Source organism: Leiobunum rupestre, chromosome 2, assembly GCF_980474605.1.
Source record: "Leiobunum rupestre chromosome 2, qqLeiRupe1.1.hap1, whole genome shotgun sequence".
Taxonomy (NCBI): Eukaryota; Metazoa; Arthropoda; class Arachnida; order Opiliones; family Sclerosomatidae; genus Leiobunum; species Leiobunum rupestre.
In genome coordinates, this window is record NC_143385.1 from 6,873,384 (window position 1) to 6,998,475 (window position 125,092).

General features: G+C 37.4%; 1 long non-coding RNA gene across 1 annotated transcript; it reads left to right on the forward strand.

The window, feature by feature from the left end:
- Nucleotides 1-30,140: 30,140 nt before the first annotated feature.
- Nucleotides 30,141-102,339, forward strand: LOC149955618 (uncharacterized). Its single transcript, XR_016478615.1, has 3 exons — nt 30,141-30,341; nt 94,650-94,756; nt 102,222-102,339. It is a non-coding gene; the product is annotated as an uncharacterized LOC149955618 (long non-coding RNA).
- The last annotated feature ends 22,753 nt before the right edge of the window (nt 102,340-125,092 follow it).

Below are 125,092 nucleotides of genomic sequence, written 5' to 3' on the forward strand. Positions count from 1 at the left end.
TCCATTTCATCCCCTAGCTCAAGCATAGCTCAAGTGATGTGTTATATTAATTAATTTTATTGTCTGGTATAGAAAGTGATTAAACACTTTTTGTACCCCGAAACGGGATTCTAGATGTTACAATTGTAATGCGCGTAGGAGTGTGGTGGCAAGCCCTTCATGCCACGCGCACGTGGACTAACAACTCCCTATACATGCGACCAATCGAAGTCGGCTGTGGCTCTGCCCAGGTAGAGATTATCTAAAGTGAAAGTAAAAGCAGTACCTACGCATTTGTACTATAGGCAGTGGTAAAAGTATCGCGCCATTAGGCAATAAGCATTAGCACGGTCGGTTTTAAACAATTAATAGATAGTGCTGTAATTTGAATGAATATGGTAATTATAAGTATTATATATATTATAAAGTTAATGATAAGCTTATAAAACATTAATAGATATTTACTAAATGTCATTTGACAAGATCGCTTGGTATTTAATAATGGATTATCGTGACCCAGGCAATAGCAGTTAAGCCTTTGTATCACTTTCCAAAGTCTCATTTGCATTAACAAACTTTGTTTAAAAACTATGATTTTATGAATTTATTCAAGCTATAAATCGGTTCACATTAAATTAACGTAGGTTCAATTTGTTCCAATAAGTTAAAAATTTAGAAATGATACTTTTCATTTGAATGTTGAGTATTAAAATTGAGAAAAACTACATTTTTCTAAATCTTAAAAATGAATTATTATTACCAGGGCTATATTTACTGCTAATCTTGAAAAATATAGGCCATCGCAAATTCATATTATTAATTAAAAAGTTTAGCAATAGACAGTTGTGACAAACAAAATTCAAATATTTAGCTCTGATTACATGATTCTTGGTATGCGATACAGCGGGTGAGCAAAATACCAGTGTATTTAATGTGAAAATTTTAAATTCTGGGAGAAAATATAATTCCATTCCCAAATTGATGTCTCTACATGAGTTCACAATGTTTGCATTAAGTGATTTTAGGAAAAAAAAATTGGAAATAATGCTTTTTAATTCAATGTTGAGAGTTGAAATTTTGAAAAATTCTACATTTTTCTTAACCTTAAAATATGGGATTATTTTAATTAGGGCTATATTTACTGCTTATCTTTAATACTATAGGCCATCAGAAATTCATATTATTAATTTAAAAGTTTAGCAATAGAGAGTTGTGATAAAAAATTCAAATATTTAGTTCTGATTACATATGATTCTTAGTATGCGTACAGCGGGTGAGCAAAATACCGCAGTCTGTATTTAAAGTAAAAATTTCAAAGTCTGGGGGATAATATAATTCCATTCTCAAATTTATGTCTCTACATTAGCTCACCATGTTTGCATTCAGTTATTTTAGGTAAAAAAATTAGAAATAATGCTTTTTAATTCAATGTTGAGAGTTGAAATTTGGAAACATTCTACATTTTTCTTAACCCTAAAATATGGGATTATTTTCATTAGGGCTATATTTACTGCTAATCTTAAATACTATAGGCCATCACAAATTCATAATAAAAAAGGTTTGTAATAGTCAGCTGTGATAAATAAAAATCAATCTTCTTCATCTGCAGTTTCTGTTTATATGGATAGAGAAATTTATATTGCTTAGTTAGTACTAAATAATTTTGAGGAATGTCATTATTGTTATATTTAGAATATTTTTTCTGTTGTCATTGAGTTAAGGTGATTTGTGTACCTTCAATAATGAAATAGATTTTGTAATACCATATGTTTATGCTTTTCAAAATTGGGATTTAAGATTATCTACAAGTATTTTTTATTAATTTGAATAAGATTTAAATATTTAGGAAGTAACGACAAGTAAGACTAAACTTTTTTAAGATGTTTGGCCAAACTGATGGAGATTTAAGATTAAAAATTGCAATAAATAGCGTGTATATTTTCCGCAAAAAGCGATTTGTGATATTTTAGAAACAAGTGAGATATTATATTCGCTGTATGCATCGAAATTAATATTTAAAATTCGTTAATTAAATGTTTAGTTTCAAATATTCTCGATTATTGGAAATACGATTTAAGTATTTTTAAATAACGTATATTCAAGTTTTAAGTAGGTCCAATTTTTTATTTTCAAAAAAAGTGATTTGTGTTGATCTAATTAACTGATATTTTTTAGTAGTTCATATTGCATTGTAACCCAAAAGTTTTATAAAAAGTACAGTTCTTTCTTTTCTTAACTTAAATTTTTTCCAGTGTCTGTTTATATTTTTATGTGAGAGATACATTAAATAAAAATTGAGCCATTTCGGAGATCACGCCTGCTTTAATTAGTATGTAAAAGGCATACATTCTAGTATAAGAACGGCGTTATTTTAACTCCTAAAATACGTTGATTTACAGTTGGTTTCAATTAGAGCACTAACGTTAGAAAAACGTTTTATGGTAGTTTATTGAACGTTTAATAAACGGTTTTTTGTATAACGTTTTATTTACGTTGCACAAGTAACGTTACTATTAGAAAAATACTAACGTTAACTACACGTATTTCTAACGGTTTTTTTATAGTATAAATCACCGGACATGATCTACGTTATTAAAACGTTTGATTTCCTACTATTTATCAACGGTTTTAAAACGGTTTTCTAACCACATTTTGCTACCTGGGAAGCTTATATGGAAGGGAAACCCATTAAACCAGTGTGGAGAGAACTTGCGAACTCAACGCAGAAGGAGTTGTTGCGAGTTTTCACTCAGTGCCAAAAGCGGGGAGCCACTCTCAGGATACGCGGGTGGGCAAACCAATACAAAAGCTGTTGAGGCCATGTGATTTCCTATCGTTTCATATATAATTTACCATCCTATGTTAAAGAACTCCTGGCCACCGCCCACCCTCGGGATACGCGGGTGGGCAAACCAATACAAAAGCTGTTGAGGCCATGTGATTTCCTATCGTTTCATATATAATTTACCATCCTATGTTAAAGAGTGGCCACCGCCCACCCTCAGGATACGCGGGTGGGCAAACCAATACAAAAGCTGTTGAGGCCATGTGATTTCCTATCGTTTCATATATAATTTACCATCCTATGTTAAAGAACTCCTGGCCACCGCCCACCCTCGGGATACGCGGGTGGGCAAACCAATACAAAAGCTGTTGAGGCCATGTGATTTCCTATCGTTTCATATATAATTTACCATCCTATGTTAAAGAGTGGCCACCGCCCACCCTCAGGATACGCGGGTGGGCAAACCAATACAAAAGCTGTTGAGGCCATGTGATTTCCTATCGTTTCATATATAATTTACCATCCTATGTTAAAGAACTCCTGGCCACCGCCCACCCTCGGGATACGCGGGTGGGCAAACCAATACAAAAGCTGTTGAGGCCATGTGATTTCCTATCGTTTCATATATAATTTACCATCCTATGTTAAAGAGTGGCCACCGCCCACCCTCAGGATACGCGGGTGGGCAAACCACTACAAAAGCTGTTGAGGCCATGTGATTTCCTATCTTTTGATACATAATTTACCATCCTATGTTTAAGTGTGGTCACCGCCCACCCTCAGGATACCCGGGTGGGCAAACCAATACAAAAGCTGTTGAGGCCGTGTGATTTCCTATCGTTTCATATATAATTTACCATCCTAGGTTAAAGAGTGGCCACCGCCCACCCTCAGGATACGCGGGTGGGCAAACCAATACAAAAGCTGTTGAGGCCATGTGATTTCCTATCTTTTGATAGACGGAAAATATCAAAGGTGAGGTAAGCAAAACACGATGAACATAATTCTTTTAAATTATTGAAATTATTAATGGAAATATGATTTAAATAAATTCTTAAACTGGGATTCAAATGTGTTTATTTTAGGAAATTTATGTCAAACATTTGGGTAGTTTAGGCACCAAAATTTATGTAAATTCGCCAATTCATAAAAAATACCCATTAATTTAATTTTGCAGAACAGAAATTAATAGAATATGTCATTCTTGAATTTTATATTATATCGGTGGTTAAATTGGTATTTTCTAAGAGCAGATATTTAATATGAATTATTAACAACTGCATAAATCATATTATCGCAAGAATGTATTTATGTACTAAGAATATGTCAAGACGGAGATTCTGTCCCCCATGGTCGCATACTTTGCAGCTTAAGGGCCTGTTGCAAAGCCCAGCCCTAGCCACCAAAGTGCTAGCCCATTGAATTTAACATGTGTGATTCTAGCAAAGCAGACTCTTGCCACAGGCCCTAAGTTCGACTGCTTTGGATTTTTTAATCTCACTCTTTCACGTAGACGATTATAATCTTTTACTTTTTATAACAAAATAGCAGACGAATTTTCGCTACGACGAATGCGAGCATGGGGACCAGGACTAACGTTATGCACTCATATTGGTTGGTCGTAGGGGGCGGAAAAAAAAGAGAAACCAACTGCGTCAAAGAGTTGAGACCAACTTGGTTTTATTTGGTCACTCTCCCTTTAAAGGGGTTGGTCGGAGGGGAGCTAGCCACCAGTAAATTATAATATAATAATAATAAAATAATATTATTATCTCGACATATTCATTATCCCTGAGTATAAATAAATACATTCTTGATATTTTATTAAATTATATTAAATTAAATTAAATTAAATTAAATTAAATTAAATTAAAAATAATTAAATTAAATTAAATTAAATTAAATTAAATTATATTATATTATATTATATTATATTATATTATATTATATTATATTATATTATATTAATTATATTATATTATATTATATTATATTATATTATATTATATTATATTATATTATATTATAAATATATAATTACATTATATTACATTCAATTATAAATATATAATTACATTATATTATATAATAATTATATAATTATGTATATTTACAAACCATTAACGGACTGGTTTACTGACAAAAAGAAAAGATCATTAAGGGTTTAAGTGAAGTCCATTCATTTCTAATGTGTACAATTGATATATAATAATAATCAGCTAGGCTAATACCCAAGGCCCCACCTTCAGCCTAAGTCATCAAGCGACTTTTAAAACCATTAATTCAGGGGGCTCGGGTTTCATGTATGCCACGTTTACTAATTATTATAAATCGAAAATATCTAAATATAGATAAAAAAATTAAATGATCTCTAGCTAGCGTGACCAAACTAGTACGACAAGTAATAAGTTTCCTCAATACGGTGTAGCTTTAGTTGCGAGAAAGAAAACACAAGTTGGCAAGCCAAAATATACCTCTACTCGGAAGAATTGTCCCTAGTGGTATTAATTTCTCGAGACGACCCTTAAAGATATTTCCGCAGTTCAGAGTTATTTACTAAAAACGTAATCACGGTTCAATCCCACCCGATATATTTTTTTTATTATAATTAAAATAATTGAGACTAAACAACTGAGTTTAATTTATTCAGAATAATATAAATTAAGTAGTTACAACAGTGAGTTATACGTACTAAAATAATGCACAATTGAATTTAACCCTATTTACAGTACAAGTTTATCAGTTAAATATAATACTAAGCAAATTTTAATAAAATAAATATCTACAGAGGGCATTTGTATTTTTCTCGCTTACGAAATACTTGCCGCATCTTTAAAGCTCATTTTATTTCAACACTCACCCTTGATGAAAATACCGTAGAATAGCTATATTCGATATCTGGTAGTGGACGACTCGTAGACTTCCTGTTGACGTTGGGACACATACCGCATAAAAACGACCAATGCCGTCCAATTTCCAATATCATATAATGACTCGCACACCCAGGAAATCAATGACTGCATTAGGAATCGTTTATGTCCAAATATCCACACCAATAAAAAATGTATTAACAAGAAGCGAAAAACTTACCATTCACAAAGCACAGAAAGCCACTTGACTAAACGACAGCTGATATATTAACAAATGACCGTAGACGGAATAGTTAGGGCTCTTTATAAATAAAAACCAACAAACTCAATTGATGAACTGCTTAATCCGTCGAGAAAACGTTTAAAATAAAGTACGAAGTAATGACGACACAGTTAAAAACCAGACCAACATAAGTGTAAGAGCACGATGTATACAACTCGATATGTTCTTCATAAATGAACCTTTGAAAACTAAATACGCTCAACACACAATAGATAAAAATAGACGACTGGAAAACGAAATAAATTACAAAAAAATAATAATAACCCAATAAGACTTCAGAGCAAAAATTATTCACAGAAAAATTTATAATAATAACCCAATCAATTAGACTTCAGAGCAAAAATAACGAATAGAAAAATATAAAATATCTCAATCGATCAGGCTTCAGAGCAAAAATAACCTATAAAAATATTTAATATTAACCCAATCGATCAGCCTTCAAAACAAAAATACTTAATAGAAAATAAATAATATTAACTCCATCGATCAGGCTTCAAAGAAAAAATAACCGGAAGAAAAATGTAACGGAATCCAGCAACAAATTCCTTCAAAAATTTAGAAACCCATCAATAGACAAGTTGGCAAGCCAAAATATATCTCTCCTCGGAAGAATTGTCCCTAGCGGTATTAATTTTTCGAGATGACCCTTAAAGATATCTCCGCAAATCCGAGTTATTTACTGAAACCGTAATCCCGGTTCAATCCCGCCCGGTATAAAATTTTAAATTTAATTAAAATAATGGAGACGATACAACCGAGCTTCATTTATTCCGAATAATATAAATTAAGTAGCTACAACAGTGAGTTAGACGTACTAAAACAATGCACAATTGAATTTAACTCTATTTACATAACAAGTTTATCAGTTAAATATAATACGAAGCAAATTTTAATGAAAGAAATATCTAAAGAGGGTATTTGTATTTTTCTCGCTTACGGCATACTTGCCGCATCTTGACCTTTAAAATTTCATGCGTAAAAATGAAGACTTCAAAACCAATAATATACTCTTCTGCTAAGCTCAGTTTATAATTTTCAAAGAAATGTAAAATATATCGGTGGTTCTGTGGTAGAACAATCGCCTGTCATGTAGAAGGGCTCGGGTTCGAAACTTGGGCGGCGCATAGTTTTTAATCAACAGAGACGACGTTACATTCGATGCAATAATTTAAATGGAACATGAAATTTCGTTCTATTTTAATCAAAACCGAAATTTCATACTCTGTTAATTTGTAATAAACAACCGAGTATAATTTATTCGGAATATTAAAAATTAAGTAGTTACAACAGCGAGTTAGACTTACTAAAACAATGCACAATTGAATTTAACCCTATTTACGGTACAAGTTTATCAGTTAAATATAATACGAAGCCAATTTTAATGAAAGAAATATCGACAAAGGGTATTTGTATTTTTCTCGCTTACGAAATACTTGCCGCATCTTTAACGCTCATTTTATTTCAAATTAAACAGCTTAATCGGTCGACAAAACGTTTAAAATAAATTACGAAGTAATGACGACCCAGTTAAAAACCAGATCAACATAAGTGTAAGCGTACGATGTATACAACTCGATAAAAATATACGACTGAAAAAACGAAATAAAATACAAATAAAACGAAAGATATTTAAAATTAAAAAAACTGATCCTAATAAAACGTGAAAATACCCTCCACGTCACGCACATTCGAAATACGCAGAAGTAACGTTATACTATATCAAGTTTAATATATTAGAGTATCAAAAAATAAAAATAACGAATATAAAATACACAATAACAACCCAATCAATCAGACTTCAGAAACAAAACTCATAGAAAATATTATAACGCAGTCAAGCAATCAGACTTCAGAATCAAAATAATTCAGAGAAAAATATTATAACGCAGTCAAGCAATAAATTAGTTCAAATACTTAGAAATCAAGCAATAGAAAATATTATATCAAGAAGCGCAACACCTTACCATTCACAAATACGATTTTTCACGTTATTATCATGAAACCGGATAAGCTTTTGGGCATGACTTAAGCCCCATTTTCATGCTCGCTGATAGCGGATAAAAATCGTCAAAATTCGCTTCCGCAACTCGCAAGCGTGAAAATAAAGCTAAAATATCTGTTTGAAACAGATCGACGCGGAAACTGAAAAGTGTGTAGCGGAAGCGGATTTTGTCGATTTTTACCCGCTACCAGCGAGCATGAATATGGGGCTTTACGCTCTTAAAGGTTCCTCTAAGACTGGACGATTTTGCGGGAAAAAGGAAATAAACTTAAAAAATAGTAGATACAAATATAAGACAGAAAAAACCAACAATACCAAAGATTAGACAAAAAGAACGTAATCTCGATCAGTTAAGAAACACAACAAACAAGATTTGACCTTCAAAATGTCATACGTAAAAAATGTAGACTTTAAAAACCATTAATATACTCTTCTGCTAAGCTGAGTTTATAATTTTCTAAGTAACCTTATATGCACCGGTGGTTCTGTGGTAGAACATTCGCCTGTCATATAGAAGGGCTCGGGTTCGAATCCTGGGCGGCGCATTCTTTTTAATCAACAGAGAAGACGTTACATTCGATGCTATAATTTAAATGGAACACGAAATTTCGTTCTATTTTAAAAAATGAAATTTATTGCTCTGTTAATTTGTAATAAACGATTCCGCTTAAGCTGAGCTTATAATTTTCTTTGAAGCGTAACATGTATCGGTGGTTCCGTGGTAGAACACTCGCTTGTCACGCAGGAGGGCTCAGGTTCAAATCCTGCCCGATGCGATCGCAAAATTGATACTAAGACGAATACCGTAAGCAATTGGTGGGAACCCTGCCCTTTGGACGTTGAGACGTTTATCGTACCCCTCAGCACTCAATCCGTCCCAAAAGTCAGTATGAAGAAGTTGGAGAGCAAACACCCACACATACAAAACGCCTACACAACAAAATCATCACCCACAACCGCCATAACTCAACATTCCCACACTACACATAAACATTACAATAATAAAACTAAGTTGAAACCGTAACGGCGGTGAGCGTTAACGAAAAAGAAACCGCACCAATGGTTAACCGTCAGACGGTGGTTTTGCCAACCTTTAAAGTTCTGCAAAAACGGTTTTTCGACTTTGCTCCGGTAACGCGTTTTGGAATTTGCCCCGGTAATGCGTTCGCAGAATATGGACACACACACACACACATAGACACACAGACAGACAGACACACACACACAGACACGATGCTTGTAAAACCCCTCCTAAGGGACATAGTCCCCTCGGAGAGGTAAAAATGTAATTATAGCAAGAAGTGCGACACCTTACCATTAACAAACAGGAATTTTCGACGTTATTATAATGAAACCGGATAAGCTAAATAACACGACGTACACACTATAAAGTTTCCTCCAAAACTTGACGTTTTCGTGGAAAAAAAATAATCTCAAAAAACCAAAGATTAAAATATAAGTTCAAAGAATAGACAAAAAACAACATTATATCGATCGGTAAAAATAACATACGACCCTTCCTTGGCCTAAAACCCAGATACATATTATACAGGGTGTTAACCAAAAAACGATACAGAGCCAATTACTCAAAATGTATCTCGAGAACCATTAGGATTAGAAGAATGGTTCCAATTAGAAATGTTTTCTACGTTTAATTTTAAGTCTAAATAACTTTGACCCGATCTAATTTGACCATTGGGAAGCCGAGAAATGTTAGACCAAAAACCATAAGGTTGTGTGTGGTATTCAAATAAAGACACGACATTTAAGGGCTTATAAATCGAAAACTACCAGATCTAATGGATCAAAATTGTCGTGACACTCTAAACGAGTTCGTAATTTGTAACTTATGATGACCTTGAAACATTAGTTCAAGGTCATTCAATTTATTTCAATTACTTCTTTATTTTCTTTTGTGTTTAAAACATTTAAACTAAAAAAGTTAATAAAAATACTTGGTACGTTTTAAATCAATTAATTAACGTTTATTTTGGAGTTTTATTGGTTTATTTACCTCGGGTAAAACGTTTATTTGACTTAAAAACCTTGCGGGGCATTTTTCTAATTGGAACCATTCTCGTAATCCTAATGGTTCTCGAGATAAATTTTGAATGACCTTGAACTAATGTTTCAAGGTCATCATAAGTTACAAATTTCAAACTCCCCCACTCAGTTTAGAGTGTCACGACAATTTTGATCCATTAGATCTGGTAGTTTTCGATTTATAAGCCCTTAAATGTCGTGTCTTGATTCGAATCCCACACACGACCTTATGGTTTTTGGTCTAACATTTATCGGCTTCCCATTGATCAAATTAGATCGGGTCAAAGTTATGTAGACTTAAAATTAAACGTAGAACACATTTGTAATTGGAATTATTCTTCTAATCCTAACGGTTCTCGAGATAAAATTTCATTGACATTTGTCCCCCTGCACCCTCTATGTAACCTGCAAATTTAAAATTCTTACATAAAATACATTTTGAGTAATTGGCTCTGTATCGTTTTTTAGTTAATACCCTGTATAATATGTATCTGGGTTTTAGGCCAAGGAAGGGTCGTATGTTATTTTTACCGATCGATATAATGTTGTTTTTTGTCTATTCTTTGATCTTATATTTTAATCTTTTGTTTTTTGAGATTATTTTTTTTTCCACGAAAACGTCAAGTTTTGGAGGAAACTTTATAGTGTGTACGTCGTGTTATTTAGCTTATCCGGTTTCATTATAATAACGTCGAAAATTCCTGTTTGTTAATGGTAAAATTTGAATGACCTTGAAGACCTGGTTCTAGATCATTGAAATTTTCATTGTCATTTGTCCCCCTGCACCCTCGATGTAACCTGCAAATTTCAAATTCTTACATAAAACACATTTTGAGTAATTGGCTCTGTATCGTTTTTTAGCTAACACCCTGTATTAAAACAAGTTCGCCAAGAAGGCGATAATATTATTTCATTGCCCGGCTCTCAATCGAACCGTTATATATCAAGCAGAGATCAGCATTCTAATATACAAAAGAGAGCCCCAGCCTAACCTAGAGCATTGGCGATCTTTGAAGCCCAGATCCCCCCGACCTATGATATCAAGGTTAACAGTGTTAAATCGGTTTCTTTAAAATTTAATTTAACAACACTCTCTAGTACAAACGTTTTTACTAAAGAGTGTTTTTAAATTAAAGCTCGCGACCTTCTGAATGCCAGAAGCCCACGCTGCGTAATCCCCACGCCCAAGCCACGAAGAAAAATTTCTTATGCTTTTGGAAAGTTCTACACGATGATTTTATTTAATTAAAAGTTGGTTTTAATCAATAAAGTAATGTAGATATAATTTTTGTACTTAATTTCCATCTACATTTCGAAAGAGAGTAGGTTATTTAACCATTTGATTATGCCTTTAAAGGAGAGAAGGGGGGAGGGGAAGGGCGAAGTCTAAGGCCGGCTCGTGTATCGAGTATAAATCCTCCTAGATCGCGTTGAAAGAGGTTCCTGACTGACAAATCGAAGTGTTAAATTAGTTAAGCCTAAAGAAGAGAACCAACGAAACGATATAGTGTGAATGATACTTAACAAGATAAAATTAAGAATTGGAACTATCAAACAGATCATAGACTCACAATTATACTCAACACACAAAGAATACTTCAGAGCTCAAATTTGAACTAACGAATTTCCAATCGGCAAAAGGGATGATGTGCGTTCTCAAAATCTAAGACAAGCTTAAAGTGACTTTTTCTTCCCCAAAAAAAAATAAGTAGGATGGCGATAACGAGCCAAACGCTAAGGAACAAACCGCAGAGGAAACCGAACACGAACCAAATGTTTAATATATTACCTATGTATAAATTTTCTATTTAATTTAACCTATGTATATGTAAATATTTTTCTATTTAATTTAACCTATGTATAAATAAAGATTTTTTATATTTAATTTAACCTTTATGTATATGTAAAGATGTTTTGTATTCAATTTAACCTATGTATATATTTTTTCTATTTAATATATTTTTTGTATTTTATTTAACCTACGCATATATTTTTCTATTTAACACTATTTAATTTAACCTATGTATAAATTTTTCCTATTTAATATATTTTTTATTTAATTTAACCTACGTATATATTTTTCTTTTTAACACTATTTAATTTAACCTATGTATATGTAAATATTTTTCTATTTAATTTAACCTATGTATATATAGAGATTTTTTATATTTAATTTAACCTTTATGTATATGTAAAGATGTTTTGTATTCAATTTAACCTATGTATATATTTTTTCTATTTAATATATTTTTTGTATTTTATTTAACCTACGCATATATTTTTCTATTTAACACTATTTAATTTAACCTATGTATAAATTTTTCCTATTTAATATATTTTTTTATTTAATTTAACCTACGTATATATTTTTCTTTTTAACACTATTTGATTTAACCTATGTATATATTTGTTACTTCAGGTCATACGTTGTAAGCATCGCCTATTACTCAAATAAGTGTCACACTTATTTGTTACTTTCGGTCATATTGGAAGGGCCTCCGATAAGTGTCACACTAATTTGTTACTTCAGGTCATAAGTTGTAAGCATTGCGTGCTACTCCGATAAGTGTGACACTTATTTGTTACTTTTGGTCACACGTTGTAAGCATCGCCTATTACTCCAATAAGTGTCACCTTATTTGTTACTTTCGGTCATATTAGAACGGCCTCCGATAAGTGTCACACTAATTTGTTACTTCAGGTCATACGTTGTAAGCATTGCGTGTTACTCCGATAAGTGTCACACTTATTTGTTACTTTTGGTCACACGTTGTAAGCATCGCCTATTACTCCAATAAGTGTCACCTTATTTGTTACTTTCGGTCATATTAGAACGGCCGCCGATAAGTGTCACACTAATTTGTTACTTCAGGTCATAAGTTGTAAGCATTGCGTGCTACTCCGATAAGTGTGACACTTATTTGTTACTTTTGGTCACACGTTGTAAGCATCGCCTATTACTCCGATAAGTTTCACACTTTTTTGGTCATATTAGAACGGCCTCCGATAAGTGTCACACCATGGAAGAAAGATAAGGAAGGCTGACTCTGCCTTTGAGAGGTGTAAGGTGGTTTCCGATTCAATCTTATAGCGCCATCTGGCGGGTGCACGTGACTTTATTTATTCTTTTGAAAACCGCGGGAATTTTGAACTTCAACAAATATTTTTTTATAGAAACAAACGGCAAATCTTTATTTTTAAACTTTGGGATTTTACATAAAATTAAATATGTTTAAGTTTACATAGTTTTTTATCTCTTGAGTCTTTTTTAATACTAGAGATGATTTGATGGACCTCTGAAGTTCTTTTCTTTTCAACATTTCTTTTTTCTGTTTTTAAGTCCAATTTCGTGATGTATTCTTAGTCTTAAATATAATTTGATAACCCTTTTTTTGGTTAAGGTACAAATTTCAGGTAATAAATCCAAGTTCTTTAGTTTCGTAGCCAGAAACTCTGCTACTCCTTGTTGATTTAGTATTGTAGAAAAATTATCTTTGAAGACAATTTCCATCTTTTCTAAAGCTTCATAAAGTTGGGGTGTTATTAAAGTTAGTTTTCCTACATCGCTCCCTTCTTCTGGATGATAACTTTTAAGAACAGTGAGAGTTTCTCTTGTATTGGTTATTTTTTTGCTAGCTTTCACCATAGCAGTTTTACAAGGCAAACAGTCATGACGTTTCAATATTTTTTTGGCTAGGAAACCACCAATATACGTAATAACATATGCATTTTTTGAATTGTCATCATTTTCGGGTATTAAAGCATCGTTTATAGAGTCTACGTCTTTTTCAAAAAAGGGAAGAGGATCTTGAGCTAATGGTGTATTCCTCTCTTTTGGGGCACTACTTAAAAGATCCACCAAAAATTCATCATTATTTGGATTTGTTGCACAATTAGCTGATTTGGGGACTTGAAATAATGACGAAGCCATTATTTTCCTCAGCTGTAATCGAAATAACTGTGGTATCGGGTTGTCTGCACATCCACCAAGTCTACGTATCTTCCCAAATGTATTTTCAAGTACATCTTGACTAAACCTAGATGTAAGAACAAAATCCAAACCCTCGGTTTCCAATAGCTCTTCGCTCAGCTGTATTACACATGAAATTGTCGTTTTCCAGCCTGGAATAACAGGTGGCTGTCTGTCACAATCAAATTTAATGTTATCGAGCCATATTAATTTTTCCTTTAGAAATTTCAAATGATTGGATTTTTTTGTTATTGCGCATCTATACTCCTTCGCGTCATATTTTCTTGATGAATTTAAACAGTCAAAAATCTTATCAAATTCAGAAAGGAAGTTTGCGGTTCCTTGGGCTTCAGCAGGCAACTGATTTTTCATCATATAAAAAATAATTCCCATAGCTACACTATGGCTGATCACTTGCGTTGCTAATTTTACTTTCATTTTTGTGAATGGAGTTAGGTTCAAGTGTTTCAATGTAAGCTTTGGAACAATTTTCAAGTTTTCTTTTGAGTCGAGGTAAATATGAGCCCATGAAGCTCTGCACTGCCCAATTATAGCATCATGGTTTCTCAAATTAGTACGTTGGTTCTTTATTAAATGAGATGTGTCATGCATGAAGTATATTTTTTTGTTGTCTAAATAAATGTAGGGAGTTTTTTCATTTATATTCAGTCTTTTGTACACGCTTTGATTGTTGGTCCCTTGGTCACAAACTACCAGTTTTACTTTAATTTGATGGATATTAATTAGTCGTTGCAAAACATCTAATAGAATATTGTGAAGGTCTTTTTTTTTCATGGGTCCTCTGGTCAAATAATAGCAAAGTGGTTGTTTCCATTTTGACGCTATACCAGCAAGCGTAAAAAGTGTTACGTGATTAGCAATCTCTTGGTCTTCTGCTTCTGTCCCCAAATTAGAATACCCTTCAATTATATCGTCTCCTTCGTTGAAAATAAGCCCTTCTTTCAATGACATTTCATCGAAAGATAGAATAGCTAGCTTTTCTTTTACAGTCATGCAATTTCCTTTTTTCTAAAAAATGTCCCAAAATTCTTTAACAATACCCGGTTTACAGGGGATATTTTTGAGCCAAGATTTTAATGAGCTAGAGCTTGGGAGCAGGAACATTTTTTTAAAGATAAAATAAGAATTTGGACCATGGTAATGAAGGGAAAGACATAACTGTTTTTCCTTAGGAAACCACCTTCTTCCCCTAGATTTTTTATTTCCAGCTCTTATTTGCATATTAAAGAAATTTGCCCCTTCTCTTGGTGGGAATCTTCTAATTTCTGCCATTAACCTTTCTTGATTAATTCTTGATCTCGAAAGATTCTTCGTTAATCTCCAATACTTGGTGTACTGTTTTTACAACAATTGTTTGAGTCGTCCTTTAGAAGGGGACACTGTCTATTCGGTTTGTGTTTCCTTGGAATTAATTGATGGCTTAGTTTGGGTAGAGACGTTCTTCTTGTTAATTGCAAATAATGATCTTGATTGCAATCTTGGTCTTTTTGGAGTGTGTGAAAGTTCAATTTCTAAATCTTGAAGTATTTCTGTAGCTCGTCGCTTCCTAGTATGTAAAGCAAAATGTCCACTCTTATTTGCGTTAACAGCCAATGGTGTTAAACTAATATCCGGGTCAAGTTTAAATAATTACAATAATGACTGAGCTATTTAAAAACAAATAATAGATAAATCCTTTCTCCGAATGCTTTTCTTAGTTTTTCTAGACATCACTGGTGTGAGGTTCAACTGTTCATAGTTTTCATCCATCTTTTTCTGCAACAACTCAGTGGAATCTGTTCAATACCGTTTAAAGACATTATTTTTTCAAATTGATTGTCAATAACATCTCTAATTTACAAACCACTAGAACTTCCAGAGGTTTGAACTAGTGATATTACATTTTCATCAACGTTTACTTTTTCTACCAAATCAACATTCTCCAACACATTCACCAAAAGTAACAAATAAGTGTCAAACTTATCGGAGTAGCACGCAATGCTTACAACTTATGACCTGAAGTAACAAATTAGTGTGACACTTATCGGCGGCCGTTTTAATATGACCGAAAGTAACAAATAAGGTGACACTTATTGGAGTAATAGGCGATGCTTGCAACGTGTGACCAAAAGTAACAAATAAGTGTCACACTTATCGGAGTAGCACGCAATGCTTACAACTTATGACCTGAAGTAACAAATTAGTGTGACACTTATCGGCGGCCGTTCTAATATGACCGAAAGTAACAAATAAGGTGACACTTATTGGAGTAATAGGCGATGCTTACAACGTGTGACCAAAAGTAACAAATAAGTGTCACACTTATCGGAGTAGCACGCAATGCTTACAACTTATGACCTGAAGTAACAAATTAGTGTGACACTTATCGGCGGCCGTTCTAATATGACCGAAAGTAACAAATAAGGTGACACTTATTGGAGTAATAGGCGATGCTTACAACGTGTGACCAAAAGTAACAAATAAGTGTCACACTTATCGGAGTAGCACGCAATGCTTACAACTTATGACCTGAAGTAACAAATTAGTGTGACACTTATCGGCGGCCGTTCTAATATGACCGAAAGTAACAAATAAGGTGACACTTATTGGAGTAATAGGCGATGCTTACAACGTGTGACCAAAAGTAACAAATAAGTGTCACACTTATCGGAGTAGCACGCAATGCTTACAACTTATGACCTGAAGTAACAAATTAGTGTGACACTTATCGGCGGCCGTTCTAATATGACCGAAAGCAACAAATAAGGTGACACTTATTGGAGTAATAGGCGATGCTTACAACGTGTGACCAAAAGTAACAAATAAGGGTCACACTTATCGGAGTAGCACGCAATGCTTACAACTTATGACCTGAAGTAACAAATTAGTGTGACACTTATCGGCGGCCGTTCTAATATGACCGAAAGTAACAAATAAGGTGACACTTATTGGAGTAATAGGCGATGCTTACAACGTGTGACCAAAAGTTACAAATAAGTGTCACACTTATCGGAGTAGCACGCAATGCTTACAACTTATGACCTGAAGTAACAAATTAGTGTGACACTTATCGGCGGCCGTTCTAATATGACCGAAAGTAACAAATAAGTGTGACACTTATTGGAGTAATAGGCGATGCTTACAACGTATGACCAAAAGTAACAAATAAGTGTGACACTTATCGGCGGCCGTTCTAATATGAAAGGTTCTTGTTGAGGGAATCACTATGATTCCAAATTTTCTTAGAGCTTCGTAAGAAGATTTCGATTTGTTTTTTATATACGAACACCATTTTAGGAAGAAGCTGTCCCACCTCATTCCATGTTTTGATCTTTCTAATGCTTTTAATTACTGTTTGATGAAAATGGACATGAAAGAACCATGTTTTTCTTTTTTAATTTTTTGTTTAAATAGGAGCTTTAACTTGGACATTTCTTTCTTCCCTTTGAGAGATAAAACACATTTGGTCTTGATTTTTTCCTTAGCTTTTCGCGACTTAGTTTTACCTTCTGCTTTCAGATTAGCCACAGCTTTGCTTTGTAAACGCAAGCTAGAACGATATCTCTTGCCCGCAACACATCGCACTTTTTCATCAGACATTCACATCAGTCACTGCATACAGATTTTAAATTATCACAATAATTGCTATTGGTTTTTTGATTGTTTGGGCGCCTTGTTTTGTAAAGACTAACAAGATCTTAGTCATCATTGCCAGGGCAGATTTTAAAATGGTTTAATCTTACCAAGAAGTTGAATATGTCACTATTGTTGTCAATTTTTAGATTTTGCACAATTTTGGTGTAGGGAATGTTTTTACTCAATGCATTGATGGATTCGGAAATTGGCTCACTAATGGATTCATTTAAAAAGAATTCGCACGATAACACTATGTGTCTATTTCTGTGTTTAGTAAATGAGACACCACTTTCTAAAAATTGCATAGACCATCCACTTGGCGGAGTCAATTCTTCAAAATTAAATTTGTTTTGAAATCCATTATCATCAGGTATCTAAAAAATTTGGTTTATGATTAAATTGGGTTGATATTAATCATTTTATATTGTGTTTACATTCATTTGGTGGTTTTTCTCTCGAATTTCTCTTGCATGTGTTGACTGGTTTTGCTAAAGTTTAAAAATACGTCAATTTTAAGTTCACAAATAGAGCCAACCAATTTTCTTACCTCATTTTCTAGAGCTTCAAAACTAAAATTTGGGTCGAAAAGTGTAGCTAGTGGAATTGGATCCGGATGGGTTACAGTTGGTCCGCTTAAATCAAAGAAATGCCTCGAACATATGTAGGTTCCACGAGAGACGTTAGAGATAGTGAAGTAACTTCCGTTCTTTGACGAGGGAAACTTGATAAAATGTACTCCTGGAGCCCCATTCACTTGTCTACTTATCGAATTTTGTTTCGAAGTGCAAGACCCATATTTGCAAGCTATTCTCTGTGGCATTGCTATTTAAGAGTAGCTAGGGCTACCCACCAAACAACACCTTCACTAAGCCTAGGACCTAATAGGAATAGAAATCAAACCATAAACAAGTTATTAATATTACTAAATCTTCAGAATTATTATTTAGTACATTGTAGTGCGCTATATTTTTAATATTTACCTTTGGTTTTTGAATGTTGCATCCATTTATTGAAGGAAAACGATTTCTTACATTAAACTTCAAAATGTAAACAACAGAGGAATTTGATTGAAGAGAACAACCAATCAGAATCAAGCAGGAAATTTGTTTTTAAAGAGTTATCATGTGACCGGAAGCTGGAATGGCCAGAATTCGAGTGCGACCCCTCCGCGACCCCTTTATTGGAGAGACATTCTTCATTGTACAGCTAAAGGCAGGAGTAGCCACTACCTATCTAAATTCTCTCTGTCACTACTTACTCCGCTACCGTGTACTTTATTTAAATCGTTTAAAGTCATGGTGTTCGTTTCCAAGAATCTTAAGTAAGTTACTTTAATAATAAGCTTTTAAAATATTACATGAAATTGGCATACGTTAAATTATTAGACATAAGAATCTATGTTGAAAATAATAACGTAGGAAAACCCGAGGGAAAACCAAACCAGAGCTTAGGCTTAGCAACTTATTTCGGGATTTTTTAATTATAGGTCCCTGAGCCAAATTTTTTTATGTGGGTTTACTGTGAAGGAAATTCGGATTGATTTTAATGCAATTTTCTATCCAGAGATGGAGCCATCGGTCATGAAATTGAATTCCTCCCCTTCTGGTGAAAATTATTCAGTTCGTTGGCGATTTTTTAAATCTCCGCATTGTTTTGTTTACTACGGTTTAATATAATACTTTCTTTAGAGATATTTCGCTTTTTATTTTAATTTTTTTGTAGAATAAGTTAGGTAGAAACGTGTGCTTAAAAAGTTTTCAACAAATTTCGGTTATAAGTAACTAATTAGACAACAGATCCTAAATTTTAGCTCAACCCTTGGCTTTCTTTGGGTAGATTTTGCTGTGTACTGGATTGTAAATAGAGAGGTCGTGGAGATAAAGTAAGATTTGAAACTAACCTTATTTTTTCCAATTTTAATTTTGATAGAGACTGACTTTGTAGCTCCGACACCTAATGGTAAACGATACCTGAAGAAGACTGCAATCCCTTCTAAGTTTTCTTGGAATTTTAGAAACCCAATTGTCTTAACAGACATTACTTCCAACCAAGTTCCAACCGCAAAAGAAGTGGTTCCATTTACTGAACCGTCCACAGAAAATAATGTCGTTAACGTTGCAGTAATGGAAGCTGCAAACAATGATGAAGATGTGAGGCGTGAAAATGCTGCACTAAAAGATGAGGTTTCAAACTTGAAACTGCAGGTGAATGATTTAAGGTTAGCATTACAGATAAAAAACTTTAAATTATTGCAAGTAGAAAATCGATTAGAAGAGAAATCGAAGAATGTAAAGACCCTTGAACAACTAAAGAAGTTAACTCCCAGTTTAGAAAGTATCAAAACTGATGATGAAGCTGTTGCCTTTTACACCGGATTGCCGAACTACAAAAAAGTTATGCAGCTAAATGTTTTTCTTGATCCTGGACCAGACGGAGAAAACATCATTTATTGGAAAGGATCTCAAAGTGCTAACAACACCAATGTGTCTCCGGGACTACGTAGTAAAAAATTAGTGTGGTTGATCAGTTTTATATGGTACTGATGAGGTTACGCTTAGGCCTTTTTGTCAAAGACCTAGCTGACAGATTTGGAATTTCTAATGCGTCAGTAAGTAATATTTGCAATACATGGACCAACTTCATGTATTTACAACTTAGTCAAATTAGTATCTGGCCCACACGAGAGCAAGTAAATGCAAATATGCCAGAAGAGTTCAAATCTACGTACCCTACCACTCGCGTGATTTTAGATGCATCTGAAATTTAGTGTGAAGTGCCGAGTTCATTAGTTTTGCAATCGGGTACTTTCTCTAACTACAAATCATGCAACACATATAAAGCGTTAATTGGAATCAGCCCAAATGGATTTGTGACATTCATATCCAGGGCCGTGCTTAGAGGTCTCGCGGTCTCGGGCGAAATGCATGGGCGAAACTGACAATTGTGATTTTAGCGGCCCTCCGGTATATACATCCCTATAGGAAAATTTTAGCGGCCCTGGGCGACCGCCCGGCTCGTCACCCCCTAAGCACGGCCCTGTTCATATCAGGTTTGTACACTGGCAGTATATCCGACAACGAACTAACGCAACAAAGTGGTTTTTGTGAGTTAGACTTTGATGAGATTGACAGTGTAATTGCCGATAAAGGGTTCTTAATTGAGGAAATGTTAAAGGAAAAAAGGTTACCCTCAACATCCCTCCATTTCTTGGAGCACGAGATCAATTTGAAAAGAAAGAATTAGAAGAAACCCAGAAGATTGCAGCTCTACGTATTCATGCGGAGTACCGAATACAGAGAATTAAAGGGTGGCACATATTTGACAGGCCAATACCAATAAGCCTTTCCCCTGTCATAAACCAATTATTTACGGTAGCAGCGCTTCTAACTAATTTTCAGAAAACTATCATCAAGAAGAAAAAATCAGCTAAAAATACCACGATTAATGAAATTGAGCAACCCTTTGAGTTTGACGATTCTTTAGAATGGCCTATGAATAATTAAATAATAAAATAAATATGTAGCTTGTCGCAGAACAACTTATATTTAATTCCAGACCAAACAGTTTGGATAACCATTTCATAGTTGATAGTAAAATGTTAATCCATTTCATATTTGATTTCTACGATATATTTTGTACGAAATTATTAAAATAGTAACTCATTATTGCCATTACTCAGTAACTAAAATAAACAACTAATTATCACAGTTTTTAAAAAACAATTAATTTAGTAGTTTGTACTTGGCCAATTTAAATAGAAACTATGTTAAATATCACAAATGACTTTCTGCATAATACGCTTAACTAGCAGTTTTCGACTAGTCGGGACGACATATGACTGATTTTTCTACCAAATGTCCAAACAGTTACAGAGCAGAAAAATTAAAATGAAAGTTATGAATCATCGTCTGATTAAAACTATTTCCATTTGTTAAATTTTGTTCCTAAATCCCTCAAAATGACGATTTGAAAATTCAATTTTTTTACCAATCAATGTTTCTTTCAGAAAATTTTCTTCCGGGGGGTTTCCTAGACATCCGGGGGTGCCGGTATCCAGTGGCGAGCGTAGCACTCCATGCACGCCTGGCAGTGGCGTCGGAAAAGGGGGAAGCTGCGGGGGGCGATAGACAACTTCGCCCCCCCGGAGAGATGCCTGAAAGAAACACTGTTACCAATATTGTTTTATAATATTAACATTAAGCTTAATTTATATTAGAAATTAAGTTGATGAAAAGTAGACGACATTCTGTAGGGAAAGTGTGCATAACACGGCTGGGAAGTATTTGGTAAGGTAGTTAGAAAACTGCTGGGTAAATGCTGGTAATGTAACTAATCTTTAGCTGGGGATGAAGCGGTAAAACGCTTATATACTGATTTTCTTAGGCTGAATAAGTACATTTGAGGTGCTGGTAAAATGGTGTTCTGATGCTGGGTAAGTTGAAAGAATCGTTATGGGAATTGGCTAAATTACTGCTGGAAAAGTGGCTTGTAAGGTGATGGGATGATAGCAAAAATACTGTTATCTGGCATAAAAATGTTTTTTTGCCCACGCTAACCCGTCAGTAAAAACAGGTGTTGGTCAGGTAGGACATTTAGACTAAAAAACGAATGCCGCCCCAACACACACGGCCAACAGCAATCCGACAGCTGTCAGCCCAACGATTTGGTGCTACTAGGGACGGACGTCTTTTTCCCAGCCTCGTGCGTTGAAAAATGGAAAACGTCAACCGGTCAGTCTCAATAACGGCTTTTTAGAGGTCAACGAGATACCGGGACGCTTTGATTTATTATAACAGGGGAGCGTACCGAGGGCAGCCAAATTTTATATATGCATTCTTTCTTGATAATACTAAATGAAATAATTATAATAATTATAATAAAATTCGCCTTTGAGACTCGCGCTAATCACAGACTGACGAAATCCCACGTTCTAGAATATCTACATACCACCTTTCACCTCTGGACTTTCACAGCCGCAAGCAAAGAATACTCGTCGCCGTGGGGAGGGAGGGGATTCGGGGGAAGTCCGTGCAGTCACGGCCTGGCATACGATACTTGTACGAGAAGCTGTAGGTGTAGTATTTAACGGTGCAAAGCGCTTGTGACAAGAGACACCCCACTAACAATAAAATATTTACATTGGATTTCACTCGAACTAAATTCTATTCAAGGGGGCCAATCACTTAGTACATTATGTATATAAAATGGGGGTAAATCCATTCCCGTCCATTTCCGAGGCAAAATTGTCCATTCCCATTCCATTCCCATTTAAATAAATAATTTTCCATCCATTCCATTTCCGAAAAATAAATATTGATACCATTCCCGTCAATTCCCGCGGGAAACCCGCGGTAACCATGGTAAATGGTAAAAAACCGATTCCATGCAGCTCTCTACCCGACAGATTTCCAAAACTGCACCCGACGCGTTACGCTCACTTCACGGGTGGATGGGCCTGTGTCCAGGAACGCTGCATGACTTCTTCTCCACTAGGAACGTCTTCGGTCTATTCTACAAAGAACTTCAACTGATTGACATGCCATCTACCTACTTTCTTACCAGTTTTAAGTTGCAGCAACATTTAGGTCACGGGACTAGTTTCTTTCTTACCTTAAACAGTCCTTCCCATTATGAAAATAACGTTTCCATAACTCCCGCTGCAGTATTAGATAATGTATGATTTACCTTCCAGACTAATAGGTGCTTAAATAAATCAATTTTAAGGAAATCGCCAAGGATAAATATATCCGAGAGTCAAGACCTGCAATCTACTGCTTGTTTAAATAATGGAAACTTTTCACGTCTAAACAGAACTTCGTGTTATTCCTAAACCTTAATATTTCCACAAAAGCTACCTGGTTAACAGGAAACACTTGTTGCATACCGTGTAGGTGAAAAGTGTAGGAGTTAACGGCGCAAAGCGCTTGTGAGAAGAGACACCCCCATAACAATAAAATATTTACATTGGATTCGACCGTTTTACTCGAACTAAATTCTATCACTTGTTAGTACATTATGTATATAAAATGGGGGGGAAATCCATTCCCGTCCATTCCCGAGGCAAAATTTATTTAAAGCTGAACTCTTTTAATTTTGTATTTAAGTGTAGAACAGCCTCTTGTTTAGTGACTAAAATAATTTTAACAATTTTAAATTTAAAAAAAATTAGGTTAATACGTTTTAATTCGGACCCCCGAGCTAAACAAGTTGGCCAAGCGCCCGAACTACCCTTTAGTTAGGACCTTATATCTCGTTAACTATTAATATTATAATTATCAAAATTATTTTAACCACTAGAGCAAGGTTCAGCCTAATAATAAAAATATAATACAATAATGTAATTGTTAAAACAGAAACGTTCAGCTTGAATGAAAAAGAAGCTTTTACTGTTTTTCCCCCTTGAGGGTTTTAATTATACAATTACATGTTTTTAAAATTGTGAGTCGAAAAATTAAATCTATTGACGGTTTTTAGGTATTCTATAGATGCTTTCAAAAGGGAATAAAAATCATCTTTGCACCAAAATGGCACACACTTATAAAGCAGAATTGTGGTGGGATGGCGGATTGGCTAGCACTTTCTCCTCGCAGCAAGAGGAACCGGGTTTAGATCTCAGCCTCAGACGCTGGGTAGTAGCAAGCAAAGTAAATGTCTATTAAGTAATTTCCATTTTCGCTCGTTTCTACCAAAAGATTAAGCTGCCATCTACAGTAGTTTTGAATGATATTATCGATTTCCGAATGCAGGGGTGCGTTCAGTAAGACTCAACGAAGAAGAAACCGTTTCCGGACAAAAAATATTTTCGTAAGCTCGTTTGAGGTTATGTTAAAAGCCCTTTTGGGTATTTGAATAGACCGTTAAGATAATCATTTAATTTAATATAAAAATGAAATTTTATATGTAACGATATCTAACTGCAACTCTAGTTGTAAAGTAAAGATTCGTTGAGTAGTATAAAATGACTTTATTAATCGGAAGCACAGACAACTCTGGTCATTGTGTGAAATGACACTTTCTAAGAAACCTCGTGTTCTAGATTACCTGTGTGTTTTAAGGATGTCAAGCCGGCGCTATTTACATATAGTTTTTTATGGACATTTTATTGATAAAACTAACGCACTATGTTAGTTTTTTACGATCAATACATCTTTCCTTTACGGATAGCTTCCCCCTCTGAAGTCTTAGATACCAATACTTTTAATTCTATGAAACAAGGTTCCCTAAATTATTTTCTTCTACATTAACAAGAGTCGCTTAGTGATTTGTCAAAAATATTTCTTTTTTTTTCGAAATTAGTGTCTGCATAGCTGACACTACAAATTCAGTCTCTCTGGTTTTTTCCGTTTGCGCTTTGAACGTCTGACTGCTGGACTGGTTTTTTTACACCTAACGCTGGTTTTGTCATCGCTCTGATTACGCCGCCTTGGTGTTGACGTGGTAACCGATGAGCTGAAGTCGTATGCGTGAACCTCGAACTCTTCTTTGGCACTGCTGAAACTCCCTGAATCGTGATTCGAGCTTGATGCTAGTTCAGTTGACGAGAATTCAGCTTCAGCGTCGTGCTCATGCAATATGTCTGACGTCGGAGTCGGTCTGAAGTCTACGACTGGTGTGGACCAACCCCCTTGTAGGTTCGATGGGTCAAGAGTAGTTGGATGGCTGTCATTTGTGTCGAGTCTCTGGAGGTCCGGATGACTTGGTTGTGTGACTGTCGCAACTTCTTTTGGAAAGGTGTAAACGAGAGATTCATCCCTTCTCGTTCGGCTCATTTCTCGGCTCCGACTTCTGTCGAATCGCTCCTTGACTTCTCGAAGTTGTCTCCTGTTTCTCCTCCATATCCCTCCTTTCTCCAACTTAACCTCATATGACCTTGGAGCCACTTCCCTCAGAACCTGAGCTTTTGTCTTTCCAGATTCCTTCTTTGTTCTGTACTCGATCGACGTCGCCAGGTGTCAGTTTAGATAATCCTTTCCCTTTGATCTGTTGTTTCTTTTTTCCTGGGTTGCGACCTCGTGCTTTTGTATCAATTGTCGGTAGTCGGGTTCGAATTGACCGCTGGTAGTAGTTCCGCTGGTGACTTTCCGTGTTCCAACGGGGTGTTTCGGTAACTTAAAAGTCCCAGTTGAAAGTCTTCGTTGGAGTTCAAGGCTTTCTTCAGTAGACGTTTCGCGATTTGTACCCCCTTTTCAACAAGGCCGTTTGACTGAGGATACTTGGGGCTTGACTTCGTGGTCACGAAGTCGTATTCTTTCGCGAACTCGTTGAAGTCTTGGGATTCAAATGGTACGTTGTCCGACAGGACTTCTCGAGGAATGCCATGACGCCCAAAGATGCGTTTCAGGTTGCTTATTACCGCTTTTGCAGACGTTGACTTCAAACCCTCCACTTCTACGTAGTTCGAATAGGCATCTATGACAACCAGGAAATCTTTCCCGGCGTTGTGGAATATGTCAGTAGCTACTCGGTTCCAGGGCTTGTCTTGTACCTCTCTTAAGATGTACGGTTCTTGCCGTTGCGTATACTGAAATGTATTACAGGTGGCGCATTTCTTGCATTGTTCTTCTATTTGGCTATTCATGTTCCGCCAGTATATGGATTGTCGAGCCCTTCGGCGACATTTCTCTATGCCCAAATGCCCATCGTGAATTACAGCAAGCATGTGTTTTCTTAAGGTCTTTGGAACGACAATTCTGGAGCCTTTTAGAACTAGCTCTTTAGCTTTTGTTAATTCATCTCTTACGCCTGAATAGCTAGCGGTCTCCGAGTTTTTCTTTTTCCACCCCTGACGTATCTGTTGTAGAACGTTCTGAAGCTCGGGATCTTTCCTGGTTTCAGCTCGTAAACGATCCATCATCGACTGACTCACAGGAAAGGACTTAACTACGGAGTTGATATGAATTTCAACTTCCTTACGAGTTTGTTCATCTTCCGCTGATGTCAGTGGTAGACTGGCTCGAGACAGCGCATCTGCCAGAATGAGACTTTTCCCTGGCGTGAAGACGAGTGTGAACTGATACTTCATCAACTTCAGAAATAGTAGTTGGAGTCGAGGCGGTTCTTCCGCTAATACCCGTTTGGTCATGGCTAATAGCGGTTTGTGGTCGGTTTCGAGAATCAACTCTTTGCCGTAAATGTAGTTATGAAATTTCTGGCAGCCGAATACGAGACCCATACTTTCCTTTTCGATTTGTGCGTATCTTGTTTCGGCCCCAGTTAATGTTCTCGACGCATAGGCAACCGGGCACCAGTTTTTTCCGTGCAACTGCCTCAGTACAGCTCCAAGTCCGTCTTTTGAAGCGTCCGTAGAAACTTTCGCTGGCTTCCTTGAATCATAGAAGCGTAGTACCGGATGTTTGGTCAAGACTTGTTTGATGTAGTTCCATTCTTCGTGATGCTCCGGCAAAATTTGTAGGTCGTCTACGTTTTTGTTCTTGAGGCTCCTCAGGTGAGCTGTGTGCGCGGAGAGATTTAGAATGAACTTTCCCACGAAGTTTACGACACCAAGTGCTCGTTGAACTTCCGTTTTCGAAGTGGGTGTTGGCATTTTCACAGCGCTTCTACCTTCTTCGGATCCGGTGTCACTCCCTTCCTGGATATTATTTCTCCCATGTACGTAACTTCGGTTGCTCGGAACTTACATTTCTTAGCATTGAGCGTGGCTTTTGCGTCTTTCAGTCGCGAAAGTGCCTTTCTGCGGTTTCGATCATGTTCTTCTAGAGATCTCCCCCATACCAGAACATCATCGTGTGGTGGCCTCATACTTGATACGGAGTCCAATATCTGGCTGAAGTGCTTGAAGAAGATCTCCGGTGCTGATGCGATGCCAAATGGGAGTCTCTCGAAGCAATATCTTCCAAATGGTGTGTTGAAAGTAGTTAGCAATTGGCTTTCTGGATCCAACGGGATCTGATAGAAACCAGACGCCGCGTCAAGTTTCGAGAAGTACTTGGCACCCGCAAGGTCCGCTTCGATCTCTTCTTTAGTAGGGACTTGAAAGTGCTCCCGCTGAATGTTTTCATTCAATGTTTTCGGATCTAAGCACAGACGTAGAGTGCCATCTGTCTTTTCTTTGATTACCAACGGGCTCACCCATGGTGTTGGATCGTTCACTTTGCGAATGATGTTCTTCTTTTCCAGTCTTGTCAATTCGGCTTTCAATTTTCCTCTCAGCGAGTAAGGTATTCGTCGTGGAGGCACAATTACTGGAGCCGCATCCTCTTTCAATTGTATTCGACACGAAGTCTTCAAACGGCCAATACCTTCAAAGACTTCAGGGAACTCGTTAGCTATTTTAGTGTCAAATTCTTTGTTACCTTCTTCCCGCCGCTGTTTTTCGTCGCCACAATATTCTACGACTTCATAGATGAGTCGGACGAGCCCCAAACAACGCATGTTGCTCTGCCCAGTATTGGTCTCTCACCTCGTTCTACGAGAACCATGTCCGTAGATACTCCCACAGACTTTGCTTGTGCAATGACGCTGATTTGTCCAAAAGTTTTGATTTTGGTACCTCCGTATGCGTTTAGACCGACGGCACTGCGTTGTTCCGGTCTCTGTGACATCTTTTCAAAGTACTCCAGTGGCAGGAGGTTCGCTTGGGCTCCCGTGTCCAATTTGAAGGGTACTGGTATTCCATTTACCTTGATCGGAATTATCCAGTCTTTGTTCTCCTTATTCGTTTCCACGGCATCGATTATGAAATCGCAGTCGCTGTCCACGTCTTGTTGAACCGCGTTGACATTTGCTTTTGTGCAAGCTCCTGCGAAGTGATTTTTTCCTTTGCACTTTCGGCAAGTCTTCCCAAACGCTGGACATTTGTTCCGCTCGTGGGATTTTTTGCAACGACTGCATTCTTTTACTATAATGGAATTTTGACCTCCCTGTTGCTGACTATTTTTCTTGTGATTTTGTGGTCTCCCCGTTTCAGACTCTTTCCGTTTTTTCTTGTAACCGGCGTCGACAGTCTCACCATTAGTAGCGCTCCCGGACCAAGTCTGCATCCGATGTAACATGGTTTCCGTCGCTTGACAGAGCTGCATGGCACGTTTCAGGGTCAAATTCTCCTCGGTGAGAAGGGTCCTTCGCACCTTCTGATCTGATACCCCGTAGACAATTTGATCTCGGATAAGTGACTCTTCTAAGTCTCCAAAATTACAGGACTTCGCTTTAAGCCGCAAATCGACCACGTACTGTTCGATGCTTTCGCCCTTTTTCTGCATTCGGCCTCTGAAAATAAACCTCTCGTAGGTTTCGTTTCATTTCGGCGTACAGTAAGTCCCGAACTTCGTCACCGCATTATCATAGGACTGTGGAGCCGCTTCCGTAAAGGTAAACGTGTTGAAGACATCTATCGCTTCTTGTCCAGCAGCATGGAGTAAAAGTGAGAGTTTCTGCGTGTCGGATCGACCTTCCCGCGGTGCTGTTGCCGCTTCGTATAGCTCGAACCGTTGACGGAAAACACGCCACGACTGATCTGCATTTCCCGAAAAATAAAGTTCCGGCGGAGCCCTTAAGCCATCCATCTTGAAGAATAAGACGCAGCTGTTTACGGACGCAAGGACGGGTTCAGTATTCTGACACCATGTAACGATATCTGACTGCAACTCTAGTTGTAAAGTAAAGATTCGTTGAGTAGTATAAAATGACTTTAATAATCGGCAGCACAGACAACTCTGGTCATTGTGTGAAATGACACTTTCTAAGAAACCTCGTGTTCTAGATTACATATGTGTTTTAAGGATGTCAAGCCGGCGCTATTTACATATAGTTTTTTTATAGACATTTTATTGATAAAACTAACGCACATGTTAGTTTTTTACGATCAATACATTATATTATATAATTATATTATATTATATAATTGACTAATTGTGTATATTTACAAACCATTAACGGACTGGTTTTCTGACAAAAAAGAAAATACCATTAAGGGTTTAAGTGAAGTCCATTTATTTTTAATGTGTACAATTGATATATAATAATAATTATGATAAGCTAGGTCAATTACCAAGGCACCACCTTCGGCCTAAGTCATCAAGCAACATTTTAAGCCATTAATTCAGGGGGCCAGGTTTTATGTTTGCCACGTTTACTAATTACTATAAATAGAAAAACAGGCTAGCGTGTTGGAAAATATCTAAATAATGATAAAAAATTTAAATGATGTCTAACTAGCGTGAACAAATATTATAAACTACAAGAACGAGTAGCTAGCGTGACCAAACTAGTAGAACCACTAATAGGTTTTCTCAATACGGCGTAGTTTTAGGTCCGATAAAGAAAAAAAAATGTACAAAGACATAGAAAAATAATTTCTCCGCTTACATTTCTCAGAAGCGAAATAAACAGTACCGGTTTGGACTCCAGTAAAAACAGCTGTCCTAAATCTCGAAATTAAGTCTTTTCCCAAGGCCTGGGCATCAGACATGGGCAAAATCACTAGTGATTTTTAGAGATTCACTCTCCCTCAAGAGTGAGAGTGGAACTAAATAGAAATCTTCACTCTTTCCCACATTCGCTTTTCGACACTCGCCGAGTTCACTTTTCCTCAAAGAGTGAGATTAGTCAAGAGAGTACTGGAACGGATTAACACGTGTATCAACAAAGGCGCATTTTGTATCGTAGACAATTAATTTGCAGTAATTCGCTCAAGTACCGGTATGTTGTTCGGGTTATGAATTTGCTACCATTCATGGAAAATACATAGTCGTGTTTAATATACGTTTAAAATTCCGTCGACAATGAATCCGACATTGAGGATTGGAGTCATTGATGTGAGTAAACATCGAATTTTATTAAAAAAAACTTCTGATTAATTTGAGGATAAAAACCACGATTCGCAGCTACACTTTTTAAGTAATTGACTTAATTTAGAATATCAATAAAATCAGTGCAGACTGCAGATTCTTAATGCTCTGTGCATTAGCTTTTATAGACACCGACTTTTTGAGAATAAGGGTGACAATATTTTTTATGGGGAAATAAACTGATCACAGCTAGCAAAAACACGTGTATTTATAGTGGAATTTTCGGGTTAATAGCTCAAAAAACACAGTTCATGTAATTTAACATGTGATCTCCTGGTGTCTTAAAGGTTTTTAACTGATCATGGTTTATTGGGTGTGAATTTACACGTGACCTGAAGTTGTTTTTTAAATGATCAATTACACGACACAAATTATTTTACTTTACCTGCTTTTTACCTCTCCGAGGGGACTATGTCCTCTAGGAGGGATTATACAATCACCGTGTCTGTCTGTCTGGCCTGCGAACGCGTTAGCATTTTCGGTGCAAAGTATAATCACTGCGTACGCAGTTTCTCGAAATCTCTGCGCTCGCAGTTTCTCGAAGGGTTGGCAAAACCACCGTGTGACGGTGAGCGTTAACGGATTAATTTGCGATTGGGTTTGCTTTGGATGGTTTTTTTACCTCTCCGAGGGGACAAAGTCCCCTAGGAGGGGTTATACAACGACCGTGTCTGTCTGTGGGTCGGTCTGTGGGTGGGTCTGTGTGTGGGTCTGTGGGTCTGTCGGGACTGCGAACGCGTTCGCATTTTCGGTGCAAAGTGTAATCACTGCGTACGCAGTTTCTCAAAGGGTTGGCAAAACCACCGTGTGACGGTGAGCGTTAACGGATGCATTTGCGGTTTGGTTTGGATGGTGTTTTTTCGCTCACCGTCGTGACGGTTTGGTTTATTACGTTTTTGTAATGTTTATGCGTAGGTTGTGAGTGTTGAATTTGTTGTGTTTGTGTTCTGATGGTTGTGCATGTTGAGTCTGTTGTGTTTATATGGGCGTTTTCTCTCCAACTTCTTCTTAATGACTTTGGGACGGACCGAGTGCTGAGTGTAATGCTACCTCTCAACGTCCAATGGCAGGGTTTCCACCAGTTGTACACGGTATTCGTCTTAGTATCAATTTGCGATCGCATCGGGCGGGATTTGAACCCGAGACCTCCTGATTGACAGGCGGACGTTCTACCACAGAACCACCGACACTTGTTACGCCTTATTGAAAATTAGACCTTCAGCTTTATCGGAAGCGTATTTAATAGAGTACGAAATTTTGGTTTAATTGAAATAGAATTGAAATTGAAATTATTGCATCGAAGAATTTCTAATTTAGCGTTTCTCTAATGATTAAAAACAAATGCGCCACCCAGGTTTCGAACCCAAACCATTCGGCTTGGCAGTGGAGCGCTCTACCACAGAACCACCGATAGCTGCTTAAATTCACTGAAATTAAGACAGGCATCGTAAGCATAATAGGTAATAAAATCTTTTTTATTAATGAATTTATGAAGGCCTAATCTGGTATTTTTTAAAGGTTAAATCTTGTTTTAGCGCAGTCAGCCGAGATTAGAGGGTTAAAGGGTAGACCCTGTGGGTGGTCCACTTTCTTAACGACCTATATATAGTTCTGTTAATTCAAAGGAGATAATTTAACGTTAATTGCTTTAAGAGCTGGCGGTTAGTCAAGTGGCTCTCTGTGCTTTGTTGATGGTAAGGTTTTTGCTTCTTGTAAATACATTTGGTGTGGATATTTGGATATCTACGATTTCTAACGCAGTCAATGATTTCTTGGGTGTGCGAGTCATTATATGATATTGGAAATTGGACGGCATTGGTCTTTTTCATGTGGCATGCGTCACAACGTCAACAGGAAGTGAACGAGTCGTCCACTACCAGATATCTACGGTATCTTCATCAAGGGCGAGTGTTGAAATAAAATGAGCGTTAAAGAGGCGGCAAGTATTTCGTAAGCGAGTAATTCCAAAAAGCCTCTGTAGATATTTCTTTCATTAAAATTTGCTTCGTATTATATTTAACTGATAAACTTGTTCTGTAAAAGGGTTTAATTCAGTTGTGCATTGTTATAGTACGTCTAACTTACTGTTGTAACTACTTAACTTATGATATTCTGAATAAATTAAAATTGGTCGTTTCGTCTCAATTATTTTAATTATAATTAAAATTTTATACCGGGCGGGATAGAAATGGGTTAATATTTTTAACAAATAACTCTAAATTGCGGAGATATATCTTTAAGGGTTATCTCGATAAATTAATACCACTAGGGACAATTCTTCCGAGGATAGGTATATTTTGGCTTGCCAACTTGTTTTTGTTAACGCTCACCGTCGCGACGGTTTTAACTCAGTTTGGCAGGATATTTCGTTATTGCAATTTGTATGTGTAGGGTGTGAATGTTGTGTTGGTGTTATGACTGTTGAGTCTGTTGTGCTGGTGTTATGACGGTTGTGTCTGTTGTGTTTGTGTTATGATGGTTGTGGCTGTTGTGTTTAGGCGGGCGTTTTTTCTTCAACTTCTTTTTATTGACTTTTGGGACGGACTGAGTGCTGAGTGTTATGCAACCTCTCAACGTCCAATGGCAGGGTTTCCACTAATTGTTCACGGTATTCGTCTTAGTATCAAGTTGTGATTTATTGGCGCTGGCCAGGAATCGAACCCGAGTATGCTGCGTGCAAGAGATTTACTCTAACCACTGAGCCACCGACGCTTGTTAAGCCTCTTGGGTTGCCGATGCCGATGCCGCCGTGTCGCGCATATCTCTTAAACAGTTAGGGCTAGAAAAGTCAATGATTTCTCGTTCGAATGTACATACATCGCCATTGATAGCCTTTTATAAAGTTTTCAAATCGGAGCCCTAGAAGTTGGGAATTGGCCCAATTTACTATTTTCGGTGGTTTCGTTTTGTATGGTAGATATTTCCTTAAAATTAAGTCCGATAACGTTAAAAAAATATTTGATAGGTTAGGATTCAGCGGACCCACAACTTCAGTTATACATGTATAAGTAAATATTAAATTTCAGTATAGTTTTCAGGGTAATTTACGGGACCCAAATTTTCGTGGTTTTATATTTTCGCCTAAAAATCTACATATAGTTCCTTAATTTAAGTCCGATTTTCATGAAAGTTATATTTTTGTATAGCTGTGGTTTACATATAACCTGGATTTGCAAATACTTTCCCTAATTTTAATTCTAAGTAAGGTTTTTTGGGCAGCGTATACGGACCCCCGCAATTTCCAACCGAGGGGCTAACCACTTTTAGAAAGTCTGTACACCAGATTACGCTTAGATTAGCACTGCTTCCTCCCCCCCCCTGTGTGTAAACTAGGTCACATCCGGCAGGTGGCGACATTGTGGGCGTGGCCACGGGTGTCAGGTTACTCCCGCCAGGTGGCGCGCGTACTGCGCGCTGATTGGCGCGGGGACCACGTGGTAACTACGCGGCGCGGATACTGCGCGCTAATTGGTTGGGGCGAAATTATTCAAAATGGCGCTGATTGGTTGGTGTTTTGGCGCTAAATTATTCAAAATGGCGCTGATTGGCTGGTATTTTGGCGCGAAAAGGGGTCAGTACTCCTTTAAAGGAATTCCCAGGTTGGTTATACTCGGGCATTGTTAAAATGGTGACAGGTTTGATTGATTGAGCAGGTGTTTATCGAGGAATGCGCCGTTGCTAGGTTACCCCGCTCGCTGTTAGAGGAACAACAAATAAAATACCTTTAGTGACAATACCGAGAGAATCTCATACACATATTAATTATGTCATATTTCTCGAATTATTACGTCGAAAATTCACTTGATTTGGCCGCCATCTTTAATGTTGCATATTCAAACGGTTTCTGTAGGGTGGCCATCTTTATATTTTTAGGAAATTTACCATATTTGCGTTTATTTTTTTAACGCTTTTAAACAAGTTGTTCCTAACGGATTTTTTATATCGTTACGTACCTAGATGACTTGGACTTGGTTATTATTATGACATATGCATCATATATTACCGTCACTTAACCTTTAAAAACGACGCGCGGGAAAGTTTGTTAAGTAATTAGGGAGTGGATATTTCAAGTTTTTTTTAAACATAGTCAATACGTTAATAACGGGGTAAAGATATTTGATAGGGGTTAATCAACAAGTGGTCTTAAAAAGGAAATATTAATCAGTTTTATAAGCTGTGTTTTATTAACCGTTAGGAAGCCCGATAAAAATGACAAATGCTTAACATAAGTATGCCACTCTCTTTTAACGGTTATTATAAACTCTTAGTAATTTGGTTGGAAAATTCACGTGATTTGGCCGCCATCTTTAATGCTGCATATTCAAACGGGTTCTGTAGAGTGGCCATCTTTGTTATTTTTAGGAAATTTACCATATTTACGTTGGGGTCATCTCACGTGATCATCTGATTTACGGTTATGGAAAGGGGTCTTCCATAAAGATTACATTATAACATTTGTCAATCATGCATTTTTAGGTCGCTATCAAGTTCCAATATTTGGTATTGAATATATAAAAGTATTAAGAACTTATACAGGGTCTTTTTTTTTGCTCGGAAAAGTGTTTTTTTTTCAAAAACTATTTATAGTACCGATTTCAAATTTGGAAGGTCAATTTTCTATACCGGGGGACATCAGTTTGAGAAATTTGAGCGTTTTCGGTAATGTTTTTCACCAATTTTGAAAAATTATTTTTTGACCACTAGGTGCGAGATAAAAAATTTCTATTATAAAGTTGTAGGCCGTCATCGAAAACCCTTAAAAACTGTTCACTCGACGAAAAACAACTTATTTATCAGTGAAAATTCGAGCTTGAAAAATTTACAAGTTGGTGAAGCCAAATTACGATTGTTTGAAACGATAATTGAAAAGGGAACAAGTCTAATACAAACGTAGTAGAGTTTTCACACTTGAAAAAATGTACACGTTTGGTTTTTAAATGCAGATATTTTATTAACATAAATTTTTACAAAACATTTTCAATAATATCACCATTGGCTGCAACACAGGTTTGTGCGCGGACAATTAAGTTCTCAAACGCTTTCTCTACCATTTCTGGTGTGACGTCTCGGCAAGCACTGATTATTCGTCTAATGAGTTCCTCCCTAGTTTCAATGGGCGTGGCGTATACCTTTGCTTTAACGAATCCCCAGAGAAAATAATCCAGCGGTGTTAGGTCAGGTGACCTTGCTGGCCAGTGCACTGGACCATTTCTCCCTATCCACCTTTCAGGAAACTCGTTGTTGAGGTGCTCAGTTACTTGCCGGGAAAAATGCGGAGGGGCGCAATCTTGCTGAAACCACAACTGACGTCTTTCAGCCAATGGAAGGTCGTCGATTGCGTCACTCAGTTCGTTCTGTAGAAAATGTAAATACCTTTGGCCGTTGAGGTTCGTCGGCAGGAAAAAGGGACCAATCAAACGGTTTCCAACAAGTCCAACCCAAACATTGACCCGTTCAAATTGAACCTGGTGATGATATTCAAAACCCCAATGTGGGTTGATGTCAGACCAAAGATGGCTGTTTTGATGATTAAAGGGCCCATCTCTAGAAAATGACGCTTCGTCGGAGAACAAAACATGGCGCAAAAATTGTCTATCTTCTTGGACAGAATTTAGTAACCAGTTGCTAAATTCATAACGTCTTTGATGGTCTCCGTCAATTAGTCCTTGGTGGAGCGTAGCTCTGTATGGGTGATAGCGATTCTTACGAAGAATTTTCCACACACGATTTGCAGAACAACCCAAATCAGGAGCGGCGTTAGCGCAACTGTGACGAGGATATGCCACAAAGTACGCGAGTACATTGTTCTCGAAGTCTAAATCCGGTTGACCCAATCCGCGAAACCTAGGTTGCAAGTTACCAAATTGATTGAAATGGTGAATTGCTCGTCTTACTGTATTTACAGATGGTGCTCCATTTGGATGTCTTTCTGCGAAGATTTCAGTCACTCTTCTAAGGTTTTGCGCTGCTTCTCCATAGTAAATGGCAACTATCTCGGTACGCTCAGCTACTGAATAACGAGGCATTGTTCGAAATATTATCAAACACTGATAATAATCTCCCAAAGTTTTCCTTTAAATACCTAATGCATGTTTAGGATTGACCTATAGCCTCGTGTTTTTTAAATCCGGTCGTTTTTTTAACCAAAGTTTCAACTGGATTAGGTAATTCGGTTTCAATTATCGTAATTTGGCTTCACCAACTTGTAAATTTTTCAAGCTTGAATTTTCACTGATAAATAAATTGTTTTTCGTCGAGTGAACAATTTTTAAGGGTTTTCGATGACGGCCTACAACTTTATAATAGAAATTTTTTATCTCGCACCTAGTGGTCGAAAAATAATTTTTCAAAATTGGTGAAAAACATTACCGAAAACGCTCAAATTTCTCAAACTGATGTCCCCCGGTATAGAGAATTGACCTTCCAAATTTGAAATCGGTACTATAAATAGTTTTTGAAAAAAAACACTTTTCCGAGCAAAAAAAAAGACCCTGTATATTGATGAACCATTAACGATTCTTGATAAATTTGCGTAAATAAGTTCGCGTTTGAACACATAATAGTATTAAGAACTTTCTAATTTATTTTGAATACATTGCCACTATACGAAATATTTACATAAATTAAACAAGGTTGGTTCGCGCTCATGAAATTTAAATAAACGTTAATAATGCAGTAAAAAGCTAAGCCTAACAAATACTTTGTCGTCAAAACTACTGTTGAAAACATTTGCTGTTATAATCTCCCGCGTATTGACTTAATAATAATGGTATTTTATAGCGTCATATGAAATAACGGGCGGAAATAACTTACTTACGAGTTTAAGGTGAATCCTACGAAGCAAGAATTACATTTGTATAATAACCAACAAAACATTTACTAATAAAAAAATTATTTATAAACTGAAAATGTTTTTGAAATATATTACGTCATTTAAACAATGATCAATCAAATCACTTACGTCAAATGGACAATGTAATAGTATTATGTAAATTTATAACGCTACCAAGTAAAAACGGTTTTAAATGTGCGGTAGATGGCCAAGTCAAACAGCGATTTATAGTCCTCCTGTATTCATCCATATTATAAATATAACTCTTAAAATATAACTTAACATTTTTAAATACAAAAGTAAATTAATTAAAAAACGCAGCCGATACATTTAAGCGATCATACAAAATAGTAAGAAATCAATTTCATTACACGAAACATTTGTTTGATTTATAATACATTTTAAACGGTCTGCTACGTTTTACATTCTGTGATGTTAATATGTTAATTTTTGGGGTTTTAGTTCTTTAACCATTAATCTAGTTAACATCTAAAAAATCAACTTATACCGTCAATGTGTTGCTTATTTGAATAAAATTGATAATAAAACTTTTTTACAAAACTTTATTTTTAATATAAAACTCAAAAATGAATAATACAATATGTTATAAAATAATTTTCAACTCTGAACCTGAAATTAAATATGTTTGTCAAATTGCTATCATTTGTTTAGCGTACCACGTCTCCAAAGAAATGTCCGTACTCCATTAAAAATGTAAATCCCGGTGCTTTGTTAAATATTGATATTGTTACGGCGATTGTAACGTCAGAGATACTAAAGTTTGAAAAATACAAGTTTAAAATGTTTTAACGTACCTTTTTAAAGGCCATGAATAATCCACTTTTTGTTATTGAGTCAATTAAAATTAAGTTCTTGTATAAAACGTTTTTTAATAGCGCGAACATTTTGGGGAACCACGGCGAAAGTCTATCTCTCTCTCCACGGCGTTAGCGCTTTTCTCCGCGTTTATCTCCATTGTTTGATTGTGATTGATTTAGAACAGGTGTTATTCGGTGTAGAGAATCCCCCGTTGCTATGGTGACCTCGGCGCGACGTTTATTTGAGTATCAACAAACCTAGAAAAACCTTTAGATTGTTTCGGCGTCGCCATTTTCAATGTTAAATTCGTTAACCTCGCAGTTTGAAACAAGTTGTCCCTATATTAAGAATCAGCTTGGTATACAATTTGCAGCTCTGGTCTTATAAATGTTTCACTGTATACAATGTCTTTACCCACATTGTGTACATTTAGTAATATTAGTTTACGTATACCCGCAACCTTTTGGTTATACCACACATCGTGTACATTTAGTAATATTAGTTTACGTATACCCGTAACCTTTTAGTTATACCAATCGACCATGGTTAGGTAAATATAATGCATTTATAAGTTCGCGTGTTGAACACATAATAGTATTAAGAACTTTCTAATTAAATTGAATACATTGCCACTATACGAAATATTTACATACATTAAACAAGGTTCGTTCGCGCTCATGAAATTTATATAATAGTAAACTTTGTAGTGTAAATTACTTGACTTTGTAATGGATATTTCAATAACCGTTCATCATTTTAATAGATCAATGACGGTATAATTAACAACGTCTGAATTGTCGTCGCTAAAAGATATGTCCATAAAGATTGATTATAAAAAGTTTAATACGCAGGTATCTATGGATTCGGATTAGGTAAACAAGTCGCCCCTATATGAACTTTTAAACGGTTATTCGTGTTAAACGGGTACATTGCTACTATAACTTTTTCAAAAAGCAGCAGGTGATAAGTATGACATTCTAATTACCGTCAAATACAGAGCTAGAAGTTACTTGGTTAACCATTTTTAGGTTGTTTTTATGGTCAGTTATTGAGCGTTTCACTCCTATACGGTTCAATCGGAATTATTATTGATCGCTATTGTCAGTTATAATTAGGCCTGTGCGAGTACTCGAAAAATGCGAGTACTCGTCTCGAGTCCGAGTCCGAGTACTCGGACTCGGACTCGCGACGTCTTAATATATTACTCGAACGAGTACCCGAGTCCTTTGTCAAGGCTTAAAAATTACTCGAAGTGGACTCGAGTTAATAAATATTACAACGAGTCCTTTTTTTTGACGAGTCTTACGAGTCCTAGGAGTTTTTTTTTATCTAATTTTTTTAACGCGTAGTTTCATTCAACAGCTCACCACCAGGTGAAATCCCGTAATCACGCTATGGTAGTGGTTTTTGTTTTTTATGGAGCGTTTGCCCACAGACTTTGAATTCCAAACGGAGATCGCGTGACTCACCAAGCCGGCATGTTTTCCAATTTTAGTTTTAGTTTTAGTTTTGCTTACTGCACTCTGGAGTAGAGAGATGTCTTTCCTTTGTGTTGGTGACGCGGCTTTAGTAAGTTTAGATTACTTTTTTAGTTTTACGTTTACAAATAAGTATAAGTTAAACTTAAGACTTTTAGTATTTATAACTCGACCAGAAAATGAATATATAAAATTTTTTTTAAAATGAATACCAACAAATAGTAAAAAAAATTGCTTCTAAGTTCTTATTACTTAAAATGGCTTTGACAAATTTAGGACTCAAATGACTACGTTGGAGATTCAAAATATTTAACTTTAACTGGGCTCGACCAGAAAATTAAGACTCGAACAGACTCGACCAGAAAATTAAGACTCGAACAGACTCGACCAGAAAATTAAGACTCGAACAGACTCGAACTAATTCTTAAGGACTCGAGGACTCGAACGAGTACTCGAGAATTGGACTCGAGACTCGTGAGTACAATACTAAAGGACTCGAGACTCGACTCGAAACCATAAAAAGAGGACTCGCACAGGCCTAGTTATAATAAGAATGAAAATAGAGTTGCAATTTATTCCGGCGATATGTACTTTTAAATTTTAACAGATTTGACATACTTTATAAAGTCTAGCACCATATATCCTATGAACAATATTTTTGGAAAAAGTACAGCTAGATAAATGGCCAAAAAAAATTTACATAACCGAAATACTACATTATTATAGATAATAAATAATACTTTAAATATAGAACTCAGTTAATCAAGTTATTTTTTAACGAAACATGCAAACAATTACCAGCCTATCTATTTGATATTTTAATTATTGTTGTTGGCAATTAAACTTTGGGGTCATTTCACCGAAAATCATGTTTTGTTATCACAACAACTTGAACACAAGTTTTTTAACTAATGTTTGATACCTATTTAATGTTAAAGTAGCTTCATGATTTGTGGCGCTTTGGGTTTAATTTAATAGACTAGTTTCTTAATCTTTCAGGACTCTTTTGTTAGTAGATTTCTGTAGTTATTTGTCATAATATCGCGGTAAAGAATACGTTTCTCAGTATAATAAGCGAATAAGAAAAAAAATCGTTGTGTTTTACGACTACCTATCGCGGACTAAAGGAGTAGAATCTACAAAGTATAGCAACCTTGTAAATTAATCCTATAATTCTTGTCTCCTACTTCAGTCTTCTGAATTGAAACGTCGTTGTCCTGTTTCTCCAACAGATAGCTATCGGGATCGGCCAGACCAGACACGACCGACTTCGAAGAACGATAAAGAAAACCATATATAAATAATGTAAAAAACTTGAAATATTCCCTAGGCTGGTTTATTTTTCCAAGACAGAAAGGGCTCTAAATATAGGTAATATGAAACTTAAGGAAAATTTATTAACACTCAACATAACTAAAACTAATTACATTTGTTTCTCCTCGAGAACGACTATAGATTTGTTACATGAATAAAAAATTCACGAAAATAATAATTGTAGAAACTGCACTGGAAAATGTTTAAAGTTAGAAAGAGTAAATAAACTAAAATATCTGGGGGTAATAATAGACAGTAATCTAAAGTGGAATGAGCATGTGACCTATATCACTAATAAAATTCGGCTATGTATAAATTCCGTGAAATTAAAAACTTTCTAGAAATACCGTGGTTAAAAACAGTATGTTACGCCCTAATTCAATCAATTATATCATACGGAATAATCGGCTGGGGTGGTACTTAACCCCTATCAAATATCTTTACCCCGTTATTAACGTATTGACTATGTTTAAAAAAAAACTTGAAATATCCACTCCCTAATTACTTCACAAACTTTCCCGCGCGTCGTTTTTAACTTTAGGTTAAGTGACGGTAATATATGATGCATATGTCATAATAATAACCAAGTCCAAGTCATCTAGGTACGTAACGATATAAAAAATCCGTTAGGAACAACTTGTTTAAAAGCGTTAAAAAAAATTAACGCAAATATGGTAAATTTCCTAAAAATATAAAGATGGCCACCCTACAGAAACCGTTTGAATATGCACCATTAAAGATGGCGGCCAAATCACGTGAATTTTCGACGTAATAATTCGAGAAATATGACATAATTAATATGTGTATGAGATTCTCTCGGTATTGTCACTAAAGGTATTTTATTTGTTGTTCCTCTAACAGCGAGCGGGGTAACCTAGCAACGGCGCATTCCTCGATAAACACCTGCTCAATCAATCAAACCTGTCACCACTTTAACAATGCCCGAGTATAGCCAACCTGGGAATTCCTTTAAAGGAGTACTGACCCCTTTTCGCGCCAAAATACCAGCCAATCAGCGCCATTTTGAATAATTTAGCGCCAAAACACCAACCAATCAGCGCCATTTTGAACAATTTCGCCCCAACCAATTAGCGCGCAGTTTCCGCGCCGCGTAGTTACCACGTGGTCCCCGCGCCAATCAGCGCGCAGTACGCGCGCCACCTGGCGGGAGTAACCTGACACCCGTGGCCACGCCCACAATGTCGCCACCTGCCGGAAGTGACCTAGTTTACACACAGGGGGGGAAGGCAGCGGGGATTTCCGTTGCCGACCCCCTTTCTACCTGTACATTGAAAAACTGGCAAAGATTGGGGTACATCCTACTGGGGCTAACCACTTTTAGAAAGTCTGTACACCAGATTACGCTTAGATTAGCACTGCCAAAGGCAGGGACTTAAAAAATTACGCGTAATCCCATTAGTACAGTCAAAGGTACGGCTCTGTACACCGATTACGCGTAGTGATCAGCCCCTCGTTTCCAACATTGTAAATCCGCGTGTTTATAGAGGTCTACGCGCCCGTTTCCCTCTAGCGTTTTTCAAGGCCGTTCAGATTGCACCGCGCTTTCAACGTATGACCAGAAGTAACAATTAAATATGACACTGATCGACCTAATCTTCGGCGTATGGCCAGAAGTAAAAAGTGTGACAATCAATGTAACAAATAAGTGTGATCTGAAGTAACAAATAAGTATGAAACTGATCGAACTAGTCTTTGTCGTATAACCAGAAGAAATAAGTGTGACACTCAACGGCTGACTAGTAGTAACAAATAAGTAACACGTGTTTGAGGGTTACAGGCTCGCCGTTTTCCCCACGTTAACTCCACACGTGTACCGCACTATCATATTACTCGTGTTTAACACGTGTTTTTGCTTATCGGAATATACACTTGTTTTTAAAGGCCGAGAACAAAGAATCCATTTTCTCGTGCGCGAATTTCGTTCCGCCCAAAACTGAACCTGACGATTTCTTGAGGAGTAAGGCGTGGACAGCTTGACCGACGGCTCAGACTGTTTTTGAATAGGATAAACATAATGAACATCAATAAAAGATAAAAGCGACAATATACCGAATTGTCCGAGTGGTCATTCAAGCTGTCAGAGGTGTCAATCAAGTTGTCAGAGCTGAGAATTAAGTTGTCAGAGATGTCATACAGTTATCACCCGTCAAAACAAAGTATAGTATGAGAGGGGTGGGAATTCGCTCTCTTCTCGGTCTTTAAGCGGTTTTCAATACGGTGTTTGGTTATTTGAATAATAACGGTAAAGATCGCTTGGACAATTTGTTTAGCCAGAGTGTGCATGAAATTCCATGTAAAGATTGTAATCACACTTCTTTCGGACCAATAAAACGCAATTTAAACAAGTTGGCAAGCCAAAATACACCTCTCCTCGTGGTTTTGCGGTAGAACGCTCATCAGTCGTGCAGGAGGGCCCGGGTTCGAATCCCGCCCGATACTAACGCAAATTTAAAAAAAAAATATAAAACATCCTATGACAAAAAGAGGGCACTTTTGGAAAAACCTTTTCCCTAATTATAAGAAACTGCGTACGCAGCGATTACACTTTGCTTCGAAAATTCGAACGCGTTCGCAGCTCTGACACACACACCCACAGACCCGGTGATTAATATACCCCTCCTAGGGGACTTAAGGGGGAAATATCAAACTGGGTTAGATAGAAGCAGAACGTCGATTTTCCCCTCGGCATTCAGAATTTGCCCAGCTCTTTCGACTAAAGAGTATCTCTTTGTTTCGACTATCGGCGGGTTTGTGAACCGGCGAATTCTAAATTCGACTTTTTGCATTCGCTTTCGACTTGAGCATTTTCCGCATTTTCGAGTCTTTGTGAACCCGGCTTTAGTCCCCTCGGAGAGGTAATAATACTCAAAACTATTTATTTCACAATTGCAAAAATATGTGTAGAAATGCATTACGTCCGACATGAGTTTGTTCTAAAGAAATATTAATACTGGGTTTTGAATTACAGCCTAAAGTTATACTATTCACTGTCCAAGCCTTTTTGTTTTTTTTTGCATGTTTAACGATGGATTAATTGTTTTTTAAAAAGATTATATCAGTATTATTTTCCATGTTGTTACTCGAAAAACTTTCTAAGAATTAAAGGCTAAAAAATGTTTATACTCAACACTGGGTTTTTCCGCTGCACATAATTTATCGCGTGTTCACCTTTAATATATGTTTTTGAGTTCCTGCCTAGAGCTCCTCGCCCACCTGAGAGCGCTTTGACAAAGCGGCATGGGTAAAGTCTGTAGGTGTTTTCGATAAATACTAATGCATTGTTTTTATGGTCCGTACATTTTACCGCAGCAGTTCAATGGGCTCTATTGATCATCGACTTGATTAAAGGCTATTGTGTATCACAATTATTATAACAAGTTTTATAAAGACTACATAAACAGTCCACACAGAATATGAAATTTTCTAAATGTCAGTGTAGTGTGAAATAAGAGGCATAATGCTTTATGGACTAAGATTCAGCCATATTTGAACACGTACCTTATTGTATTTTTTAATTGTATTTGGTTTTTATGGTGCTAGGGTACATTAATTGCAAGGCTATATTGCACAACTAGGTTTTTTCGTAGTAAATAATGAGTGCTATAAGGACTAAGTGGCAGGTATCTTTTTCCAAACGAACCTGACATTATGAAAGTTTTTAGTGGCAGCCATATTTCTTTCACACGTACCTGATTGAAACGGATATTTTCCCATTTTGAGATATAGTTTATAGGGTACATAATTAATGACAATTATTTTTTATTTGTTGGACTTAATATTTGGTCCTTGCGTTATGGGTGGTAAATTTGAAATACTGAATTGTAAGACATTTGACCGGCTTTCATTTTTAAACAATTGTTTTGTATTACATCAATTACCTTTTCGGTTTTTAGTTTAACTCGTATTTTGCCAGTTATAATTAGTGTCAAGATAAATAGGGAAAAGTTATATTTGTCTTTTATTTAAAAATCATGGGTATTTTTTTGTATTATTTATAGTTAACCACCCGTTATTGATTAGTTATCCTTTAGACTTCCCTAGTAGCACAAAAGTGGCGGCCCGTCGGCCGTCGGCCAAGAGTCCGCCGACTGTGTTGGACAACCGCCCTTTTAAGAGTCGAAATGTCCTATCGGGCCACCACCCGTTTTGCTGTTGGGGAATTTAAAACTTCCTGCCTGTTTGCCATCTCTCCCACATCTGTTGGCCGCCTCAGCCCCCGTCTGTTTGCCGCCTCAGCTCCCGTCTGTTTGCCGCCTCAGCCCCCGTCTGTTTGCCGCCTCAGCTCCCGTCTGTTTGCCGCCTCAGCTCCCGTCTGTTTGCCACCTCAGCCCCCGTCTGTTTGCCGCCTCAGCCCCCGTCTGTTTGCCGCCTCAGCCCCCGTCTGTTTGCCGCCTCAGCTCCCGTCTGTTTACCGCCTCAGCCCCCGTCTGCTTGCCTCTACTAAAGAAAGAACCTAAAAAGGTCTCGACATAAAACCAGTTTTCCACTTACGGCCAACTAAGTTACACTTTTCAAAAAGGGAAATTATATTTCATGGTAGATTATTTTCAAATTTTTTTAATACCCTTAAATTAAATTATGATCAAAATACTCTCATTTTACCCATTACCCTCAATCGCGAGAAAAAATCCCTCTCGAGATCAATTTCACGCGAAAAAGGGTAAAATACCCTGAAAGTGGAAGCACTGCACACTAGAGCGAAAGCGTGGGAAAATAACTTCAACGGTTAGCGCTGCCAAATAAACATATTGAAGGAAAACCACCCAAGGTCTAGAAATAGCGACCGAGAAAAAAAAACAAAAATAAAATTTGATCGTTTAACAACTATTTATTTTTGACTGGAGAAAAACTTCCAAGTGATAACGATTTTTCATAAATACCTCAGTTTCAAACAATGACCACCATAGAAATCCTAATTTATTTATTTTGTGGATCCTTAATTGGTTTTTAAACGGTGAGCCCGTCGCGTTGGCTATTGAGTACTGATGATTATATAGGTATATGATATGTTACTCGCAAAATTCAAAGCTAAATTCCTTTCAATATTGGTGGCTGCAAAGTACGTATTTGTTAACCAATAATATAAAATGCTTTTAAAATCCGGCCAAACAAAACTCTGGCGTTTAAGAGTCGGCTGTGAATCGCGGAGTCCATATACAGGGTGTCTCAATTTGCTCGATCAGGCCATTTTTCTCAAAATGTATTTATGCTAGGGTTCCGAAATTTTAATAGTTTATTTGTTAGGTATGGATGGCTTTGGTTACTAAATTTCAGAAAAATCGAACGATTTTGTGCCGTTTGGAAAATTTATTTTTTCACCGGTAGGTGTAACGCAAAATGTTTCAATAGAAAAGTTGTAGGGCATAGTCGAAAGTGTAAAAATAATTTTGGTTCGGTTGAAAAAGACCTATTTTTCACTGAGTTTGGAGGTCGGGGGAAAAAACAAGGTGTACTAGCAGGCAATAGCCTTTAACGTAAACAATCGTACATAATCACAACACACATGTACATTTATTTTAGGGAACTTATGCTTTCAGCTATGTAGTTAATAATCAGATCTGCAAAAAGTTATTGTTAAAGAAAATTATTACGTTCAACACCTAAGTAGACAAAGACCGCGTCTTCCATTTCGACGTGGTTACGAGTAAGATCATCAAACAAAGATTTGTAAACCAAAAATTACGCTTATTTTTCTTTTGTTGTTTTTTAACGTGAAATATCAATTGTCCGAATGGTATTTAAAGCGTTTACATTTCAAAGTTAAAACATTATCTCAGCTTGGCCGATTGTTGTCCAGTATGCCTCTTTACACTCGAGATCAGCGCGCTCATATGCTAGAATTATTTTACAGAGAAGGTCGTCGTAATGCTACTCTAGTAAGTCAGTTATTTAGACGAAGATTTCCCAATTGCAGACCAAGTCATACGACGGTTCTTAGAGTGGTCCGCGACTTCGACAACTGGGGTAATATCAATCCTAGGTTTCGTGGTCGTGGTCTCCAGGACATTGACATGGAAAACACCATACTTGCCTACTTCGTCGCCTATCCTCGAGCGAGCGTCAGGACTGCCAGCTTTGACTTAGGGTTGGATCGAAACTACGTTTGGAGAACACTCAAAAGACACCATTTTCATCCTTATCGAGCGACACTTCACCAAGGACTGCATGACGGTGATAGACAGCGCCGACTCGACTTCTGCAATTGGTTTTGCCTCATGGCTGACGCACACCAGGATTTTCACGATCAACTACTGATGTCCGACGAATGTTCATTCGGAAGAGATGGGTCTTTCAACCGTCAAAAACAACATATGTGGGACTACAAGAATCCACACTGGGGATCTCCTCACCGCCACCAAGTGCAGTTTCGCTTAAATGTGTGGGCTGGTCTGTTAGGTGACAGAATTATTGGCCCGTTCTTCCTGCCAAATCGTCTGAACGGTCAAAACTACTTGGAGTTCCTTCAAAATGAAATATCCAACGTGTTGGACGACATTCCTCTGGCCGAGTACAGACGCATCTGGTTCCAGCAAGATGGGGCGCCACATCACCAATATCGTGACGTGGTTGCATATCTAAACGGCGAGTTTCCTGGAAGATGGATCGGAAGAACTGGTCCTGTTCGTTGGCCTGCAAGATCCCCTGATCTAACACCACTCGACTTTTTTCTTTGGGGATTCGTAAAGGACTACGTATACCAAACACCTGTGATGAGCGTTGAAGATTTACGACAAAAAATCATCGAAGCATGTCGCCGGGTGACTCCAGAAATGGTTCGGGGAGCATTTCGCAATATGCAACATCGTGCATATTTGTGAATTGCATCAGAAGGTGGCATTTTTGAAAACATTTTGTACAAGTCATTAAAAAACATTTGTCACTTGGGCTAATTATTATTTGTTTATTTTTCGAAATCTTATAACTGAAATGCATGTTACCTACCATTCGTTAAAAGCTATTGCCTGCTAGTACACCTGGTTTTTCCCCCGACCTCCAAACTCAGTGAAAAATAGGTCTTTTTCAACCGAACCAAAATTATTTTTACACTTTCGACTACGCCCTACAACTTTTCTATTGAAACATTTTGCGTGACACCTACCGGTGAAAAAATAAATTTTCCAAAACGGCACAAAATCGTTCGATTTTTCTGAGATTTAGTAACCAAAGCCTTCCATACCTAACAAATAAACCCTGAAAATTTCAGAACCCTAGCATAAATTCATTTTGAGAAAAATGGCCTGATCGAGCAAATTGAGACACCCTGTATATTAAATACATCCTTATTTTATTAACTACGTTCTTTTATTTATAAATCATATGTTATTAAACTATTTCACCACCGGTAATTGATAAGATTGTCTTTTAAATTAATTAATTTATAACATCCAATCGGCGGAGTTAAAATATTTGGAAAAAACATGATATTATTCTTATATTTAATCTTACAAGGATAGACGATCGTGTACGGGGATAGGGGAGCTGATATAACAATGGATGATATAATTAATAAATAATAAATAAACAATAAATAAATTGTAATTTCCCATTAGTCTTACTTATTTCCCTTCAAAAGTGCCACAATATCTTAAATTATACGGATCGTTTCATTTTAAATTGCACATGCTGGAATTATCATTTTCAGAAACGTAATATTAATTGTAATATAGAAATGGAATGGTTCATTATTAAACGTAAATTTTCCCCATATACGATTCAATAGGTTTTATTGGTCGTTGGCTAGATTGACGGCTTTTGTGTATTATAATTATTACAAAAAGTTTTATTTGGGTACATATTCTAAAAACTCTATCTACAAACACTAAATAATGGAAAATTTCGATACAAATGCGTGGTCCTTTTAATGCCATAAAGACAATAAAAACTATATTAACGTAAATGAAAAGAGACTTAAAACGGTTTTAAAATTCACAATTTATTTATCCGTTTTACAATATTTAGCAAAAAAGAAAATGACATTAAAATAGATGATCTATATAGACCGCCAACGAAGCTCCCGGAGGAAACGTGCTCAAAATGGAAGCAGCGTTGCCCGTTGCACGGCTATCGCAATACGTTGGACGAGGTATTCCACGGAGCGTGGTTCGGATGTGGCATCTCGAATTTTACGCCCTATGGCGTGGATGAGAGCCAAGGCGTCGCGACCGAAGGAGCCCAGCGTTTCGATAGCCACGGCCTTAAATTGGTAGCGGTGTTCGAGGCCCGAATATTTGGCTATTTTCCTCTTCTCAGCCTGGGTGGCGGCCCAGAGAGGGGATGTAGAGGAATTGGCCAAATAAGAAGGCGCTAGCGGGTCTGTACAGGTGAAGTCCCACACCAACTGTTCCTCCTTCTTCCGAAACGTAGGATTTTTAAATAGATAAATTGTGAATTTTAAAACCATTTTAAGTCTCTTTTCATTTAGTTTTTCACAATGTGCTTCTCTTCACTTCTATATTAAGGTAAATTCGTGTACATTAATAAAGTAAAAGTATCATTCATTTTATATCAGAATCATTATTAATATTTCATATAATTGTTTTCCGACTGTAAATTTTATTACGTTTTTTTAAGTGTTATTATTATTATGTATTACCTCTACCAAGAATGTATTTATTTATACTCAGGGAGAATGAATATGTCGAGATAATTTTTAGCGTTTCTCCAATTCCACCCGTTGGGGCCCCCGGTATGCTCCTCCGCTTTAATAAAATCAAATAATACTGCAATCTCATTGGTTCTTAAAAATTACGTTTTTCGACGCGATTAACGCTGCTGCGAGGACGCCAAAAATAAGATCGCCTCCTTTTTTCCTCCCCCCCCCCCCCATTAGCGTGACGGGGTTAGGGGCTCAACGTGTCCGTCGATAGTCTCGACATAATCATTCTCCCGGAGTATAAATAAATACATTCTTGCCTCTACACATTTAATAAAACCGATTTACCTATACATTGTAGTTTCTTTTAAATACTCGCCTGACGATTTACAGCTTATAGAAACTTTTCATAGGATATATTTTATATATTTTGAGCGCTTAAAAGAAATCAAAACAAAAATATGAGAGGGTTTACCATAAACTTTCCTCGCACTAATAAAATGTAAACGCTCATAAACTAACTTCAAACTATATTAACCAGGCTAAACTACCCAGAAAATGTAAAACCATAAACTCTCAAACTAAAAACTTCGCCTAAAAATATCATCCTTTGACCAACAGAAGAATAGGTAACTACTCTTTCTAAAACACCCTCCACGACAGAAAAACTTTACACTAACTCGTATCAACCTTTAATAGCATTTACAAAAAATGGTATTAATCGATTAAGACCTTAGCCCCTTAATTTCAACATTATACCAGCTAACACTTCTGAGCTAGAAACAGTGGGTTCTACTTGTGCCTTAGCCCTAATGCAACTTAACAAAAAAAAACAAAAAAAAACTAGAGGCAAAAGAATTAAGTCAAAATCACAATAAGTATAGGCCGTGTCTATTTTGGCCTATTTTTCGGACCAAATTAGCCGGGGACTATTTTGGCCCGTTTTTCGGGCTAAATTAGCTTGCCGTCCAATGCTTAGCTATTTTAGCCCGAAAAACGGGCCAAAATAGTCTTCACTGCGCGGCCAACACTATTTTGGCCTGTTTCTCAAATTAGGTGAAAATAGTGTGCGACTGAGTTACCACTATTTTGGCCTGTTTTTCGGGCTTCAACTTTTTCAGGCGAAATTAGTCCTGACCGCGCGGCGAACACTATTTTAGCCTGTTTTTCGCGGCAACGAATTTTATGGCTTATTTAGTTCTTATAGAGTGAAATCACTATTTTGGCCCTGGGAAAACGGCGAAAAACAAAAACAGGCTAAAATAGAGCTCGCCGCGCGGCCGTAACTATTTTACCCACGCTACTTTTTTTATTCATAACTGTTCTTTAGTTGCGGGTTTTCTACAAAAAAACGTCAAACATCTTGTTAAACAACCTAACCTAACACGAGCTGCTAATTTTCCGACAGGTTCGAACCGCTTATGTGGTGAAGTCGTTTATCTTTTTTCATAGCTAGTTTATCTCATTTTTAGTTCCACATCGATATATCTTACGTCGGCATTACAGACCGCCAGGATTTTGAATTTGACCAATACCATTGGTAATTTGATATAATATATCGAAGTGGGACTATTGCTATGGAATGTCGTTAATTAGATCCACATCGATATATATCGAAGTGGCGTACGCGGGGAGGGGGGGGTAACTTAATTAACGAGTAGCACTATTACTCCAGTGGCGCACCCAATCGGGAGGGAGGGCGAGGGTAAGGTGTATTGTGTTAATTGAATTTTATTGTTTTCATCTCGCACCCTTTCCAGTTAAAAAACCTTAATTTCCATATTTGTTCACATTTCTCTAAGTAAGCGAGTACTACAATTTCTCCAGTGACGCACTCGGTGGCGGGGGTGGGGGGGAGATTGTGTTCATTGAACACCACTAGAGTTGCTAATGAAGGTAAAAAATATATGAAGTGAGACCATTTTTATGGTTTAAAAGCCGTAAAGTGGTGATTTCGTTGTCGTCGTCGTCCACAATTTGCAATATCCCTCATAAAAGTAGGTGGGGTTGGACATCAAATTCATTTCAAAGGCCTAGGTGTTCTTCTGCCTGTCACCCTTTAAATTTACTTTCCCCTAAGCAAAACCCTGGTGGTAGGCCCACGTGTTCTGCGGTTGGCCAGCCACCAGGGTATTCGTTCGGTAGGAATAAAAATGCCCAAAGAAATTGACCCACTAAAGTTACGAAGAGTGAACGGCACTTTCATCTAAAAATTTCAAATGAATTAATAATTTAAGGTTTAAACACATCACACTAAAAATTTATTGCTGGCTTTACTCGCTCGATAACAACTATATACTATTGAAGTAAACAACTTAATATCATTAAAAAATAAGTTATTCCTGTTGTGGTTCTAACTTAAATATGGCTATACCAATTCTGCAAATGATTTTGAGATTTACAAAGCTTTGCCTAAGGCCCGAAATTTAACTAACGAGGTCCTGAGTATAAACAACTTAAAATTTGTAAAACAGCTTTGTGTTAATTGTTTCCTTAAAATCCTTGTATTTCGGGTATTTTATCACAAACGTATTTACCAATATCATTTATCGCAAGCTGACTATGCACGGAGTCTCGCAAACCCTAAGGTCGGCACTGGTCGCCCTTTAAGTTTACTTACCACCGTACGCATACCCTGTTGGCTGGCCAACCGCAGAACACGTTGGCCTATCAACAGGGTTTTTGCTTAGCGGGAAAGTAAATTTTAAGGGTGACAGGCTGAAGAAAACCTAGGCCGTTGAAATTACTTTGATGTCCAACCCCACCTACTCTTGTGATAGATATTGCAAATTGTGGACGACGATGACAATGACATCACCATTTTACGGCCTTTATATCTTCAATGAACACAATGCCCCCCCCCCGCCACCGAGTGCGCCACTGGAGAAATTAGAACAGATATGTAAAATTAAGGTTTTCTAACTGGAAAGGTGTGAGCTGAAAACAATAAAATTCAATTAACACAATACACCTTACCCTCGCCCTCCCTCCCGATTGGGTGCGCTAGAGAAATGAGATGATGTATGGCAAATTTGGTCGTTCTAACTTGAAAATTCGTTGAACTAAATTAAAATTAAGTTATCCCCCCCATCCCCACGTACGCCACTTCGATATTCAGGGTGTCCACTAAAAAAATGAACCAGGGTGAATATCTCAAAATATGTTTTAGGTACGATTTGGAAATTTTCAAGTCGTATACAACCCCTGTAGCATTTTAGAGTCGGGCCGACGTCGACTAGTGTCTTAAAACAGAAAGGTCGGCCTACTGTCGATCCACCCTACTCTGAAAGGTCGAAATGTCCTAGTAGAAAAGTAGTCAGCCGACCGTCGATCGACAAAAAAATTCGACTCACTTCCGCTTGCCGACTCAGAAATGACTATGGGCCGATTCGGAAATGACTATGGGCCGACTTAGAAAGGACTATGGGCCGACTCAGAAAGGACTATGGGCCGACTCAGAAAGGACTATGGGCCGACTCAGAAAGGACTATGGGCCGACTCAGAAAGGACTATGGGCCGACTCAGAAAGGACTATGGGCCGACTCAGAAAGGACTATGGGCCGACTCAGAAAGGACTATTTGCCGACTCAGAAAGGACTATTTGCCGACTCAGAAAGGACTATGGGCCGACTCAGAAATGAATGAGCCGACTTCCCAAAGGCATATTTCCGACTCGGAAACGTACAATTCCGACTGTGAAACGACGTTGTGCCGACGTCAAATTAAATCGCACTTCGGAACTCCCACTTAATACCAATTTGATGCCTTAACAGTAATTTAGCTGAGATTGAATCGATAATAATTTTCAATAAAAATTAGCTATTTATTTAATAGAACTAATCCAAACAATATACAAGACTGAAAATCATTTGGCGAAGTACATAGACTTAATATAGTAGTAATATAGAAAATAAACATTTTAATTAAGCTTCTAGATTTTAATACGTAAAAACAATTACAATTCAAATACTTTTAACAAATATCATTATCTTTTAATGTTGTAGTATATTTTATATGTTATTTATAAAACACATGACCTTGTAATTGCCAAGGCCTAACAGCTCATGCAAAACATTGTTCACAAAGCTATAATTAATTGATATAGATATTATTTATATTGATATATTATTGAAAAACTTACTTTGTTAGTTTTGATTTAATATAATTCTCAAGATTTTAATGATTTTTCCATTAATTTTTAATAGAAAATTAAGCGCACAAGTCAACAATTTCACCCAAGGTTCGTAAAAAATGCTTCTCGCACTGGGCCTGCCTAAAAAGAATGAATAGAATAAATAGAATAAATAGAATAAAACCGATATGCTGGAGATGCTGAGTGTGCCAGGTAGGACGATACTTATTCTATTTATTCTAAATGCGATAATGCTCGTTCTTTTTGCCTGCTAGCTACGAAATTAATCATTTAACCATGATTATGATTAAACTAAAACCAACTTTCGAAATTATTAAATGCAAACTAAAACCAACTTTCGAAATTATTAAATGCGTGTTATACAAATAAAGCTAAATAACATGCATTGTCATAAAGGTAAATAAAATATTTACATTCGATTTCGTCATTTAATTATTGTAATTTCTTTGTGTTTATATCACGTGAATTAAAACTGATTTTAGAGTTTATTCTAAGGCAAGGGAATCTAGACAATTATAATTTATTCGAACCTAATAGCAAGGGAATCTAGACTAATTTATTTTTATTTGAAGTTTTGAACCTATAATAATAATTATTATTATTATTCTTATAATAATGATAAATATAATTATAATAATAACTAATTTAATTATTCTAGAGTGTAAATATGTTAATAACCACGGAATGGTTTTAAAAATATAGAGAAATTATTCTATTTATTCTATGCTTTTTGTCGTCAACGCGTTATTTAGCTATTGAAACTTATTCTATCACGTTTTCTATACTTTCCATTCGAATACCGGAATTATTTTTAGGCCGCCACGAAGACCGTGAAGAGATGTATATTTCGTGATAGTTTCGTTAATTTCCCTCCACCGGTTTAAACGTTATAGACAAATTATTCTATTTATTCTAATTGCTTTTTTGTAGGAAATATGGCGTCTCCGCGTATTTTCGTGTTTCAAATTTATTCTATCGCTTTTTCTCTACTTTCCATTCGAATACCTGAATTATTTTTACGCCGTCACGAAAAGCGTGAAGAGGGGTATATTTCGTGGTAGTTTCGTTAATTTGCACGGACTGGTTTTAGAAATATAGCGAAATTATTCTATTTATTCTAATTCCTTTTGGGTAGGAAATATGGCGTCTCAGCGTTTTTTCGTGCTTCACATTTATTCTATCGTTTTTAAGCTACTTCCCTTTTGAATACCGGAATTATTTTTAGGCCGTCACGAAGACCGTGAAGAGGGGTATATTTCGTGGTAGTTTCGTTAATTTCCCTCCACCGGTTTAAACGTTATAGCCAAATTATTCTATTTATTCTAACGCGTTTTCGGTATGCTTTTTGTCGTCAACGCGTTATTTAGCTATTGAAACTTATTCTATCACGTTTTCTATACTTTCCATTCGAATACCGGAATTATTTTTAGGCCGTCACGAAGAGCGTGAAGAGGGGTATATTTCGTGGTAGTTTCGTTAATTTTCACGGACTGGTTTAAACGTTATAGCGAAATTATTCTATTTATTCTAATTCCTTTTGGGTAGGAAATATGGCGTATCAGCGTTTTTTCGTGCTTCACATTTATTCTATCGTTTTTAAGCTACTTCCCTTTTGAATACCTGAATTATTTTTACGCCGTCACGAAGAGCGTGAAGAGGGGTATATTTCGTGGTAGTTTCGTTAATTTCCCTCCACCGGTTTAAACGTTATAGCCAAATTATTCTATTTATTCTAACGCGTTTTCGGTATGCTTTTTGTCGTCAACGCGTTATTTAGCTATTGAAACTTATTCTATCACGTTTTCTATACTTTCCATTCGAATACCGGAATTATTTTTAGGCCGCCACGAAGACCGTGAAGAGGGGTATATTTCGTGATAGTTTCGTTAATTTCCCTCCACCGGTTTAAACGTTATAGACAAATTATTCTATTTATTCTAATTGCTTTTTTGTAGGAAATATGGCGTCTCCGCGTTTTTTCGTGCTTAACATTTATTCTATCGTTTTTTCGCTACTTCCCTTTTGAATACCGGAATTATTTTTAGGCCGTCACGAAGACCGTGAAGAGGGGTATATTTCGTGGTAGTTTCGTTAATTTCCCTCCACCGGTTTAAACGTTATAGCCAAATTATTCTATTTATTCTAACGCGTTTTCGGTATGCTTTTTGTCGTCAACGCGTTATTTAGCTATTGAAACTTATTCTATCACGTTTTCTATACTTTCCATTCGAATACCGGAATTATTTTTAGGCCGCCACGAAGACCGTGAAGAGGGGTATATTTCGTGATAGTTTCGTTAATTTCCCTCCACCGGTTTAAACGTTATAGACAAATTATTCTATTTATTCTAATTGCTTTTTTGTAGGAAATATGGCGTCTCCGCGTTTTTTCGTGCTTAACATTTATTCTATCGTTTTTTCGCTACTTCCCTTTTGAATACCGGAATTATTTTTAGGCCGTCACGAAGACCGTGAAGAGGGGTATATTTCGTGGTAGTTTCGTTAATTTCCCTCCACCGGTTTAAACGTTATAGCCAAATTATTCTATTTATTCTAACGCGTTTTCGGTATGCTTTTTGTCGTCAACGCGTTATTTAGCTATTGAAACTTATTCTATCACGTTTTCTATACTTTCCATTCGAATACCGGAATTATTTTTAGGCCGTCACGAAGAGCGTGAAGAGGGGTATATTTCGTGGTAGTTTCGTTAATTTTCACGGACTGGTTTAAACGTTATAGCGAAATTATTCTATTTATTCTAATTCCTTTTGGGTAGGAAATATGGCGTATCAGCGTTTTTTCGTGCTTCACATTTATTCTATCGTTTTTAAGCTACTTCCCTTTTGAATACCGGAATTATTTTTAGGCCGTCACGAAGACCGTGAAGAGGGGTATATTTCGTGGTAGTTTCGTTAATTTCCCTCCACCGGTTTAAACGTTATAGCCAAATTATTCTATTTATTCTAACGCGTTTTCGGTATGCTTTTTGTCGTCAACGCGTTATTTAGCTATTGAAACTTATTCTATCACGTTTTCTATACTTTCCATTCGAATACCGGAATTATTTTTAGGCCGTCACGAAGAGCGTGAAGAGGGGTATATTTCGTGGTAGTTTCGTTAATTTTCACGGACTGGTTTAAACGTTATAGCGAAATTATTCTATTTATTCTAATTCCTTTTGGGTAGGAAATATGGCGTATCAGCGTTTTTTCGTGCTTCACATTTATTCTATCGTTTTTAAGCTACTTCCCTTTTGAATACCGGAATTATTTTTAGGCCGTCACGAAGACCGTGAAGAGGGGTATATTTCGTGGTAGTTTCGTTAATTTCCCTCCACCGGTTTAAACGTTATAGCCAAATTATTCTATTTATTCTAACGCGTTTTCGGTATGCTTTTTGTCGTCAACGCGTTATTTAGCTATTGAAACTTATTCTATCACGTTTTCTATACTTTCCATTCGAATACCGGAATTATTTTTAGGCCGTCACGAAGAGCGTGAAGAGGGGTATATTTCGTGGTAGTTTCGTTAATTTTCACGGACTGGTTTAAACGTTATAGCGAAATTATTCTATTTATTCTAATTCCTTTTGGGTAGGAAATATGGCGTATCAGCGTTTTTTCGTGCTTCACATTTATTCTATCGTTTTTAAGCTACTTCCCTTTTGAATACCGGAATTATTTTTAGGCCGTCACGAAGACCGTGAAGAGGGGTATATTTCGTGGTAGTTTCGTTAATTTCCCTCCACCGGTTTAAACGTTATAGCCAAATTATTCTATTTATTCTAACGCGTTTTCGGTATGCTTTTTGTCGTCAACGCGTTATTTAGCTATTGAAACTTATTCTATCACGTTTTCTATACTTTCCATTCGAATACCGGAATTATTTTTAGGCCGTCACGAAGAGCGTGAAGAGGGGTATATTTCGTGGTAGTTTCGTTAATTTTCACGGACTGGTTTAAACGTTATAGCGAAATTATTCTATTTATTCTAATTCCTTTTGGGTAGGAAATATGGCGTATCAGCGTTTTTTCGTGCTTCACATTTATTCTATCGTTTTTAAGCTACTTCCCTTTTGAATACCGGAATTATTTTTAGGCCGTCACGAAGACCGTGAAGAGGGGTATATTTCGTGGTAGTTTCGTTAATTTCCCTCCACCGGTTTAAACGTTATAGCCAAATTATTCTATTTATTCTAACGCGTTTTCGGTATGCTTTTTGTCGTCAACGCGTTATTTAGCTATTGAAACTTATTCTATCACGTTTTCTATACTTTCCATTCGAATACCGGAATTATTTTTAGGCCGTCACGAAGAGCGTGAAGAGGGGTATATTTCGTGGTAGTTTCGTTAATTTTCACGGACTGGTTTAAACGTTATAGCGAAATTATTCTATTTATTCTAATTCCTTTTGGGTAGGAAATATGGCGTATCAGCGTTTTTTCGTGCTTCACATTTATTCTATCGTTTTTAAGCTACTTCCCTTTTGAATACCGGAATTATTTTTAGGCCGTCACGAAGACCGTGAAGAGGGGTATATTTCGTGGTAGTTTCGTTAATTTCCCTCCACCGGTTTAAACGTTATAGCCAAATTATTCTATTTATTCTAACGCGTTTTCGGTATGCTTTTTGTCGTCAACGCGTTATTTAGCTATTGAAACTTATTCTATCACGTTTTCTATACTTTCCATTCGAATACCGGAATTATTTTTAGGCCGTCACGAAGAGCGTGAAGAGGGGTATATTTCGTGGTAGTTTCGTTAATTTTCACGGACTGGTTTAAACGTTATAGCGAAATTATTCTATTTATTCTAATTCCTTTTGGGTAGGAAATATGGCGTATCAGCGTTTTTTCGTGCTTCACATTTATTCTATCGTTTTTAAGCTACTTCCCTTTTGAATACCTGAATTATTTTTACGCCGTCACGAAGAGCGTGAAGAGGGGTATATTTCGTGGTAGTTTCGTTAATTTCCCTCCACCGGTTTAAAAATATAGCGAAATTATTCTATTTATTACAAAGCGTTTTTCGAACTTCGAAGACAGCTTTATCGTATACCCGTTTTTTTCATCCACTAGATGGCGATATGGTCTCGAAGTGATTCTTTATCTGTGGCGGTTTATTCAAATTATTCTTCAATATCTGTTCCAGCCTTATAGCGAAGAACGTAGACTTCATATTATTTTAGACAGTTTCTAGATTTATTCTAGGCCTTTTTAATGAAAAGTAAAACCATGAACTTAAGCGGATGTCTAAGAATATTGAACCAAAGGCTTTTTCGGACTTTTGAAGCTTTGCCAAGGCGTTTATTCTGCGCTTGAATCGCGTTTAGACCACTCGTGTATCGCGTGTATTCTATACTTTTAACTGTTTAATACCCGCGAAATTTTTGTTCAGAAACATCCGACGTTTTTTAACTTTTAATCCACGCGATGACGTTTCCGCTCTTCGAATACTGGAGAATAAAATTCAGTCTGCGATTTTTCATTCATTTTACACTTTTATCGCATTTATTCAAATATATTTACTGATTATTCTCCATGTAGTTTCCCGGTTTATTCGAAACATTTTCGTGGTTTGTTCTTTCATTTGCCAGATTATTCTACTATATTTGTTTTACCTTTTTATTCGAACTATTCACGTTTTTACTTATCAAATTTAATGGTATAATTCTCCAATGTGGAACTAAAATAGCAACCAGAAGCCGGCCACGTTCCAAAAGCCTTGAAAAGATTTAGTTTTCTAGAAATTTGTTTTCTATAATAACAAGTATAATATTTCTACACAACAACTAAATATGAATTTAATCGTTTATTGAATAAAATAACTAGCTTGTTTTTTATTTAGTACATTAAAAAAATATATGTTAATACGGGTTATGGGACCATCCTGACCCAGGGCCACGACCTCTTAACCTACGACGACCACCACGACCACCTCTTCTTGCGGCTCTTCTTTCGCCCACTCTTCGTTGTACAAGATGCTGAGTCTAAGACAATAGAGATAGTTTAGGCGAACATCTTATTAATTAAAAATAACAGTAATACTTTCTTACAATTAATTCCAATCTTGTTACATCAACCGCCATCTCTTGCAACGCATGATCCAAGGTGGCTCCAAAAAGATGGACAGTCATGGGGGGGTAAACGGCTCTAAGCAAAGCTTGCTTGGCAGTTTGGGAAAGCAGCTGACCCCTAATGCTTATATTGTTTACGATATTTTTGCGCCTTTGCGCTACAAGTGTCTGTTGTTTTGATTTTATATCTTTGTACATCTCTCGCACTGTTTCCCTTTGATCATCTTCTTGCAACTAAAAGCGGGTTACAGGTTGATATCATCTAAAGCTGAAACAAGTGGCACTTTCTCAGTGCAAAGGCAGTAGAGAAGCCATGCAGGGAAGATCCTCTTTAACGTGTTATGCCGGGCGGCATTTTTTTTAGATGTTCCCTGCATGGTTTCTACTCCCTTTAATATAGTGATATGGTCCGTGCGAGAAAATATGTATTTAGAACGCGAGTCGTTACTACTGGAGAAAGCTATCATTTTTCGGAGAAAAACCCGGTCCCCTAGGCTGCACGGGCCCTTGTCATTTATACCGGCTCTGTCGGGTCTGTTAGCAGTGGCATCACTACAGTTGGTGTCACCCTTTGCGGTATCGCCCCTTCACCCTGTAAAGGCTTTGCCTCAGTGGTTGCCTGGCAAGCTCGGCTTACAAAGCTTTCATAGTATATTGAAGTAATAAACTCTCGTACTCCTCTCTTTGAGCGGTTCGAGCACATCGCTCTATCGCAGCTGCTAAGTTATTTTGCTAATTATTACTGGGTCAGTTTTCTTAGAGCCGCGATGGTAAAGGCTAGTGGCGTATAAAAGGGATATTCCGTTATAAACTCCCCTTGGGCGAACCCTTGACTCTACAAAACTGCCACCCCTTTTGACCACTTCTGAACTTTTACAGCGTGAAAACCCCTTGTACGAATTTCTGGCAACGCCACTGTAAGGAACCTTTTTTCCACTTGAGGCCACAAGTGGCTTAGCCTTCAATGGAAAAACCTCTTATTTACCGCTCTTTGCGATTTCAGTATGAACCGATTGTATTGAAAGGCCTATTAAAAACATAGGCTTTAGAAAAAATGGGTGTAAATAACTAACTGCGGGATATTGTTATTAAAATTATTAAATATTAAGTTTCTGATAAATTGCTGATCAATAGGTATAGATGCGGTACACGATCTCACTGTAGATTATTGACGACGTGCTTAAAAGTGGCAAGACCTCGTTTGAATTACTTGTTCTTTGTATGTATCACCAAATTAATTGAAAAGAGGGGGAGGCCGGGATTTGAGACAGTTCGGGTAAAAAAAAAAACCAATTCAACGTGATTCCGTAGGTGCTGAAGGGGCCCCGGGTACCTAGGTGATACTGGGTATGCCTGAATCGCATGGCGGAAAAGGAGAAGCTAAAAGAAATTTTGTGAATCTTCGCGCTTTCTATTCTCTCACAATAGAGTAATATCGCTGACTCCTAAGCGGACGTCACAAATGTATTTTTATATACAGAACTAACCCATAATAGTGGCCATAATCAAATCTATAGAACTATAATATTGTGTGCTACAAACGTATTTAATTAAACAACATACTTGAGGGTACGTGGCTTTCATATAGCCCAAACTACGTTTAAGAGTTAATTGAAGTTCGTAGAACAGCGATTCCCGTTTTTTGGCCTCGGTATCAGCCGGTTGCGTAAGCCAGTCGCTATTGTTTATAATAAAACCATCAAGTTGAGGTACTGTATACTCAGGATCATTTATCTATCACGGAAAAATTAAATACGCGTGTTAAAAACGTTCCCTAGAAATTTAAGGAATACAAAAAATAAAAACTTACTATTTCCAAACCGTCATAATTTTCTTCGTCCATTTTGAAATAAACAGCCCTTTTACCAACACCAAAAATCCAAAACTGTGGCAACTGATGATTCCAAAACTAAAAGCGTAAGTCTAGACACAAAATACTCGTTCCGTATTGGTTGTTTCACCGGACGATCCCAAGTTTATATTTAAGGGTAGTCTTCCTTGACGGCCTACTTTGATGTATTTATAGGAAAAGTATTTGACTGGCCGATGTCTTTTTGTTAACGATTTTAAAAAATAAAAATGATCGACCTAGGCTTCCTGTTTCTAAAGTGCACCGCATTATTAAAATATTTTAAAATTATTTTAACATCAGAATGTAAAATTTATATTATTTCTCAGAAACAGTCGCAATTATTAGACAATAATATTTTATTAAATGACTTAACCGCGTGCTTTAGAGAATTTCATCGGACCTTCATCTACATTTTCGCCTATTCTCTCACGCTCAGGGTGGATATAGGTGCGACAACGCTTAGTCAGAAAGTGCCATGAACTTTAGAGGATTTCTTAGAATATAGAACCAAAGGCAATGCTATTCCTTGATTTATTGTTTTTCGAAATTTTGAATTATTTGGTTTTACACGGCGTTTATGGGCATGGTCATTCTGGGAAATAAAACTTCTTAGAAATTCTGGGTAAAACCCATTTACCCTTAGTTTTTTACGATGCTGACTCCTTTCAACCCGTGTGTGTGCCATTTAAAGATGAAGTAGCCAAAAGGTTTTGCTTCCTGTGGCGGAGATGCTAGTACAAATAGATATATTTAGTCCTTAGCCTTTAAGAGAGTTTAAAGCACCATATTTATGGTGGATCAACGAATTTCACCTTTCGGTCACCAGACTTAATAGAAGCTAAGGCTAGTTAAGTTTAAAAAACAATTATTGTGCGTTTTAGCAGACGATTTTTCGATTTACTTTATACTCCCTTTAAGGTTAACAATTCTATTTATTTGGTTTAATATCGAAAATTGAGGGTGGTTTTCTATCTTCTATGTAAATTACACCTAAATCTTGAGTTATAGAAGTTTAATGTTATTGTTAATTGCCTTTAGGGCGGGGGAGGGGTTTCGACTCCGCCACCCCACCACACCTGACCGAAGTCGGAGGTGGAGGTAGGACCATTTGCCCGGAGCTAACATTTCCCGGGGCGCCACCGCCCTTATGGGTTACAAGAGCCGGACCCCTATTCACAGGTAAAGCCACCAGTTATTGCACACTCCGGGGCCGGTATCTTTTAATCAAAGGAAAATCTTTATCTAATATTCCATTTTTTTCCCGCTTTGTCTTACCACAATTAAGTATGTCGTCTTATTTTAACGCATCTCCGCCCTCAATATTATAACAATGAAGATAATAAATAACTCCATCTAAAATATAATTTTTTTACAGCGCTTAAAATTTCGAAAGCCGTATCATTCGTCAGTTTTGACTTTTGACACGTTTCTCGTGTACTTTTACGGTCGCTATTGCAATTTCACTCGTCTTCAGAGACGCCGGAAAGGATATTTCCGTCATTAACATCATCTTCGTCTCCATTAAAATTATTCTGCCCTGCAATTTGCTCAACTTTGGTAGAACTAGAATCAATTATTTGCGTTTCGGAGTCAATAATACTTCGGCCCCTTGCAGACATGTTTTACTTTTTATTGACCGAATACAAAAATTCGTCATATTTTATTGGACTTGACCGTGTTTGCGATATTTTCATATGACCTTCATCTACACTTTCGCCTATTTTCTCACGCTCCGGATCAAACTTAGACTATATATACGCTTCGCTTACTAGACAGGCGTGTACTATGGTTCAACTTGCATACCGATTGTGGCTCCATCTCGATGCTGGTGAAAATTTTCCCCTAGCTTGAGCTGTGTTATTAGTGGCGCCTCTAGCCGCGGGTCAAAATATTACCCCAGCTTTTGCAGTGCTACTGAGGTGTTAACAGGTTTTTCCTAGGAACATACCTGTCTAGTAAGCGAAGCGTATATAGTCTTTGCTCAGGATGGATATCGGTGCGGGAACGCTTAATCAAAAAGTGCAGCTGCCAAGCTATTTTTAAAGTCGCGAATTTTTATTTCCAACTGCTTTGATCATCTACGGTTGCTTTGATTTTCTACTGCTTAAAGCGCCCTTATTATTGGGATAAAAGCGCGCTATTTACGTCGTTTAAGTTTTTTCCTTAAGCTTTGCTTTGGTTGTTCTTCGGTATTAATTAAATTCTTTCGTTTAAATACGGCGATTTTAAAATATTTGAAAAAAGCTTAATTAATTATAAGTTTTATTAATTTAGAGTTTATTTGTGGGTTTCACAAAATATTTGCCTTTATAATTAGCAGGAACGTATCCGTGAGGCTTTTGTGGGTTTCACAAAATTACAGCCTCTATACTTAAGGTTTATTAGAGAGGTTTTTTAAGTTTCGCTAAATAATAGCCCTTATAATTTGAAAATGGTATTCAGGAAGAAGCCAAAAGATTACTGTACGATAACAAACAAAGATATTGTTTTTACCGTAACTAAAATCGTGGAACGAGACTTTGAGAGTCTTGACCAGAAACAATTTAAAAGTCTCATTTTTTGGAACAATATTGCTTAGGAGTTGAATGTTTCTAAAAACGCGATAAAACAAGCCGGACGAAGATACTATAATCGTTATATGAAAGACGAGGCTTCTTTGGGAGATACATCTGAGGTTGGATTACGTTCTCAAATAGAAAATGCAATAGCACCGCGTAAGGTGAAAATTTCAAGCAGTGTAAATTTCACTCTATGTTTGAGCAATCTCGCAAACGTAACCGACGAGAACAAAGTGGTAAATGTTTCTTATCCAGCAAACGAAATTCCCTATAAAAGACCTTTAACCAAATTAAGTAGGAAATATGTTAAACCAGAAATACCCAGTAAGAAGCGGAAGCCATTTAATTGTATATGTCACGAATCTTCTGTAGGACGTGACTGCGCCGAGTGCACGATATACAAAAACGTATATCACGTGGATTGTATGCATTTACCGAACACGAAAAACGAAAGATCAAAAACTCAATGTTTACTCATGGACTGTAAATTTTAGAGGACGAGTAAAGCGTAGCCTTCCCCTGTAGAATTTTGGTTTCCCCGAGCATCAATCACTTCGAACTAGAGAGAGAGAGTCCGTCAAGGTCACTTGTACCACGCATAGAGATAAACCCCCCCCCCCCCCCCGCATGTTATCTGGAAATCGTGCCGACCGAATGACACGCGCTTTAGTTTTTTTTATGACCTTGAGCGACTCCCGTCAGCCTGATCGGGAATACTGGTCCTCTAAAATTTACAGTCCGTGGTTTACTTTGTCAAAATGTAATTCGGAGGGGAGTCGTTAACATGTTTCAAAACTGTTGGCTATCTTCTACTATTCAAGCCGCTATGGAGGTAAATTTAACTCCGGTAGAAAATATCCGCAATGAAGCTTTCAAAAGTTTCTTGTCGGAGATTTCGTGTAAAACGCCAGTCGCTGTTGGTGAAGTAGAAGTGAGAAGAACTTTGGGTACAATTGAGTACAAGGCGAACTCATTGACCTTTGGGGCCCAACACGACCCCTTAGAATTTTACCAGTTATTTCTACGAATGGAAATTACAGACGATGTACTAACGCAAACGAATGTAACTAGCCGTTGTCTCACTTGCGACTACGAAACGGTGGAAAATAACTATGTGTTTTCGGGAGTTTTCACGGTAAAACTAGATGGTAGTCAACGAACTCTGTCGGAACGTATCACTTGTCTAATAAATGGAGAAACTGAAGATGATAGATGCGAAATTTGTACAAAAATTACAAAGCACAATACTATCGTAAAAGTCAGTCCTAAAAGAGTCGTTATGCTTTATTGTCAAATAAATACCAATATGGTATTTTCTGAGGGAAATACTAGCTACTTAATAACAAATAAAGAAACGTGTGTTTTAAATAATGAAATTAATGTTTTTACTTCTAAATATTTTCTAAAAAGCTGTGTTGTAAGGAAAGGAGTTCGAGCTAAATATGGTCACTTTATAGCCTACGTGAAAAAAGATGACTGTTGGATTTGCTATGATGACTCTTTTGTTACGATAGAAAAGGAATTTCAGTTTCACAACCAGTGGACTATGGCATTTTATGAAATTGCAGTCTGATCTACAACGGCTTGAAAATTTTAATATACGGATCAGGAGCTGAATATGTTATCATAATATTTAGACTAAAACGTTAAAGGGTCTGTCTAATGGAAAAAAAAACACAATAGACGCTAAAAGAAATTATTCGCTCCAAAATAAAAACCGTCAAAAGAAAGAGTTTTTAAATTAAAAACGCGTGAATCTCGATGATATCGCCCATTTTTTCGTCGCATGTGTAATTATTTATTCTGATAATAAAATAGAATCACGTGGGCTTAGCAATATTTATCCGCATTTGTCTTAGCCAATAAGATTATCCCTTCCGAGCAAGCACGCGCCAATTTACACAATATAACCGTTGAATTTTTTCAAATCAATTTCTTTTAAGATCTATTCCCTCTGATGCGTGTAAAAATTAAATTTGAAAAGAAGTTTTAATAATAATAAAAAGCTTGTCTAATACCAAGGTGACCACGTTAAAAAGTCTTGGGGGTTGGTGGCAAACACTTCATGCTACGCGAGCCAAAAGCTCCCATACACTTACTACAAATTGTGAAAGAAGGGGGAAACCGAAAAAATCGGTGGAAACCCCTTTAACGAAAGAAGTTGTTCCGAGTTTTCATCCACAAGCTGGGATCGAACAACGCACTTCTTTAGCTGCGAGGTGGAAGTGCGAACCCCTTCGCCGCCCCACGGACCCTGGACTACTTGTGCATTAGCCTAAGAGGATATTTACGAAATGGAGCTATTTCCCAACAACAATATATCAATCACCCGGTCCTTAAAGAATCAGCGCACTATGTAATAACAACCTAAGTACCAAAAAGATAAACCTATTACAACATTTTATCAATCAAATTGTCCATTAATTAGGAACAAAATTTCAATCACCCTGTACGTTAATTAAGTTGAATTTTTACAAACTGGGCGTTTCTTAATCACTCTGTACTTTAAGAACCATATCCCATTTGTACAAAAATGTGGCTGGGTGCCTTACGCCCTTTCACTTTGGTCACTGAGCATTCATGACACTATCGCGCGGGTAAATTTAAATGTTACGTATAAATTAATATATTTATATCAAAACACTACATCCTTCAGCTTGTCAATGAATCTGTGAAAAATCAATTACAATGCTTCCCAATAAAAATGACCCTTGAAATGCGTTAAACTTAAGTTTACTTAACACCAAAAATAACATAAGAACAATAAGAATGGCCAGAAGTGTATAATATATCGCTCAGGAGAGACGAATCAATCTGCGTCGTAATAATGAAACATATAGCAGGCGGAAAGTAGTTTTCTTTGCATCACGCAGGATCGAAAGACAAATAGGATTTTTTTTATTAAAAGTCAACAACTAGGCTAATACCCAAGGCACCACCTTAGGCCTAAGTCATCAAGCAACTTTTAAGTCCAGACCGATGGCTTTATATGGTTATATCCGTATATCATTGGTTTTATCCGATTTTTTTACAAAACACCTTTGTTTAGTGTATTAACAGAGGGCGCCACCTTATTGGCCTGGATTTCTCATTTTCAATTAAAACAACTCCAACTCAAAAGCCGTTACAATTGCGAAATATTTTTACAATAACAACATTGCCTTTAACACGGCGGATTGCAAGTTATTTTCGGCAAGGATAGAATTGCTAAGACTGTGATACAAGCCACCTACGCGAAAAAGGAACTAACGGAAGATTTGCTAATAGAATATTAGCTATTAAAATTTAATGGAATTTGGCGTTTTTTCCGTCCTTTAAAGATTTTTAAAAACTCTGGATTTCTTACGTGAATTTTATTTAATGGTCTGATCCGGATAAAACCACCCGGTTTTAAACAGACTACAGGTCTGTGCCAACTCTGGCATCACGGCTGAACATTTACAACTTCCCCTGTAGCACGTCAAGGTCGGGCCGACGTCGACAGAAAGTGCCGAGCAGCATGGTCGGTCGACCGTTGGCCGACCCTTCTTTTTCTGGTCGAAATGTCGTAGTCGCATCGGGAGCGGCCGACAAATATTGATCGACTCTCTCCCCTGTAGCACAAATGGGTCGGCCCGACGTGAAAATATCCTCAAACGGCGAGGTCGGCCGACAGTCTTGATTGTTTGACCCTAAAGTGACTACCAAAAGGCGCTAGACCGACTGCCTAACGGCGTCGGGCCGACTTCCTTTTTGATATTTTATCTGACTGAAAAATAACCACGTAAAGTCGTTAATATAGCTATGTATATAGTTGGTGTAGTCCCATGAACGGGATGGAGGCCGATTTTTCGGACGCCAAGGAAGTGGGTAATCACTTCACTGCATGACCGTCAAGCGGAAAGCTCCTGGGTCTAGGGTGCAAAGTTCTATATTTTCTTGGGGCTTTGAAAAAGAAACTTATAAATCTTCATTAATAAGATCTCACCGTAACATATTAATTATTAGCATTAGCAGTATAGAGAGACAGATACTGCTCTCCTAAGAGATATTTTATATACTTCTGGTACGACACTATCCATTGTTTTAGTGCTAATTTTCTTAGCAAACCTTTTCGACACTGACTCTCTCACCCATCTTCAATATGGACTTAACTTGGTGAATGACGTCGGTCAGGAATTATAGCAAATCATGAAAAACAATCAACAGGACTTGCTGGTTAATAGTACGGTTAGTACCTAAAATTTCTAGACAATCTTCGTTTGTTAATTCTTCCATATTGCCTTAAAATTATAACTTTAATAATAATAATAATAAGCTTCAACATCTTAGGCCAAAATTTCCAGATTCTCATGAAAAATTTGTGAAGTAAGCATAAATTGTTGAGTTACAATCGTGACTGGTTGTATATTTATAGCCTTTGCTCGAGCGGGGACGGAGAGGGCCGAGACTTTGTTAGCCAATTTAGTAAATTGGTTCTTGGCTTTTTGGAGCGAATGTTGGTCAGACTCCAAATATCGAGACCATACTGGAGAACAATTATAATCGAAAATGGGAAGTGCTTGGGAGTTGTAGAGGGATTTGACCAGCACAGGGGAGCGGAAGCGCAAATTACGGCGGACCAGCCCTGCCACAGCTCGGAACGTTTGGCAACCTTGTTAGTGTGGATGGAAAATTTCAATGAGGAGTCAACTTGAACACCTATGCTGGTTTTGTCACCTGTCCGGGCTGTAGACGCTGGCGTAGGGCATTCTACTGATTGGCCTCCGGTGGTGTGGTCTCTGTTACCGGTATACCGGGGTATAAATTCTGACACATGATAAAAAGATACCAATTAATAAAACTTGGTCCTAATAGCAAAAACGTCGGGGTCTTGAGCGTCCGGGGGCGGATATGTAGAGTTCGGGGAGTGATATGTAGATTTAACCGTCTAAATAAGAATGTTCTAATAGACATTTTATTTTCAATACAAAAAAATGCCTAAAAAAACACTCTAATGTTGACGGCTTCAAAAATCTTAATACTGCTATTTTAATTTTACGGTGGCGAATTTTTGTCCGAAAATCCATTGGTTTTAGATTACGTTTAGTATAATGGTATCATTCTGAGAAAATAATCTATTCAGAACGCCGTCTTTTTTAATTTGGCCGGTACCACGCTAAATAATATCAATTGTTTTTTAACCATACGTAAAAGACCATTATACCAAGTATTAGAAACATTCAATTATTCATTCATACATACATACATACATACATACATATATACATTCTCACATTTTAACGCGGTTTCCTGGCCGGATATTATTTGTGCCATATCTTTAGTGGCGTTTAAATTTTATGGGCAACGCTAAATATTTTGGGACGCTGGGGAACCAAATTTCCATTTTGTCACTTTAAAGAGGAAACTTTAAGCTTTAGTATTGGCGATGAATCAATTTGATGGCGAATTTATATTCGAGGAACATTTTCCTGAAAATATAGGTTTGAATGTTTTTTATAAAAACATTCGATTTTACTTTCTCTCGGGCTATTCTATTGATTTTTGGCATTTCTTGCAAACGTAATACGTTTTGAAACTTTTATATTCTTTTAAACCTTCGCACTTAACGTGAAACCATCTACGACAAGAAACGCAGAACACTTGGCGATCGGGAAAACTACCGGTACATGTCGCGTCTAATTCGCAAGTGTCCCATGCCTGTGTATTTGTAGCGTTGAGCCACCCGCTTATTTCAAAATCGGTATCGCTTGGTACCACGGAGCACATCAAGTTTGAGCCTTTTCTAATCGACTCGACATCGGGCAGACATTTACTCTTTGATAACGATCGCGTCTTATTGGCGTAGTCTTTTTTGTTACTGTATTCCTTTGCCAACAAATACAACCATTTGCGACCTTGCGAGCTACTTATCTTTAGGTTTCGGGTTTTTTGGCCCGTTAGGATGCAATAAAGGTAGAGTTGTCCGTATAAAGCGCAGTCGTATCCATTAGGCTGCTTCTCGCAATCTGTACTCTTAATGCACTTCCATTCTTCCGGCTCAAATGGTAGATTCGCAGTTTGATAGCACATGTGTACTATCGTACGAAGGGTTCGGAAGTGCAAATCCGTTGGAGAATAGTCGCCCAATGGGTCTAGAATGTAAATCTTTTTACTTTTGAAATGGACGAGTCCCAGTAACATATGCATCTGTTTCTCGAATGGTTTGTCTGGAATTACGGCGGCAATGATATCTTTATTAAACCCTTGGTTAATACGAAGGTAACCGGCTACACGCTGGAGGAAATTGGAAGAACTCTGATCTACGAAAAGCTCCTTGTAAACGTTTTCGTACAAGGTTGTAAATAATGGCAAGACGTTATCCGTCTTTTTGAGCTTTCGAATTAGGACTGGCATTGATAAGTTTATCAGAATCGAAGATATCCACGCTCCGTCTTTCAAGCATTTAAACGTTTCGCTTTCGTGATTGGTTTTGGAAACTGTTTCAAAGGGAACGTTTTCCAGACGACCATCGAAGTTCTTTATTACTTCTATCGTCATTTCTTTTCCTACTGAAGCTTCGATTCTCTCCGTTACTACTATATTCTTTATAGAATGGTCTTGAGCTATTTCCGTGTTGGAGCATTTCTCGCTTAGATCAAGTTTCTCTTTTCCGCTATCAATCAAATCTTTGACATTCACATCGAAGAACCTAAGCTCCTCCATTTCATTGGTCGTAAGATCTAATAAAGCGAAAGCTTGGGTCCGTGAAAGTTGAGGATTTTTTCTCCGCTCATTTTCGATGTGGAGATTAATTCGGTCTTTCAACACTATTTGATGTTTACGAAGGCTGAAAATACCCGCTAGCCCATGCTTATTTTTGTTTTTTAACGATCTCTCATCATCAGTTTGGACTGGGCTTAATTGCAGTAATTCTTTGCCCGTTGTATTAGATACCACGGGCCATCGACTTCCGGTATTATACCAATGGTTATATTGCTCTTGGGCCCACAAGAAATCTCTGTGATTACGATTTCCCAAGATATCTAATAAATCTTGAGGCAAATAATGCTTTCCCTCAGACGCGAAAGCGTCTCGAATATCTGATTCCAAATGTGTAATTGTTTCAGCGTCCGAAAAGTCAAATTTGGCGCTTCGTATCTCCGTCACGCGTTCTAAATTTAATCCGACAGCGCGAATCATATTTAAGACAACCTTTTTACGATCCTCGTTCTCAATAGCCAAAATGATAGGTTTATTTTTAAAACTGGGTTCGACTTTTTTCTCACTACGTCCAGATACAAGCGGAATATTTTCAGTCGTCAATAGCATCATGTGATGGAGCCAATTTCTCCCCTTTTCGCTATCAACGTAGCTATATTTTGGGCGTAAAGTGTTTGGGTACACGGCGTCATTTAATACGCAATAGAGATTGGCCACAACGTATAGTCCGCAATCGTAACCGTTCGGTTGGATAGGCACTTGAGTAGGATACCGGTATTTCCAATTACCCGTGTGATTGGGAAAAGCGCATTTGGCTATTTTCTCAAGGGTATGGCGACAATGAATCAATATTTCCCGTTTTCCTTCGTTCTCCGGTAACTGAAGATTATCAGTAGGGAGCGAGTCCAAAATGGTAATTGCTTTCTCGTTTTTAACAATAATACCAAGCAACCAATGAGATCCTCCAAAAATATTTGTCGTGATTAGGACAAAGATATATTCTTGGTCACCCTTTTCGTCTTCAAGGAATCGTTCTACATTCCCGAAGTTACTTTCTAAACTCGCGGCCAACGAGTATAAACACGAATCTATAAACAAAGCGCTAAATTTGCTGTTGCAAATCAAGTATTTCATACACTGATTCAGGATAACATCTTCAATGTATTCACCGGGTTTGAGAGTAGAAAATTCTTCACTTTCAAGACTTTGGCGACATTCCGGAGAACAAACCCAATGATCGTTAAGGTTTAACTCTCCCACATCGTCCATATCGTGAGCAGAGTTAGTCTTACTCGAGCGCTTCGCTGGTCTTACGTCTTCACGGACGCATTTTCCCTCATCTGGTATCTTTCTTTTTTGACTTGTCCGTCTTTCGGTTCCATCAGTTTTTAGGCCGTCAACTATTTTTGCCTTTCCAATTGGCGTAGACGACTTTCTTTTAATTGGCGCGTTAAAAGTGACAGTTCTCTTCGGAGTATCGGGAATGGACAATGGCGCCAATAAACCATCACTCCGGTCATTAGATTCTAAGTCCTTCAAAGGCGTCGACTGATGACTTCGTGTGCCAACGATGGAGTCTTGTGACGCTACGTAAGAATCGATGTCCTCGAACCTTCGTTTTCCGTCCGGTTTGGTATTCTTAAAGTTCTTTTTACCGGAACCTTTCTTTCTCGTTATTGCCGTGAGTGACGGAACGTCCGGAATCTTTTCAGAAAATGCGCTTTTATTTCGAATCATTTCTACCGCCAACACGTGAAAGCAGCGGCTGTTGCCGAAATTGCAACTACAAGACTTTTTCTTGTTACTGGGGTTAACAACGTGGTATTCGTTCTTACTGGGATCTCTGACCACATAAACCATCGGATTGGTAACGAGTGTGACTAAATTTTGTCTCAGACAAACTGAAGCCAACAATTTCTGGGACCATCTACCCGTGTTTCTCTCTTTTATGGGATCCGAAGAATTCGGTACCACACCCATTCTGGCCGCTTCGACTATTTCGCTTCTGTTCGCCAGGGAGATATTGAGTTTCAAGTTTAACTTTTCGTTACCTTCAAACTCCGGCTTCAAGTGGTATTCTCCTTGGCCATCGACGGCGCGATCGTAGTCGTTTAAATCGATGCTCTGTAAATCTTCTAAAACCATAATGGCGTCGTCGATCTGTTTCTGTTCCCCTTCGAAGGCGCGTTTTATTTTGCTGTTATAGCTCTCGCTGGGGTTATTCGTCGGTGGCGTTTTACGAAAGATCGCGAACCTTTGGTGGCGTTCGGCAATCGCCCTCGTTTTCAAATCAACCTTCAAGTGATTGTCAAAATATTTCACGAATTCCGCTGGCCAAGTCGGATAATATTCTCCGTATTTTTCATCAAAGTCCTTTTGCGTTTCGCATTCTAGTAACGCGCAAAAATGATCTAGGAGAATCTTCTTATTATTTCTCGTGGTTTTTGCTTGATCTAGCCACCGCTCGACGTTTTTCTTCAAGTGATTGTGGCAAACAATTAAATTAGTTTTACCCATTTGAGAAGCGCCCATTATGGCGTGGGTGATAGCCGTTTCTCTATCCGAAAAAATGGGGCAGTTCGATCCAAATTCGTCCAATTTCAGTTCTTTCGCCACGTAATCGCGCCAAAAGCGCTCGTGGACTTCCAGAGACTTGACTTGGTGTATCAGAAAAAAAATCGGGACAATGGGATGTTCGACGAGCATCGTGTTTATCATAACAACGATGGTTACGAAAAAGTTACCCAATTTAAAGGTAGTATCGCAATAAATAGCCTGTTCCGTTTCTTCATCGTCATTTGAAATCTCTAGTAGACGATTGGCTAACGTCACGGCTTCGGGGTGGCCAAATACGATAGTTAAATCGTTCGTAAAATCTATCTGACGAACGAAATCGCTAAATACCGTCCTTTTTAACATTATCACCGCCACCAGAGGGTCGTTACAGATCTTTTTCTTCCGATCGATTAGGTACTTAGCGTTTCGAACTTGTTTGCGATTTCGAACATTAACCATCGGTCGCAACGCGGCAATATCGTCGTGGACTGCTTCGTTTTTAATGTTCGTTAAGTCCCTTTCCGCCGCAATTTGAACGTTCTTGTAAGTTCTAGCGGACGATTTTGAGACGTTATCTTTCACATTTTGCAATGTCGAGGGAATAGTGCGGACGTAGTCGTGTCGTATCTTATCTCGGCGACAATTGCCATGCGCCCTGGGAACCCAAGCAGTTTCGTCGCCAATGTAGTGAATAACTGCGGTAAATACTCCTGGAGGATTTTGCAAAGTGAATATCTGTCTCTTAAATCTCGAAGAATAGTCTTCATCCTTCGGACCAATTTTTATTAATTGGTAAAGCTTAATCAAAGGCTCATCTTTTAATTTAGAGGTTCCAGATCTTTTCCACTTCATCTTATCACAAAGTAGGTCTTCTCGTTTCGACGGATCCGTCGTTGAGACCACGTAAACGTCTCCGCCCTTAATATTAGAACAATGAAGGGAATAAATACATCCCTCAAAGGTATTCTCTTTCACCGCGGTTAAAATCTCGTGGGCTTTTTTGTTGGTTAGTTTGGACACGTTGGTCATATAAGGCACCACATTTTCGTCGCTTTTACTATTGGTACCGGCGTCGGCATGGCTATTATCGTCTTCAACAACGGAATTATTATTGTTATTCGAAATAACATCATCATCGGTACTAATAAAACCGCCTTCGTCTTCGGATTCATTTTCAATTATCGAAATATCCTTCTCTTCATTTTCTGAATTAGAAAATTGGCTTTCTGTATCAAAAGCATCATTATCAGAATAGTCGAAATTCGAATTATTCCGCGATGAATCACGTTCATCTTTGTCAGAACTCGTATCAGAATTATGAGTTTCAGACATGTTTTCTTTATTTATTAAAAGGTTTGTTAAGATATCTGTTACAAATTATGTAACGCTCAGATTCAATGTTTTTATTCAGTCCAAATTATTACGCAATTAGGACTGGCTCACTGGGATTAGTCTCAAAACCTGTAACGCCCAGAATTATATTGTATTATTTGTCCAAATTATGCGTAAACCACGCAATTAGGACTGGTTAACTGGGATTAGTCACAAAACCTGTAACGCCCAGAATTATATTGTATTATTTGTCCAAATTATGCGTAAACCACGCAATTAGGACTGGTTAACTGGGATTAGTCACAAAACCTGTAACGCCCAGAATTATATTGTATTATTTGTCCAAATTATGCGTAAACCACGCAATTAGGACTGGTTAACTGGGATTAGTCACAAAACCTGTAACGCCCAGAATTATATTGTATTATTTGTCCAAATTATGCGTAAACCACGCAATTAGGACTGGTTAACTGGGATTAGTCACAAAACCTGTAACGCCCAGAATTATATTGTATATTTTAGTCCTACGTTTGTGCAAACCACACAATTAGTACTATTTACTAGTGTAGGATTAAAATTATCAGAATATATAGTTTCCACAAAAATGTATTGGAAATCAACTAAATTAAAGCTTAAATTAATTCTTCAGAATAAAACAGTAAACTTACAGATCAAGAAGTCAACAAATTTTGGCCTAATCTTTAGTCCAAAATTTTAATACAGCCGATCGAAGAACTGAGCTATAAGAACTCTAAACAAAGAGTGAAGATTTTTGGCGCAAAATTACAGCAAATCCTTTTCACAATCCGCTAGATGGTGAAACCTGACCGCTAAAATTCAAGGTCAAGCTCTCTGAAAATAACGATTTTCAATTTTGTATTATCAGTTAGGTCACGGCCAACTTTGATCTCGCGCGCTACAGCGGCCATCTCATTCGTTGACGTTTCTGTGTTAACCTATGAGCAAAATATGTGTATGACGTGAGCACCCCTAGCGGATTATTATTTTTAGAATAGTTTTTACATTGAAGACAATATAAAAACCGAGCGTGGCGCTGAACTCCTACACGTTATAGTACAGTTTATAGGGGGAAAATCCTTGCTCGCGGAATTTCGACGAATGTGTTGGCCGCTGTAGTGCGAACAGCGCGTGATCGAAGTTGGCCGTGGTTAGGTATAACCTAAACTTAGAGCAGACAACTTTTGTTTAGATGTTTATATCCCAGGCTGAGAAATAAGGAATTTCTTTAAACTGGAACTGTGGCCAGTAGAGCCTAGGTAGTTTAATTAAAAAACTGGCCACTTGCCATTTTTAACCTTCAAAATCAGGCTTTCATAATCTATGGTCAAATTATCTATTCTTGACAATATGTGCTAGAAGCAAAGACCAAACAATGTTAGGGATTATTATAGTATTTTTTTTTATGAACTAAAATCTTGAAGGGAAAAAAATTAATTAAGTGGTCACCAGGGCTACTAACACCCCAAGCATTTAATTTTTAAACTGGCGATTGGCCTGTGATAGTGCCTTATTTCTCACACTATATAGCCGCTTATAGCAATGTATAAAGTCAAAACGAACATTGAACTACTTTCACATTTAAATTTCTTTATAACGAAAAACGTTTTTTCTGGTCGGTTAAGCGATAAAATAGGTGTACAAATTGATTACTTGATTTCCAGAAATCCAGCTTATCACGGGAAATCAAATATTTTTTAGAAATAATGCATAGATCATTTAGTATTTTCTAGAATTCAGTTGTAACCACGCATTTCCCAAAATAATTAACGGTAAATCACCATTAATCATTAACGCGCGAGAAATTCCGGATGTTTTCAAAATTCGCGAGTGATTCAAATTCGCAAGAAGTTGTAAATGTAAATGACGTAATTTACGTCACATTACGCGAACAAAGTTTCAGTAAAGGAGATACCTTCATGGAATACTTATGAATAATTATTTTACATATATGCTGGAGTGAAATCTATTCACCTGACCTAAACCCCACTACCAACTTTATACATTGAGTCCGATCAAAAGTGTAATCCGAAATTGGCTGTTAACCGCTCAATGATATACCAAATGTATTCGCATCTTTGCTTTGGTCGTAGTTACGAACTTCGTTGTCAAATAAAAACTAGATGCCACGTATATTTGAGTACCCACAATCCCCCTTAAGTACATCTTGCGTATTAAAGTTGAATCTGAAAGTTTTTAATCAATGAACTTAATAAGCGCAGTTTAGCAACCTAAGAGGAATTTTTACGAAAGGGAGCTCTTTTCCAAACCACCCTCTTCGTGAAGAACAATATCTCAATCACCCTATCCTAAAAATAATTAGCGTACTAAGCGAGAGCAAACTGACCATAAATAGAAACCTATTACAACACTATATCAGTCACGTTATCCATTAGCTAGGAACTATATATTTCAACTTGATAACCTTCATTACAAATAAATACGAATTAAAATATAAGCCTCACCACTAATCGGTCAAACCCTCTAACCATTAAAACCTTCGGATACTAACACACTTCAAATATTAAAACGGTGTCAAAGTAAAATTTTAACGCTTATGTCAATCGTCCATTAAAAGAACAAGCACTCCAAATAAGAGCACTATAATAAGATATATTATATTTTTCTAGTGAAGGAGCCGGCAAATAAATGTATGAAATAATTTAATGTTTGAAATAAAAAATTAGACTTTTAATTCATTATTTATTAGCATTTTGAAGAAGAGTTAGTTTTGGAAAGGGATTTATAAATAGAAAATTATAATTATTAATGAGAAAGAGGGTAGAATAAACGAGATTAACCGGTAGAATAAAACGGGAAAGAAAAGAAGCCAAAAAGAGATAGAATAAATTTGAATCACGAAATAAAAAAATTTCTTCAAAAATTAACATTTATTGGGACGAAGAAAGCCCATGGATATTTTTAAAAAAGTTCAATTTTGAATTACGAAGATACGCCTGCACCAAAGAAAACGCGTTACAATGAATAGAATAATTCCGGTATTAGAAACACGGTAGAATAATTTCACTTTATTTCTAAAACCCCACACTTAATTATAACCGTAAAAATATGACATTTATTATTTTTCGTTTAAATATGAAATCCACGTTCAAATAATTGGAGAATAATTCGAATAAACCGCCACGGGTACAGAATAATTTATGCGCTCTTGGAGACAGTGTCGCCATCTAGTGGATAGCGTAAAACATGCACAACGAAAAGCCATCCCAAAAACGCACTGCCTAAATAGAATAATTTCGCTATAACGTTTAAACCAGTCCGTGAAAATTAACGAAACTACCACGAAATATACCCCTCTTCACGCTCTTCGTGACGGCCTAAAAATAATTCCGGTATTCGAATGGAAAGTATAGAAAACGTGATAGAATAAGTTTCAATAGCTAAATAACGCGTTGACGACAAAAAGCATACGGAAAACGCGTTAGAATAAATAGAATAATTTGGCTATAACGTTTAAACCTGTGGAGGGAAATTAACGAAACTATCACGAAATATACCCCTCTTCACGCTCTACGTGACGGCCTAAAAATAATTCCGGTATTCAAAAGGGAAGTAGCTTAAAAACGATAGAATAAATGTGAAGCACGAAAAAACGCTGATACGCCATATTTCCTACCCAAAAGGAATTAGAATAAATAGAATAATTTCGCTATAACGTTTAAACCAGTCCGTGAAAATTAACGAAACTACCACGAAATATACCCCTCTTCACGCTCTTCGTGACGGCCTAAAAATAATTCCGGTATTCGAATGGAAAGTATAGAAAACGTGATAGAATAAGTTTCAATAGCTAAATAACGCGTTGACGACAAAAAGCATACGGAAAACGCGTTAGAATAAATAGAATAATTTGGCTATAACGTTTAAACCTGTGGAGGGAAATTAACGAAACTATCACGAAATATACCCCTCTTCACGCTCTACGTGACGGCCTAAAAATAATTCCGGTATTCAAAAGGGAAGTAGCTTAAAAACGATAGAATAAATGTGAAGCACGAAAAAACGCTGATACGCCATATTTCCTACCCAAAAGGAATTAGAATAAATAGAATAATTTCGCTATAACGTTTAAACCAGTCCGTGAAAATTAACGAAACTACCACGAAATATACCCCTCTTCACGCTCTTCGTGACGGCCTAAAAATAATTCCGGTATTCGAATGGAAAGTATAGAAAACGTGATAGAATAAGTTTCAATAGCTAAATAACGCGTTGACGACAAAAAGCATACGGAAAACGCGTTAGAATAAATAGAATAATTTGGCTATAACGTTTAAACCTGTGGAGGGAAATTAACGAAACTATCACGAAATATACCCCTCTTCACGCTCTACGTGACGGCCTAAAAATAATTCCGGTATTCAAAAGGGAAGTAGCTTAAAAACGATAGAATAAATGTGAAGCACGAAAAAACGCTGATACGCCATATTTCCTACCCAAAAGGAATTAGAATAAATAGAATAATTTCGCTATAACGTTTAAACCAGTCCGTGAAAATTAACGAAACTACCACGAAATATACCCCTCTTCACGCTCTTCGTGACGGCCTAAAAATAATTCCGGTATTCGAATGGAAAGTATAGAAAACGTGATAGAATAAGTTTCAATAGCTAAATTACGCGTTGACGACAAAAAGCATACGGAAAACGCGTTAGAATAAATAGAATAATTTGGCTATAACGTTTAAACCTGTGGAGGGAAATTAACGAAACTATCACGAAATATACCCCTCTTCACGCTCTACGTGACGGCCTAAAAATAATTCCGGTATTCAAAAGGGAAGTAGCTTAAAAACGATAGAATAAATGTGAAGCACGAAAAAACGCATACGGAAAACGCGTTAGAATAAATAGAATGATTTCTCTTTATTTTTAAAACCATTCCGTGGTTATTAAAATTTTTTACACTCTAGAATAAATTAATTAGTTATTATTATAATTATTATTATTATAGGTTCAAAACTTCAAATAACAATAAATTAGTATAGATTCCCTTGCTATTAGGTTCGAATAAATTATAATTGTCTAGATTCCCTTGCCTTAGAATTAACTCTAAAATTAGTTTTAATTCACGTGATATAAACCTAGCCTAGATTACAATAATTAAACGACGAAATCGAATGTAAATATTTTATTTACCTTTATGACATTGCATGTTATGTAGCTTTATTTGTATAACACGTATTTAATAATTTCGAAAGTTGGTTTTAGTTTAATGATAATCATGGTTAAATGATTAATTTCGTAGCTAGCAGTCAAAAAGAACGAGCATTATCGCATTTAGAATAAATAGAATAGTATCATCCTACCTGGCACACTCTCGTCTCCAGCATATCGGTTTTATTCTATTTATTCTATTTATTCTATTCATTCTTTTTAGGCAGGCCCTCTCGCACTATATGAATTTCACCTATCATCTCAAGCGAGTTCGCCAATAAACTTCTAACATGCTGCTAGTCCGGAGATGGCGCTGCGAAAGTATTAACTGGCGCGTGCTTTTGAATTTTTTAAACTATAAAGCGTTTGCAAAACGTTTGTGCTCGTATCAATAGGCCTATTTATTAATACATTTTAAATTTTTTAATCTATTTAGAGTATAATTAATCAATATCAATAAAAATCAGGAATTAATATTTTGAAATAATATTGTAAATCGCAAACCCCTGTAACACAAGAAGTCGGTTTAGAGCAAAGACTATATACGCTTCGCTTACTAGACAGGCGTCTCCATCCAAAAAACCTGTTAACACTTTCGAAACACGGGAGAAGCCTTTGACCAGCCGTTAGAGGCGCCACTAGTAGCACTCTGAAGCGCGGGGAAAATTTTGACCATGGTCTGCTATCGTATGCAAGTTGAGCCTTGAACGAGCCAGTCTATTTATATATAGTCTTTGGTTTAGAGTCGGGGTACGGTCGAAAAGTTGGTTTATAGCATTGAGTTGGGAATAACTAGAGGTACAACTAAATCTGGCTGGCGCGGGACCAATTTCGGTCCTTAAGGAGACTTTATCAACTTTATCGTTCTGCCGTGGCGGCATCTGTCTCTATTGGTGGCAACTATTGCAATTGAATTTTTTTCGCGAATCTGATGCGAAATTGAAATCTATGATTTCTCGTAACAAACAAACCTTTGAAGTTGTTTAAAAATAATTTTATTCTGTCAACACGATTCTTTTTAACTCAAGTTACGGTGAGTTAGCTAATAATTATTTATTTTTAGCCATATAACTTTACAAAATATAGATGGCGCTACCGCCTAATTATAAAGATGAATTTCGTACAGTCTTCTCAGATTAGGTCCCGCGTAACCATGGCAACTGAAATAGTAATTTTAATTCTAGCAGTATTATTCCCAATTCAATGGTTAGTAGTCGACGACCAAATGCCGATATAAAAACGCGAAACGTTTTTCGACACTAAAACCGTAAATCCTTTTTTGGGACTATTAATGGTCGGTATGCCGACCATTATCCAACTTAAAATAGACCTTACATTTAACTATTGGATTCGACATTAACTTTATGAAACCGACCATATTTATTTATGAAAATGGTATATTTTAATTATTTTCTTACTATTTGATGATGATGAATTTTTTATTCACTTTTATTTTTTCTTCAAACTTATTTGTATTCGAAAATCTAATAATGAGATCAGTTTTGGGTCGGAAATAAGCATTAATATAAAGTCGGCCCGACGTCGTTTCGGAGTCGGTTCTTAGGTCTATTAATTTTCGGTAAAGAGTCGACGTTTTGTAGTCGGCCGACCATTTTACCACTACGACATTTCGACCCTCAATCCAAAGGTCGGCCGACTTTAGTGTTTAGTACCTTTTGCCGACGTCGGCCTGAGTCTAATTTGCTACAGGGGAAGTAACTTCTTATTTCAAATTAAATTCTAAAAATTAATTAATCATAATTAGTAAAAATTAACTTCAAGTATAATTATACAATAAAATACAATTATTTTAAAAATATGAAAAAAATACATGTGTGGTCCTTATCAAGTCGGCATATCGACTGTACATTAAAGTCGACTTGCCGACTTTATAAAGTCTCAAAATGGAAATTTGTAATTTTTGGGGTTTACAAAAATTTAACAATTTGAGTCGGCATACGGTCGTCGACCTGAAAACGACTTTTAGACCCATACCCGACTCTTGACCGACACGCTAATGCTACAGGGGAAGATATAGGGGAAACCTACTTGAACCATGTCTTCAAGGTCATCCAAAAACTAACTCGAGAACCGTAAGGGTTAGAAATTTGGTTCCGATTGGACACGTGTTCCACGTGACTTTTTAAGTACAAATAGCTTTGACCTGATCGGATTTGACCAATAGGAAGCCGAGAAATGCTAGATGAAAAACAAGAAGGTCGTTAAGTTGATAACGTGTCGAAAGCAAGGTTCGGGAGCTGATAACTCTAAAGATACTCCTGTTAGAGTACAGAAATTTCCTACACATCCTCAGCACGATTGAGGGTCTTTAGTTTAGAAATTTCAATGACCTTGAACCATGTCTTCAAGCTCGTGTTAGGACCACCCACGCTCTATAGGTTAGGTTGTTTAACAAGATGTTTGACGTTTTTTTGTAGAAAACCCGCAACTAAAGAACAGTTATGAATAAAAAAAAAGTAGCGAGCACTATTTTAGCCCGTTTTTGTTTTTCGCCATTTTCCCAGGGCCAAAATAGTGATTTCACTCTATAAGAACTAAATAAGCCATAAAATTCGTTGCCGCGAAAAACAGGCTAAAATAGTGTTCGCCGCGCGGTCAGGACTAATTTCGCCTACCTTCATTGCAGTCCAGGTGTAAATGGTCTTAGGTGTTAACAACTTACCATACGCACTGGAGGCCTCTACTTAGGAGAAAGGCGATTAATGAATAGTATAAGCATAATAATAGATAGTTTTATTACCTCTTGTATTGATGTCAGACCAACATGGGATATTTCTTAAAGAGGCTAAAACGTTTACTGAAGATATACACTTTTTTAGAAATCTTTCTGAATTTTTTCATATTACTTTTTTAGATTTTTGGCCATTTTGCGCCCTTCTCAAAGTGGCGCCCATGGCATGTGCCATGTCTGCCATACCCTAGTTACGCCACTGAAAGGGTGTGTGAATTTATTATACATTTTGGCCCCAGGAAAATAGCATAACAATTTTAAATAGTTACCTAGATAAGGCCAGCTTCAACCAGGCTAAAAATCGAAGTTGGACGTACATTTATAGCGGCCGGTACAGCCAACTTCGATTACGCGCGAAATCGAAGTTGGCCGTACCAGGTATCGCCCCGGTTCTTTTTGTTTTAGGACTACACCACTGAATACAACTGTGGCTAGATTAGTTTTCGTTTGTATTTAAATACACAACGCTAGATGCATCTTATATGCCTGCTACAAAAACGTAACCGCATGGGTGACGGGGTTATAATTCTACTATTAATTGCAACAGCCCTTTTAGGATATTTACTCCCATGACGGCAAATATCTTTTATTGACTTTAAGGACGGACCGAGCGATAAGTGTTACGTTAAACGTTTAAGCATCCATATGACAGGGTTCCCACCATAGAGATAGAAAATAAGTAGAGGCCCAATGAAATCTGAGGGTTTGTTTACGCGGTGCTATCCCCCTTCGCGAGCTATGCGTTATAGGGAAGCAGGGCCGTGCAGAGGTATCCTGGGACCCGTGGACAAACTTACTCGCGGGCCCCTTCGATTTGCACCCCCCCCCCTTGAGCCCTGAAAACTTATCCCAAGTTATCTTGATGTGCACCCCCCCCCTCGAGCATCTTCAATGGGCCCTACAGCTACGGGCCTCCCTCGTGGACCCTTTTCACCCGGGCCCCGGGGATTTTGCCCCCCCCCCTCTGCACGGCCCTGTAGGGAAGAAAACACGTGGCGCCACAAACGGCCATCTAAGAAACTAAACTCCCTTTGTGGCAATCAGGTGGGCTCTATGACGTCATTGCAGAATGTAAACAACGTCGATATTTGGAGAAAAAAAAGGTAAATTTACCTCTAATTTTCAAAATTAAATACAATTATCAATCGTAATAATATATATTCCTGATAGACTGGCATTGCATACAAAATTTTCCTGGAAAAGGGTCAGTCCATGTCAAATCGAGAGGTTGGGAGGTACTACCTCACCGATTTGTACATCAAATTTTGGTGCCTTGAAATAATGAACATTTCCAAAATTTTGGCCCTCTATCGATAAAATTGGCCATTTTATGAACAATTGAAATTTTCCCACACCAAAGGCTCCCCCGACCCAAAAATCAACATTTTTGGCCATATCTTCCAGCGAAATACCTTTAAACTATCGCAAATTTGTTTTCTAGGTGTAATTTGACAAGGAATCGTATTCTTGCTTCACAAATTACCTGCAGATATTGTTTTGGAAGATATTAACGTTTTCGGGGGGTCTAAGAAACCCCCAAAAAACGGAAATGACGTCACCTTCGATTTTTTCTTTTTTTTATATTATTTAGCTATTGACAAAGAAGCACACATTTAATGTTTCAACAATGAGAAATGTTTGGTTAAAAATTTATAAGAAAAATTCTAGTTCGAATTGAATTTTTGATTCTGTTTATAATAGAGATAATTTGTGAATAACCTTGAAAAAGGTGTTCAAGGTCATCAAAATTTACTTTATCGCTAGGCCATTTAAATGGTTAATGTGCCCTGAAAGTTTGAATTGTATGGCACTTTTAGTTTCAGACTTATTATACCTGAAGTGTTTGGTCATAGACATTATTCATTTAGAGTTAATATAATTTCGAAATAAACTCTTTACATTGAACATTGTTCAGTTTATGTTAAACAGACATGGTCCAAGAAGACGCACTTAAGGGTCAATAATTCTAAAGCTAATAATGTCAAGTAAATGAAACTTTCAGGGCACATTAACCATTTAAAAGCCTCAGCGATGATGACCTTGAACACCTTTTTCAAGGTCATTCACAAATTGTCTCTATTATCAACAGAATCAAAAATTCAATTCGAACTAGAATTTTTCTTATAAATTTTTAACCAAACATTTCTCATTGTTGAAACATTAAATGTGTGCTTTATTGGTCAATAGATAAAAAATATAAAAAAATCAAAAAAATCGAAGGTGATGTCATTTCCGTTTTTTGGGGGTTTCTTAGACCCCCGAAAACGTTAATATCTTCCAAACCAATATATACAGGTAATTTTTGAAGCAAGAATACGATTCCTTGTCCAAAATACACCTAGAAAACAAATTTGCGATAGTTTAAAGGTATTTCGCTGGAAGATATGGCCAATTATTTTGATTTTTGGGTCGGCGAAGCCTTTGGTGTGGGAAAATTTCAATTGTTCATAAAATTTTATCGATAGAAGGCCAAAATTTTGGAAATTGTCATTATTTCAAGGCTACTTACGCACCAAAATTTGATGTACAAATCGGTGAGGTAGTGCCTCCCAACCTCTCGATTTGACATGGACTGACCCAAAAGGATTATTGTGGTAAGTTTTCTTCGAACTGCTTCTTTTGACTATCATTGATGTATCTGCTGATTTTTCTTAATCTTATATTTACAAGTAAATACGAATTTTTGACGTTATTATAATGAAACAGGATAAGCTTTAAGCCACGATGTAACCACTTTAAAGGTTCCACTAAAACTAAACGATTTCGAAAAATAAGCTTAAAAAACCAACAATACCCAGGAATATCTCGATCAGTAAATATAAAATAAAACCCTTACTTAGCCTGAACCCAGATACTTTATATATTTTAAAACAAGATTTGACCTTTAAAATTTCATACGTAAAAAATGTAGACTTTAAAAATTAAACAAGCGTTCAAATCGGGAGATCGTGCTGGCCATGGAATAGTTCCTCCTTGTCATATCCGCCTTAAAGGAAATGTCGCATCGAGGTGGTCTCTCACGGCACGGCTGAAATGTCGTGGCGCCCCATCGTGCAAGATCCACATCCGCTGTCTAGTCGCTAACGGAACAACTTCCTGAAGCTCTGGTAGGGCTCGTTGCAGAAATTCCAGGTACGACTCTACATTCAATCTTGGCGGAAGGAAATAGGGTCCCACTAAGTTGTCTCCAACAATGCCACACCAGACGTTTAGGCTGAATTTTTCTTGGTGAGCTGCGACCACAGTTCCGTCAGGGTGGTTTTGGCTTCACTGATGGGTATTGTGTAAGTTGAGAATACCATTTCGCGAGAAATTGGCCTCATCGCATGCTAAGATGACACTTGGGAACTGCGGATCTTCTTGCACTCTGTCCACAATACACTGACAGAAGTTGCGGCGGTGTGGATAGTCGGCTTCGCTTAAGGCTTGAACTTTCTGTAAGTGGTAAGGGTGATAACGATGACCATGAATAATTCTCCAGACCATCACGTGATTAACACCCAGCTGTCGTCCAGCTTGACGGGTACTTGCGCAGGGGTCATCATCGAAAATTGACAGTACCTGAAACATTCCAGATGGTTTTTTCAGTGAAAACACTATGCTATAAACTACATCGCGCAAACAGATATTTCAAATAATTACCTGTTCTTCTACGTCGAGTGGAACGTCTCGCACTCCTTCTCGAGAGGGTTGAAGTTGACCAGTTTCTCGTTAACGCCGGTCCACACTTTCGAAAGTTCGTCTATTCGGTAGTCTTCTGTTAGGGAAAGTTTCTTGGTACAATCGTCGGGCTTCATCTCCTCTTCCTTCGGCTCGTCCGTACATCAAGTGCATGTCGGTGTATTCAGCGTTGGTAAAATGCGCCATCATTATCGAAAGTCCGGTGTCGAAGTAAGTACATTTCCAAATTAACACGTCGTTTTATACCGAAAATTGCAACATCACTAGAACATCATTTACGATTGAACGTGTTTTTAAAAAAATAATTTGTAGATGTATTCACAAAACCCTCTTACTTGGTGTAGCTTTGACTGTACGAATTTTCCACCCCCACCCCTTCCATCCCACTAATAACACTTCCGAGTTATTTCTGGCTTCAGGTACTGCGAATTTTTTGCTCTTGCAAGTCACAGGAGCTACATGAAGGCTGCCAGTAAAGTAAAAAACTTTAAGATTAAACAGTACATGGATAAAATATACTAAAAAAACACTGTCTTTGAAAATAAACATTATAAACGAACCAATACACAGCTCCAAAGATCTACGAAATAAAACCGAGGCGTGCCTTGAAAACGAAAAATACTAGGGCGCACCAGACAAAACGGAAAAACCGTGCCTTTAAAAAATACGCCAAGGCAGCCCCGATCCGTCTAGACCTGCATGAAAACGAGAAAAGTAAAATATAATTCGAAGTTTAAACACAAATATAAAAAGGAAAACTCTAATGAAGATTACTTACTCTATTTAGCAAAAAAGGGGATATCTTGTTAGAATACAAACGTCAGCACAAAGCAAGGCCGTCAGCACAAAGCAAGGCCGTCAGCACAAAGCAAGGCCGTTAGCACAAAGCAAGGCCGTTAGCACAAAGCAAGGCCTTTAGCACAAAGCAAGGCCGTTAGCACAAAGCAAGGCCGTCAGCACAAAGCAAGGCCATTCCACAAAAAGGCAAGAGTTTTAAGAAATACCTCATTAAAATTAACAATTTTTTTTATAAATACATATGCTTTTATGGTACGAAAAATATGATTCTCTATAACAGGCTTCGTAACGATCTCGAAAAGCTTTATTCGCAAAAGCCAAATCTAATTGACAATGATAATCGGTGGAATATTTATCCACAAGACCTGGTAAAAGAGTTATGCCAAATGGTTCAAAAAACGTCGTTAACGCCGTTTTACATTTTAAAAAGTTAATATTAAAGTCCCCAACAATAACCGTTGGAACCAAAGAATCATACTTAACATCAAACAAAGGATTAAAATCTTCAAAAACAGTTATTAAACTCGCTCCGGGATACTTGTACAACAGTATTAAAGCAATGACCTCATTATAAATGGAAACATTCAACCAACAACGTTCAACATGAGCATTTCTGAAAGGTCTATCTCTTCTCAAAACTCGGCCATCAAACTCATTTAAAATGTTTTTAGCCCTTTCCTTTAAATAAATAGACGATCCAAAAGCCTTTCTGCACGCCGTTCTTGCTAAAGATATAGCACCGACTTCCCTAAAGGACGGCACACTCATGCTATCTGTCTCTTTTTTCCATGTCTCAACGAAACATAATAATTCACTCCCTAATATTACATTGTCGGCTAAAATATCGGCTAAATGAGCATTTAACGACTGTACGTTATGAATATAAATACACACCTTCCTTTCTAAAAAAGGCAAAGCAATACGTTTAGTTTCACGTAACCTTTTGAGTTCCAATTCAACAACATCGTTTTTAGAGGCATTTGGAACTTGAAACTTACCATCAATATACAAACCAGAAGCTGATTTTGCTCTACTACAAGCCACGTACAAGTGAGACTTTTGTAACTTTTTAGATGGTCTACAGTGCACTACAACCGACGTGTACATATCACCTTGGCTTTTGTGTATAGTAATGGCTTCGGAAATAACGAGAGGAAATTGTTTCCTAGTCACCGAAATGTTTTGTTGCTTCCATTTCCTCGAAAACGTTTTAGTAACTTTCTCAACGGGTGTCCATAACCAGCTAAAATCATTAACTTTATACAACCCATAACTTCTTTGTTTTAGTTTTTTACCAACATCTTTGTCATCAAATTCCAACCAAACCCTAAACGGAAATTGAATTTCGTTTCTATTTCTGCCATACTCAATTTTCCTTAACCAGCCCGTTGCCCCATTCGTCAGTCCGTCCGAGGTGTCAACGTTGTTAGTCATCATATATCTTACATCGCAAGCTAATGTTAAATCCTTCGGAAGGCCGTATGTATCGGACGTCGCCAGTGTAGCAACCTGGGTTAAAATATCACTTTTTACCCTAGGACTCAAATCTCCGTTGACCACATCGACTGCAAACGAAAAAGCCTTTTCAGTTTCCATCCTAGAAAGTTTCTCCGAGTTGAACCGATTTACTTCAACATTAGTGGCGAAAAGATGGATCGCATCAACTGGAGGTGTACGTTCAGCACATACCTCCAAACTATCAAAAAGTTGTATATCGTCCGAAGACATTTGACCAACTGCCATTCTGTTTAACGTTTCTGCGAAAATTTTATCATCTTTCTGTCTCATAATTTCATCTAATTCGGAAAATTGGAATTGGTCCCAAATAGGATTATCGATCAGCGAAGTGTAGACGATATCAAACTCATTCTGATTTTGAAATGCAAAAGAATCACACACCGGGCGAAGTTGATTAAAATCGCCAACAAGTAAAACAGACACGCCACCAAAATAGTCGGGACACCCCATAATTTCCTGCAACCTAGCGTTGACTCGATGAAAGACTTTCAACCCAACCATTGATATTTCATCTATTATTAATAATTTTAATTGACCATAAAGCAACCTACACTTGTGCAGAGTTTCACTTTCTAACCTTGAGATATTTCCTGCAAATTGACTAACAGGTAGGCTAAATGTACTATGTAAAGTTGCACCACCAATATTAAAAGCCGCTTTTCCCGTAGGAGCGCATCTAATAACCTTTGCTTCTAATGAATTAGATCCTGGTTGTTTGTTATAAAATCTAGTAACTGATTCGTAAATTGCACTTATCAAAAGGCTTTTCCCAACACCGGCACCTCCCGTTACAAACAGACGTAAAGAAGTTTCCTTCGTTTTTACATGGAACAGGACCTGGTAAAAAATCTCCCTTTGCTTGGAATTTAACTTAATAAGAATATCATAATATTCTGAATCGTCCACTAAAGTAACTGAGGGTGAAATGGTTCGGTCAGTATTACTATCAACAACCTCCCTATTGATGTCACCTACAGCATCTTGCTCCGTATTAACAAGGCACAAATAACATTATTTGCTCCCGATAAAAATTATCCGGATCTTTAATTAAACTAAAATTTCTGTGTCGGATAATTTTAGACCGACCTCGTTTTCTAACAAACCCAGAATCACCTTTTAACTTCAACCAGTTACCAAACGATACGCCATCACAACTTCCGTCAACCTCATCATCGTGAATTTGGGTAGGAGTAGGTTTACGACTTTTGGCATATTCATACCAACCCGCAAACTGCGCTAACGTCACGGCCTCCATTACATCTGGCCTCTGTACATAATGGTCCACCAAACCACAGGAAAACACATCAATACTGTCCTCCGGCAACTCACGAAGCTCCGTACTAGTTTTAAGAATGCGCACACGATTCTGTGGCAAATTCGTGTTAATGAAAATACAAGATCTACTACTCCTTGATACTGGAATTTGTAAACTACTATAAGCAGCTTCCTGTGCGCTAACTTCGTGAGCATTTAAAAACTTGTTAGCTATAATTTTTAATTTTTCCTTTACAGTACATTTATCTTTTTTCGCTTCTTTCGCAGCGTCACGTAAAAGCATTGACACTCCTCGTTGGGACTTTCCGATATATGAAACAATATACATAACACAGGCGTATGCGTCGAGAACAAATTGAACATCTATATTGGCTTGCCAAAGGCGCAAAATATCCTTATTATAGGGATTCACTCTGGTATCTTTCGGGTCTCTTTTCAATAAAACAGTTTTCTTTTTTAAAGCGTATGTTACGGCTGAAATGTATTCGACCTACGTCATTTTAAATTTTGTTAGCAGCTCCTCAAACGTATCGACTCAAAATTCGGCTTCCTTCGACTGCAAAGTATCGTAAAGCAATTTACTATTTTTTTTTCACTTGAATTCTTCTCCTGGTGCTCCAACCTTCCTAAGTTTTGGATCGTACACTACGGTACGGGGCATTGGTGGAAAGGAAATTCCAAAACGACAAACAGAAATATTTTTCACTTTCTTTCTGCACGTTGTCGTGTGTCTATGCATTTGTAATTTGGTCAAAGCATTTAGATTTTCATTACCGAGATCAGCAGCGCAAACTATTATTTTATCAATAAAGTCTTCTATTTCCATCGCATTAGACAAATCGTCCTTCAGTTTCGGTGCCTCTTTTATCCATATAAGCCCATGTTGATGGGGAGAACCTCTTTGCTGTATTTCAACCCTAAAGTAATAATCTTCAATGACACCCAGAGGACCTAATTTCTGAAGAGCTTTAAGTAGAGCTCGAAAACGATGCTCAAAATAACGAGCGCAAGTAACGGGATCTTCCTGAATTAATTTAGCTTTTTCGGCGTAAGTTAAATTTAACAGTTCGGGAACCTCTAAAATTCGTTGACCAGAAGTCACGCGTAAAACGTTTAAAAGTTCAGGCCACCTACTTTCGGCAGCAGAAAGCGTTATAAAAAGGGTTGGAATACCCAATTGTCTAATCATGGCCAACATTTCCTTCTGCTGGTGTTGCCAATAAGAAGGAGACAACTGTAACCTTTCAAGCACTCAAAAACCATCATCAAGAGCACCTTCACTCGCAAGATGCCCAGCTGTATAATTCGAACCATCCTTTTTTTTAGATTTCCTCATGCAAACCTGGATAGCTTGGCTCACTTTCAATGTTTCCAATTTCACAAAAGAATAAAAAAAGTTTCGAAGAGTTCTTCGCGCATCTGCTATCAGAATTACGAATCTCCCACTTAACAATATCCCCATAGCTTCCCTTAACTTTAAGTTCTCTTTTCTGACCAACGTAAATACTTGGAAACGACAATTCTTCGGCGTCCTCATCAAACAACAGAGACATCGGTTTCTGTCCTTCTCCAGGGGCAAATTTAACATGCAAAGTACTCGTTGGCAAAAAATCAGACGATACCAATAACGTATCCTGATTTCCAACTCGCACGGAATCAACAAAATCGGGTTCATTCCAGAAACCATCGCTGTCTCTATCGGCCTCACACGTCAACAAATCAGCATTACGCTCTGTTGTTTGCTGATCAATTTCATCAACAACAAAGTCAAGCTCTTCTTGAAGTGGGTCCAATATACTTCTGTTTATTGCGATTTCATGCTTCTGATACAACGGAGATGTTACTAAAACATTAAGGGCCGCCATAATTTTTTTAGGTCTAACTGTTTCATACATAAACGGCGACTTGTATTGCATTCTTCTCATAAATTCAATCTGAATAGTATCCGTGTCACGGGGCAACCTGGGTAAAACAGATACCGTAGACTCAATATTGATTGGCACATTGACAACATTCCCTTTAATTCCTCTTTGTTGATCACATCCCAACCTTCTAATTTGCATAAAAGGTATTCTTGGTGATATCATTCTTTCTTCTAAATTCGATATATCAACTAACTCGTCTGGAATGGAGTGAAACACAAAACCATTTTCGGGGCTAAATTTTGGTAATTGTTTTTTCTTTACGGCCAAATTGCAAGCGCTGCACAGAAAAACCTTTTCAGCCAGTTCGCGTGGTTGAATATCAGGCACAGACAAAAATATATTGGACTTTACTAAACTTCCAGATGCTCTAAAAAAAAGATTTGAACAACCTTCACATTTCCAAGTCGGTCCTTCTTTAATGGCCTTAAAATAAACGTCTTCAATATACAATGAACTAGCCCTCCTTTCTGCCGCAGAAACTCGATTTGTAGCACGTTCCGTAATCGTATGCGCAATGTCCTGCCGCTTGGCAACTTTCGCTTGACGGTTTTGAACTCGTTCTGCCTCAACGTATTCGGAGTCCTGACGCTTAGCAGCCTTCGCTTGTCGGTTTTTATCACGTTCCGCCTCAACGTATTCGGGGTCCTGACGCTTAGTAGCCATCGCTTCTTGTTTTTGAACACGTTCTGCCTCAACGTAATCGGAGTCCTGACGCTTAGCAGCCTTCGCTTGTTGGTTTTTAGCACGTTCCGCCTCATCGTATTCGGGGTTCTGACGCTTAGTAGCCATCGCTTCTCGTTTTCGACCACGTTCTGCCTCAACGTAATCGGAGTCCTGACGCTTAGCAGCCTTCGCTTGTTGGTTTTGAACACGTTCTGCCTCAACGTATTCGGAGTCCTGACGCTTAGCAGCCTTCGCTTGTCGGTTTTTAGCACGTTCTGCCTCAACGTATACGGGGTTCTGACGCTTAGCAGCCTTCGCTTGTCGGTTTTTAGCACGTTCTGCTAATTTTAAGTATTAAATGGCAAACCAACACCACCGCAATAATACAACAATATCACAAATTTTAAGTCGATAAGAATAAGCATTAATAAATTACGAACTTTCGACCAAGTTATAATCAAACCGCAGAAGTTGGAAAATACGACGTATACACTTTGAAGTTTCCATCAAAAATTATTCTTTCCGAAAACGTAAATGTTCTCAAAACATTAATAAACAAAAAATAAGTGACAAAGAGGTTCCTCCAAAAAAATTAACCATTTCGCGGAAGAAGTAAATAATTTTAAAAGAATAATAGATAAAAAATATACAACAGCAAAAATTAAACAACAGCAAAAATAAAACGTCAAATAATAGAAGAAAAAAATGAAATTAAGCAACTTATGATATTAAACAAAAAAATTCAAGACTTTATTAACTATTATGCTTACGATGAGTGTCTTATTGGAAGTATAGCTAGGGAGTTATCGTTGGTTCTGTGGTAGAGCGCTCAACTGCCTAACTAAACGCAGTAGCGGCGCTAAGGGTGGGCTGAAGTGGGCTTTAGCCCCCCTGCATTTCTGAGAGGGGCCACATATTCATAATTAAGATTCCACATATTTTAATTTATGAATTTTCATTATCTCTAGAAATTTGTTTTATTGCGAAGAAACGTTTTTCTGGAAAAAATCTTTCAAAATCAATTGGTTTACTCAAAAAGTTAGTAGACCATAAACATATAGATTCGGCAGGAAGGTAGCGGTAATTGAGAGAAAGTTGAAAAGAAAGGGGCTTATGGGAATTTAGGGAAATATCCCAGGAATGCACGTGACCCCTCAAGGTCAGATACAAGGTCAGTAGCGGGTCTAGAAAACGCGACGAGAGCCGCAACAATAAAACGACCTTGCTCTTCTCGCTTCCTGGAAAATTTTGGGTTTTTTCGATTTCACAACTTTTTCGAAATATGGTCAATCCAAGGTTCCCGCTAAGGACCACAAAATTCTTAGGGGCCACAAAATAATTAGCCCGCCTGTGAAAAAACCTTAGCGCCGCTACTGACTAAACGGCCCGGGTTCAAAACCTGGGTGGCGCTCTTGTTTTTAATCAATAGAGAAATCGCTAAATTAGAATTTCTTCCATGCAATAATTTAAATCTTACGCGAAATCTTGTTCTATATCAATTAAACCAAAATTTCATACTCTATTAAATACGCTTCCGATAAAGCTGAAGGTCTAGTTTTCGATGAAGCGTATTGAGTGTCGGTGGTTCTGTGGTAGAACGTCCGCCTGTCAAGCAGGCGGTCGCGGGTTCGAACCCTGCCCGATGCTATCGCAAATTGATACTAAGACGAATACCGTGAACAATTGGTGGAAACCCTGCCATTGGACGTTGAGAGGTTGCCATAACACTCAGCACTCGGTCCGTCCCAAAAGTCAATAAGAAGTAGTTGGAAAATACACAACCGCCGCGACGGTAGGCGTTAATGAAAAAAAACCAACCAAACTCAACGCAATCGCAAATTTATCAGTTAACGCTTACCGTCACACGGTGGTTTTGCCAACCTTTAAACTGCTAAAACGGTTATTCGACTTGGCGTACGCAGTGAGCCAAGAAACTGCGTACGCAGTGATTACCCTTTGCCCCGAAAATGCGAACGCTTTCGCAGGCCTGACAGACAGACCCACAGACAGACAGACACGGTGGTTGTATAACCCCTCCTAGGGTACAAAGTCCCCTCGGAGAGGTAAAAATAACTGAACAATAATTATTTTTTTAAATTAATTATTGTAGTTTTTTTATGGTTTGAGAAACTAATGCTACGAGAGTTTTTTTGGAACATAATGAGATTTTTTAACCCAACACTTGCTTGATCCTTTTAATTTTTGCAGTTTCCTCCATGGTGGTTCATTTCAAAAGAATTGGAAATTGTCGAAAAGTCTGAAATGTACACTATGTTTATGAAGGATTTTTACGATTTCTTTCGAAACTCATTCAAGTGAGAAATGAACTTAATATTGCTTCAAGAGAGGGCTTTAATAACTTCAATTGTTATTCGTTGAAAATTAAGATTTTTAATTATTAATTTTTTGTAGCGTACGGTGATTAAGTCCATATCGTAAAACAATAAAAAAATTAAAGTATAAAATTATTTTCTCAGCGTCACGAGAACTTTATTGGCACGCGCGTTTCGGACGTGCAGGGACTTCAAATTCTAAAAGTATCTTTCGGCTCGAGCGCATGCTCTCTATCTATATTATAAGGAGCGCTTGGTACGTTGGTCGTACGTCCCAGCTTTCAGGAATGTTGGTTTAGTCTGTCACGAAGCCAAAGGCGGGGCGGCGAGGAAAAAGCGACCCGCGGCACAGAGGGAAACCGAGACTGCCTATCGCTTCGTTTCTGAGGTGATTCGACTATCTATTTTCTCAACATCTGTCGCCCCTGAGAGTTAGGCCGTGTTTGTCCCAACACGCAATACACCCGAAATTTTCTCTCTGTTTCCGCCGCGAATTTCGGAGGGGGAGGGGTTTCGGGGTCGTTCCGATTTGAACGTCCCGTGGCTCTCTCGACGTACGTTAGTCCCGTGGCCTTTATGCATCAGTCATTGGATACAGGGGGTTTAAAGGCGTACAGGGGGGTTTGGTACGACTGCGAGTTTGAGTTATTTTTGCGTGGAAAAGGGTACCACGGAAATTCTTACATTGGAAAGGGGGAAGGGAGTACTACGGAAATTCTCGCATGGAGAAAAGGGGGAGAAGGTACCACGGTAATTATCACATGGGAAAAGCGTGGAGAGGGTACCACGGTAATTATCACATGGGAAAAGCGGGGAGGGGGTACCACGGTAATTGTCACATGGGCAAAAGGGGAAGGGGTACCCCGGTAATTTTCACATGAGAAAAAGGTTGAGGAAGGGTCTTACTGGGGTGGTTCTACTATGGTGAATAGGGTACCACGGTAATTATCACATGGGAAAAAGGGGTTGGGGGGCGTACTGGGGTGGAGTACCTGGAAACACACAACTAGCTGAGGGCCCGCCTGTAAGGCGGGCTTCTCGGCTAACGTATAGTATAAGGAGTTCTTGGTACGTCGGTCGTCGTCATACGTCCGAGCTTTCTGGAATGTTTGCTTAGTCTGTTATGAAGCCAAAGGCGGGGCGGCGAAGAGAAAGACAACGCGGGACGGCGAGAGAAGCTGCGACCTTTCGCTTCGTTAGTGGCTCAACTATAGCCTTTTTGTGTTTTTGCTTAGTCGGTAAGGGTACCAAAGGTGGGGAGGCGAACCGGGCGAAGACACAGGCGGCACGGGACAGAAAGAAACCGGTACTGCCTTTCGCTTTGTCACTGGTGGTGGTTCGACTATAGACAGAGCGGCCCGCGGGACCGAGGGGAAGTCGGGGCTCAAGGACGAGCGTAGCTTTCTGTTCTTTATGAGGGGGGAGCAAATCTGCCATTGGATACTGGGGGTTTACAGGGGTACATGGGGGTTTGGGAAAACATGTCAATTCGACTAGCGGAAAATTTGCCTAATTTATAATTTCAATAATATTTTTTCTATGAGTATAGTAGCTTAAGAAAACTCGTTTCGCAAAGTTTTAGACTTGTAATTAAATTATTTGCAAAGTTATAATTTTTTTTAATTTTGGGTTATTTTCGATTTTAAATATTTAAAATGTGTTTTACTCGAATATTTTGGTATCTAATAGACATATACCAAAACGAATATGCAAATTAAGTATAAAGTTAGTGCTGAATCCGAATATGGGAGTCAAATTTCGCTAAAAAAATTACGAAACGAAATAATTGACTACTTGAGGGGTACAATAGACTCCCAGATTTCGACTTGTACACCACCTTAAAAAAAATTCAAAATTTTATATTTTAGGCCCAACAGGCTAGTTACTTTAAATTGTGAATGGCATCAATGATAAATTATTTTAAAGCAGAAAAAAAAATATTATAATGTTAAAAAAAACACGAAATGAAATACTTTACCATTTGCGGGGTTCAATAGACTCCCAAATTTCGACTTGTACTCCACCTCAAATGTTTTTAAAAATTTTATATTTTGGGCCCAACAGGCTAGTAACTTTAAATTAAAAATGGCATCAATGATAAAAAATTTTAAACCAGAATGTTTATTTTATTATTCCAAAAAAGAATCAAATATTTAAAAGGAAAGTAGGAAACCAAATTTTTTCAACTTTCTTTTGGATATTGTACTTTATTAGTACCCTTTCCACGAGACTGATAGACTTTTTTAGGGACTTGTATTGAAGCCCATTTGAAGTTGATGGACTTTGCACTTCACAAAGAACATTGCATTCAGGGATTCAACACAAGTCTTCTCTAAGTTCTCTTCTTGGCCAGTGGTATTATGTTACTAAACCAGGAGGCTGCAAACATTTTACAAAAGTTTCGTCATTTTCATCTGAAATTTCAACCAAAACACCGAAGTATATCTTTCCAACGTAAACGCAGGCAAGAAATTTCCCTGGTGTTAATTCTGTGAGTGCGGATGTTCCCATTTCCTTACATTACTTCCCACGGACACTTTGAAATTTTCGTGTTTTTTTTAACAATATAATAATTATTTTTTCTGATTTAAAATAATTTATCATTGATGCCATTAATAATTTAAAGTAACTAGCCTGTTGGGCTCAAATTAAAAAAATATTAAATTTTTGAAGGTGGAGTACAAGTCGAAATCTGGGAGTCTATTGGACCCCTCAAGTAGTCAATTATTTCGTTTCGTAATTTTTTTAGCGAAATTTGACTCCCGTATTCGGATTCAGCACTAAATTTATACTAAATTTCCATATTCTCTTTGTTATATGTCTATTAGGTACCACAATATTCGAGAAAAACTCATTTTAAAATATTTTAAATCGAAAATAACCCAAAATTTATAAAAAAAACTATAACTTTGCAAATAATTTAATTACAAGTCTAAAATTTTGGGAAACGAGTTTTCTTAAGCTACTATACTCGTAGAATAAATATTATTAAAATTAGAAATTAGGCAAATTTTCCGCTAGTCGAATTGACATGGAATGATCCTCAGGCGAGTTTTTTAGTTATTTTCGCGGGGGGAAATGGTACCGCGGGACAAGAGGGAGGAGTGCCTTACTGGGGTTTTTCGACTATGGGGAAAAGGGTACCACGGAAATTTTCGAATGGGAAAAAGGGGGAGGGGTGTTTTACTGGGGTGGTTTGGGACGAGTGTTTTTGAGTCATTTTTGGGGAAAAGGGTACAACGGTAATTCTCGCATGGGGAAAAGGGGAACGGGTGCCTTATAGTGGGGAAATGGGTGAGGGCCTGCCCGTAGGACGGGCTTCTCGGCTAGTCTTCAATAACTATAGCTAGTGACGTAGAAAAATATTTACACGTGACCTGCCGTATTATATAGAAACACCTTTTGTCTTCGATATCTGCAAATTTTCACATTTTTGCCATAAAAATAATCATTTATAATAACAATAAGCAGCTTGGCTAATACCCAAGGCACCGCATTATGCCCAAGTCATCTAGGGACTTTAAAAGCCTTCATCGTCGGTGGCAAGCCCTCTATGCCACGCGAGTCAATAGCTCCCTACATATAAGTGACATACTATTACTATTACTTTAGAGATAATTTTGGTGCCTTACTAGTCTCAAAGTAAAAGGTATCATCGTAAATAAATTTAAGAAAACAGGGCATAAAACTAATACAAATTAACACAGCACGTGTAACACACAATGGCCCGCAAGTTTGGTCCGAACGTTTCATAATCTGCTATTTTCTTCTAAATAAAATTAATTTTAAAGTAACCACCAATGATACCGGAGCAAACATTTATTTCTCCTTCCAGTCTCAGAGACAGCTTTTTTGTTCGAGAAATATCGCATACCCCAATTTTAGAAGTTCGGAAGTCTAAAATACCCAGGAAGCGGCGAAACCTTGCTAATTTTTAATCCCCAGGACCCACGTGAAACTGCGAAGCCTTGTTTATCTTTAATCCCCAGGACCCATGAAGCTGCGAAACCTGGCTTATTTTTAATCCCCAGGAGCCTCGTGAAACTGTGAAGCCTTGCTTATCTTTAATCCCCAGGACACACGTGAAACTGTGAAGTATTGCTTAAATTTAACCCCCAGGAACCACGTGAAACTGTGAAGCCTTGCTTGTGTTTAATCCCAAGGACACACGTGAAACTGTGAAGCCTTGCTTGTGTTTAATCCCAAGGACCTACGTGAAACTGTGAAGCTTTGCTTGTGTTTAATCCCAAGGACACACGAGAAACTGTGAAGCCAAGTTTATCTTTAACCCCCAGGACCCACGTGAAACTGTAAATCCCCGGCTAATGGCGGCGTAAGGGGGGGGCGCTCAGCAGGAGAGAACTTAGATCCCGTGGATAACATTTTCTTTAATAGTCTTAGGAGGACCGCAGAGCAGAAGCATATATCGATCATGAAACTGTGAAGCCTTGCTTGTGTTTAATCCCAAGGACACACGTGAAACTGTGAAGCCTTGCTTGTGTTTAATCCCAAGGACCCACGTGAAACTGTGAAGCTTTGCTTGTGTTTAATCCCAAGGACACACGAGAAACTGTGAAGCCAAGTTTATCTTTAATCCCCAGGACCCACGTGAAACTGTAAATCCCCGGCTAATGGCGGCGTAAGGGGGGTGCCCCGGGTACCAGGCTAGCCAAGGGTGCCATCGGAGAAGCTCGGAGGGGGTGCAAATCAGAACGATTAAACTTGAAGAATGTTTTTGGGCTCGGGGGGGGGGTTGCGAAACGAAGGACCCGTGAACACTTCTGCACGGTCCTGTGTGGTGTCACAAAACAATTGCCGCCCCAGGGACCCAGCCTTCTTAAGCCGCCACTGCGTCCGACGGAGTCGCTCAGCAGGAGAGAACTTAGATCCCGTGGATAACATTTTCTTTAATAGTCTTAGGAGGACCGCAGAGCAGAAGCATATATCGATCATGAGAACAAAGTTCGGGGGTATTTTATTCGCTGGGTGCGCATTGAGATAAAATGCGGAAAGTTTGGGGTGCTAGGTTGACTGGGGTGAACGCCCATGGGCAAAAAGTTCTACTTTTGACCAATAAGAACAACGGTGCGAGGTTTGAGTGCGCTAGGTGGAACAGTGCGTACGCCTTATGCGGGACAGACCAACATTCAAAAATATATAGTACTACTATAGTAGATTTATTTTTCAGTTGGCTATTGCAATATTATTTGATTCCTTTATTTGAAGACTCTTTATTTCTTAATTAATTTCTGACTAGTTTTTTTTATGATTGTAATCTATTTTACCCACAGGTAAAATACATACTTACAGGCTGTCTTAATTTGATCGGCCCAGGCATTTTGCTCAAAAACTATAGTTGCTAGAAATGTGAAATTATCAGGATATACTCTCTCGGGGAGGACCCTTTTCTTTTGGAATTTTCAGAAAAATCGTGAAATTTTTCACCGTTTTAAAATTTTTATTTTTTGAACGATAGGTGGTTGACGAAAATTTTCATCCAACAAGTTGTAGAGCGTATTCGAAAACCTTTAATGAAATTGGTTTGGTCAAAAACGGTCAATTTTTCATTGTAATAATACGTCAGGAAAAAAAAACAAGTTGGTACTACCCAAAAAGGTTTACGTCTCATGAAAAAGAAAGAGAAACCTATCTAATTTGAAATGATCGTATGTTTGTAAAGATAAAAAAAGGACTGTTTTTAAGCCAAATCATTTTAAATAATTTTTTAGAGAAAATACAATTTACATAGTCTAATTCCAGAATTCACGCGTCTTATTTTAAATGAGGTTCAATATTTCCACCGTCCGCTGCAATACAAATCCGTGCGCGATGAAGCATATTTTGAAACGAAGCACGGACCATCTCGGGAGTTACGAGTTGGAACGCTGCGATGATTCTCTGCCGTAGATCTTCTTCGTTAGTGACAGGCGTTTTATACACTACCTCCTTGACGAATCCCCACAGGAAAAAATCTGGGACCTCGGAGGCCATCGTACTGAACCGTTCTTGCCTATCCATCGCCCAGGGAACTCGTTGTTAAGGCACATCTTCCAACTCGTCTGCGACTTCCTTTTGTAGAAAGGTAAGGGGCCCTAAATGGGTTAGAGTGTGCAATAACCGGTGGCTTTACCGGGGAGTCGGGGTCCGGCTCTTGTAACCCCTAAGGGCGGTGGCGCACTGGGAGATGTTAGCTCTGATCAAATGGTCCTATCTCCACCTCCGACTTCGGTCAGGTTTGGGCTGGATACTGAACTTCGGTTCAGGCTAACGGAGAGGGTCCAGGCAAACTGGCCGCCACGGCGGATTGGGTAGCCTGCTGTGGGGCGGCGAGCCTCCATATGTGGGCACGGCGGTCCTGTTTCCCGGCCTCTTGGAGCCCACCGGGATCTCCGGTGCAAGCTGTGCCGGGTTACTTGGGCTGCTGTGTGCTCGTCGTTCCCCTTTAGGTGCTCTTTCCAAAGGGTTTGGCTCCTTACCTTCATAGGTAGGGTGTCGGCTGGAGTTGCTATAGCATCCATTCTAAATCCCACTGCTGTGTGCGAAGTGGGGATTGGTCCACCCATTGCTGCACCTTCTGCTGGGTTGAGTGGGTGGCGTCAAAGGTAAGACCATCAGTAGTAGGGTTCTGCTACCCATGCTGGATTTGTCACCTGTCCGGGCTAGGGGGACGCTGGCGTAGGGCACTATGATGATAGGCCTCCGGTGGTATGGTCTCTGTTACTAGGTACACCGGGCTATAAATTCTGACACACTGTAGAAAGGTAAGGTAGTTCTGCCCATTGAGTCGACGCGCAAGAAAAAATGGCCCAATATCGCGATCTACCAGAAGTCCAGCCCAGACGTTTAAACGGAATTGTACCAGATTGTGGTGATGAAATCCCCAGTGCGGATTTTCATAACTCCACATGTGGATATTTTGGCTGTTAATCGGGCCGTCTCTCCCAAAGGAGCACTCGTCGGACACAAGAATCAAACGGAGGAAATCTTCGCTTCCGTCGGCCAAAATGATTTGGCTTAAAAAACAGTCCTTTTTTTATCTTTACAAACATACGATCATTTCAAATTAGATAGGTTTCTCTTTCTTTTTCATGAGACGTAAACCTTTTAAAGGTAGTACCAATTTGTTTTTTTTTCATGACGTATTATTTCAATTTAACAATGTCCGTTTGAGACCAAACCAATTACATTAAAGGTTTTCGAGTACGCTCCTCAACTTGTTGATTGAATATTTTCGTCTACCACCTATCGCTCAAAACAAAATTCAAAACGGTGAAAAATTTCACGAATTTTCTGAAAATTCCATTTCACATTTCTAGCAACTGTAGTTTTTGAGAAAAACGCCTGGGCTGATCAAATTAAGACACCCTGAATATTGGGTTTACTCAGTTTTAAAGTATTTTATTTCGTGAAAGTTTTAATTGTCTCTGTATATCATTTCTTAACACAGCTACTCTTTCGTCTCGCCAGAAGATAAGTCTTATGGAATTTGTTTAAAAAATGGAACCTGGACGGGCCTCTTGGGAGCGATACAGAGAGACGTGAGAGAAAATATTCAATATGAATGACATTAAGAAATTTAATTCATTAAAACTTTTGTATTTAAATTAATATACAGGGTGATTATTTTTGTTCGGGCAAGCGATTTATTGAAAAAACTATTAGAGCTAAAAATCGGAAATTTTTATGGTCGAATGAGTATACCGGGGGACACTTTCAGTGAAATTTCGTTGAATTCTGTAATTTGTTTTGACAATTTTTAGAAACCTATTTTTCACCACTAGGTGCTTAATCAAAATTGCCAGTTGTAGAGTGTATTCGATGGAATAAGACCAATTTTTCACGAAAAAACATGACTTGGAAAACCGACCCAGTTGCTCAAGCTAAAGTTAACTTTCAGTTCTTGTCTAGGAACGACTTAATTATTCATTTAATTCTACTTTTTAGATAGACAATAAGATTTTTATTTTACCAAAACGTTTTGAAATTGGAGTTTCAGCCGAGGAGCAGATCACTCCTTTTTCGGGTGTATACTTAATCGGATTAACTCCGATTAAATGCATTAAATCGTATTATTCGCGATTAAAAATTTAACCCGATTTAATTTCGATTTATTCTCTTAATCTTCATTTAATCTTTTTAATTTTGATTTAATCACAAGTTAATCTGATTAATCACGATCAAATTTTGGAATATATTTATTTTTTAATCAGCTTAATCGTGATTCAATCATCTTAATCGTGATTCAATCATCTTAATCGTGATTCAATCATCTTAATCGTGATTCAATCATCTTAATCGTGATTCAATCATCTTAATAGTGATTGAATCATCTTCATCGTGATTCAATCATCTTCATCGTGATTAAATCTTCATCGTGATTAAATCATCTTCATCGTGATTAATTTATCTTAATCGCGATTAAATCGTCATCACGATTAAATCATCTTCATCGCGATTAAATCATCTTCAACGCGATTAAATCATCTTCATCGTGATTAAATCATCTTCATCGTGATTAAATCTTCATCGTGATTAAATCATCTTCATCGTGATTAATTTATCTTAATCGCGATTAAATCGTCATCACGATTAAATCATCTTCATCGCGATTAAATCATCTTCATCGCGATTAAATCATCTTCAACGCGATTAAATCATCTTCATCGCTATTAAATCATCTTCATCGCGATTAAATCATCTTCATCGCGATTAAATCATCTTCATCGCGATTAAATCATCTTCATCGCGATTAAATCATCTTCATCGCGATTAAATCATCTTCATCGCCATTAAATCATCTTCATCGCGATTAAATCATCTTCATCGCGATTAAATCATCTTCATCGTGATTAAATCATCTTAATCGTGATTCAATCAACTTAATCGTGATTAAATCATCTTCATCGCGATTAAATCACCTTCATCGCGATTAAATAATCTCAATCGTGATTTAATTGGTTTAATCCATTAAATCTTCTTAATCAGGAATTTAATTGGCTTTATCACTAACTCGATTTAATCGTGATTTAATCCAATAAATCTTCTTAATCAGGATTTAATTGGCTTAATCACTAACTCGATTTAATCGTGATTTATTCCATTAAATCATCTTAATCAGGATTTAATCGGATTTAATAGATGAAGGGTGCAAACTTAATCATCGAAACGTTATCTTCACATGAGCTTGCTTATTTTGTCGCATAAGCAATTGCTATCCACAATTGATGTGCCATTGAAATTTAAATCAGATGACAGATTTTCTTATATATATTTTATTTACAAAAAACACTCCATTTTAATTTTTTTAATCAGCTTCAATTTAGGCTTAAGCTTCATCAATCATATTTTGAAAGGCCCGTTCTATCATTTGTAATGTTACTTCTCGGCAAGCAGCTACAATCCTTCGGTTAATTTCTTCTTTAGTAAACCTTTCCTTTTATATATCCCCACAAAATAAAAGTCAAGTGACAACAGATCGGGTGACTTTGCTGACCAATAGTTTAAACCGAGGGGTCGGACATTTACCAAAATCCCGTACACTTTGTCTAAAATCGCAAAATCTTTTAACTCTCTCTATGGTAAATTAACATTGAAATCCCAAAATCACTTCAACAAGTAATGATAAAATCGCCAAAATCTCTACGAAATCCCGAAATCCCGTACAAAATAATGACAAGTGTCCGACCCCTTGGTTTAAACCGTTTCTTCCTATCAATTTTTGCGGAACTCATTGTTCAATAAATCGGTCACTTGTCGATGATAATGTGGTAGGGCACCGTCTTTTTCAAACCACAATGCGCGTCTTTCAGGTAAAGGAAGATTACATCTGCGAGCTCGTTCTGTAAAAATTACAAATACCTTTGGCCGTTTAATTTTTCCGACAGGAACACTGGACCAATCAGATGGTTTCGCAAAAGTTCAACCCAAACATTTAGAAGGGTATGCTGATGGTAGTGGTGTGGATATCCACAATGTGAATTTTCCGCATTCCAAATGCGGTTGTTTTAATTATAATGACTGGAATAGTCACTATGACTGTATCTCAAAAACTTTGTTGGTCAGTGTAATAGCTTGTCCGAAAAAAACCGACACTATAAATTTACCTAATTAATTACGCGCTTAGACTATTTATTATTGGTTAAACCATATGTAACATAATCACTCATAAGTATGCCATAAAAGCATTTTCGTTAATGAAACCTTGTTCACGGGATTTGACGTAAATTAAGTCACTTACAACTCCGTGACGATATATGCGTCATCAACTTCGCTGATGGGAAACGGAAGTTAGTGAGAATTCCTCGAGCGTTTCTGGCTTTGCCCATGCCAAGTTTAGCTCGTGCCTCGCGATCACATGATTTCATTTCCATGGTAACCTTTTCAATAGCGCAAGGATTTTAAGCATTTTTGCATTTATGGGTCCGCTCAATGTATGTTCCGCGTGAAACAAGGTCTCATTGAATTTTTTCAATGGAAATATTATACAGAGGCATACTTATGAGTAATTATGTTACATATGGTTAAACTTCATAATCTTACGAGAGACGAAATCATCAAGGCAGTTAAAATGAAACTAGACCCTTTGCACATGACGATGTATAGTGTTAAAATTACACTCAATATTTAATTTATTAAAAACATTTACAGGGATAATAGCTGAACTACATTATAGCACGCCAAATCTGACAAAACTCTCGCTTGGATGCGACATCTTGTATCTATAGGCTTTAAGCCATCGAGCTTGGAAAAGATAGCGCCATCTACTTTCATACCTGTCTACTAAATGTGTGAAGAAATAGCAGACGACTTTAAAATATGAATGTTCTTTAACTGAAACCTTCCATTTATATCGCGATAATTTTGAATGAGCAGACAGCTTTCACACATTCGATATAAAACTCAGTCGGTAGGCGGCGATACTTCTGACTAAAGTTTAAACTACGTACGAAGCTTATATACTCAAATCGTTCTCTTACATAAACACGATTTCCCTCCCGCGTCGGCATAGTCAACTCACTGTGGCATCCATGTACTCGATTATCTCATAATAAACTCGCGGTCGCTTCCACATAGTCGATTCCCTCTCGCGTCGGCATAGTCAACTCACTTTGGCATCCATGTACTCGATTATCTCATAATAAACTCGCGGTCGCTTCCACATAGTCGATTCCCTCTCGCGTCGGCATAGTCAACTCACTGTGGCATCCATGTACTCGATTATCTCATAATAAACTCGCGGTCGCTTCCACATAGTCGATTCCCTCTCGCGTCGGCATAGTCAACTCACTGTGGCATCCATGTACTCGATTATCTCATAATAAACTCGCGGTCGCTTCCACATAGTCGATTCCCTCTCGCGTCGGCATAGTCAACTCACTGTGGCATCCATGTACTCAATTATCTCATAATAAACTCGCGGTCGCTTCCACATAGTCGATTCCCTCTCGCGTCGGCATAGTCAACTCACTGTGGCATCCATGTACTCGATTATCTCATAATAAACTCGCGGTCGCTTCCACATAGTCGATTCCCTCTCGCGTCGGCATAGTCAACTCACTTTGGCATCCATGTACTCGATTATCTCATAATAAACTCGCGGTCGCTTCCACATAGTCGATTCCCTCTCGCGTCGGCATAGTCAACTCACTGTGGCATCCATGTACTCGATTATCTCATAATAAACTCGCGGTCGCTTCCACATAGTCGATTCCCTCTCGCGTCGGCATAGTCAACTCACTGTGGCATCCATGTACTCGATTATCTCATAATAAACTCGCGGTCGTTTCCACATAGTCGATTCCCTCTCGCGTCGGCATAGTCAACTCACTGTGGCATCCATGTACTCGATTATCTCATAATAAACTCGCGGTCGCTTCCACATAGTCGATTCCCTCTCGCGTCGGCATAGTCAACTCACTGTGGCATCCATGTACTCGATTATCTCATAATAAACTCGCGGTCGCTTTCCTCTCGCGTCGGCATAGTCAACTCACTTTGGCATCCATGTACTCGATTATCTCATAATAAACTCGCGGTCGCTTCCACATAGTCGATTCCCTCTCGCGTCGGAATAGTCAACTCGCTGTAACATCCATGTCGTTGATTCTCATTCGCTTAAACCAGGAATTCATACCTCAAACTTGGAATGGTTATCCGGCCGTATTCCCTATGGTACAAGATCTCGGGGACTGTTTTCGGTGACGTGTATGAGAAAAAAATCGCCCCTTCGCACGCGTCTCCCCTCATTAGGAGTTTTAACCCGCGCAAACTGCCATTTTTACAACTGTAGTTTTGTTGTCGTCTGATCTTCTTGGAAATCATCTGGAAATATATAACTATATATAATAAGAAGTTTGTTTTAAAATACTTACCACCATTATTTTTCTCACTATTCAAAGATGTTTTACCACCCAAAAAGTTAACTAAAAGTTGATTAAAAAAAGTTTATTTCATTTCAAAGTACATTATAAAATTATATACTTACAATTCCAAATAATCCGTTCCGGCAAAGTTACGCTACTTTCTACAATTTTCGAATTGGTAGAGTACCATACCCGTAAAAATTTTGCCTTTTTATTATTTACTATAAAATTATTTATGGATTTTTCCCACAGAGCTTTGCGTAAAGATTCGAACGTGTTTTCCTTACTATCATTGAATTCCAATATCTTTTTGTGGCTCTTCGTGAAATTAAAATGACATTTCCCTATCCAACGTTTTTGTTCTTTAAAAACTTGATATAATTTAAATGATTTTAATTTTTGTTACAAAAGAGTAGTTTCAGTTCGTTGCTTTGGCTATGGCCGCCATTTTGTGCGGGACTTTTTTATCTATGGGAAAAAGCATAGGTGACGTCGTGTCACGTGATACTGAAATCACTGTATAGCTTAATGTTTCATTCGACTCTCCGGTCATTTCGAAATTTAGGGTTAGGTTTGTCCAGATTATCTAGCAGACAAATATACTAGGTAACTGGGGGATCCAGGATATTTTTGGTAGGAGACTTTTAAGCCAATGAAAATTGTAAGAGAAAACACGCATGATATGAGCATCTGACGTCAAAATGATGGGAAAAAAACGGTCCCCTAGATAAAGACGGAAATCGGCCGAGATAACCATTCCAAGTTCGAGACCATATGAATTCCTGCTTACACATACTCGATTCTCGCTATCGTCGGAATTCTAAATCACTATAAAGTATATTTCCTCGCACGTGTTTTTAAAAATCAGCTGGAACCTTCGATGGTACATGTTTCAATTTAATGGCTTTGACATTATTGGGATGTGATTATCCTATAAGTTATTTGTTATTAATTTATTATAGTACAAGTTATTTCATTTTAAGGAAATTGACGTGATACCTTTGCCGAATTTCCCGTCTTGGAATGCCATGCGTTTGGTGAACTTCGCTAATCCAATTTATTACACCTATACGACCATTCTGTCTGGATCAAGACACGCTCAACCGCTTATTGATGGAATGTTCATTATTAATGCTTTTGAATTTCGAGTATGTTAAATTAGATCATCTACAAAAGTGCTTAATCTTACAAATGAAATGCTAGATAAGAACTCAACGTAATTTTTTATAATACAATCGGAGCATAATATTGATCCGAAACAATGAAGTAAAAAATTGACGAATCATAACGAAACAAGCCATATAAATTGAAAGCTTAAAACCTATATTACGCCGGTTCGATTTCCAGTTTATAATAGACACATTTCTGCGACCAAGTTTAACTAGAACAATAACTAAAATTACGCGATAGATGATGAAAATTGTTTTCCCTTACGAAAATGGTTAATAACATTTGATTCAAAAAATGTATCAAAAATTGGACAGATCCACATTTGACTTTGATAGAAAATTACAATCCAAAATGTAATATTTGATACAATTTCAATGTATAACATTTTATTACTATTTGATCCAAACAGAATTGGATTCAAATTGGATGTCTTGATCCAAATCTGAACATTGGATCTAGTCGTTTTCGTAAAGGTTATGATAGCAATCTCCCAGACACTTTCTTTGTCTGCTCGGACTTTTAACATTTATCAATGATTTAGTGATATTAGTCAGAAACTAATTTTAACAATTCTGTAAAATAGGAAGTTTGGGTGGAAAATTTCTCTCATAGTTTAAGCCCCTATCCAACATGAAAATTTTGTAGATCACAATCATACAAAATTTAATCTACAGTCTTGGGATTAGAGTCTGACCCTTTAATAAATCGTAAAATGAAATGTTATGATCTAAATGTTTCACCTTAAGAAACTAATCAAAGATTCGAAGTTGATATAAAAGCAAAACCAATATTTTAAGACTTAAATTAATAATAAATTCTAATGGAGAAGGCTTAGCTCCTGTTGCTTTGATGTAAATATTCGAAATGGCCTTCTTTTCGTGGGTGGGATCTCTGGGCGTTTAAGGAGAAAGGGGATAGAAAAGTGTTCTCCCCGTCCATTTGTCATTTCGCGGTATATAAAACCACGAAAACCCCCCTTGAAAACCCTTGTCTATGTCTAAACCCACCACGACATTTTAAATTGGATATTTTCAGGTTTGGATATTTCTAACGCTCTCTCTTTTGATGATAACTTTCGTGTACACTGAAGTGGAAAATGTGCGCCAGAATTATCGGAGAAATTTTGATGATTACATTATAACATTTTTCGGATTTTTTGGCATTCTCTTTTCAGAACGTGAGTCTTTGCTAATTAAATAAATCTTTTTTTTATTGATAAATAAATCTATATTATTAATTTGTTTTGTAAACAAAGTAGAACTCTAGCGGGCACATACTTCTTTAATTTTCTGATGATATTTTATTGTAACAGGAAGGGAGACACATTTCGATGGTTTTCTGCGAACGACTCTGTTGTCGACTTGGATTGGGGCGGTGTTCGTGCTTCAGGGCTCGTACAACGGGAACTTGAAGGCAACGGCGTCTCGCTACAATTTTGAAAGTATTGATTCGTTGGAAGATGTCGCTAGTAGACCTCATATTCGACCAATCATACTGGAAGGAAGCTACTACGACGAACTCTTTCGAGTAAGATTTTACTTAAAGCAACAATCGTCTCTATCATTGCCACTTGTAATATGATAAGGCCCTTGTTATTAGAGATGGCAATGAATCTATCCGATTCTTTGAAAAAGCGACTTCACTGGAAAGCGTGGGGCCATCTATTAATGGCAAAGGAAGCAAAAAATTTAAAATAGCGAAACAATAACGTCCTCCCCTTATTGCAAAACATAATATTCGAGCAATTTGCAATTCGACCCAAAAATCACACTACGCTTAATGGTTCATATGTGTATGATAAAACTGTAAAATAAAATCCTATAAATAATTTAAACTGGTAAAATTGGCTTTTTATTTTTTATTTCGATTATTTCGAAGATATCAACGGAAGAAACATTGAAAGAAATTCGCCAAATGATTGTCAATAATCGAGGTGCGGTGCCGATGGCTGAATTACCAACTCAACACATCATGGACGAAGTTGCCAATGGAAAAGCGGTTCAGATTTTGGCCGCCATTCCTCTAATGTTCTTCATTTGCAACACGAAATGCCACCAGAACGACTTCCTCTTCAGCAAAGATCCAATCTTTTGGCATCCAATATCTTTCGCACTCCACAAAAATCTCTCCAGCACCACCAGAAAAATTCTCGACGATAGGTACTTTTGATGATTTATTTGAATTGGCGCCCATAATTCTGTATGTTCCAGTCAGGGGTAAAAGCGTTACCGTGGGGGACCGGACCACGGGAAAAATATGGGACTATTCATTATTCTCGTCGAATCATGAAAATGACGTGTAACAAATCCTTAGATGAGAAAATAAATATGTTAGTTTATTATATCAAGTTTGCTTTAGAGTAGTCTAGTCTTGGTTGAAATAATTGCCAAGTGCCTTAAAACTAAGACCATTTACACCTGGACTACAATGCCAACGTTATAACTCCGATTTTAGAGTGTCCGCTACAAAACACCACCAAGTGGAGAATCCTAGGATATTTTTGTTTATATGCAACCTGAGGGTCGTGACCGAGGGGCTTTTCTTTTCGTGTATTAAGAATAGGCTAATACTATCTTTGACGTAATTCTCGAGTAATCTTAAGTACTCAGCGTAATTTTGGAGTACACACTACATCATTCGATAAAAACTACAAGAAATCAAAAAATTGCTTAACTTTTTGAAAACCTGTAATTAACAATTTACAAACCGTATATTTAAAATACTTAAAAAGTATCAATTCTGATATGCCACGCTTCTCCATAGTGTTTCAAAGAGCCCAAATTTTGTTCAAAATTTAACAATGGTCCGTTACAAATAATATTTACATTTTTGTAATTAGGAAATAATGGAGAGTGACGCAGCACCAAAACTGTTTAGCTGCGACCCCTAGCGGAGAACCGGGCTTTCGTTGGCAGTGGCGTAGACAAGGGGGAGGGGTTCTGGGTCCAGACCCCCAACCGTTCGGCCTACCTTTGACTGTACAAAATTTACACCCCCTTCTCGACCCCCCCTTAACATTCACTTACTTCGACCCCCCCCCCCTTGACGAATTTCTGGCTACGCCACTGCATTAAACATCTTAATCCGTCGAGAAAACGTTTAAAATAAATTACGAAGTAATGACAGCCCAGTTAAAAACCAGACCAAAATAAATGTAAGAGCACGATGTATACCACTCGAAAATTTCTTCATAAATGAACCATTACGCTTGAAACCTAAATACGCTAAACACACAACAGATAAAAATATAAGACTAAAAAAAAACGAAATAAATTACAAAAACCTAACTAGGTGAACCACCCACGGGTTCTACCCTTTAACCATCTTATCTGCTGACTGCGCTAAAACAAGATTTCACCTTTAAATTTTCATACGTAAAAACTCTTAGACTTTAAAAACTATTAATATACTCTTCCGCTTAAGCTGAGCTTATAATTTTCATTGAACCGTAACATGTATCAGTGGTTCTATGGTAGAACACTCGCCTGTCATGCGATCGCAAGTTGATACTAAGACGAATACCTTAAACAATTGGTGGAAACCCTGCCATTTGGACGTTGAGACGTTTATCGTAACCCTCAGCACTCGGTCCGTCCCAAAAGTCAATAAGAAGTTGGATAGAAAACACCCATACATACAAAACGCAAACACAACAAACTTATCTCCCACAACCGCCATAGCACAAACTCAACATTCCCACACTACACTTAAACATTACAAAAAAACAAACTTTCCAATAAAACTGAGTTGAAACCGTCGCGACGGTGAGAGTTAACGAAAAATAAACAACCGAACCTAACCCAAACGCAAATTTAACCGTTAACGCTCACCGTCACACGATGGTTTTGCCTCCCTTTAAACTGCAAACACGGTTTTTCGACTTTGCCCCAGTAACGCGTTCGCAGCACACAGACACACACAGACATACACGGTGATTGTAAAACCCCTCCTAGGGTACATAGTCCGCTCGGAGAAGTAAAAATGGAATAATTATTGAATTTTTTACTTTCAATAAAGAAACGATATTTTCGATATTAATTAATTCACACTAGATCGTTGTTCCATAGCTATGACTTAAAACGATTGTGGCCCGCATTTTTGAGACCAGTACACTCCTATATAAATCCTTATGCATTTAAGTACTGCTACTTAGTGTATACAACTAACTAAAATTCTTTGTCCCTGTCACCAGATTCACTTGGTACACCTCAACGAGACAATTGACGCGATATGTTCGTCAAGTGGAAGCCAAATCTTTGCTCTGCACTGCCGATTTAAAATTCTCCGTGAACACCATTAAAATGACAGCTACTCGGTTTACTGTTCACGCTGCTGTTTTGACTTTGGGCATTGGTCTTTCGGTAATAGTTTTTGGATTTGAATGGTATCTCTTCCTACCAAATGACCAAGAGACTTTATTTCGAAAATGTTTTCAGCCATCACTTCACACGTAGTTTTCAGCCATCGTATTTTTTTAAACTATTTACTCTTACATTGTATCCTATGCAGTGATGCACTTACACATTCACTCTGACGTGTGGGACAATTCTGCCCTCTCGTCCTCATTTGCCGAATTGGTCTAGGTCACGCTGAGGGATAATAATAATAATCAGCCAGGCTAATACCCAAGGCACCACCTTAGGCCTAAGTCATCGAGCGACTTCTAAAGCCTTTAATTCAGGTGGCCGGGTTACAATGCGTAGTAGGATGGTGACAAGCCCTGCATGCCACAGCTCCCTACACTAACTATTACCGTTAACCTCTACAAGTTCTTATGGAAGGGGAAACCGAAGATCTCGGGGTAAAACCCCTTAAACCAGCGGGGAGAGAACTTGCGAACTCAACGCGTAAGGAGTAGTTCCGAGTTTTCACCCAGTGCCACAAGCTGGGATCGAACCCGGCTCTTCTTGCTGCGAGGCGAAAGCGCTAACCACTCCGCCACCCCACTGCGGATGGGTCAACCGTTGCGGAAGTATGACCCGCCACATTATCAGCTTTCCAGACGCGTAGGATTACAAGAGCTCGCCATACTCCAGGCCAGTCATTGTTTAACTCGTATTTTTCAGCTTTCCTCCTTGGTATTTTAATAATCAAATACTTTACAGTGCTATTTGCACTTCCTTTCAATAACAGAGCAACGATATAGTTTATCTGTGTGGGGTGCCACCATAAATAGAACCTGAACGTGGTTATCGCTAAGGACACTACGAATAAAGCTCCTAATTAAGTAATACAGGGTGTTAACTAAAAAACGATACAGAGCCAATTACTCAAAATGTGTTTTAGGTATGATTTTGAAATTTGCAGGGTGACAAATGACAATGAAAATTTCAATGACCTTGAACCAAGTCTTCAAGGTCATTAAAATTTTATCTCGAGAACCATTAGGACTAGAAGAATGATTACAATTAGAAATGTGTTCTAGGTTTATTTTTAAGTCTAATCAGCTTTAACCTGATCTAATTTGACAAATGGGAAGCCGATAAATGTTAGACCAAAACCATAAGGTCGTGTGTGCTATCTAAACAACACTTGACATTTAAGGGCTTATAAATCGAAAACTACCAGGTCTAATGAATCAAAATTGTCGCGACACTCTAAACTGAGTGTGGGAGTTTGAAATCTGTAACTTATGATGACCTTGAAACATTAGTTCAAGGTCATACAAAATTTAACTCGAGAACCATTAGGATTAGAAGAATGGTTCCAATTTAAATAATGCCCGCCAATGCTTTTTAAGTCAAATTACCTTTTACCCGAGGTAAATAAACCAATAAAATTCCAAAATAAACTTTAATTAATTGATTTAAGACGTAACAGGTATTTTTAATAGTAAAGCAATCTCCATGGTAAAAGTTTTTAAAACAAATACTTGGTACGTCTTAAATCAATTAATTAACGTTTATTTTGGAGTTTTATTGCTTTATTTAACTCGGGTAAAAGGTAATTTGACTTAAAAAGCATTGGCGGGCATTTTTCTAATTCGAACCATTCTCCTAATCCTAATGTTTCTCGACGTAAATTTTTGAATGACCTTGAACTAATGTTTCAAGATCATCATAAATTACAAATTTAGAACTTCCCCTCTCAGTTTAGAGTGTCACGACAATTTTAATCCATTAGATCTGGTAGTTTTCGATTTATAAGCCCTAAAATGTCGTGTTTTGATTAGAATACCACACACGACCTTATGGTTTTGGTCTAAAATTTCTCGGCTTCTCATTGTTCAAATTAGATCAGATTAAAGCTGATTAGACTTAAAATTGACCGTAGAACACATGTCTAATTGGAACCATTCTTCTAATCCTAATGGCTCTCGAGATAAAAATTGAATGACCTTGAAGACCTGGTTCAAGGTCATTGAAATATTCATTGTCATTTGTCCCCCTGCACTCTCTATGTAACCTGCAAATTTGAAATTCTTACATAAAACCCATTTTGAGTAATTGGCTCTGTATCGTTTTTTAGTTAACACCCTGTATATCCCAATTTTCTATTAATAAATAAAATAATGGCCTATAAGTTTATGCACTATTCAAAGCAATAAACTACCTCAACATAGTATTTTTTCAAAGGGTTAATAAAGCTGCCCGGATTGGGGGCTTACCTATCAGCTAGGCTAATACCCAAGGCTTGATAGAGTGCAGCGTAAGGCCACTAAAAATGGTATCTGGCCTTCGTTCTATCATCTCCTTTCGCTACTAATCATGTCGCAATAAGTGTAAGCTTTCTTTTCCTGTTCAATAAAAAAAATTATTATATTAAAAATTTCTGATCTAACTAATTTTTACTTATATTTTTCATTACGTCCCTTGACACTGTAGGGTTCATATTAGGTATCGTCTAAAAATTATATCCTAAAACAATTTAATATATAAAGGCGAGTGTTCGTATATATATGTTTGTCCGCTATAGGAATCTACAGTTTTCAACTTAAGTCGACCACATTTGGTATACTATCTCATGGTACCCTGACTGGTTTTCGACGGTTACGGTCGGCAAACAACTTTCATTAATTGAATTAATTTAATAATTAGGTATATCCGCTATATACAAACCTAATAAAAGCTATTAATTAAATTTTCCCACCGTTAATCCGTAATTTATCTTTTCGAAACTTAAACAAGGAGATCCTTGGCTTTTCTTTAGAACTATTACATAATTTTGCAGAACAATTACTTCCATGCATATTTCTTTATTGCTACAAACACTCAAGATAATAATTTCTGAGACGAAACGGGTAGATATATTTTTGCGTCTGAAATCCGCTGTTTGTGATTTCGAAAAATGCGCTTTCTTCCGGCCGTTAGGCGTCGCTCCGCTCAGGATTTTTTTAAATTCCGTGGGGTCACTTTTCAGGCGGAGTCAGGGACGTACCTTTGAGGGGGGACAAGGGGGGAGGCTCCCCCCCCTTCAATTTTTTTAGAGTTGGCAAATCGAGGTGGACTTGGCAAAATGAAACTTATGAAACATGTTAGTTAATTAAAAAAACTCCTAAATCGATAGTAAACAAATCATTTAGAATTTCCCAGTAATTTACTTCCCTAAAGTCATTAACTATGTTTGCGATTTCTAAGTAGTTGCTTCTCCTTATGTATAACTTACAAGACCTGATTTCTACGCTAGGCAGCTAGTGTGTCGGAACTTTGGTTCAGCCTTGTGGTAAAAGCTTTTTAAATAGTCATTTTTCCTACAGCACCTTATAAAATTGATAGGCAGATAGACGCGTGATAGAGAATATCGGTTGTTCGTTATTATTTCAGTGTTCATTTTCTACGTTTAATTTGGCAATCTGTATAAAATTTATAAAAATAGTTTTAATTTCTATAGGAAATGTTACAGTTTTTTTACTTAGGGAAAATTATGTAAGTCGTGAATATTATAGTGATATTCTTTAGGAAAGTGAAAATTTCACAAGCCAATATTCCTAAAATTGCGTTGGATAAAGATAACGTGTGATCATATGGTGTGATACAGTGTCGGTTGTTCTTACGTTAATATTTCAGTAATAAGTGTTTGAATTGTTTGTGTTATATTTCGGTATGAATAATTCCAGTTATTCAAAGCAGTTCAGTTAAACAACAACTAGTATTCGTCAGGATGAAATGTATCTATTTTTTACTACAGCGGGATACACGACGAGAAAATAGTAAGCGGGTTTGATGGGATTTTTAAATTGCTGTAACATCGTTCAATCTCTGTTTTCTTCTTCCTGTATCTCACTTTATATATAAAGAGAGTACGCAAATGCTTCACTCAATATAACTAGACGCCGAGCCGTTTTCGCCATTGAATTGGGAATAGTACCGCTAGAATGACATAGGCGCGTTCGGTAGTCGTGGTTTCGCGAAACAAATTCTGAAATTTCCAGTCGGCGCTCTCAGCCGTCAACTCTATCATTATACGGTTGGCGCCATCTATAACTTCCAAAGTACATTAGTACCATTAATTCAATTGTATAATATATAGTTCCCGCCGCTAACAGCGGATGGCGCCACCGATTATAATTTTAATGAAACATTTAAATTGAAACCTACCATAAAAATCCAAACTTAGACGACTTGACAAACTTTGGTTTTTACTTGGCAAATTTCACTTACCTCCCCCCCCAAACGAACTCTCTTCGGTACGCCCCTGGGTGGAGTTTCATATCTCTATATACCGGGTACACCAGCTAGTTATATCATAAAATATAATTTTTAAATAAATCAATATCCCTAGGCAGATTAATTTTATATTTTATATTGTTACGTGAAATTCACGACTGAAAACTATCACTACGTCCTCTTTTGGTTGCCGTCGAAAACTAGATAGATAGCATATTAGCAGACTTTATGAGATTTGGCAGCTACTAGTGTAAGGATTTACGAGTAATAAAGGGAAATTATGGATTAAATAGAAGGTTAATATTTGATTTTACATTGGTTTTCTCCAGATGTAGTCATTTTCTCTAATTCGACAATAGCAGACGCTAGATCGAAGGTAAAAGCGTGGTCCCACAGCGCCCCCTAAACTCATGTCGGTCGCGAATAACACACGCGATAAATTTATAGCGGCGCACTACTTGAAAATGGTGGCGCATGAGAGCGCATGACTACAGCAATCGTGTCCATACATTAGTGGTAGTCTACCTAATGGAGCCGGCTGAATGATTTGTGGACCCTCGTTACCCCGCTATCCCATCCCACTTTCTCTAACTTACGAGGTGATTAACTTATAGTTTATAATATATTTTATCAGGAGATAAATATTCGTTTATGAAAATGAAACAAGCACTTTTCAATTGGAGCGCGGATGAATACACCGCATCACCGCTATGGTTCAGGTGAAAAATAGCAAATAAAATGGGGAGGGTGGAGGTTAACGATCAGCCCCCCACCCCAGCAGCCTATGAATACGTAAGTACCATATTTCAATTGCACTCGACATGCGCCACCTCTCTTTACGTTTGCGCCACCTTCACTGTCAAAACTAAGTAGGGATAATGACAGCCCCCACCAGTGAAGTTAGCAGTGTCACTATTACCAATAGGTTGCGATTCCTAGCTACGCGCTCTGGTGCGCCAACTTCACTTTGGTGTGCTCCGAGCCTCCGACGGTGTTTCGAAGATATAACCGAAAACCGGAAATAATGATAATAATAATAACAAGGAAATTACTTATACAGGGTGTTACGGATAACTATGTCATAAATTTTAGGGCATATTCTTTGGGTCCTTATGTGTAAAAAATGTCCTATGAACATGGGCCGTAAAATCGTAAAATGTTTTATTTCAGAGTCTTAGGCCCACAAAAACTGGGCCACAAAACAACGATATAGCCAGTCATGTGAAGTTCGCTAACTGCCTTGAACCCAATTGTTTCCATTTATTTTTCATTTGGTATTTAACGGTGAAGCGATAAATGACAAAAGTTCAGTATTGAACTAGCATAAGTGTGATAAATCCTACAATGATTTTTATAATGAAAAGTTCCATTATTTCAAAATAAGCAAATTGCACGAGGCGAATGACAATTCAAAATGCTGGGATAGTGCTTCTTATTTTAGTAAGCGCACAAGATATAAGGAATAGGAATGGTTATTTTACTGTTATGGAATGCTACTTGTTAGTGTTGAATACGCGAAATGGTACTTTCGAATGCTTGCAATTGCTTCCATTAAGAAATCATTTGTTTTTTAATGGTGAAACGATATTGACCATAACTGATGTCATTAATAGACTAAAGTATTAAGTGTCATAAGTCCTACAATGGATTTAATAACCCTTAGATAAAGTTTAGAATTTAAGTTACAAAGAAAATTTCTGTTTTATTTAAAACATTAGAAAAACTGTTCAAAAAGGGAATCTTGGGCTCTAATACAGGTACTGGCTAGTCGTACAAAGGATTCTCGAACTCTTTCAAAGATTCCAACTATGTGGGGGAAAGTTTCACAGCCATCAACTATGCCTTGTCGCAGGTCGTCAGAGTCCCAAACTCTCGCATTTAGATTTGATAAAGTAGGATAACGCCTATACAACTATACTGTTAGGTCTCAATAATTACGGCTTAGGTAAAAACTTTAGGTGTGGTATTGATCTTGTTAGTGTATTTTGTTCTTCCGCCTAGGCTGAATGGCCAGCACCATTCCGTGACTTCCATAGCACTCGTATTTCACCCTTGTGCACTTTCCAAAATAAAAAGCACTGTCCCAGCATCCATCGGGGAAATACAAAATTTCTGTTTAACAGTGTCGATCAAACTTGATTCTTTGAAATAATGGAACTTTTCATTAATAAAATCATTGTAGGATTTAGAACACTTCTACTAGTTCAATAGTTATCTTTTGGCATTTGCACTTGTGTTTATCGCTTCACCGTTAAAAAACCAACGAATAATAAATAGAAACAATTGGGCTTCACATTACTCGCTATTTCGTTGTTTTGAGGTCTGGTTTTTGTGTACCTAAAACTCTGAAACAAAGCATTTTAGCACCCATGAACATTTTTTTACAAATTAGGACCCAAAGAACACACCCTTAAATTTATAACATACTTATCCGTAGTTACACATATGGATAAAAAGTTACTTGTTTTGTAAGACAAGGATATTTAAAACAAGTGTCAGCTCGACGTGAAAACACAAAACAAGATACTTAAGCTACATTTTGATCAAATAAAGGCGGGGCATAAAAGTATCCGTCACGTTGATTAGCTCGTTTTCAAATTTTACAATAACTTCAATTATAGTAATTTTTAACAATATATTTTATGTGGGCTATATAATTTAGGTTAAAGTCCACTAATTAGACTAAAATTTAGGTTAAAGTCCACTAATTTGTTATAAGTAGACTATAATTTGTCAAATTATAATAATTATAAATGGTTCTCTGATGACTTTATATTTTCGTTATTTTAGATTTCCACTTCCTTGCAATTAATAGATATCATCACACGTACTCCAGTAAAGCCGTTGTTTTCCAGAATTGGATAGATTCATGGCCATCTCTAATAACAAGGGTCTTATAATAATACAGGTGGCAATGATAAATAAAGGCCCAAGTTATCTAGCGACTTATAATGCCTTTAAACAGGTGATAAAGCCTACAGTCGCGGTACCATCATCCCAGTGGGGCTGACAAGAAAAGCAGTCGACACTGATTAACATGGTAGGCGACGTGACGACGTTAAATGCCTTAGATTCGCCTTCTGGTGGTCTCTCTTCGACGCCATCAAGCTGTTTCATGTGCAAAAACACCCGTTGTTAATGCCCTTTCAAACGTTGACAAAGCTTATTACTATTTTTATTAGTAGGTGTTGGGTGGTTGGTCTAATCGCAACCTAGCACTTCGACCAGAGAACCTTTGCGCAACACCAGCCTTTTAGACATGGAAAAGTCGAGTTTCTGAAACGAAGCGCAAAATTTGCTTCGCCGCGATATTGGAAAGATCGCTCGTTTGCAGCCTGTGCAAACCAAGACAGACACAAAAGACATGAGAGGAAGTTTACTCCTCGGCAAGGCATGCCCTGCACAAAGGACTCTCACTGATACCAATCAGATGCAGATGTCTATTAGGCTGGCAGTGACTTAAAAGTAGGCCCGTAACCACCCTTATACTACTATTAGAGAGCGAGAGCAACTCAGGTGCTCTTTTCTTAGAAGGGCCCAGGGATAAACGCCTTGGCCTGCCTCTGACCATCCATCTCAGCCATTGCACATGGCGGAGAAAATCTGAACAGTCTTGCCTCGATACTTCTTCTTAAGACTGAAGTCCACAGAAGCAAATGGCAGAAATCTCTGCCTGAAATACCGTAGGAGAAATGCCGAGGCTTATAAAAAAAAAGCCAAACTTCTTAGTCTGACAGTAAACCCTAGCCCCCACCCCTGAGTGAGTTTTGGAGCCATCCCTGAAACAAGCAATTTCACCTTTGGTGAAATTGCTTGTTTCAGGGATGGAAAGTAAACACTAAATGGGTCATTCCACGTCAAGTCGACAACTCATGCAACCATGGGTCGGCCGAATCAAATGAAATTTAAACCACCTAAACTAGGGACAAAACCATGGGGAAATTGAAATTTTGGGTGAAATCGATGCAGCGGTTGCGTAACTAGAGCCTTTCGAAAATAAGTCACTTTTTCAAACTCTTGAAAAGTTCATTTTCGCACCCTCAAACGTTTTAAATAATAAATTGAAGAATATTTCGATGATTACTATGAAACTCTCGATTTTAGAGTAACATATAGCGCTGATTTCGAAAACATTGATTATTATTTTCTAAATATTACCGTTTTATTATACCAAGTTAAAACTTCGTTATTTTTATTCAACGGGGGGTCATTTTCGACGGCCAATTTCGTGATGTGGGCAAACTTCGATTTTGGATTTTAGACACTCAATGCTCTAAAATAAGCTTTAATTTGATGTACTACACTTTATGTCTAAACGATTTCTAATATGCAAAATATTAGATCAAAGTCAGTAATAAATTATCGAAATTTTCAAAAAGATTTTATTTAAAAAAATTAAAAAGATAACACTCGATTAGACTAGTGCTTCCAACCGACTCCCATATATCAGTTGCGATATCTGATCTGGGGAAAAAAAAACAGATCAGATCGGTATCTATTTATTCGTTCTTTAGAAATAAAAATATGAAAACCTGGTAGAAATGTTAAGGTTCGATAAATAAAAAAGTACTGTATCAAAATAACGATATGTGATATTGATTTAATGTTTAATTAATACTGATTCCATTCCTAATTTCTAAATATTAATTTAATGTTTAATTAATACTAATTACATTCCTAATTTTAAAATATTAATACTATTTAAAATGCAGAAAACAAGCTGTTAAGCTAAATGGTAACATAGGCAACGAAGAAGATGTAATTTGTGGTTTGCCACAAGGAACAGTATTGGGTCCTATTCTCTTTTTGATTTACTTTAATAACTTCTGTAATTCGAATTGTGCTGACGCCCTGATCTCTTTCGCGGATGATACAGTTTTAGTGTTCACTGGTGATTGTTGGGACCATGTAATCGATAAAGCGAACATTGGACTAAAAAGTGCTAAACAATTGTTAGATAAAAACTTCTTAAGTTTAAATACCAAAAAAAACTATTTATATTACATTTTCCGCTATAAAATCTGGTCAGACATTCCATATTAATCTAAAAATTCATGATAATACCTGTAACAAAACAAATTACTTAGTTGATGACTGTAACTGCGAAAATATAACTAAAGTTGAAACTGTTAAGTATTTTGGAGTTTGGCTTGACCAGCATATGAAATGGAAAAACCATGTACAATCTCTGCTTAAGAATTTAAGATATTTACTGTATAAATTTAGTTTACTACGCATTTTTTTGAATGTCTCAAATTTACGTAAAGTTAATTACGCACTAGTCCAATCACTTCTAACATATGGTTTGACGGGTTGGGGATTTTGCTCCAAAACCTTACTAGATAACATTACAAGAACTCAAAACAAAATAGTCAAGACTTGCTTAAAACGACATTACTATAACCGACGAAAGATGCATATATCGATTTTAGTGTACTCTCGGTTAGTGAATTATTTGTAAAACCAATAATTTTAGAATATTATAAATCGAACCTTTCTACAATTCTAAACCCACTTAGTTATATTTACAACACCCGTTCTGTATCTAATTCTAATCTACAAATTCCACGAAAAAATAAACAACTCGGGAAAAAACAAATTAATTATATAGGTCCAAAATTATTTAATAAATTACACTTACTACCAAAAAATGTAAATACGATGTAATACCATGTGATGTAATGCCATGTGATGTAACGCCATGTGATGTAATGCGATGCAATGTAATACGATGCAATGTAATGCCATGCGATGTAATGCGATGTGATGTAATGTAATGTAATGCGATACCATGTAATGCGATGCAATGTAACGTAATGTAATGCGATGTGATGTAATGTAATGTAATGCGATACCATGTAATGCGATGCAATGTAACGTAATGTAATGCGATGTAATGTAATGTACAATGATGTATTATAATGTAATATCAGATCAGATATCGCAACTGATATCTGGGAGTCGGTTGGAAGCACTAGTCTAATCGCTTTAGTCCCATTCGTACGAGATCCCATTCGACCGAAGGCGGTTTTTGAGGTGTCCCATTCGACCGCATTCCGCCGAAACGTGCGGTTTTTATGTGTCCCATTCGACCGAACGCTTTTATGTGTCCCATTCGACCGAACGCTGCTATATAAATTGGCTTTTGCTATGTTTTCAATTTAGTTACTGAAGTCGTTTGCAGTAGCTATGAATTTAGCTATGCCATTTTAATATCTTTGTACTATGCATTTATTTGAAAATAAAATGGAATGAGCATGAATTATATTTTTATCTTCACCTAGTCAAGAAAAGTAACTGAACCAAAACTGAAATTGTAAACTTAACCAACTCTAACCTAACCTAACCTAACCTAACCTAACCTAAACATGGATCTTCGATAGTACATACCTTATAAATAAAATACCAAATCACCCCGCCAATTGGGCTACATTTTAAAATTCTTTCGGTTGAATGGGATTCGGTCGAATGGGATTTCGCCATTTCGGTCGAATGGGAATAAACGGTCTAATCGAGTGTTATCTTTTTAATTTTTTTAAATAAAATCTTTTTGAAAATTTCGAGAATTTATTACTGACTTTGATCTAATATTTCGCCTATTAGAAATCGTTTAGACATAAAGTGTAGTACATCAAATTAAAGCTTATTTCAAGAGCATTTTTATGAATGTCTAAAATCCAAAAGTTTGCCCTCATCACGAAATTGGCCGTCGAAAATGACCCACCATTGAATAATAATAACGAAGTTTTAACTTGGTATAATAAAACGGTAATATTTAGAAAATAATAATCAATGTTTTCAAAATCAGCGCTATATGTTACCCTAAAATCGAGAGTTTCATAGTAATCATCGAAATATTCTTCAATTTATTATTTAAAATGTTTGAGGGTGCGAAAATGAACTTTTCAAGAGTTTGAAAAAGTGACTTATTTTCGAAAGGCTCTAGTTACGCAACCGCTGCATCGATTTCACCCAAAATTTCAATTTCCACATGGTTTTGTCCCTAGTTTAGGTGGTTTAAATTTCATTTGATTCAGCCGACCCATGGTTGCATGAGTTGTCGACTTGACGTGGAATGACCCAAATAGCTTTTCAAAGTGTAACTTTGCAGCCATGTGGTCAGAACCCATCAAAAAGATCGGTAAGTGACCAGAATATTGCCAAATCAATTTGGTGTGGCTGCAAACCCAATTAGCAGACCTCCACCCAGCATTATGTAGTAACCGGTAGGCAATCATAATAGAGTGCTAGCAGTTTAAAAGTTAGTGACGTCACAAACGTAGCTTCCGTAGTGGTTGTCATGAAAACTCGCGTTTTTTCTCAATAGACGTTTAACATTGGTGACGTCCTAGGGTTTCAAGCTGCTGGCACTCTATTGCAACCAGCTCCTCTATATTAAGGTGGAGTGGTATAATATTCAGGAGCACCTCCAGGGAAGCGCTTGGGACCGTTCTCATAGCCCCTGTGCCTTTGCACAGTGCGTAATTCAGCCTGAACTGACTTAAGCACTACCCTCGACCACCAAATCACTGCTGCATACGTCAGTATGGGCCAGATTATCATAGTATAGATCCAATAAACAACCTTTGGGCTAAGACTTCAAGACTCGCTTATTGTTGTGTTTGTTGTTTAATTATTAACGTGGGTTAAGTTTAAACATACTTTATTTACACTTTTTATCATCAAATGGAGATCGAGGTGTTACCTCTAAAGCAGGAAATTAGGAACTGACTTTAGATCGACGTGCCCTCTATCTATCTTCTATATCCAAACTTTTTACGCGGGATATTTAAATATAACATAACTTCCCCTTTAAGAAAAATCTATAAGCGTACATATTTCCGAACGAAATTAGTTACAATATTTCTTTAACATTACAATGGTTTAACAAATTATCTTATCTTAAAATATTTCCTGGAAATTTCCCAGTAATTATCATCGCGACATCGTTGGCGTAACCAAAGCCGCGACAGCCGTCCCTGAAAAGCCTCACCAAGAGTTCGTCCATAACCAGGCACCACAGCATGGTTTAAGAACACCCCCTTGGTTTCAGCCTCGACTAATGGTAACCCTCAGTGATTCGCTTAGCACGGAGGTCGTCGTGACCCGATCAGCCAACATAGAATCAGACAATAAACAAAACGTTCCATTGATACCGATTACCGAAAGGCAAAGCTTAC